General features: G+C 49.3%; 2 protein-coding genes across 2 annotated transcripts; both read right to left on the bottom strand.

Annotated features, from left to right (window-relative positions):
- Positions 1–36,853: 36,853 nt before the first annotated feature.
- Positions 36,854–37,660, bottom strand: LOC139230270 (noggin-like). The gene has a single exon (XM_070862098.1). The coding sequence runs from the start codon at positions 37,658–37,660 to the stop codon at positions 36,854–36,856; it is 807 nt and encodes a 268-aa protein (XP_070718199.1).
- A 27,050-nt stretch (positions 37,661–64,710) lies between these two features.
- gcat (glycine C-acetyltransferase) lies at positions 64,711–100,394 on the bottom strand. The gene is made up of 9 exons (XM_070862311.1): positions 100,151–100,394; positions 91,671–91,801; positions 90,744–90,845; positions 85,907–86,053; positions 82,949–83,103; positions 81,776–81,858; positions 78,288–78,459; positions 68,770–68,891; positions 64,711–65,106 (listed from the first exon to the last, which is right to left on the bottom strand). Exons 1-9 carry the CDS (start codon positions 100,353–100,355, stop codon positions 64,955–64,957), a joined length of 1,269 nt encoding a protein of 422 aa, XP_070718412.1. The 5' UTR covers positions 100,356–100,394; the 3' UTR covers positions 64,711–64,954.
- Positions 100,395–144,179: the final 43,785 nt, after the last annotated feature.

Raw genomic sequence — 144,179 nt, 5'->3', positions numbered from 1 at the left:
CTCCTTATGTCTGATTTTACGCCTCGGGACGTATTACTATGGAAAAGGCGCTATATAAGCGCAGGTTGTCGTTGCCGTCCGGGCTCTGTGGAAGAAAAGAGCAAAGTGTTGCAACTCTGAGCATCAACACTCAAACATGGGCTCTGACGGAAGCTCATCGACCTGAAACATTAACTCTGTTTCTCTCTCCACAGGAACTGCTGAGTATTTCCAGCATTTTCTGTTTTTTTATCTCAAATATGCAGAAGTGTAAACGGATCCATTGTGTGTGTGTGTGTGTGTGTGTGTGAGATCACGTACCAGCACTCGGGCAACTGTGAAATCTCGTTTATTCCTAATGAAGAAAAATAAAAACGATTTCTGCATAAAATGCATTCGATAGCTAGAAGCGATGCCCCCTTTAAAAATGCCTGCTTGGAGACAGGATTAAGTTCGCTGATTGCAGAGCTAGAACTACTCACCGGGCAGTGTGCGTGGGGGGATTTGGTGAGTGGAGGGGTTGGTAAATAATTGATATAATGAATGATTCACCGAGGGTTCAAGGAAACACTGCAGGGAGGGGGGCGGTGGTTAGTTGGGAGTGGGGAAAGGGTCCGATGAATGCCCAATTAGCACGAGCTCCCACGCCTTCATCATCATCATCATCAAAGGCGGTCCCTCGAAATGAGGATGACTCGCTTCCACGCCAAAAAAGGATGAGTTCACGGGTGTTTCAATGAAGAACCCAGCCACCACACGGGCTTGACAGAGCTCGGTCTTGGTCCAGTGGCAAGGGTTACCCAAGACGGCTGGAGACCAGCTCTGATGCACGGACCTAGTGCGCACACATATCGCAGTGTGGGCTGGGCCCGTGCTGCCCCTGGGCCCTCGCCTCTCCTGGGCCCCGGTCACGTCGCTCCGCAATCTCGCGCCGCTCCTTCGTCCCGACCTCGCCGCTCCTGCTGCGTCTGCCCACGCGCCAATCACCGACCTGGTCCTTGATGACGTAACTCTTCGCTGCTGTCGCCCTCCAGCACCAGCTCGCGCTGCTCCCTGGAGTAGTACGCCTCCACGCTGCTCCCAGAGGCCTCCACACCGCCCCTTTTATGGCCCCGACCTGCCGCTGGGGTTCTCACGCAGTGGGGGTGCATCTCTCAGGTTTCTGAGATCCCAAACTCAGACATCCTTGTATGAATGCTTGCCCATCTGCAAAGGCGTGGACCTGGTCCCCGGTGAGATTGTGAGTTAGTACAGACAAGACCTTCCCTGTTCAATATACGCCCAGAACATGAAAGCAAGAGGCTGGTTTCAGGGGGATTTGGGAGTTATTTATTTATCTTTACAGAAAGCAGAATCTTTGGTCTGCCTCTGCCGCTTCCAGGCACATTCTCGTTGCCTCTGCTGACTCAAGACTTGTGCAGGCAGCAAGCTTTTAGATTGAATAAATGTTTAGATCAGATGCCCTCCTGTGGGAAGAGTTCTTTTGATGAGAATCCTTTGATCTTTTTTTATTTGATTCTTCGTCTTTTTTAAACCCGACGCGGAGCCATTTTCACGGAATGGTTCCTGGCCTTCTCACCTTTATTCCGTTTCACCCGACAGCAGCTCGCAAAGAATTGGATGCTTGGAATCGTGGAGTCAAAGAATGGCACGGCACAGAAGGAGGCCATTCGGCCCATCGTGTCGGTGCCGGCTCTTTGGGAAAAAAAAGAAAGACTTGCATTTGTAAAGCGCCTCACACGACCACCAGATATCTCAAAGCGCTTAACAGCCAATGAAGTAATTTTGGAGTGTAGTCACAGTTGTAATGTGGGAAACACGGCAGCCAATTTGTGACCCACAAACAGAAGTGTGATAATGACCAGAGAATCTGTTTTTTTGTCCGCATGCCTGACACGAGACTCCCAAAGCAAGCGCTCTACTCGGAACTCCTACAGGGCAAGCGAGCCCCAGGTGGGCAGAGGAAAGGTTTCAAGGACGCCCTCAAAGCCTCCTTGATAAAATGCAACATCCCCACCGACACCTGGGAATCTCTGGCCAAAGACCGCCCTAAGTGGAGGAAGAGCATCCGGGAGGGTGCTGAGCACCTCGAGTCTCGTCGCCGAGAGCGTGCAGAAAACAAGCGCAGGCAGCGGAAGGAGCGTGCGGCAAACCAGTCCCACCCACCCTTTCCTTCAACCACTGTCTGTCCCACCTGTGACAGAGACTGTAATTCCCACATTGGACTGTACAGTCCCCTGGGAACTCACTTTTAGAGTGGAAGCAAGTCTTCCTCGATTCCGAGGGACTGTCTATAATGATGAGAAGACCATTTGGAAGATTAGGAAGAGTATGAATCGGAGGGAGGGTAGGAAGGCCGAGAGTTAAGGAGGGGTAGCAGGGGTAGGGAGGTAGGGAAGGTAGGAGGGAGTAGGTCGGGTCGGATGGGTAGGGAGGGGTAGGGAGGATAGGGAGGTAGGAAGAGAAGGGAGTTAGGGAGGTAGGGAGTTAGGAGAGGGAGGTGGGTAGGAAGGTAGGAAGGGTAAGAAAACTTATTTTCTAGTCCAACAGGCTGGAGCCGACACCTTTGGGTTCCTGTAAAACTGTAATAGTTTGTTTTGAGAAGTAACAGAGTTTGATACATGGAAGTATCTAAGCAGTAATGAACAAAATGGAGCAAGAAATGATATTAGGTGCTTCGATTTTGGGTCGGGGCGGTAACTGTGGGTGCCTGTTGCTTCTCGCTGTCTACGATGGTTTACTTTGCCAATGATGCCTCTGAGCTAATAAAAGCCCAGTCTCCCTCGATTATACCCCGAAAATCGCAAAATACATCCCAACAGGTATCTCCCCAGTACAGCCCTCATTGTACTAATGATATAGTCATATGGATAGCATGTACTTGCCCAGATACACACAGTGCCTTGTGGCCCCCCGCTCCAATCGCTTTCTGCCTCGACACAATGTCTGCCTGTTGATGCAGATGGTGACTCACTGTACAGAGCAACTGTAAAAAAATCTACTTCAATATCATCATTGCATACATTATACGCTAACAAAACTTAATACTAAACTGCAATCTAGCAAGCTACCTTGTGAAGGGCAGGCCAGGAGTGGACTGAGATCTTCGCTCTGTGTGCTTGAGCCTGCAACTTTCCACCCATTCAAGTGGCAAGTGGTGATCTCTTTGAACCATGCAAAATTCTGAGGGGGATTGACAGGGTAGAGGCTGAGAGGATGTTTCCTCTGGCTGGAGTGTCTAGAACCAGGGGTCATTGTCTCAGGATAAGGGGTCGACCATTAAGACTGAGATGAAGAGGAATTTCTTCACTCAGAGGGTTGTTGAATCTTTGGAATTCTCTGCCCCAGAGGGCTGTGGATGCTGAGTCTCTGAATATATTCAAGGCTGCCGTAGATAGATTTTTGGAATCTAGGGGAATCAAGAGATATGGGGATAATGCAGGAGTAGTGAGGTTGGAGATGGCATCAAACAAGAAATTAGGGACGTGTGCAATAAAGTACAGCAGTTATCATGGGCGACTTTAATCTACATATAGATTGGGCTAACCAAACTGGTAGCAATACAGTGGAGGAGAATTTCATGGAGTGTATTAGGGATGGTTTTCTAGACCAATATGTCGAAGAACCAACTAGAGGGTTAGCCATCCTAGACTGGGTGATGTGTAATGAGAAAGGACTAATTAACAATCTTGTTGTGCGAGGCCCCTTGGGGAAGAGTGACCATAATATGGTAGAATTCTTTATTAAGGTGGAGAGTGACACAGTTAGTTCAGAGACTAGGGTCCTGAACTTAAGGAAAGGTAACTTCGATGGTTTGAGATGTGAATTAACTAGAATAGACTGATCAATGATATTAAAGGGTTGACGGTGGATAGGCAATGGCAAACATTTAAAGATCACATGGATGAACTTCAACAATTGTACATTCCTGTCTGGAGTAAAAATAAAATGAGGAAGGTGGCTCAACCGTGGCTAACAAGGGAAATTAAGGATAGTGTTAAATCCAAGGAAGAGGCATATAAATTGTCCAGAAAAAGCAGCAAATCTGAGGACTGGGAGAAATTTAGAATTCAGCAGAGGAGGACAAAGAGTTTAATTAGGAGGGGGAAAATAGAGTATAAGAGGAAGCTTGCTGGGAACATAAAAACTGACTGCAAAAGCTTCTACAGATATGTGAAGAGAAAAAGATTAGTGAAGACAAAGGTAGGTCCCTTACAGTCAGATTCAGGTGAATTTATAATGGGGAACAAAGAAATGGCGGACCAATTGAACAAATACTTTGGTTTTGTCTTCACGAAGGAAGACACAAATAACCTTCCGGAAATACTAGGGGACTGAGGGTCTAGTGAGAAGGAAGAACTGAAGAAAATCCTTATTAGGTGGGAAATTGTGTTAGGGAAATTGATGGGATTGAAGGCCAATAATTCCCTGGGGCCTGATAGTCTGCATCCCAGAGTACTTAAGGAAGTGGCCCTAGAAATAGTGGATGCATTGGTGATCAGTTTCCAACAGTCTATCGACTCTGGATCAGTTCCTACGGACTGGAGGGTAGCTAATGTAACACCACTTTTTAAGAAAGGAGGGAGAGAGAAAACGGATAATTATAGACCGGTTAGCCTGACATCGGTAGTGGGGAAAATGTTGGAATCAATTATTAAAGATGAAATAGCAGTGCTTTTGGAAAGCAGTGACAGAATCAGTCCAAGTCAGCATGGATTTATGAAAGGGAAATCAAGCTTGACAAATCTTCTAGAATTTTTTGAGGATGTAACGAGTAGAGTGGACAAGGGAGAACCAGTGGATGTGGTGTATTTGGACTTTCAAAAGGCTTTTGACAAGGTCCCACACCAGAGATTGGTGTGCAAAATTAAAGCACATGGTATTGGGGGTAATGTACTAACATGGATAGAGAACTGGTTGGCAGACAGGAAGCAGAGAGTCGGGATAAATGAGTCCTTTTCAGAATGGCAGGCAGTGACTAGTGGGGTGCCGCAGGGCTCAGTGCTGGGACCCCAGCTATTTACAATATACATTAATGATTTAGATGAAGGAATTGAGTGCAATAGCAGGTGGTGAGACAGCAGGAAAGGGATACTAAGGGAATGATCAACCATGAGCTTATTGAATGGTGGAGCAGGCTCGAGGGGCCTAGTGGCCAACTCCTGCTCCTAATTCCTATGTTCTTAATGGGGAAAACATAATCCTATGCTGCGACACAGAGATTGACGTGGGCTCGTGGGTAGGTCTGGAAGATTTGGATCTTGGAAATGGAGAGCAAGATGTAGATGCCCAGAATCAGAGGACTGTGTCAAATCTTGAGCCGTCTCTTAGCAACAGGCGAAGAGCACTTAGATGGAGATATCCCAGGCTCAGTGGTAGCACTGGTCTCTGAGTCACCATGTCGTGTCCTGACACCCCCCTCCAGCGAGAGAGGTTATTTTAGTGCAGTGCTGAGTGAGTGCTGCACTGTCAGAGGAGACGTTAAAATGTGTCCAGGTGGACGTGAAAAGTCACATGGCACAATTGGAGGATAATTTGGGGGTGGGGGGGGGGAGGTTTGGCATCCTGGCCAACATTCGTCCCTCAACCAACAACAGATTTATCTCATTGCTGTTAGTGGGAGCATGCTGTGCTAACCCTAACCCTAACCCCTAACCCCTAACCCTAAACCCTAGCCACAGCTGCCAACTTGCCCCATATTACAACACTGACTGCACAAAGCAGCAATTCATTTAGGAATCTGTGAGGTTATGAAACAGGCCGTATAAATACAAGGGGGTCGATATTCCGTTTGCAACGCCACCCGTTCGCGCCGAAGAGGGGCGGTTAATGGACAGCGAAGGACTTACCGTCGGCGGGGAGCGGGTTCCTCGGCTCACGGGAAATTTAGTTGGGCGATGGGGGCGGTGCCAAGTCACACCACTGCGCGCTCAGCCGCCTCCCACGTGGTGACGTCATCGAGCATGCAACGCCCCCTTACCGCCGCAGCTGTGAAATTAGGTAGGTTCGGTGGCCTTACCGGCCGGCGATCGCACCAACTGGGAAAGCTAGGACACCGGGGCGGTATTGTCCAGAGATCAAGGTAAGTGGGTAACTTACATTTTTTCAGCGGTTATGTATTAATGGAGTGGGGAAGTGTGGGCCAGAGAAGTTTTCGGAGACATTTTTTTTCCATTTTTTTCATCTCGCGTGCCGGCAGCCGACCTCCGGGAAATTGAGTGGGTCTCCTGCGCTCCATTGGTGAACGATGGATGGGCGTGCTACACCTCACCTAGTGCTGCTCTCTCATCTTTGGCCGGCAAAACTGAATTTTGCAATTTGAGGCGGTGATTACCGCCTGGCGGCAAATCAGCACTCAGCCGGTGTCACCATCTCCAAAACGGCGGGGCCGAATTTCGACCCCAAGGTCTTTCTTCTAGACCACTGTTGTGATGACCAGGCTGGAATATCATAAACAGCCAGCTGTCGGCTACTGGACAATAACAAGCCCGAAATGAAATGGAGGTGGCGGTGGCCATTCCTAAATCCAGTAGCCAGCAGGTTCCTCCACTTGTGAATGTTTGGAAGAAATCCTGGGAGATAAGTCACGGAGCTCAGTGCATGGACCTTTTTGGACACACAACCTTTACTCCACCAGGCTGCTGATTTAGTGGCACTGAGAGAGGATGATGCTCTGTACAACTCACAGCATAAAAAAGACTTGCATTTCTATAGCGCCTTTCACGACCTCAGGGCGTCTCAAAGCGCTTTACAGCCAATGAAGTACTTTTTGGAAGTGCAGTCACTGTTATAATGTAGGAAATGCAGCAGCCAATTTGCACACAGCAAGCTCCCACAAACAGCAATGTGATAATGACCGGATAATCTGTTTTAGTGATGTTGATTGAGGGATAACTATTGGCCAGGACACCGGGGAGAACTCCCCTGCTCTTCTTCGAAATAGTGCCGTGGGATCTTTTACGTTCACCTGAGAGAGCAGACGGGGCCTCGGTTTAACGTCCCATCCGAAAGATGGCACCTCTGACAGTGCAGCATTCCCTCAGCACTGCACTGGTATTTTTGCTAGCCAAGGGTATTAAGGGATATGGAGCCAGGGCGGGTGGCTGGAGTTAGGATACAGATCAGCCGTGATCTCATTGAATGGCGGAACAGGATGGAGGGGCTGAATGGCCGACTCCTGTTCCTCCGCGCTGAGTTACCTAACTGATGATTTCTTGTGATCATCAAAGGTCAGGGACATGGCCCACTCAGGGACATGGACAGAGGAATATTGAGAAAATAACCCTTAAAAAATACAGCAGAGCTCCCCGATTGGCTGGTACTGAGGCACACAGACCAGAAGGTCCCAGGCCCATCCTCTGCTCTGTGTTGAGTCGGATCACCTCCCGCTGGGACAGGGAGGTACAAGTGTTACACTGGACCTATGGAGGTAAAGACTGGTGCCGTTCTGATCCTGAGCACTACCCAGTGACCTCCTCGGCAAGTGTGTGTGGATGATGTGCCTTTGTCACTGGCAGACTCGGCCAGTCCAACACTCTCCTGACCGGCCTCACTCCTTCCACCCTCTGTAACCTGGAGGTGATCCAAAACTCGGCTGCCCCATGTCCTAACTCGCACCGAGTCCCGCTCACCCATCAACCATGTGCTCGCTGCCCCGTGTTCTAACTCGCGTCAAGTCCCGCTCACCCATCACCCCTTGTGCCCCATGTCCTAACTTGCACCGAGTCCTGCTTACCCATTACACCTTGTGCCCCGTGTCCTAACCTGCACCGAGTCCCGCTCGCCTATCACCCCCTGTGCTCGCTGCCCTGTGTCCTAACTCGCACCGAGTCCCGTTCACCCATCACCCCCTGTGCTCGCTGCCCCGTGTCCTATCATACACCGAGTCCCGTTCACCCATCACCCCCTGTGCTCGCTGCCCCGTGTCCTAACTTACACCAAGTCCCGTTCACCCATCACCCCCTGTGCTCGCTGCCCCATGTCCTAACTCGCACCGAGTCCCGTTCACCCATCACCCCCTGTGCTCTCTGCCCCGTGTTCTATCATACACCGAGTCCCGTTCACCCATCACCCCCTGTGCTCGCTGCCCTGTGTCCTAACTCGCACCGAGTCCCGTTCGCCCATCACCCCCTGTGCTCGCTGCCCCGTGTCCTATCATACACCGAGTCCCGTTCACCCATCACCCCCTGTGCTCGCTGCCCCGTGTCCTATCATACACCAAGTCCCGTTCACCCATCATCCCCTGTGCTCGCTGCCCTGTGTCCTATCATACACCGAATCCCGTTCACCCATCATCCCCTGTGCTCGCGGACCCAGATTGGCTCCTGGTTAAGCAACGCCTCAATTTCAAAATTCTCATCCTTGTAATCTCCTCCAGCACCCCCCTCCAGAGGTCTCTGCACGCCCCCAATTCTGGCCTCGTGCACAACCCCGATTTTGATCCTTTCACCATTGGTGGCCGTGCTTTTAGCTGCCTGGGCCGCAAGCTCTGGAATTCTCTCCCTAAACCTTTCTACTTCTCTACCTCCCTTTCCTCCTTTAAGACGCTCCTTAAAAGCTACCTCTGTGACCAAGCACCTGCCCTAATATCTGCTTCAGTGGCTCGGTGTCAAATTTAGTTTGATAGTCACTCTTGTAAAGCGCCTTGGGGCATTTTACCATGTTAAAGGCGCTATATAAATGCAAGTTGTTGTTGAAAATGCAGACTTTGGGTGGCTACAGTATCGGGGCTGGTAGAAGTTGGGTTCCTGGCATGGAGGGGGGGGGGGTTTGGGGCGGAGTAGCATCGGACAAGCTGGAGACTCAGGCCCCGATTTTAACTCAGCCCCGCGTAGTAGGTGGGGCGGGGGGAGGTTTTGAGTTAATTCCCGCTGCCGATCCCACTCCCATCTCGCCGTGTCCCGATATTAACCTGCTCCTTTGAGCAAGTGAGCGGGACATCTACAGGAAGGAAGGGGGAGTCCTGCTTTAAATGTGCAGATCAGGCTGGATCTGTTATTCCTTGCTGAGCAGGGGCGCGGTGGGGAGGGGCAGTGATAGCATTCCCCCCCTCCCCTCCCCCCAGGCCAGACATGTCGGGAGGGTGACCGTGGGCCAGAAGAGGTCCAGGCAGGTACGTTCTGAAATTCGGCCTTGTTGTGAGACAGGAGGGGCAGGATTGGTTCACGAGGCCTCAGGGCTAAAGGCCTTGAGCCTCCCTCGCCCCGGGCTCCTCACCTCAGCGGAGTGTCGCTGGCCCGGTCCCACGGGTCCCTGGCTGCGGCCTCCTGCCCTCGAACCCCCACCCCTCGGCCGGGGAGGGGAACGGTGGATCCAGGAACATTTACGGGAATGGGGCCCAGCCGTTATGAATTGCTGCTGCTGTGTGTGAAACTTTACCCGTCAAGGACTGGACTGTCAGCAAAGAAGGTGAGTGTAATGTATGCACCAGTGAGTATGCTCACAGGTTGGTAGAGCTGTTGCATTGTGAGTGGCTTAGCCAGTCATGTGATGTTCACAAGACTCAATAAAACCCCAGCCAGTCGGGTCTAGGTCATCCACGATGAGGCAGGTGGTTGTGAACCTGGTGGATGAACTGGTAATGTGTCGTGTGATTGTTAAACCCTTGTTAATAAACCAACTAGTTCTTAATAACAATGTGTTGCTATGAATTCTTAAGCAAAGAACCCATGAAGCAAATACATCACAGTGAGGAAATTAGAAGTGTAAAGTAACTACATTTGGACAAAATAATAGTTAATGGGAGTTGAAGGTATTTATTATTCTCTCAATACTTCCAGCTTCCATCCAACAGATCAATAGTTTGCTAGCTTTGCACGCCGTGCTCTCGGGCTCGCTGTCCATCACCCCCCAGATATCTATTGATTGATGTGCCAACGAGTTGTGAATTCAGGCGACTCGGATACTGAGCATCCCAGCGCAACCAATCACAACCCACGATCCCACCCTCAGCAACAACATACATTCCTTCTTCTTGCATTCGGTAGCAGCAAAGCAAATCAAACGTCAATATCCAAGTCGGATATCCAGGCCAAAGCTTCCGGTGTAACAGCGTGGATGTAGGCTGCCTGCGAATTCCCTCTGTGGGCAGTGCTCGATGATGTGTTCCAGGGTCTGATTAGGAGCTCCACAGTCACATGATATTTAAAAGGGGGGGGATGTTGTGGCTGAATCATTTCCAAACTAGATGTGGTATTTGAGAAAGCAAGTCGTGAAAGCTTGGGCTGCATTTACAGGCCTCCCATCTGGTGATTAATGGGGCCAGCGGCAGCTGGAACCTGCAGCTGCCATGGCGACCGCCGCCATTTTGCTGGGGTCCTCCGAGCAGGCAGTGCCAGCAGCCGCCCGGCTCATTAGAATATTTAAATAGGGGTCCTAAAAATCGGGAAGTTGGAAATCCCGACTCCAGCCCGTCGTGTTCCCGCCCGCTAGCGGTGCCGGTTCAGGCCCTCGGCCAGCCTCCCGCTAAAGTCAGGCGGGGCCTGATTAAGGTCAGAGGTCGCGGCCCCATGATGCCGCACTTCAGGGGGGTGAGCAAGAGCAGACGGTGGTGACAGGTGTAACGTGTGCCCCTGTGGGCATGCTCACAGGTTGGTCGAGTTGTTGAGTTGTGCACTGGTTCGCCCATCTGTTGCACAACCTCCCTTCAATGAGATGAAGAGCAGATCCTTGAGTACAGGCGATTAAGGGCTGATCTAATTGAGGTGTTTAAGTTGATTTAAAAATTTAATAGAGTAGATGGAGAGAAATTAGTTCCTCTGGTGGGGGGAGTCGAGAACAAGGAGGCATCACCTTAAAATTAGAGCCAGGCCGTTCAGGGGTGATGTCAGGAAGCACTTCTTCACACAAAGGGTGGTGGGAATCTGGAACTCTCTCCCAAAAAAGCTGTTGAGGCCGGGGGTCAGTTGAGTTTGTCAAAACTGAGATTGATGGAGTTTTGTTGGGTGAGGGTATTACGGGTTACGGAACCAAGGTGGGTCTATGGGGTTAAGATACAGATCAGCCATGATCTCATTGAATGGTGGAACAGGCCCGAGGGGCTGAATGGCCTCCTCCGGTTGCTGTGGTTGTAGCTGGTGAGCTGGAGGTGGGATACTTCACTGCATCTTGCCCAATGTGGAAGGACAGGACATTGGTCATCTCATTCTCTGAGGGGGGTGGTGGGAGGGGGACCAAACAAAGGAAGGACGACATCTTGGGTCACAGGTCGGAACACAGTCGAGCACCTGCACAACCTGGAGGAGGTTCTTAGTCGACTCAACTGCGTGGGGCTCAGGTTAAAACGCTCGAAATGCATTTTCCTGGCGCCTGAAGTGGAGTTCTTGAGGAGGAGGATTGCAGCGGACGGTATCAGGCCCACCAACTTGAAGACTTGAAGAGGTAATTGAGAACGCACCGAGGTCACAGAACGTGACGGAGCTGCGGTCGTTTCTGGGACTCCTGAACTACTTTGGTAACTTCTTACCGGGTCTCAGCACAATGTTAGAACCACTGCATGTCTTACTATGAAAAGGGGAGGAATGGATTTGGGGCAAAAGCCAAGAAAATGCCTTTGTAAAAGCGAGAAAATTGTTATGCTCAAACAAATTGCTTGTGTTGTATGAGCGAGAGTTCACGGGAGCAGCGAGATGTCGGAGAGGCTAGAGGCCTATAAAGGCCCACACTCGGAGTCCGGGGAGCGAGAGTTCGTGGGAGCAGCGGGACATTGGAGAGGCTAGAGGCCTATAAAGGCCCACACTCGGAGTTCGGGGAGCGAGAGCTCACGGGAGCAGCGGGACGTCGGAGAGGCTAGAGGCCTATCAAGGCCCACACTCGGAGTTCGGGGAGCGAGAGCTCACGGGAGCAGCGGGATGGTGCTGAGGCCTACAACAGGCCCAGCCGGTGCAGCTCCAGCAGGGAGGCAAAAAAGAAGTAGAAAGAAATCGAAAGGTGATGTCACAGCCAAGGGGGTAAATGATTGGCTGGTGATTGGTAAGTAGTTTTTCTTTTTCTTTTTTATATCAGTAAGTAACCTTTAGCATTGTTGTTGCCAATTTAAGTGTATCTAAAGGTTAAGTCATGGCAGGACAGCTTGGACACGTGTTATGCTCCTCCTGTACTATGTGGGAAGTCAGGGAAGCTTCCGGTGTCCCTGACGACTACGTGTGCGGGAAGTGCATCCGCCTGCAGCTCCTGACGGACCGCATTGTGGCACTGGAGCTGCGGGTGGATTCACTCTGGACCATCCACGATGCTGAGAATGACGTGAATAGCAGGTTTAGCAAGTTGGTCTTACCGCAGGTAAAGGGTACACAACCAGATAGAGAATGGATGACCAACAGGAAGAGCAGTGCAAGGAAGGTAGTGCAGGGGTCCCCTGTGGTCATCCCCCTGCAAAACAGATACACCGCTGTGGGTACTGTTGAGTGGGATGACTCATCAGGGGAGGGCAGCAGCAGCCAAGTTCATGGCACCGTGGGTGGCTCTGCTGCACAGGAGAGCAGGAAAAAGAGTGGGAGAGCTATAGTGATAGGGGATTCAATTGTAAGGGGAATAGATAGACATTTCTGCAGCCGCAACCGAGACTCCAAGATGGTATGTTGCCTCCCTGGTGCAAGGGTCAAGGATGTCTTGGAGCGGGTGCAGGGCATTCTGAAAAGGGAGGGTGAACAACCAGTTGTCGTGGTGCATATAGGTACCAACGATATAGGTAAAAAACGGGATGAGGTCCTACGAGACGAATTTAGGGAGCTAGGAGCTAAATTAAAAAGTAGGACCTCAAAAGTAGTAATCTCAGGATTGCTACCATTGTCACGTGCTAGTCAGAGTAGGAATCGCAGGATAGCTCAGATGAATACGTGGCTTGAGGAGTGGTGCACAAGGGAGGGATTCAAATTCCTGAGGCATTGGAACCGGTTCTGGGGGAGGTGGGACCAATACAAACCGGACGATCTACACCTGGGCAGGACCGGAACCAATGTCCTAGGGGGAGTGTTTGCTAGTACTGTTGGGGAGGAGTTAAACTAATATGGCAGGGGGATGGGAACCTATGCAGGGAGACAGAGGGAAGTAGAATGGGGGCAGAAGCAAAAGATAGAAAGAAGAAAAGTAAAAGTGGAGGGCAGAGAAACCTAAGGCAAAAAGCAAAAAGGGCCACATTACACCAAAATTCTAAAGGGGCAAAGTGTGTTAGAAAGTCAAGCATGAAGGCTCTGTGCCTCAATGCGAGGAGTATTCGGAATAAGGCGGACGAATTAACTGCACAGATAGCAGTTAATGGGTATGATGTAATTGGTATCACGGAGACATGGCTCCAGGGTGACCAAGGCTGGGAACTCAACATCCAGCGGTATTCAGCATTTAGGAAGGATAGACAGAAAGGAAAAGGAGGCGGGGTGGCATTGGTGGTTAAAGAGGAAATTACTGCAATAGTAAGGAGGGACATTAGCCTGGATTATGTGGAATCGGTATGGGTGGAGCTGCGGAATACCAAAGGGAAGAAAACGCTGTGGGAGTTGGGTACAGACTACCAAATAGTAGTAGTGAGGTTGGGGACAGCATCAAACAAGAAAATAGGGATGCATGCAATAAAGCTACAGCAGTTATCATGGGGGACTTTAATCTTCATATTGATTGGGCTAACCAAACTGGTAGCAATGTGGTGGAGGAAGATTTCCAGGAGTGTATTAGGAATGGTTTTCTAGACGAATATGTCGACGAACCAACTAGGGAGCTGGCCATCCTAGACTGGGTGATGTGTAATGAGAAAGGACTATAATTAGCAATCTTGTTGTGCGAGGTCCCTTCTACCATAGCATGGTAGAATTCTTTATTAAGGTGGAGAGTGATACAGTTAATTCAGAAACTAGGGTCCTGAACTTAAGGAAAGATAACTTCGATGGTTTGAGGCGTGAATTGGCTAGAATAGACTAGCAAATGATACTTAAAGGGTTGAAGGTGGATAGGCAATGGCAAACATTTAAAGATCACATGGATGAACTTCAGCAATTGTACATCCCTGTCTGGAGTAACCGTGACTAACAAGGGAAATTAAGGATAGTGTTAAATCCAAGGAAGAGGCATATAAATTGGCCAGAAAAAGCAACAAACCTGAGGACTGGGAGAAATTTAGAATTCAGCAGAGGAGGACAAAGGGTTTAATTAAGAGGGGGAAAATAGATTACGAGAAGAAGTTTGCTGGGAACATAAAAACTGACTGCAAAATCTTCTATAGATATGTGAAGAGAAAAAGATTAGTGAAGACAAATTTAGGTCCCTTGCAGTCGGATTCGGGTGAATTTATAATGGGGAACAAAGAACTGGCAAACCAGTTGAACAAATACTTTGGTTCTGTCTTCACGAAGGATGACACAAATAACCTTCCGGAAGTACGAGGGGACCGAGGGTCTAGTGAGAAGGAGGAACTGAAGGATATCCTTATTAGGTGGCAAATTGTGTTAGGGAAATTGATGGGATTGAAGGCCGATAAATCCCTGGGCCTGATACTCTGCATCCCAAAGTACTTAAGGAAGTGGCCCTACAAATAGTGGATGCATTGGTGATCATTTTCCAACAGTCTATACATTCTGGATCAGTTCCAATGGACTGAAGGGTAGCTAATGTAACACCACTTTTTAAAAAGGGAGGGAGAGAGAAAGCGGATAATTATAGACCAGTTAGTCTGACATCAGTAGTGGGAAAATGTTGGAATCAATTATTAAGGATGAAATAGCAGCACATTTGGAAAGCAGTGACAGGATCGGTCAAAGTCAGCATGGATTTATGAAGGGGAAATCATGTTTGACAAATCTTCTGGAATTTTTTGAGGATGTAACTAGTAGAGTGGACAAAGGAGATCCAGTGGATGTGGTGTATTTGGACTTTCAAAAGGCTTTTGACAAGGTCCCACACAAGAGATTGGTGTGCAAAATCAAAGCACATGGTATTGGGGGTAATATACTGATGTGGATAGAGAACTGGTTGGCAGACAGGAAGCAGAGAGTCGGGATAAATGGGTCCTTTTCAGAATGGCAGGCAGTGACTAGTGGGGTGTCGCAGGGCTCAGTGCTGGGACCCCAGCTCTTTACAATATACATCAATGATTTAGATGATGGAATTGAGTGTAATATCTCCAAGTTTGCAGATGACACTAAACTGAGTGGCGGTGTGAGCTGTGAGGGGGACGCTAGGAGGCTGCAGGGTGACCTGGACAGGTTAGGTGAGTGGGCAAATGCATAGCAGATGCAGTATAATGTAGATAAATGTAAGTTTATCCACTTTGGGGGCAAAAACGCGAAGACAGAATATTATCTGAATGGCGGCAGGTTAGGAAAAGCGGAGGTGCAACAAGACCTGGGTGTCATAGTTCATCAGTCATTGAAAATTGGCATGCAGGTGCAGCAGGCGAATGGTATGTTGGCCTTCATAGCTAGGGGATTTGGGTATAGGAGTAGGGAGGTCTTACTGCAGCTGTACAGGGCCTTGGTGAGGCCTCACCTGGACTATTGTGTTCAGTTTTGGTCTCCTAATCCGAGGAAGGACGTTCTTGCTATTGAGGGAGTGCAGCGAAGGTTCACCAGACTGATTCCTGGGATGGCAGGACTGACATATGAGGAGAAATTGGATCAACTGGGCCTTTATACATTGGAATTTAGAAGGATGAGAGGGGATCTCATAGAAACATATAAGATTCTGACGGGACGGGACAGGTTAGATGAGGGTAGAATGTTCCCGATGTTGGGGAAGTCCAGAACCAGGGGATACAGTCTTAGGATAAGGGGTAGGCCATTTAGGACCGAGCTGAGGAGAAACTTCTTCACTCAGATAGTTGCTAACCTGTGGAATTCCCTGCCGCAGAGAGTTGTTGATGCCAGTTCATTGGATATATTCAAGAGGGAGTTAGATATGGCCCTTACGGCTAAGGGGATCAACGGGTATGGAGAGAAAGCAGGAAAGGGGTACTGAGGGAATGATCAACCATGATCTTATTGAATGGTGGTGCAGGCTCGAAGGGTCGAATGGCCTACTCCTGCATCTATTTTCTATGTTTCTATCCATGTAAGCATTTGGTACAGCATGTGATGTGTCATCATATGGCGTCGGGTGTGTATTGCAACAAGCTAATGATTTCGGGAAACTGCAACTGGTTGCTTATGCATCCAGGAGTCTGTCTAAGGCTGAGAGAGCCTACAGCATGATTGAGAAAGAAGCATTAGCGTGTGTCTATGGGATAAAGAAAATGCATCAATACCTGTTTGAGCTAAAATTCGAATTGGCAACTGACCATTAGCCATTAATATCCCTGTTTTCCGAGAATAAAGTGATAAATACCAATGCATCGGCCCGCATCCAGAAATGGGCACTCACATTGTCCGTATGCAACTATGCCATCCGCCACAGGCCAGGCACAGAAAACTGCGCCGATGCTCTCAGTAGGCTGCCATTGCCCACCACGGGAGCGGAAATGGCATCGCCTGCAAATTTAGCCATGGTCATGGAAGCATTTGAGAGTGAGCAATCACCCGTCACTGCCCGGCAGATCAAAACCTTATTATCCCTAGTCAAAAGCTGTGTGCTTCACGGGAGCTGGGCCAGTGTCCCAGCGAAAATGCAGGAAGAGATAAAGCCGTTCCAGCGGCGCACAGATGAAATGTCTATCCAGGCAGACTGCCTTCTGTGGGGCAATCAAGTAGTGGTTCCCAAGAAGGGCAGAGACACCTTCATCAATGACCTCCACAGTACCCACCCAGGCATCGTAATGATGAAAGCGATAGCCAGATCCCACATGTGGTGGCCCAGTATCGATGCGGACTTAGAGTCCTGCATTCACAGATGTAATACATGCTTGCAGTTAATCAATGTACCCAGGGAGGCGCTGCTAAGTTTATGGTCTTGGCCCTCCAAACCGTGGTCTAGGGTACATGTCGACTATGCAGGCCCGTTCTTGGGTAAAATGTTCCTGGTGGTTATAGACGCGTACTCCAAGTGGATTGAATGTGAGATAATGTCGGCCAGCACGTCCACTGCCACTACTGAAAGCCTGCGGGCCATGTTTGCCACACACGGCCTACCCAATGTCCTGGTGAACGATAATGGGCCATATTTTACCAGTGCTGAGTTCAAAGAATTCATGACCCATAACGGGATCAAACATGTCACATCTGCCCCGTTTAAACCAGCGTCCAATGGTCAGGCAGAGAGAGCAGTGCAAACCATCAAGCAAGGCTTTGAAGAGGGTAACTGAAGGCTCACTGTAGACTCGCCTATCCCGAGTCCTGCTTAGCTACCGCACGAGACCCCACTCACTCACTGGGATCCTACCTGCTGAACTGCTCATGAAAAGAGCAATTAAGACAAGGCTCTCGTTAGTTCACCCTGATCTACATGAACAGGTAGAGAGCAAGCGGCTTCAACAAAGTGCATACCATGATAGCGCAAATGTGTCACGCGAGATTGAAATCAATGATCCTGTATTTGTATTGAATTATGGACAAGGTCCCAAGTGGCTTCCCGGCACTGTCGTGGCCAAAGAGGGGAGCAGGATGTTTAGGGTCAAACTTTCAAATGGACTCATTCACCAGAAACACTTGGACCAAATCAAACTCAGATTCATGGACAACCCTGAGCAACCCACCTTGGACCCTACCTTTTTTGATCCCCCAACACACACACTAGTGGCAACCGGCATCACGATTGACCACGAAGCAGAACCCATCATCCACAGCAGCCCAGCAGGACCCAACATACCAGGCAGCCCAGCAAGGCCAGCTGCACAGCAGCCCAGCGAAGGCCCACTAGTCACTGTTTGCCGAGTGGGAAATGAGCCATTTATCCCGACTCTGTGTTTTAGCCAATCCTCTATCCGGTGCCAATATATACTTGAGAAGAGCTGCAGCGTCAGGGCCATGTGACGCGTTTCAAGGCTGCAGCAGCGGTATGCTGTGCTATTGAGCGATATCGAGAAAGAATTGGCTTTGTGTAATTGAACAATGAGCTTCATCTCAGCATTCATTTCTCAGGGCTGGTGTCACACTCCCAGGCATTCTTGTTATTGAGTTACAACATTTTTCCGAGAGAATTTGAGACATTCCCTCCAGCTTCGATAATAAGGTAGACGTGGTTAGCGAGTGGAGAGCAGAGTTACAACTGAACGGACCTGACATCTTCACAAACCCAAGGTCGAGCTGTGCAGGTAGACAGCAGAGGTCTACACTTTAATTACAATGTGTCTCAGCACAGATTCCATCAGAGGGCCCCCCCGCCCCGGCTCTCGTGTGACAGTTCCAATTCCCACACCAGTTATCATTGTGGCCTCTCGCAATGAGATTTGTCAATTGCTGTCGAATTGCAGCATTAGCACAACGGTTCTGGTCTCCACATTAGAAAAAGGATATCAAGGCACTGGAGAAGGTGCTAAAAAGATTGACAAGGTTGATACCAGAACGGAAAGGTTACACCTGTCAGGAAAGCCTGGGGCTCTTTTCTCTCTAGAAAAGAGAAGGCTGAGGGGTGACCTGAAGATTATGAAGGGGTTCGACAGGGTAGATGTAGAGATGATGTGTGCACTTGTGGGGGAGATTAAAACTAGGGGCCATTAAATCATAGAGCACAGAAGGAGGCCATTCAGCCTCTCGTCGACTCTCTGAACGAGCTGTCCATTATTCCCTCTCCCCCGCTCTTACCCCTCAGCCCTGCACGTTTTTCTCTTCAAGTATTTATCCAATTCCCTTTTGAAAGTTACTATTGAATTCTAACCCGCCTCGCCCAATTCTTTTTCCTTCCTATCTTTCCTAGGGCTGGATTTTCGGGTCCTTTGCTTTCCGTTTTTCGCTCGGGAGTGGCGGCAATGGCGGGGGTGAGGTGTTCTGGGCGGGCGGTCAGCCTCCAGCGCTCCGCCACGATCCTCGGGTCCGGTTTAGCGGCGGCGCGAAGCAGCAGCGCCCGCTGTGCAACGCCCCTGGCCGCGACACCGGCGTGAGTTTGGACTCCTGCCCGCCCCGTAGCGCGCCCCGCACTGACCGCCCGGGAAATCAGGGCGGTCCGGCAATACCGACAGCGGAGAGATGAGTAATGGACTCCCGAGGTAAGACTGTTTTTTATTTTCACTTTTTTTGCGATTTGTGTTGTGGTGGCGAGGGCAATGTATTGGGAATGTTTTTGTGGTAATTCTCTCCCCCCCTCCCCCCGCCCAGGCATCGCTTGCAGCGCTCCCGGGCCAGCTCTTTAGCTCAGGAGTTTCCCACCCTAACGCCCCAGAGAGGTGTACAATGCCTCCCTTAGCGCTGTGCCCACCTGACTCCGGGCCCAGCTGCCCAAACTCACCAACTGAGGCACAGACTGTTCCCAGGCGCTAAGCTTCCCCTGCCGCCGCCATTATCGCCCCAAAAACACAGCCCCGGACTCTAATTTGAAGAGTGTCAGCCTAGATTTTTGTGCTCAGGTCCCCGGAATGGGACTTGAACCCACGACCTGCTGACCCAGCGGTGAGGATGCTGCCCACTGAGCCACGGCTGACACTGAGTTACAAAGTAAACGAGATGGCAGTGTCATCAAACTCGAGGTTTGAAAGTTTGTAGATTGTGGAGGAGGAACGAGGGAAGGAACTCCGCACTTTTTGGTTTGTGTTTGATTTTGGACGGGCGGCTTCAACAATTCGTGACACACAACCGGGAGCGTATGTGTCAGCCGCAGCTCAGTGGGCAGCACTCTCGCGCGCTGGGTCAGAAGGTCATGGGTTCAAGTCCCACTCCGGAGACTTAAGCACAAAATCTAGGCTGGCACTTCAGTGCAGTGCTGAGGGAGCACTCTTGGTACGGTATTATCGATGGGAACAGGGGACAGACTTTGTCACCTAAAAGCCATCGGTTATTCTGATTTTCGTCCCTGAAGAGCTCAGGGAAGCCTTAATGAATCATTGCATTTTCCAGCAGATCTTGTGTGGATGTGCAGGGTCCTCTGTATGTTGACATACGCCATCTGTACATTGGGGGACGAGAAGACCTTCCTGCTGAGGTTGTTGAGGGGGTTTTCTATGGGAGTGTGGGTCAGTGATTGCACCCTGGAACCTGGGGAAGCCAGCAACCCAGTGGTGGCCCTATCTCACTGTGAAGTCACTCTGTCCCAGGGTGCAAGGAAAGGCCATCCCCTGGTTTACAATACTGCTCTCAGGGCCAACCTCCAGATCGCTCTCTCTCTGTCTCATACGCTAAAAATGGAAAGGAAAAGGGCAGCTGGTCCCCGAAGCTTGTCCCATTCAATCATTGCAACACCACCCTCTGTGCTTCCCAAGCACCAGCAACATGTCATCTCCTGGGAGAGGCAAAAAGTCAGATAAAAGAGCGTTTCGCTAAACACAGAGGGCCCAAAATCGTTGAAGGCCCCCGCCCGCCCAAGAGCCGCCCAAAGGGGAACACGGATGGCCACCGAGGTCCCTGACGGTACTTTGGGCGGGATTTTCATCGGAGAGGTCCCTCGAAGGTCGGCGGTCGGCAAATGAGCGACTTACGTCACCAATCTGGGCGGGAGCCGGCGGGAGCTCTCATTCTCAGAGGCACTTGCCACCCAAGTGCCGCCGAGGATGGAGTCAGTCCCACGGAGGGTCGAACAGCTGGAAAGCAAGAGCATTAAAAAAAATTTTTTTTAAACCATCTGAAGACCTTCAGGGGACCCCATCCAGGTAAGTCCCTGTAAAAAAAAAAGTGTACCAAGCTTTTTTTTCCCCCCCATCTTCCTACCTACTGTCGGGGACAGAGCAGCCTCCAGTCAGCGATCCACCCCCGTGCTGCCGCCGATTCCCGCCCGCATTAATATTGCAGCTCGGCGGGCGGGCAGGAGCTCAGTTGTACGACTCGGCCGTCCGCTGACGTCGATGGCCCCTTCCCGGCGGCGCTCTCCTCCCACCCACTCCAGGCCACCGCGGCACTGGGCGGTTCGACCAGAGCAATGTCGGCGGCAGTGGGCGGTAAGTTCTTCAATTTCGGGCCCAGGGAGCTAACATGCAGGTACAGCAAGCACTTCGGAAGGCAAATGGCATGTTAGCCTTTGTTACAAAGGGGTTGGACTATAAGAGTAAAAGAGTCTTGCTACAATTATATAAGGCTTTGGTGGGACCGCACCTGGTGTTTTGGTCTCCGTACCTAAGGAAGGATATACTTGCCTCAGAGACAGTGCAACAAAGGTTCACCAGACTGGTTCCTGGGATGAGAGGATTGTGCTATGAGGGGAGATTGAGTAGAATGGGTCTATATTCTCTGGAGTTTAGAAGAATGGGTGGTGATTTCATTGATAGGGTAGATGCTGAGAGGCTGTTTCCCCTGGTTGGAGTGTCTAGAACCAGCGGGTCACTGTCTCAAGTTAGGGATCAGCCATTTTGAACTGAGAGGCAGAGAAATTTCTTCACTCAGACTGTAATATTTGTATATAAGGTCTGCCCACCACCAGAGGCCACTACCATCGGAGGTCCTAGGGTCATAGGTACACTCGTGCTGGGCCCGGTATATAACCTGAACTTCACCTTTGTATCTTCATTTCTGGAAGCCATTAAAGACTGACCAGGCTACACGGAGTTCATTGTATCATTTCATACACAGTTGTGAATCTTTGGAATTCTCTACCACAGAGGGCTGTGGATGCTGAGTCGTTGAGTATATTCAAGGCTGAGATCAATAGATTTTGGACACTGAGGGGATCAAGGGATATGGAAATCGGACAGGAAAGTGGAATTGAGGTTGATGATCAGCCATGATATTGAATGGTGGAGCAGGCTCGAGGGGCCGTATGGCTTACTCCTGCTCCTAATTCCTATTTTCTAATTCAAAGGAGAAACCAAATTCTGAGAAATTCCACTCTAATCCCCAAAAGAAATCAAAAATTAGTTCCAGGAGATAACCGCCTTTCTTTTGTCTCTCTAATATATTGATGCTGTAATGGTCATCGCTGATGTCCTCTCTCTTCTCTTGGTCCTCTTCAGCCGTTAATGTACTGTACTCCATGTCTTCCATCTCCCTGTATCCTCACTGTAATAAAATCAAGCCATCGTGGTGCAGCCTGCTCTAACCATTCTTTCCAAGGACCTCAAAATTGTGGAACTCCTTACCTCTCTCTGTCTTAGCAACACAGGAACAGAAGTAGGTCATTCAGCCCCCTCGAGCCTGTCACCATGGGAACAGGAGTAGGCCATTCAGCCCCCTCGAGCCTGTCACGATGGGAACAGGAGTAGGCCATTAAAAGGTCTTCCCTTTGTCCTATAATGTAGAAACTTTAATAACTTAAATTTCACAGCACTGACCCACTACCTTTTGGATGAGACATTAAACCAAACTGCTCTCTCAAATGGACTTAAAAGATCCCGCGGCACTATTCCGAAGAAGAGCAGGGGAGTTATCCCTGGAATCCTGGCCAATATTTATCCCTCAATCAACATCACTAAAACAGTTTATCTGGTTATTATCACATTGCTGTTTGTGGGAGCTTGCTGTGTGCAAGTTGGCTGCTGCGTTTCCCACATTACAACAGTGACTACACTCCAAAAAGTGCTTCATTGGCTGTAAAGCGCTTTGAGATGACCGGTGGTAGTGAAAGGCGCTATATAAATTCAAGTCTTTCTTTCTTTATCCTTTCTTCCCGACTCCTTTCAGCGTGGGTCTTGCACGAACAGCATTGGCTCTTCACTGACATTTCTCGGTAAAAGTCATTAAATGGGAGTAGTAGTGTTGCTCTCTGCAGCTCATGAAATCAAAGAGTTGTGGGACTGACACACTGGTGCCAAATAAAGGGCAGCTTTGAAGCTGCGGTAACATTCCGGCTAAGAATGATCTTGTGATGCGACTGTCCAACCCCACATAACCCATAGACACAGCAGGCATTCATCCCATCACTCTGCTTTAGATTGGGAATGGTCGCTTAGTGATAACGTTACTGGATTAGTAATCCGGAGACCCGGACCAAAGGATTTCAAATCCCACTATGGCAGCTGTGGAGTTTAAATTACATCAATCGGGAATTAGAACAAAGCTAGTATCAATAACGGTGACTGAGGAACGACTGGATTGTTGTAAGAAAACAGAAAATGCTAGAAATCTCAGGTCAGGCAACATCTGTGGAGAGGAAGCAACGTTTTGGTTGACCCGAAACATTAACCCTGTTTCTCTCTCCACAGAAGCCGCCTGACCCACTTAGTATTTCATAGAAACATAGAAAATAGGTGCAGGAATAGGCCATTCGGCCCTTCGAGCCTGCACCACCATTCAATAAGATCATGGCTGATCATTCAACTTTAGTACCCCATTCCTGCTTTCTCTCCACACCCCTTGAACCCTTTAGCCGTAAGGGCCACATCTAACTCCCTTTTGAATATATCTAACGAACTGGCCTCAACAACTTTCTGTGGTAGAGAATTCCACAGGTTCCCAATTCTCTGAGTGAAGAAGTTTTTCCTCATCTAGGTCCTAAATGGCTTACCCCTTATCCTTAGACTGTGACCCCTGGTTCTGAACATCGGGAACATTCTTCCTGCATCTAACCTGTCCAATCCCGTCAAATTTTATATGTTTCTATGAGATCCCCTCTCATCCTTCTAAATTCCAATGAATATAAGCCTAGTCGATCCAGCATTTTCTGCTTTTATTCCAGATTCCCGCATCCGCAGTATTTTGCTTGCTTTTGGATTGTTGTAGGAACCCATCTGGTCACTAATACTGAAGTGGTGTCAGCTGTGGCTCAGTGGGCAGCATGCTCACTTCTAAGTGAGAGGGTTATGGATTCAAGTCCCACTCCAGGGACTTGTGCACAAAAATCTAGGCTGACATTCCACTGCAGTAAAAATAAACAGTAAGAGCTTCTACAAATATATAGAAAGGACAAGTTAAATGTTGGTCCCTTAGAGGATGAGGCTGGGGAATTAATAATGGGAAATGGCAGAGACTTTGAACAAATATTTTGTATCGGCCTTCACGGTAGAAGACACTAAAAACATCCCCAAAATTTATAATCAAGGGGCTAAAGGGAGAGCATCAGAAATAGGAGCAGGAGTAGGCCATTGGCCCCTCGAACCTGATCAACCATTAGCAAGATCATGGCTGATCTGATCATGGACTCAGCTCCACTTCCCTGCCCGCTCCGCATAAATCGCTCAAAAATCTATCTATCTCCGCCTAAATATATTCAAGGGGTGAACTTAAAACAATTACATCACTAGAGAAAAAGTACTAGGCAAACTAATGGGACTAATGGTGGACAAGTCCCCTGGACCTGATGGCCTGCATTCTAGGGTCATAAAAGAAGTGGCTGCAGAGATAGTGGATGCATTGGTTGTAATCTACCAAAATTCCCTGGAGTCTGGAGAGGTCCCAGCGGATTGGAAAACTGCAAATGTAACACCCGTATTTAAGAAAGGAAGGAGACAGAAAGCAGGAAACTATAGACCATTTTGCCTAACATCAATCATTGGGAAAATGTTGGAGTCCTTTATTAAGGAACTAGCAGCAGGACATTTAGAAAATCATAATACAGTCAAGCAGAGTCAGCACGGTTTTATGAAACGGAAATCATGTTTGACAAATTTGCTGGAGTTCTTTGAGGATGTAATGAGCAGGGTGGATAAGGGGGGAATCTGTGGATGTGGTGTATTTGGATTTCCAGAAGGCATTCGATAAGGTGCCACATAAAAGGTTACTGCACAAGATAAGAGCTCACGGGGTTGGGGGTAATATATTAGCATGGATAGAGGATTGGTTAACTAACAGAAAGCAGAGAGTCGGGATAAATGGGTAATTTTCAGGTTGGCAAACAGTAACTAGTGGGATGCCACAGGGATCAGTGCTGGGGCCTCAACTATTTACAATCATATTAATGACTTGGATGATGAGACTGAGTGTGATGATACAAAGATAGGTGCGAAGCAAGTTTTGTGGAGGACGCAAAGGGATATAGACAGGCTAAGTGAGTGGGCAAAAATCTGGCAGATGGAGTATAATGTGGGAAAATGTGAGGTTATCCACTTTGGTGGGAATAATAAACAAGCAAATGTTTATTTAAATGGGGAGAGGTTACAAAATGCTGAGGTGCAGAGGGATCTGGGGGTCCTTGGAAATGAAACACAAAAAGTTAGTATGCAGGTAGAGTAAGTAATTAGAAAGGCAAATCGAATGTTGGCCTTATTGCAAGGGGGATGGAATATAAAAGTAGGGAAGTCCTGCTACAATTGTACAGGCCACACCTAGAGTACTATGTACAATTTTGGTCTCCTTATTTAACGAGGGATATAGTTGCATTGGAGACAGTTCAGAGAAGGTTTTCGAGGTTGATTCCTGAAGTGAAGGGGTTGTCTTATGAAGAAAGGTTGAGCAGGTTGGGCCTATGCTCATTGGAGTTTAGAAGAATGAGAGATGAGCTTATTGAAACATATAAATTACTGAGGGGGCTTGACAGGGTAGATGCAGAGAGGATGTTTCCCCTCGTGGGGGAATCTAGAAATAGGGGCATAGTTTCAGAATAAGGGGTCGCCCATTTAAAACGGAAATGAGGAGGAATTTATTTTCTCAGAGGGTCGTGAATCTTTGGAATTCTCTACTCCAGAGAGCTGTGGAGGTTGAGTCATTGAATATATTTAAGGTGGAGATGGATAGATTTTTGAATGATAAGGGTGTCAAGGGTTATGGGGAGCGGGCAGGGAAGTGGAGTTGAGGCCAAGATCAGATAAGCAGGCTCGGGGGGGGGGGCAAATGGCCTACTCCTGCTCCTATTGCTTATGCAGTGCTGAGAGAGTGCTGCACTGTTGGAAATGACATCTTTTGGATCAGACGTTAAACTGAGGCCCCTGAGAGAGCAGACGTCTGTTTTATGTCTCATCCGAAAGACGACACCTCCGACGGTGCAGCACTCCACTGGGACTGTCAGCCGAGATATTTGTGCTCAAGTCTCTGGAATGGGACTTGAACCCACAACCTTCTGATTCAGAGGCGAGAGTGCTGCCCACTGAGCCACAATTTGCATTTATATAGCGCCTTTAAGGTAGGAAAACCTTAAAGTGCGATTGAGGATCAACAGTTACAGAAGCCAATGTTGGGCGGTTAGTTCATGTTGTTATTGGATGTGAGCATCACTGGCGCGGCCAGCATTTATTGCCCTTGCTGTTATGTCTGTAATGTACCTATGAATGACTCCACGAAACACAGAAACATAGAAAATAGGTGCAGGAGCAGGCCATTCGGCCCTTCAAGCCTGCACCACCATTCAATATGATCATGGCTCATCATGAAACTTCAGTACCCCATTCCTGCTTTCTCTCCATACTCCTTGATCCCTTTAGCCATAAGGGCCATATCTAACTCCCTTTTGAATATATCTAACGAACTGGCCTCAACAACTTTCTGCGGTAGAGAATTCCACAGGTTCACAATTCTCTGAGTGAAAAAGTTTCTCCTCATCTTGGTCCTAAATGGCTTACCCCTTATCCTTAGACTGTGACCCCTGGTTCTGGACTTCCCCCAACATCGGGAACATTCTTCCTGCATCTGATCTGTCCAATCCTGTCAGAATTTTATATGTTTCTATGAGACCCCCTCTCATCCTTCTAAACTCCAGTGAATAAAGGCCCAGTTGATCCAGTCTCTCCTCATATGTCAGTCCTGACACCCCGGGAATCAGTCTGGTGAACCTTCACTGCACTCCCTCAATAGCAAGAACGCCCTTCCTCAAATTAGGAAACCAAAACTGAACACAATATTCCAGGTGAGGCCTCACCAAGGCCCTGTACAACTGCAGTAAGACCTCCCTGCTCCTATACTCAAATCCCCTAGCTATGAAGGCCAATATACCATTTGCCTTCTTCACTGCCTGCTGTACCTGTATGCCAACTTTCAATGACTGATGAACCATGACACCCAGGTCTCGTTGCACCTCCCCATTTCCTAATCTGCTGTCTTTCAGATAATATTCTGTCTTCTCGTTTTTGCCCCCAAAGTGGTTAACCTCACATTTATCCACATTATACTGCATCTGCCATGCATTTGCCCACTCACCTAACCCATCCAAGTCACCCTGCAGCCTCCTAGCGTCCCCCTCACAGCTCACACTGCCACCCAGTTAAGTGTCATCTGCAAACTTGGAGATATTACACCCAATTCCTTCATCCAATCCCGCTAGGAGTTACAATCCATCCTTGCATCTTCATCCAGCAACCTGGTAGTCAACTAACACAAATCAATCACCCAAGAGAAGCAAATTGGATTGTGTGACCAGCAGCTCATAGACACAGAGGGGGTATCTTCGATAGCACCTCCCAAACCCGCGACCTCTACCACCTAGAAGGACAAGGGCAGCAGGCGCATGGGAACACCACCACCTCCACGTTTCCCTCCAAGTCACACACCATCCTGACTTGGAAATATATCGGCCGTTCCTTCATCACCGCTGGGTCACAATCCTGGAACTCCCTCCCTAACAGCACTGTGGGAGTACCTTCACCACACGGACTGCAGCGGTTCAAGAAGGCGGCTTACCACCACCTTCCCAAGGGCAATTAGGGATGGGCAATAAATGCCGGCCTTGCCAGCGATGCTCACATCCCAGGAACGAATATTAAACAAAGTAGCCACTTGCTTTTAATGCTGTCAGCACACTGAAAGATTTCACACGATGGCTTCGCTCTCAATGTAAATCAATGGCCCCAGCCCTTAGTGTGCCAACGCTGAACTCCTGTATGTTCAGCAGGGCCGGGGGAATGATCGCAAGGCAATAACTCATTAACCCTAGACGTTCACTACTGTTCTGAAACACTTAGGGCGGAATTTTCGGTTCTGCCGATTTCGGGGCGGTAAAGTTTGCGCCCGGAAACAGTTTGCACCTCAGTCAACAAAGTTCACCAGCTGGGCCCTGAGTGTGGGGCGGAGCGGTAAGGGAAGCATTGCACACCTCTCTCAGGGCACTAGGCCGGCTGAGCAAGTGAACATCCCGAGCTAAACAGCTGGCCTGGGAGCATTGTAAGAGAGGCCTGGGGGTGGGGAGGGGAAATACCTGAAATAAAATCAGCAAAAACATTCCCAATATATAGTTCACACCTCCACAACATAAATCACAAAAAAAAACGATCGTGCTTACCCGAGGTTGACATTATTACCTCGCTGCGCCCGCTACAGCTCGGACCGCCCGCTTTCACAGGCAGTCCCACCAGGGGGCGCTCTACGGAGCGCTACGGATCGGGCTGGAGCCAAAACGCGAACCGGTGTCGCAACCAGGGGCGTTGCACCGGCTCGCCACTTCTGGGCGGTACTGCTCCGTGCCCCCGCCGAAACCGGCACCGAAAGTCCCAGCGGGGCGTCCGGAACGGCTTACCGCCGTCATTGCTGCCCCTCCGGGGCGCTAACAGGGGCGGCAGGAGACCGAAAATCCAGCCCCTCAGACTAGTGGCTCCACGGAGCTTGACATCGAAACAAATGCACCTGTCACTAAAAAAAAATCAATGGATGGATTCTTGGGAATTGATGGGCTGAAGTCCGCCTCTAAAGGAAAGGTCTCATGTCATAAAATCTGATAACAGATGTCTAGACTTTTGTAAGTGAGTCTTGTATTTGAAATTTCTTTTCCCTTCCGAAGGAGGGTGTCGGGTTTATTGGGTGCTGGTAACTTTCAGCACTTCGCCCAAGTGTCGATTGTATATACGAGAGCAGGGGTGCATTGTGGATCACAACTCTGACTAGTCCTGTCTTCACCCAATCTCGATGCATCTAGGCTCTTCAGCAAGACGCACTGACTATCCGGCAGGAAAGGGTGTTGTGTTCAGAATAACTCCACAAGACACTATATTGTAAGCTCAAACTGTTGTGACCTTGGTCTCTTTAGTGTAACTCCAGAAGGTAGCGTGGTCAACTGCCTTTTATACCTGCTTGCCCGGGGTGTGCAGGTGACCCTTGTTCAAACAAGACTTTTTCCCGTTTGAAATCCAGGCTGACTATTCATTATTATATTTTTGGCTTCTAAATATTCTTCTATTTTCTCCTTTAGTAGGGATTCCATTATTTTTCCTACCACCGATGTTAAACTGACTGGTCTATAGTTCCTTAGACATGTTCTATCTCCCTTCTTAAATATAGGTATTACGTTAGTTATCTGCTAGTCCTCTGCCACTACATCCTTTTATCATGAATTATTAAATATGTGCAGTAATGTCTCTGCTAATGCTTCCCTAGATTCTTTTAAAATGCGTGGATGCAATCCAAACAGACCAGGGATTTTATCCTCTTTGAGTTTGAATAGTTTATTTTATATATCGCCTCTTTTAATTTTAAATACAGTTATCTCATCATCTAATGTATTGTCCACCTGCTCTATCTCCCTGGTAAATACTGAAGCAAGGTCATTATTTAATATTTCTCCCATCTCTCTATCGTCACCTGTGGTATTATCCTGTCTGTCCCTTAATTATCCTCCCTATCCCTTAATGGCCCTATTCCCATTGCAACCTTCCTTTTTTTTTATTGATGTGGCTGTAAAATATTTACCATTTTGTTTTATGTTCCATGATAATTTAATTTCAGAGTTCCTCTTTGCTTTCTTAATTATTTTTTGACTTCTCTCCTAATCTCTTTGTATCCTCCCTTATCATGCACTCCCCTGCTGTCCATGTATTTAATGGATGCCTCTTTCCTTTCCCTCAATTGTTCCCTAATGGCTTTATTCATCTCATTAGTCTTTCGCTTGTTCTTGTTTTTTTAGCGGAATATATTTTTCCTGGACTCTGTTGAACGCCATTTGAAATATTTCCCATTGCTGTTCTACCTCATTGTTTGCCAGTGTTGACCAGCATGTCACAAGTTTACTTCATTTATCTCTGGCCACTCATTAGTGTTGCTAACTCTGGTTGGACATATTCCAGGAGGTTTCATCGCATCACCTCCCACCTCCAACTGCCTCGCCCAGTCAAACCCCAGCTCCACAATCCCAGCAATCGTCCCCCCCACCACCCCGTGTGCCCCCCCCCACGCCAACCTTCCCAGAACATACCCGTGTGATTGAAATTGTCTTCTCTCTCTCGGTTTGGGGGTGGTGTTGTCTCGGTGCACTGGTGTAAATCAGGTGATAGCGAGTTGGCAACCTCTGTCACATTGACTCCACTGGAGATACAAATCGGGAGATGTACACCGGGGCTGCCGGCCCCCGATCAGCCATTTCACGCCAGTGCACAGAGGCAGCAGGATTCCACACCGCCCCACTCGGTCGATCTGCCTGAGGAGCAGAGACCAGCTCACCATGGCGATCAGGGCCGAGGACCAGTCCTCACCGCCCTTGAGTGCCAGCCTGACAACAAGCCCAGACAACCCCATAGAATCAAAAACCTTATTAATAAGTTCAGTATCTCCCTCCTCTCCCCTCTCCCTCTTCCCTGCTATCCCATCCCTCTCCCCCTTCCCCTTCTCTTCCCTCTCCCCCGTCCCTCTTTTACTTTTCCCCTCCTCCACCTCCCCATCTCAGTGCCTTCCCCTCCTCTCCTCCACCATCCCCTCTACTCCCTCTTCCTCCCTCTCCCCTCCCACTCTCCTCCCCCTCCCTCTCCCCCCAGATGATGATCACATTAAGCAGTGGGTTACAGTACTACCCGCACAGGCTGCATTACTGCCACCTAGTGACGGACCTGAATCACTGCCACAGAAAGCCAATCAGTGTTAGAGAGCTGGTTGAAGACTCCCTCCCACACTGTCTCCGTAGTGTCCTGGATCAAATCTGAATGTGATATTTCAGTGTTATGCTAAATATTTCCTGCTGCATTTTCTGATACTTGTAAAATTTAATGCAGGTTAATGTGTCTTTTTCTGCTGCTTTCCTCCAGGATATTGTTCTGTGCCACCACACGTGGGTTGCACCCGTGCCTCTGAGTCAGAAGGTTGTGGGTTCAAGTTCCACTTCCAGAGACTTGAGCATGTAATCCAGGCTGACACTGCCCCGTGCAGTGCTCGATGAGACATTAAATCGAGGCCCCGTCTGCCCTCTCAGGTGGATGTAGAAAATCCCACGGCACCAATGTTCCCTTTATCCTGTCTGGCCGCCTTTTCAACCTGAAAAAAATGCGGATGCCTGGTATTTTGAACGGGCCACAGTTAAAGGGGCCATGCACCAAAAAAATAATTAATGGGGTCATTGCATAGCGCTATTTTGCAGAAGAGCAGGCGAGTTCTCCCCGGTGTTCTGGCCGATATTTATCCCTCCATCAACTACACTGAAACAGGTTATCTGGTCATTATCACATTGCTGTTTGTGGGAGCTGCTGCATTTCCCACATTACAACAGTGACTACACTCGCAAAAGTGATAAGGTTCCCACTCCTGATCGCCATCAGGTTAGGATATGATCAGACTCAGCAGTGAGTTTACAGTCGAATAGCCACTCAGCACTGCCTCATCCCACCCATAAACAATGACCACTGGATGAAGAGGTACACTGCGTGATGCCCCAGCGAGAAGAGAAATAAAGAAGAAAATTACACTCTATATCTATCTATCTTTTTCTGTATCCTCTATCTCTTTCTATACAGTGTCACAAATGCCTCAGTGGGTAGCATACTTGGCTCTGAGTCAGAAGGCTGACACTCCAGTGCAGTGCTGAGGGAGTGCTGTACTGTCGGAGGTGCCGTCTTTTGGATGAGACGTTAAACTGAGGCCCCGTCTGCTCTCTCAGGTGGACGTAAAAGATCCCATGGCACTATTTTGAAGAAGAGCAGGGGGAGTTCTCCCCGGTGTCCTGGCAATTATTTATCCTTCAATTAACATCACTAAAAACAGATTATCTGGTCATTATCACATGGCTGTTTGTGGGAGCTTGCTGTGTGCAAATTGGCTGCCGTATTTCCCACATTACAACAGTGACTACACTTCAAAAAGTACTTCATTGGCTGTAAAGCGCTTTGAGGCATCCGGTGGTCGTGAAAGGCGCTATAGAATTCCAAGTCTTTTCTTTCTTCATATAGGAGGTGAATGGTATAACCCCCTGTGCTGGGCGGGAATAGTATAACCCCCTGTGCTGGGTGGGGAATGGTATAACCCCCTGTGCTGGGCGGGAATAGTATAACTCCCTGTGCTGGGTGGGGAATGGTATAACCCCCTGTGCTGGGCGGGAATAGTATAACTCCCTGTGCTGGGTGGGGAATGGTATAACCCCCTGTGCTGGGTGGGGAATGGTATAACCCGCTGTGCTGGGCGGGAATAGTATAACTCCCTGTGCTGGGTGGGGAATGGTATAACCCCCTGTGCTGGGTGGGGAATGGTATAACCCCCTGTGCTGGGCGGGAATAGTATAACTCCCTGTGCTGGGTGGGGAATGGTATAACCCCCTGTGCTGGGTGGGGAATGGTATAACCCCCTGTGCTGGGCGGGAATAGTATAACTCCCTGTGCTGGGTGGGGAATGGTATAACCCCCTGTGCTGGGTGGGGAATGGTATAACCCCCTGTGCTGGGTGGGAATGGTATAACCCCGTGCTGGGCAGGAATGGTATAACCCCCTGTGCTGGGTGGGAATGGTATAACCCTGTGCTGGGCAGGAATGATATAACCCCCTGTGCTGGGTGGGGAATGGTATAACCCCCTGTGCTGGGTGGGAATGGTATAACCCTGTGCTGGGCAGGAATGGTGCGTGGGGTGGGGTTGACTTACCCGCCCATGGTTGCTCCATTCCCGCTCGACTCCATATCCTCGGCGCTGACTGCTACAGACAGGATGAGGCCTACTCGATATGTACAAGGCGCAGCCTGACTATGTCGTTGGCACCAGGGCGATATTTTAGGAGGGAGGGGTCCTGTCCGAGGCCAAGCCTGCCAGAGAAACCTACATTTTTGCAGACTCCTTGGGAGCGCCAGAGGAACAGGAGTTTTAGCATCCTTGGGCCCGCCCTGTTCCTGCCCTCATTCTCAACTCCGACACCCCATCTGTTGGGGAACCCTCCCCCCTCCCGCCCCAGCACTGACCCATTCGCTTGGGTCCCCGGCAGTGCCCAGCTCCCTCTCCCACTTCTCGCATCCGCTCCCCGGCCTTGATGTCAGGCTTTGGGTGTGGCTCCGAAATCCCCAGAGAAATTTCCGATGCCTGGTTCAAACAACAACGGGAACTTTTTCAAAGCCTGGGCACATGAGGCATCGTCGACGGACGAAAGTGCTCGGATGTCGTCCCAGTTCCACCAGCTTCTGCCGAACAGTGTGGGGCTATCTCCTGGTACAATCCATAGTAGTAGTTCGTGCACCGCTCCATCATAGGAGACTTTTACTGCTGCACTGCCAATCACAGATTTTGCGTGTTAAAATGAGGCCCAGTGGTTAAAATCAGCCAGACCAAGGTCAATTTCACCCCTCCCCTCGTTTCCCCACCCCTCAACCCCCCCCCACTCCCCCCTCCCCTCATCCCCCACTCCACAACCCCCCCCTCCCTGATTCCCCCATCCCCCTCCCCAATGATTTCCCCCCCTCCCCGATCCCCCCCATTCCCAATGATCCCCCCCTCCCCAATTCCCTCATTCCCCGATCCCCCCCCTTCCCAATTCCCCCCCTCCCTGATCCCACCCCAAATTAAAACCCATTCATAATGTCCCGGTCACACCCTCACAAGCCGCTCATCAATCATTCGCAATGTGGGTGACTCGGAACTGCCCTCGAAATGGCCCAGCGAGCCCCATCACCTCCTTCTCCTGGGTCAATTAGGGATGGGCAATAAATATCCGGCCTTGCCAGCGACGCCCACAACCCGTGAACGAATAATTAAAAAAGTCCCCAGCCCTCCGTCCTCACAGACTATCGAAATCCTTCACACTTCAGGCAAAATAATACAAAACAAATAATTGAACATAGACTGAATATTTTATAAACAGACAGAGTAAATAAAACGTTGCACATTGATGACAGTGGACATAGAATACTGAACTTGCGATCGACCTAGGAGCAGGAGGAGGCCACTCAGCCCTTCGAGCCTGTTCTGCCATTCAGTGAGATCATGGTTGGTCTGTATCTTAACTCCAATTACCCACCTTGGCTCCGTAATCCCTTAATACCCTTGCCTGGCAAAATCTATCGATCTCAGATTTAAATTGATCAATTGAGCGAGCTTTGGGTGGGAGAGAGTTCCACACTCCTACCGCCCTTTATGTGAAAAAGTGTTTCCTAACTTCCCTCCTGGAAGGCCTGGCTCTAGATTTAAAGGTTATATGTCTCCTTTGGCCGAAACTCCCCCACCAGCGGATAAAAGGATTCTCTCCATCTACCCTATCAATTGACATCAACTGTGAACCAGTGCCATGGCTACTGATATAACCAACCCCCCTCCATACACCCAAACTCTTGCTACAGTTGCCATGACACTCTAGGCCGTGATGCTGATCTATAGCCAGAGCTACTCTGCTGCGATTGTGAAGGAACTGATCCACCCCTTCCTGTCTAAACAAACCTGGTCATTTTTGTGGGACAAGCTTCCTAGATTTATTTCTCCAAAGACAGCCGCAAGTTCCCTCATCCCTCCCTCGCTGTATTTTAATGCAATGGGCGCACAGTCTCTCTGGCACTGGATTCACTGATAAACGCCAACGAGAGGCGAGTGAGACCAAACTCTGGGGTCCATTGGATTGTTACCCAGCTCTGTCCCTCACTCGATCAGCCCCGCTGGCTCAAAACCCCACTGCCCGGCGAGGGTCGGAACTGAAGGGGTCAGAGATCCCTGGGGTGTGACTCTACCCCAACTCATCCGCCGTAACCTCAGCCCAGAAGCTCCGGGAATCCGAGGGGGCTGGCACATCCGCGGGAGAAGCTCCCCCATCACCACCCCTCTCTCTCTCCCCCTTACCCACTCCCCCGACCATTGTGTGTTGTGCAGCATGCTGATTCTTAATGGCCCAACGTGCAGAGTGCTGATTTCCTCTGCGGGCTGCCATCAAATCTCACCCAAACACACAGATTACAGTTCAACAGCAGAGTTCCGGTACCTCACCGAGTGCTCATTCTTCCCAGGCTACGAAGGCGAGCAGGCTAACTGACTGTGTTGGGGCAAGACCCGGACATCACGTCCCAGCACAGGTCACTGCATGGCGATCAGCAATGGCAACGCTAGCTGCTTTTATCATCCCGGGATGGATACGGGAACTCAGTCAACGTTTATTACACATTCGGACGGTTGGACATTTTAACCCCACGACGATCAGGCTTGACCGCCTGACATCTAAGCGGAGAATTGTTAGACTTTTGTCTTCAGCCTTAAAAAAAGGTGAATAGCATCAGACAAGGCGAATGATGGTGCTCGTTACGATTATGTACTGACGGGTTACACCACACTTCTATACTTTTTTTGGTTTCTCATAGCGACAATGACCATTTGCTTAATATATATACCCACACACACACACATATATATATATAATTTAGTTTTAAATTCTCCCTGCATAAAGAGCTTCTTTACCAGCGAAGTTACGAGTAACACTACACTGAGACGAACGTTACAAGTAATTCAACCACTTGCTACTTCAAATCAACTTGTTGGCAGGCTACATGAGTCCCACAAGCAGACTCCTAAAAGAAAACACTGGAATGATGATCAACCAAAGAGCTGCAAGAAATCACACGCACACGTTGTTCAAGACAGCACAGAATGTAGTAATGAGAATTCAGAAAGTCAAAGGATGACAAAAGAAGCTTATCCCTCCCCACCCCCCTCACCGCATCTCCCCCTCACCCTCACCGCTCCACCCCTCACTACTCCCCCCCCTCACCGCTCCCCCCTCACCGCTACCCCCCCTCACCGCATCTCCCCCTCACCCTCACCGCTCCACCCCTCACTACTCCCCCCCTCACCGCTCCCCCCTCACCGCTACCCCCCCTCACCGCATCTCCCTCTCACCCTCACCGCTCCACCCCTCACTACTCCCCCCTCACCGCTCCCCCCTCACCGCTACCCCCCCTCACTACACCCCCCTCACTACTCCCCCCCTCACCCTCACCGCTCCACTCCTCACTACTCCCCTCCTCACCACTACCCCCCCTCACCGCATCGCCCCCTCACCCTCACCGCTCCACCCCTCACTGCTCCCCTCCTCACCACTACCCCCCCCTCACCGCTACCCCCCTCACTACTCCCCCCTCACTGCTCCGCTCTCCCTGTTCCCCCCCCACCGCTCTCCCCGTTCCCCCTCCCCCCAACACCGCTCTCCCCGTTCCCCCCCCCCACCGCTCTCCCCGTTCCCCCTCCCCCCCACCGCTCTCCCCGTTCCCCCTCCCCCCCATCGCTCTCCCTGTGCAGGAGTGAATTTGTTGAAAGGCATACCTGACGCGACCCCTACTTGGCACCCACCCCCACCCTGCCCCGCTTTCATCGGACGTCCCAATGCACCGGATTGCACACAGAATCCCACCCACACAAGACGGAGAGCAGCCGATTTGCCGAATTAGAACCAGGAGGAGGCCATTCAGCCCCTCGAGCCAATTTCGCCTTTCAATGAGATCACGGCTGATCTGTTTCTTAACCCCATCGACCCGTCTGGGTTCTGTAAACCTTAAAACCCTCACCCAACACAAACCTATCACCCTCAGTTTTGACATTTTCAATTGATCCCCAGCCTCAACAGCTTTTTTGGGGTAGAGAATTCCAGATTCCCACTGCCCTTTGTGTGAAGAAATGTTTCCTGATATCACCCCTGAACGGCCTGGCTCTAATTTTAAGGTTACGCTCCCTTGTTCTGGACTCCCCCCACCAGAGGGAATGGTCTCTCTCTATCTACTCTATCAAATCCTTTAATCATTTGAAACACAAGGTTCTGCCGATAAGCCTGGTCCTGCCACAAGCATCGACCCCATGCAGTTTGAAGGCGGTGAGTTGGTCCGCGGGGCGGCTTTGTGAGTTGGCTGTTCCAGCGGGGGTCCCTCCAGCAGACGCCGAGAGGAGTTTAGCGACAGGAGCACTTGCAGGCCGTAACGACGGGATAGGGTGTCTGCCTCCAGGTGCAGTGTTGCAGCGTAGCGCCTCGCTCCTTCGCCGTCCAGCAGTGCCACACCAGCAGCTTGATGTGCGTCCACTGCGCCTGGGTGCAGCTCATGCCAGCGGGCCACGAGCAGCTGGCCTTGCCGTTGTGGCAGTCGGTGTGCCGCACCCACCGGGGCCAGAAGACGGTGCCCAGGTCCACCCAGCGGGAGGCCAGCGGGCAGGTGGCCTCCTGCACCAGCCAGCGCCTCCACCGCATCCCGGCGCCTGCCGCGGCTTTGTCCCGGGTCCCGGCGGCGCCGGCCACGTCCGGGTCCAGCCTCCGGGCCTCCTGCCACAGCTTGCGGCGGTACCTCAGCGACCCGGCCGCCAGCTCCCGGCTCAGCAGGGTCAGGTCCTCCCGGCTCTCGTTGCTGCGGCGACCCCGCACCGACATCCAGAAGGGGTCGAAGGAGGGGCCAAGCAGCTTCCGCAGCTGCTGGCGGTCGAGGTGAGGCGGGCTGGGCGAGTAGTGATAGTGCTCCTTGGTCAGCGGCAGGGAGTAGGGCCTGGTGGCGTTGGACGCTCTCATCCGCATCCAGGCACTCTCGGCCTCGGAGCCTGGACGCGGCGCGGCACCGGGCTTCGCCTTCGCCCGGCTCGGGGGTTTCGGCGGGGCGCCCGGGGAACGGCTTCGCCCCTGCCCCAGCGAGCCACACTGCCTGCCAAGCAGAAGGACCAGGACGTGGCAGAAGACCAGGGCCTGGACCGAGCGAGAGCAATCCCGAGCCATCTGGAGCGGCAGGTCCGGGCACCGAGGGCTGGTGCCAGTGCGAGCGCCAGTCGCCAGAGGCTGGCTTTAAATCCCCACCTTCTCACGGCATCCTTGGCAATCAGACAGCAGCGAGCTCTTGCCAACTATCGGAGTCGGCGGAGTCGATTAGACACAACAGTCGAGGGCAGCAACAACAAACAAACCTTCACATCAGGCAACCGCCCCCTTCAGCCTTTGTTGCTGGGTGGCCCAGCGTTTCGAGCTCCTTCCGCCTTTATTTTATCACCGCGGCACTACAAACACAAGCAGGTCTGGGATCCTGGTGCTGTGTCATCCTCCCGCTCACCCTCCAACTGCTGCGTTCATAAGAACATAAGAAATAGGAGCAGGAGTCGGCCATTCGGCCCCTCGAGCCTGCTCCGCCGTTCAATAAGATCATGGCTGATCTGATCAACTCCACTTCCCCGCCCGCTCCCCATAGCCCCTTATTGTTTAAGAAACTGCCTATTTCTGTCTTAAATTTATTCAATGTCCCAGCTTCCACAGCTCTCTAAGGCAGCAAATTCCACAGATTTACAATCCTCTGAGAGAAGAAATTTCTCCTCAGCTCTGTTTTAAATGGGTGGCTCCTTATTCTAAGATCATGCCCGCTAGTTCTAGTCTCCCCCATCAGTGGAAACATCCTCTCTGTATCCACCTTGTCAAGCCCCCCTCATAATCTTATACGTTTCGATACGATCACCTCTCATTCTTCTGAATTCCAATGAGAAGAGGCCCAACCTCCTCAACCTTTCCTCATAAGTCAACCCCCTCATCCCCGGAATCAACCAAGTGAGCCTTCTCTGAACTGCCTCCAAAGCAAGTATATCCTTTCGTAAATATGGAAACCAAAACTGCACGCAGTATTCCAGGTGTGGCCTCACCAATACCCTGTACAGCTGTTATAAGACTTCCCTGCTTTTATACTCCATCCTCTTTGCAATAAAGGTCAAAATTCCATTGGCCTTCTTGATCACTTGCTGTACCTGCATAGTGACCTTTTGTGTTTCATGCACAAGTATCCCCAGGTCCCGCTGTACTGCGGCACTTTGAAGGTTGGTGGTGGTATTGGTGCGGCTGGTGTTGGGGCTCATCGTGGTCCAATTCTGAGGATCAAGGTGAGAGAGTGTAAACGGCATCATTGCTGGTGGAATAGATGGCAGGTCGAGTACAGATAACAGAAGCGATCTGGCAATGGTGAGAGGTAATGAGGTCAGACTGGATGGAGACTTGTGGAAAGACTTGCAGCCTGAAGAATCTGTTGTGGAATTGCAGTCAGGAAGAGCTTGTGACTGAGGAAGGTGATCTCTGTCAGGTGGGAGCTTTAACTGTACATTTGAAGCTGTCAAAGAATCAGCTGGAGCAAAAGCCACTGAACTCCCACCTCAGGTTGACAGACATGGTCACTGAACAGTGTGGTTCCCGTGGCCATGAAGTTAAAGTTAAAATGTAAGGTGAAAGAGCCTGTTAAAGGTCTGGTAAATAGATTATAATGAGTTTAGTTTGGTCGCCCACCCCTGCCTGTTGGGTCTGCTCAGCGTTTACACGCCCGACATTGGGAAAGATGCGATGTGACGGGTTTGCAGCAAGTTCCCGACCCGTCATCAATAAAAAAACACTTTTCCACCTGACCTGCCACTGATCCAGCACTCTGACACCCCGGCAGATTCTGACCTAGTTCTAAGGAACCAAAAGGATATTTCAAAGAACATAAGAATTAGGAGCAGGAGTAGGCCATTCGGCCCCTCGAGCCTGCTCAGCCATTCAATGAGATCATGACTGATCATTGACCTCAACTCCATTTCCTGCCCGATCCCCATGTCCCTTGATTCCCTTAATATCCAAAAATCTATCGATCACTGTCCTGAATATACTCAAAGACTGAGCCTCCACAGCCCTCTGGGGTAGAGAATTCACCACCCTCTGATTGATGAAGTTTCTCCTCATCTCAGTCTTAAATGGCCAACCCCTTATTCTGAGACTGTGACCCCTGGTTCTAGACTCCCCAGCCAGAGGAAACATCCTCCCTGCATCTACCCTGTCACGCCTTGTGAGAATTTTGTATGTTTCAATGAGATCACCTCTCATTCTTCTAAACTCTAGAGAATATAGGCCAAGTCTGCTCAATCTCTCCTCACAGGACAATCCCCCCATCCCAGGAATCAGTCTGGTGAACCTTCGTAGCACTCCCTCTAAGGCAATGACTCAGAGCATTAATAATAGAGACAAGAAAGATTCTGATGGAGAAAGAAGGGTTTCAGACTGGAAATGGGAGAAACAATAAGCGTGATGGGGTGACTATTTAATTCAGCAGTCTGGATGATGGAACTTAGGGTGGATGTGTGTAGATGCAGGGAGAATGAGCTGTTTATCTGGTCTGGACTCACGCGTGGGCTCTCCATCAGCATCAGATCAGTGACATTTAACCTTTGGCCCTTTGTCTAAGGTCCCGACCTGCCCGATCGCTCCAGCTCTTGGCACTGAAGCACTGAAGCTTCACTCTCACTGTGCCACGCCCCGCATTCTGATAACACACTTTCTATTTCAGGTCACTCCGACACCAGGAAAGTTCTAGAAAGTTCCGACCGCATATTTGTGACTTTGCCAAATTCCGTTAACAGGGTTCTCCGATAACAAGGGCTGATTGCCGACTCCATCCTTGGCTAGGTCAGTATGGGGGCTGTGTGAGAAGCTGCTCAATCGCCACCAACACCAATCCACGATCAAAGCACACGCGATGGAATTAAAGAGGTAGGCACAATCATACAGAAAATGACGGACAGCTAAAGGCCCACCGGTCCATCCATCCTGCCCCACACAGTTGTGATGCCATGTGTACGACAATATATTCACTCCCCAACCACCCGGAGCCATATAATAAACAAGGAATTGTATTTATATAGCGCCTTTCACGACCACCGGATGTCCCAAAGTGCTTTACAGCCAATGAAGTACTTTTGAAGTGTAGTCACTTGGGAAATGCAGCAGCCAACTTGCGCACAGCAGGCTCCCAAAAGTAGCAATATGATAATGACCAGATCATCTGTTTTTTTGTGATGTTGATTGAGGGATAAATATTGGCCCAGGACACCAGGGATAACTCCCCTGCTCTTCTTCGAAATAGTGCCATAGGATCTTTTACGTCCACCTGAGAGAGCAGACGGGGCCTCGGTTTAATGTCTCATCTGAAATACCGCACCTCCGACAGTGCAGCACTCCCTCAGCACTGCACTGGAGTGTCAGCCTAGATTTCTTTGAACCCACAACCTTCTGACTCAAGAGGCGAGTGTGGTACCCACTGAGCAACGGCTGACACGATATAGTGTGTTTGGTTCGGTACCACAGCAGGCAATCGCTTCAGCCACCGAGCACATCGAGGATATATTTTGATGAGAAATCGGACCAACTCTACCCCGCCCCCGCAGCAACACTCCCTCCGCAGATTGGGGCTAACCGCACCGATTTCCCGCAGCTGTCTCCCATGCCCGAGTTCACCTGAAATATGTTCGATGCCACATCGGGTCAGGCGTCCCTGCTGGCCGCCTAAAACGGGGATTAGGCCCCATGCATATGTTAATGAGAGGCCTAGCGGCTGTTTCAGGCCCTCTCCAGCAAATTCGCTCAGGCACAGTGTGCTCTGCTCAGGTTTATGAGTCCTTCAGTAGTGTTGTGGTCCTTAAGGGACTGCCAGAGATCCACTCGAGAGATTCTTTTACATTTCCCTCCATGTGGAGCAGGGAGGGAGCAGGAATGATCCTCCTCAATTCACAACACTGTCGTGGACCACCGCTCAACCTTCCTGCTCCGTGGCTGCGGCCTAGTGCCACAGGATTCCCTACCCGTTAATCCGGCCGGCAGTCGCCAGGAAAAACGCAGTGAAACAAGCCCCTGGAGTTAAAGCTCCAAGACGCTCGGGGAAACCCACACTTCCGGGTTCCACCGACCATAATTGCCCCCACCCCCAACGTTCCCGCTAAGCTGTGCGGTCACGATCTGGCGATCCTACGCAGGCTGCTCACCAGCCTCTCAATGGGAGAAAGGGCGCGTGCGCGGAAATTCGAATGGGCCGCGCAGACCCTTAAAGGGTCTACGCACCCCAAAAAAATTTGAGGTGTAATGTATGCACCTGCGAGTATGCTCACAGATTGGTAGAGCTGGTGAGTTGGGAGTGGCTTAGCCAGTCACATGATGTTCACAAGACTCAATAAAACCCAGCCAGTTGGGTTCGGGGGATCCACGATGAGGCAGGTGGTTGTGAGCCTGGTGGATGAACTGGTAATGTGTCGTGTGATTGTTAAACCTTTTGTTAATAAACCAACTAGTTCTTAATAGCAATGTGTGGCTATGAATTCTTAAGCAAATACATTACAAAAGGGAGCATTGCCCAATTGCCCCCTCCTGTCCCCCCTGCTCCGAACTTGCACCTGGGTAAATATCGAGGCAATGTAACTCTATGAATCTGCTTCCACCACCCTTTCAGGCAGTGCGTTCCAGATCACAACTCAGGTGTAAAAATTAATTCTCATCTCCCCACAGTCCTTTTTTTGCCAATTACATTTAATCTGTGTTCCCCAACATAAAAACTGACTGCAAAAGCTTCTATAGATATGTGAAGTGAAAAAGATTAGTGGATGCATTGGTAGTCATTTTCCAACATTCTATAGACTCTGGATCAGTACCTATTGATTGGAGGGTAGCTGATGTAACCCCACTTTTTAAAAAAGGAGGGAGGAAACAGACCGGTTAGCCTGACATCAGTAGTGGGGAAAATGCTGGAATCAATTATTAAGGAGGTAATAACAGCGCATTTGGAAAGCAGTAACAGGATTGGCCCAAGTCAGCATGGATTTATGAAAGGGAAATCATGCTTGACAAATCTAGAATTTTTTGAGGGTGTAACTAGTAGAGTGGATAAGGCAGAACCAATGGATGTGGTGTATTTGGACTTTCAAAAGGCTGTGTGCAAAATTAAAGCACATGGTATTGGGGGTAATATATTGACATGGATAGACAACTGGTTGGCAGACAGGAAGCAAAGAGTAGGAATAAACGGGTCCTTTTCAGAATGGCAGGCAGTGACTAGTGGGGTATCCCAAGGTTCAGTGCTGGGACCCCAGCTATTTATAATATATATTAATGATTTAGATGAGGGAATTGAATGTAATATCTCCAAGTTTGCAGATGACACTAAGCTGGGTGGCAGTGAGAGCTGTGAGGAGGATGCTAAGAGGCTGCAGGGTGACTTGGACAGGTTAGGTGAGTGGGCAAATGCATGGCAGATGCGGTATACTGTAGATAAATGTGAGATTATCCACTTTGGTGGCAAATACAGGAAGGCAGAATATTATCTGTATGGTGACAAACTAGAAAAAGGGGAGGTGCAATGAGACCTGGGTGTCATGGTACATTAGTCATTGAAAGTTGGCATGCAGGTACAGCAGGCGGTGAAGAAGGCAAATGGAATGTTAGCCTTCATAGCGAGAGGATTTGAGTATAGGAGCAGGGAGGTCTTACTGCAGTTGTACAGGGCCTTGTTGAGGCCGCACCTTGAATATTGTGTACAGTTTTGGTCTCCTAATCTGAGGAAGGACATTTTTGCTATAGAGGGAGTGCAGCGAAGGTTCACCAGATTGATTCCTGGGATGGCTGGACTGACATATGAAGAAAGACTAGATTGACTAGGCTTATATTCACTGGAATTTAGAAGAATGAGAGGGGATCTCATAGAAGCATATAAAATTCTGACGGGATTGGACAGGTTAGATGCAGGAAGAATGTTCCCAATGTTGGGGAAGTCCAGAACCAGGGGTCACAGTCTAAGGATAAGAGGTAAGCCATTTAGGACCGAGATGAGGAGAAACTTCTTCACTCAGAAAACTATGAACCTGTGGAATTCTCTACCACAGAAAGTTGTTGAGGTCAGTTCGTTAGATATATTCAAAAGGGAGTTAGATATGGTCCTTACGGCTTAAAGGGTTCAAGGGGTATGAAGAGAAAGCAGGAATGGGGTACTGAAGTTGCATGATCAGCCATGATCATATTGAATGGTGGTTCAGGCTTGAAGGGCCGAATGGCTTACTCCTGCACCTACTTTCTATGTTTCTATGCCCTCTACCCACTCTCTTGCCCAAGGGTTCTCCCCATCTACTCTATCAAAAACCCCTGATCATTTTGAACACCTCCATTACTTCTCCTTTAAACCTTCTCTGTTCTCAGGTGAACGACCCCAGCTTCCCTCATCTGTCCACATCACGGAAACCCTTCATCCCCGGTACCATTCTGGTTAATCTCCGCTGCAGCCTCTCTCAGGCCTCTGATTTTTTTTAAGAAGGATTCTTCGTGTGATGGAGATTATTGGAAAATAGACAAGTGAGAGCAGCAGCTCCTGCCTGCCCTTGGAGGACTGGCAGCTTCATTCTTGCCCGATTTCTGAGCTGAGACCAGTTAAATGTCAAGGTGACCCACCGTCACAGGGACTGAGTGGAATTCCCACCTTGTGCCAGCTCCTATCCTCACACACCACACACACAAAACCCTTGGAATTCAAAGCCAGTGCAATTCGCTGTAATTTTACCGAAGGAGGGGGCAGTTGTATCTCTACAGAGTTACTGTGTTTCCCCCGGCCCCCCCCCCCTAATTTTACCCTCCCTGTGTTGTTGGTGCTGTCCTCGTATGGATACGTCCTTCAGGGAGCAGCGCGTGCTGCTGGAGGATGGCGACGGCTGACTGCAGTGGGGAAAGGCACAGTGGGAGCAGCGATGTCGGGGTGAAGGAGCGGCGAGAGATTGTAGGGGGATGTGATCGGGGCCCAGAAGAGGCGTGAGTCTGGGGCCCAGAAGAGGCGAGGACCCAGGGGCAGCATGGGCCAGCCCACACTGCGATATGTGTGTGCACAAGGTCCGTGCAGCAGAGCTGGTCTCCAGTCGTCTTGGTTAAACCTTGCCACTGGACCAAGGCCTAGCTCTGTCAAGCCCGTGTGATGGCTGGTGTGCAACGGCCACCACACATTAAATAAAAAATCCACGCACAGGCATCTTCCACTTTTCAACATGTAGTTCGGGATCTGGAATATTAGGATCTTCATTGAAACACCTGTGAACTCATCCCTTTTCGGCGTGGAAGCAAGTCATCCTTGTTTCGAGGGACCGCCTATGATGATGAGTATGGATTGGGTCGCCAACTTTGGCCAGGTGTATTCCTGGAGGTTTTGTCACATGACCTTCCACACTCCTGCCATTGGTCCGTGCTCCTTCCCACGGCCAATTGGAAAGAGAACAGACTATTTCATAGCCAATTGAATGAATCTTGACTGACAGCCATACAGCTCTTTGTTCCAATATCCAATATTCCATCTCCAATATTTTTATAACAAATGAAAACATTCAAAAAAAACGCACCATTTTTTTTAATGCTATGATTTTTCTCTCCCGGGTGTTTTGCTCGCAGCGATTGTCCTGGGGATTAATCTTGAATTCCTGGAGACTCCGGGGCAGCCCAGGAGGGTTAATGGCCCACTCGGGCGTGGATCTACAGATGCCGACTGCTCTTTGCTAGTGGACACACCTTCGTGTGTGAGGCTCGAGCGATGGCACGAACAGCCCACTGGCCAGGGTATCATCGCCGAGCCAGATCCCACCCAGTATCCTTGCCTACATCTTTACAACAGGAGTCCGCGGATAGCCACGAGGAGCGGGAACCAGGACTGATTTAGGAAGGATATCAAGGCCTTGGAGAAAGAAAGAATAGAAAGACTTCACCAGACGTCCCAAAGCACTTTACAGCCAATGAACTACGTCTTGGAGTGCAGTCACTGTTGTAATGTAGGAAACGCGGCAGCCAATTTGCACACAGCAAGCTCCCACAAACAGCACCATGATAATGACCAGTTTTGTGATGTTAGTTGAGGGATAAATATTGGCTAGAGAGCTCCCATGCTCATCTTTGAAATAGTACCTTTTATATCCACCTGAGAGAGCAGTTTAACATCCCATCTGGAAGACAGCACCGCACTCCCCTGGGAGTGTCAGCCTAGATTTTTGTGCTCAAGTCTCTGGAGTGGGACTTGAACCCACAACGTTCTGACTCAGAGACAAGGAAGCTACTCACTGAGCCACTAACACTGGAGTGGATGCAGAGGAGATTTTCTAGAATGGTCCCAAGGATGAGGGATTCAGTTATGTGGAGAGACTGGAGAAGCTGGGAAATGGTGTTAAGATACAGATCAGACATGATCTAATTGAATGGCGGAGCAGGCTCGAGGAGCTGAATGACCTCCTCCTGTTCCTATGATTTTACCCCTCCCTAACTCAAGGGCACTGAAGCCAAATGGAGCAGTCCCACTGGTGTCACAGAGATCACAGACCAGGGATTGAACTTGGGACCTAATCTGTCTACGATTCTATTTGATTTAAGAACACAGGAACAGGAGGAGGCCATTCAGCCCCACAAGCCTGTTCCGCCATTCAATCTGTACCTTAACTCCATCTACCCGCCTTGGTTCTATAACCCACTATACCCTCACCCAACAAAAATCTATCTCAGTTTTGGAATTTTCATTGAACCCCCCCCCACCCCCCTCCCCACCCCAAGCCTCAACAGCTGTTTGGGGAAGAGTTTTCCAGATTCCCTTTGTGTGAGAAAGTGATTCCTGACATCACCCCTGAATGGCTTGGTTCTAATTTTAAGGTTATACCTTTTGCTGTATCCAGTGCGCTCAGCCGTATCTTGATATTGCGTGGGGGCCTCAGGAGGAGGCCGAGATGGATCATCTGCTCGGCACTTCTGGCTGAAGATGATTGCAAACGCTTCAGCCTTTATTCTCCCCAGGTGCTGGGCTCCGCCATCATTGAGGACGGAGATATATTAAGCTGGCCCGCTGCTCGATGAGGATATCGTGGCTGCTCCACGATTGTCAGGAACTGGATGACATGTCTCTGGTCTAAATCGATCTGAATATTTATGGGCTGGCACACCTTCCTGTTCGTGGAGGCATTCGAGTTGAGTGTAAATCGATGAGCATATCGATTCCTTCTGCAATTCCTTGAACTCTTGGGACGATCTAAAGATTCCCTGCTTTCTCCTCTTGGTTTCCCACTGTGATCTTTCCCCCTGAAAAACAGCTGTTTTATACAGGAGTGAACTTCATCGGATCTACGGCACGGAAACAGGCCATTCGGCCCAACCAGTCCATGCTGGCGTTTATGCTCCACTCAAGCCTCCTCCCGTCTTTCCTCATCTAAATCTATCAGCACCGTCCTCTGATCCTTTCCTCCTCAGGTACCTGTCAGAGTGTCGGATCTGGGCAACGGTCTGGAAGGGTCCTGCTGCACCAAAGCTTAATGTGGCCTTCACAGGAAGTGCTGTTGCAGTCTGGGAAGTTGTGGCAGGTGATCCCGCTCAGCCATTGCTACTGGAGACGCGCTGAAGACAGATCCCCTCTTAGACACTCAAGTAGGAATGGCGGGGCCTGTAGACATGGGTCTCGGGCAGTGAATGTACCTGTTGAGGTCACATTGGATCTGAAGTGCCTTTATCTCAAGGGGGCTGGAACACAGAGGGGTAGAAGTTATACTTCAGTTGCCGCAGGGGGCGGAAGTCAATTTCGGGGCTGGGGCGCTAAGCGCTGCGATGATGTCACGAACTCCGGGCGCAGGAGATCGGGGTGCAACGCTGTAGCGCTGTCGCAAACTCCCGCCCACTATGGCGGGTGTCGTTGCCAGCGCAGTAAGGTATTAGCGCCAGGCACAAATACACCAAATCTCTGGCCCCAGGAAACTAAACTAAAGGCTTCAAGAAAAAGGCAAAAAGATGTTCAGTGTACAAACAGATAAATGCTTACAGTCAAAAAACAAGGTTTAACACTCTGGGAAACAGCAGCAACCTCGCTTTGAGTGGCGATAGATAGATTTCTAGACACAAAAGGCATCAAGGGGTATGGGGAAAAAGCGGGAATATGGTGTTGAGATAGAGGATCAGCCACGATCATATTGAATGGCGGTGCAGACTCGAAGGGCTGAATGGCCTACTACTGCTCCTGTTTTCTCTGTTTCTCTGACGCTCCAAAGTAGGCCAGGTTCACAGGCATCGACCAGTTGGGTCGAATGGCCTGCTCTGTGATTCATTCCCCTGCCAGGCTCCCATACCAACGGGCAAAGTGTGAGCTCACGGGTCAAGCCACACATCGAGCCCTGGAATTCCCCAGGGGACCTGATTAAAATGACCTGCATATGGAGTTTTGCCCACCGCGACCACTGACCCCGTGTTGGGCCCCAGCAATCAGCCATCCGAGAATTGAGGGCACGGTGAATTGGGAACTTGGGGTTTGGGACCTGATTTATCCCCTCCTACACTTGGCAGGGGGACTCTCTGTTCCCAGCACAGCCCGAGACAACCGGGGGTCTAAAGTACAAAACATAAAGTTCAATCTGAGCTCACAGATTAATAAGGTGGGCACTGTATCGCTTGCTGGGGTAAGGCAACACTTGACTCTGCACCTCATCCGTGCTTAGAAATGTAAGCTTCCCGACAGATCTTTGGTCAAATTTCATGGCTTTTGCAAATTCAGAAAAGACCAGATCTTCATACCGTTGCCTCACTGGTGGATAAATCCTAATTCAGAACACCATCTGGGAGTGTCAGCGTCTTGAGATATAGTTACACTACTAGGAACATGGATGGGATCTTGCTGTGACTCCCCTGGTTCCATGGGTCACATGTATGGGGTAGACAAAGCCAAGCACCTGTCATTAGGGGTGAGATCTTTTGGTTAAGATTACATTACAAGAAAGATGTGATTGCATTAGAGAGGGTACAGAGGAGATTTAAGAGGATGCTGCCAGGACTGGAGAATTTTAGCTATGAGGAAAGATTGGATAGGCTGGGGTTGTCTTCTTTGGAACAGAGGAGGCTGAGGGGAGACCTTATTGCGGTGTATAAAATTATGAGGGACCTAGATAGATTGGAAGTGGAAACTGTTTCTCCTGATCTACCCTTTCAAACCCCTCATAATTTGGAACACCTCTTAATTCTCCCCTTAACCTTCTCTGCTCCAAGGAGAACAACCCCAGCTTCTCCAGTCTCTCCACGTTACTGAAGTCCCTCGTCCCTGGCACCATTCTAGTAAATCTCCTCTGCACCCTTTCCAAAGCCTTAAGATCCTTCCTGAGGGGACGTGGCCAGAATATAAGAACATAAGAAATAGGAGCAGGAGTAGGCCATATGGCCCCTCGAGCCTGCTCCGCCATTTAACACGATCATGCCGATCCGATCATGGTCCACAGCCCTGCCCGCTCCCCATAACCCCTTATTCCCTTATCGGTTAAGAAACTGTCTATCTCTGTCTTAAATATATTCAATGTCCCGTTTCCACAGCTCTCTGAGGCTTCAAATTCCACAGATTTACAACCCTCTGAGAGAAGAAATTCCTCCTCATCTCAGTTCTAAATGGGCAGCCCCTTATTCTAAGATTATGCCCCCTAGTTCTAGGCTCCCCTATCAGTGGAAACATCCTCTCTGCATCCACCTCGTCAAATTGGATGGAAAAATCCAGCTGAGATTATTGTTGCCTTTAGATTCAGAAATTCCATTCCAGTAGTGATGTTCCACCAACTTGCCGAGCAGTGCTTCCGCCCACCGCATTGTGCTCCCATTCAAAGCTCGCATGAAAGCATATTTTACACCCCTCCTAGGGGAGGTGCAACGAGACCTGGGTGTCATTGCACATCAGTCATTGAAAGTTGGCATGCAGGCACAGCAGGCGTTGAAGAGGCAAATGGCATGTTGGCCTTCATAGCGAGAGGATTTGACTACGGGAGCAGGGAGGTCTTACTGCAGTTGTACAGGGCCTTGGTGAGGCAACACCTTGAATATTGTGTTCAGTTTTGGTCTCCTAATCTGAGGAAGGACGTGCTTGCTATTGAGGAAGTGCAGCGAAGGTTCACCAGACTGATTCCCGGTATGGCAGGACTGACATATGAAGAAGGACTGGATCGACTAAGCTTATATTCATTGGAATTTAGAAGAATGAGAGGGGATCTCATAGAAGCATATAAAATTCTGACGGGATTGGACAGGTTAGATGCCTGAAGAATGTTTCCAATGTTGGGGAAGTCCAGAACCAGGTGTCACAGTCTCATCATCATAGGCAGTCCCTCGGAATTGAAGAAGACTTGCTTCCACTCCCAAAGTGAATTCCGGTTGAACAGTCCGACACGAGAGCCACAGACCCTGTTACAGGTGGGACAGACATTTGTCGAGGGACGGGATCGGTGGGGCTGGCTTGCCGCACGCTCCTTCCGCTGCCTGCGCTTGGCCTCTTCATGCTCTTTGCGTTGATACTCAAAGACTCTGTTCTTGGCCAGGAGTGGGGAGGGGCCTTGGGAGTTTGGACCGTAGGTGGCCTTGACTACAGCGAAGAATCCTCGCGTATCGTGGCTGTCGGCCAATTGTTGTATCTCCTGTGCTTTGTTCATCCACCACTTGTTCTTTAGGTCCCGAGTTTTTTGTTGGACCTGAGCCTTGAGCCGTCTGTAATGTTGTTTTGCAGCTCCCGAGTTGGGCTGTTGCTTGAGGCTCAGAAATGCTTTGCGCTTGCGATCTATTCGTTCTTCGATTCCTGATCATTTTCATCAAACCAGTCCTGGTGTTTGCTGGTTGAGTGACCAAGTATCTCTTCACAGTCACTGGTTATAGAGGCCTGGAGGGCAGACCAAGCGCTGTGGGCATTCAGCATCTCAGGGTCATCAAGGCATGCCAGATTGTCTGTGAGGCGCTGGCTTTATAGGGCTCTCTTAGCTGGGTCTCGAAGTGCCCCGGCATTAACTTTTTTGCGGAATTGCTTCTGCTGTCCCCTCTGCTTTGGGGCAATGTTAATGTTGATGATGGATCGGATTAGGCGCTGGTCCGTCCAGCAGTCATCATGGCGCGGGTGATGCGCACATCCTTGTGATCCCTGGCTCGGACGATGACAGTCAAGCAGGTGCCAGTGGTTGGAGCGAGGGTGCTGCCATGGTGCCTTGTATTTGTCCCTCTGGCGGAACAGGATGATGGTGATGAGGAGTTCATGTTCTAGACATGTTGTCAGGAGTAGGGTACTGCTGGAATTGGCTTTCCCTACCCCCTCTCTGCCAATCACGCCTCCCCAGAGGACTGTGTCTTTGCCAACCCTGGCATTAAAATCACCCAGGAGGATCAATTTGTCACCCGTGGGGTCACGGGACAAGAATGTCTCAAGGTTGGAATAAAACCTTCTTTAGCCTCATCTGTTGCATCGAGTGGGGGCGTACGCACTGACGACTGTGGCACATTGGTTCCAGGATAGGGTAATACGAAGAGTCATGAGGTGTTCGTTAACCCCACAGGGGGAGTCTTGGAGGCGGTCGACCAGCTCATTCTTGACAGCAAAGCCGACTCCATGAAGGCGGCGTTCTGCCTCTGGTTTCCCTTTCCAGAAGGTGTAACCTCCACCATGTTCCTTCAACTGGCCTTCCCCTGCCCGCCGGATCTCTCTTAGGGCGGCGATGTCAATGTCAAAACGTCTGAGTTCCAGGGCAACTACGGCGGTGCGGCGTTCTGGCCTGTTGCTGTTGGGATTGTCCATGAGGGTCCTGATGTTCCAGGTCCCGAGCTTCATACTGACGGAGTGGAAGATGCCTGTGCGTGCGTTATTTTAACGTGAGGTGGCCATTGCACACTGGCAACCACACGGGCTTAGACCAGGCACAGCTCTATAAGCCTAATTGCCTACGGCGAAGTGTTGGCCGCAAGCTCAGCGCCGAGTAGCGCCATTGAAGGTGGACGGCCCGAGGCTTGGCTGGGGGGCAGGCATTAGGAAGGTGATTTCCAAAGTTATTTTAAAAGTTCAAAGTTGATAAAGATTCCCAATTTATTTTAAAAGTTTCGAAGAGTTGTTAAAAAGTCAAAGATGTAGATCAATAATAGATGTTTAAAAGTATTTTGATTAAAAGTCTAAAATGTAAGTTTTAAAAGTTCTCCCAAATTGTTTAAAAAGTTTAAAAGTTGATTAAAAGTTTAAAAATTAATTAAAAGTTGGTTAAGACGTTGGGTTGAACGGCACCACCATGGTCCCTTCGGCCGGTTCGACGCCCCCCCGAATCTGTCAGCACAATGAATACCTGGTGTGCAACCACAGGGACAGGCGTGGGCAGATGTGGAGTCCTTTCGGCCAGCGCTGGGTCCCTTCAGCAACTTCTAGGTAACGTTTACTTGTTATCCTGCTGGGGCTGCTCAGGGCCCGCTGTGTGTTGTCCCGCTGGGGCCCAGGACCGGAGTGGAGTCCTTTCGGCCCGGGACAGAAGCAGCCGGCGCGTGATAACAAGAAGGTGCACCCCACAGGGTTCACTAGATTACACGCGCCCCCCCCCCCACCCCCCACACACATGCACGTACACACTTCCCACAACTCCACCGTGTTCACTTCCACATCCTCACAGTGGGGCCACAGAGGCTCTTACCGTCTCCTCACAGTCTAGGGATAAGGGGTAAGCCATTGAGGACCGAGATGAAGAGAAACTTCTTCACTCAGAGAATTGTGAACCTGTGGAATTCTCTACCACAGAAAGTTGTTGAGGCCAGTTTGTTAAGATATATTCAAAAGGGAGTTAGATGTGGCCCTTACGGCTAAAGGGATCAAGGGGTATGGAGAGAAGGCTGGAGTGGGGTACTGAAGTTGTATGATCAGCCATGATCATATTGAATGGTGGTGCAGGCTCGAAGGGCCGAATGGCCTACTCCTGCACCTATTTTCTATGTTTCTATGTTTCCTACACCAGTGTACTCGGTGATTTTAGAGAGTAGTTTCTGATGATTTTTAAAATGTTTTTTCGGTCGTATTCATTTTACTCAGCTTGATGAGCACAGCGTTTACAGAGGGAATCAAAGCCGCTTCCTGAATAACAACCCCTGTGTAAACAGCACCACTTATCTTATCAGGGACCTGGAGATTCATTGGTGTGACTGAAAATATTGTGGTTGATTTATCGGAGCAACTTGGCAGTACAACCAGTTCTTGCAGATTAACTAAATAACCTGCTTGCCCCCAGATATTTTATTTACATTCCATGAGTGCTGACCATTTTTTAACATGTCTACATTATTCAATTGAAAATTCCAAACCTGGAGTACTGCGTACAGTTTTGGTCTCCTTATTTAAGGATCAGCCATCATCAGAGGCGGTCCCTCGAAACGAGGATGACTTGCTTCCACGCCGAAAAGAGATGAGTTCACAGATGCTTCAATGAAGGACGTAATATTCTGGATCCCGAACTACATCTTGAAGGGTGGAAGATGCCTGTGGGTGGATTTTTTTTAACGTGTGGTGGCCGTTGCACACCAGCCACCAAACGGGCTTGAAGAGAGTTAGGTCTTGGTCCAGTGGTAAGGATTAACCAGGATGACTGGAGACCAGCTCTGCTGCACGGACCTAGTGCGCACACACATATCGCAGTGTGGGCTGGCCCGTGCTGCCCCTGGGCCCTCGCCTCTTCTGGGCCCTGAACGCACGCCTCTCCTGGGCCCCGATCACAGCGCTCTACAATCTCTTGCTGCCGCTTCGCCCCGACCTCACCACTCCTGCTGTACCTGCCCGCATTGCAATCAGCCGTCGCCCTCCTGCAGCAGCACGCGCTGCTCCCTGCAGTGGTATACCGCCGCACGCTGCTCCCTCTAATGGCCCCGGCCTGCTGATGGTCTTGCTGGCTGGGACCGCGCGCATTGGAGGCAGTTCAGAGAAGGTTCACAAGGTTGATTCCTGAGATGAAAGGTTGAGCAGCTTGGGCCTATACCGACTGAAATTTAGAAGAATGCGAGGTGGTCTTATTGAAACATATAAGATTCAGAGGGAGCTTGACAGGGTAGATGCAGAGAGGATGTTTCCCCTCGTGGGGGAATCTAGAACTAGGGGGCATAATTTCAGAATAAGGGGTCATCTATTTAAAACAGAAATGAGGAGGAATTTCTTCTCTCAGAGGGTTGTAAATCAGTGGAATTCTCTACCCCAGGAAGCTGTGGAGGCTGGGTCATTGAATATATTTAAGGTGGAGATAGACAGATTTTTGAATGATAAGGGAGTCAAGGTTTATGGAGAGTGGGCAGGGAAGTGGAGTTAAGGCCAAGATCAGATCAGCCATGATCTTATTGCATGACGGAGCAGGCTCGAGGGGCCGAATGGCCTACTCCTGTTCCTATCTCTTATGTTCTTCTGTAAAACTGAGATTGAGGGGTGTAGGCACAGTGGATAGAGAGAAACTGTTCCCATTGGTGGAAGGGTCGAGAACCAGAGGACACAGATTAAGGTGATTGGCAGAAGAACCGAAGGCGACATGAGGAAAAATATTTTTTTACCCAGCGCTTAGTTAGGATCTGGAATTCACAGCCTGAAAGGGTGGTGGAGGCAGATTCAATCATGGCTTTCGAAAGGGAATTGCACAAGTACCTGAAAGAAAAAATTTGGCAGGGCTACAGGGAAAGGGCGGGGGAGTGGGACTGGCTGAGGTGCTCTTGCAGAGAGCCGGCACGGGCTCGACAGGCCCAATGGCATCCTTCTGTGCTGTAACCATTCTATGTTACATTTTTGTCGGGTGAGGGTATTAAGGATTATGGAACCAAGACGGGCAAATGGAGTTACGGTACAGAGCAGCCATGATCTAATTGAATGGTGGAACAGGCTCAAGGGGCTGAATGGCCTCCTCCTGTTCCTATATTGCAGATGCTGCAAATCTGAAATAACAGAAAAATGCTGGAAACACTCAGCGGGTCGGGCAGCATCTGTGAAGAGGGAAACAGAGTTAGGGTTTCAGATCGATGGTCAGCCTGAAACGTTAACTCTGCTTCTCTCTCCACAGGTGCTGCCCGACCCGCTGAGTGTTTCCAGCTTGTTTCTGTTGCTGTTTCGTTAATTATGAACCGTCATTCAATCTAAAGGCTGAGACCGCAGCTTCTATCAATTGACTGGCTCCCCTCAAGTGCCCAATAGTTTGTTGAGCTGTTGAGTTGGGAGTGGCTTAGCCAGTCACGTGACGTTCACAAGACTCAATAAAATTCCAGCCAGTTGGGTTTGGGAAATCCACGATGAGGCAGGTAGTTGTGAGCCTGATGGATGAACTGGTAATGTGCAGTGTGATTGTTAAACCTTTGTTAATAAACCAACTAGTCATTGAAAGTAGGCAGTAAAGAAAGCAAATGGTATGTTGGCCTTCATAATGAGAGGATTTGAGTATAGGAGCCGGGAGGTCTTCCTGCAGTTGTACAGGGCCTTGGTGAGACCACACCTCGAGTATTGTGTGCAGTTTTGGTCTCCTAATCTGAGGAAGGACATTCTTGCTATTGAGGGAGTGCAGCGAAGGTTCACCAGACTGATTCCTGGGATGGTAGGACTGACATATGAAGAAAGACTGGATCGACTAGGCTTATATTCACTAGAATTTAGAAGAATGAGAGGGGATCTCATAGAAGCATATAAAATTCTAATGGGATTGGACAGGTTAGATGCAGGAAGAATGTTCCTGATGTTGGGGAAGTCCAGAACCAGGGGTCACAGTCTAAGGATTAGGGGTAAGCCATCTTGGACCAAGATGAGGAGAAATTTTTTCACCCAGAGAATTGTGAACCTGTGGACTTCTCTACCACAAAGTTGTTGAGCCCAGTTCGTTGGATATATTCAAAAGTGAGTTAGATGTGGCCCTTGCAGCTAAAGGGATCAAGGGATATGGAGAGAAAGCAGGAATGGGGTACTGAAGTTGCATGACCAGCCATGATCATATTGAATGGTGGTGCAGGCTCGAAGGCCTATTCCTGCACCTATTTTCTATGTTTCTATGTTAATAGCAATATGTTGCGATGAATTCTTGAGCAAAGAACCCATGAAGCAAATTCATCACAATGGGCAAAAGAATCCTTGCAATGAAAAGGAATTGGGAAACCTGTGTGAAGCAACAATGGTGAGGGGCAGCATTGGGAGGGTGGAAGAGGTCATACAGCAAACGACCACCAGAAGGCCAACTAGATGGACGTTAAGAATTGCTTGATGAGAAAAGACTATGTTCCAATGAAAACCAAGTTAAAATAGGTGACAAATAGCTTGGGATTTAAAAGCATTGATATTACAGAAGGGCGGAAGGTTAACTGTTTTGATGTCCTAAGGAATGTGTTGTGGTAAATTGAGTCTAGATTTTAACACAGGATGCTGGAGGATAATGGGGCTGAAATAGCGGTCGGAGGCTTCCCGCGGGCAACTGCCTCCGACCTGAAACATTTCTACGAATGTACTTGGTGGTCCGGGAGGAGCGTGGGATTCCGGTGGGGAGGCCTTCTCTTCCCGCACTGCGGAGCGCGCTCCCGTCCTCCAGGTTCCCACGCAGACGGTGCAGTCACGTGTGAGTCCTCAGCCAATCAGGTACAGCATTCCACAGCATTCTCATTAATAGCAATGGGAACTCTGTATCTACCAGTTCTCATTGCTATTAATGGGGAAAAAAGAACAAACACACCAATAAAAAATAAAAAACAGACCTCTCATAATTGAAATTAAAGTTAATAAATGCCTTGGGGGAGGGGGGGGAAATATTTTTCCAATTTTTTTTTAAAGTTTAGTAATTTGGGTTAAAAATAAACTTATCTTAGTGGGCAGAGTTTTTAAACAATAAAATGTGTTTATTTAATTGAGTTTAATTATATTTGTGTATGTTTTTAAACACGCCTGTAAAAGTAGGCTATGTGCCTGCTTTTTCAGGCGCAAGAATTTTGAGGACCTATCCCACAATCTTGCCCTTGCAAATGTCTTTGCTCCTGAGATGCGCTGGATCTGTCGAGCTCCAGCTTGACATATCGGAAAAGCCGGTTTTCAGCGCATGCGCACTGTGTGCAGAAAACCGGCTTTTCCGATGTCTTCCTGGGTCCGTAGGCACACTATGGATCTGGGAGACCGGGATTTCCAGGCCAATGTATTGGAGCAGAGAAGGCTGAGGAGATTTGAGAGAAGTGTTTAAAATCATGAAGGATTTAGATAGAGTAAATAAAGAGAAACCATTTCCATTGGCTGAAGGGTCAATAACCAGAGGCCACAGATTTAAAGTGATTGGCAAAAGAACCCGACACGAGGGAAAACATTTGTACACGAGTGGTTGGGATTTGGATCGCGCTGCCCGATGGGGTGGGGGTGGGGGTGGGGGCAAGTTCAATAGCAGCTTTCAAAAGGGAATTGGATAAATATGCGAAGGAGAAAAAAATTGCAGGACATGGGGAAAGAGAGTGGGAGTGGGACTAACTGGATTATACTTCGAAAGAGCCAGCGCAGACTCGATGGGCCGAATGGCCTCCTTCTGTGCTGTACTGTGCTCTGACTCTGGGATTTACAAAGAATTAGAGTGCTGAGCTGCGCTGGCCACCGTCGTAAGCTGGAATATCCACGTTTGAAATGCAGACTTGAACTCTGTGCGATGCTTTGCATGGATCCAGTGTGATATAGTTAATGCAATGCTTTGTGTAAAGAATGGTCAACAGTAACCATTAAATAAAGACATCCTCAATTTGGACTTGATTGCAAATGCTTATAGTCCGGGGATAATTCCGAAACTTCCAACAGACCCCAAGGCATCAAGCAAGTCTGTTAAACACAATGTCCATCCGGGCTCGTATGAGGCAGCAGTCAACTGAGCATTACACCCTGATCACTCGGCACAATCGTAAGTGAAGAGTGGGGCACACTTGAGGGGGACAAGTATTCCTACTTGTAACTCGTGGCCAGTTCAGCTGTCGATCTATTTGCTGCTGTGTGCTGTTCCCCCCCCCCCTCCCTGTTCTTGCTCTCCAACAAAAGACAACAAGGGAATGTTATTGTGAGGCCGCCCCAGCGTTTAGACGGCAAGTGGAAAGGGTTTCAGGAAAATAGAACTGTGAAATATTTAAACTATTACATGGAATTTCATTGAATGGGAGAAACTCGCAGCCCAGAGGGAGGCCCTTCGGACCGACGTGCTCTGAGAAAGAGTAGTTGTGCTGTGTCCTACACTCTGTTCCCTCGAGTTGTTTTTGGGGTTCACGATGCGACCCCTTCAAGGGGCTAGGTGGTCCTTTCGGAATAGCGCGTATGCGCGGTTTTTCCTATTTGAAAGCCGGCGAGTTGTCTGGGTGGGGGTTCTAGAACCGGAACAGGAATATTGGTCCCCCCCACCCCCACTTTTTGCCCTGTAAGCTCCTCAGCCTCAATTACCTGTCCAACTCCCCGCTAGAATGATGGATTCGGCTTCTGGCACCGTGTCAGGTAGAGCGTTCCAGATCCCAAGTGAAAACATTTCTCCCTATCCTGCCTCGAGACCTTTAGCCAATGATTTTAAAGTTATGATTTCTGGTTATACAGAAGCAGGCCAGTCAGCCCAACAGGTTCATACCGGTGTTTATGCTCCACTCGAGCCTCATCTCACCCCATCACCATATCCGTCTATTCCTTTCTCCCTCATGGTTCACCTAGCTTCCATGCTATTCACCTCAACCACTCTCTCTGTGGCAGCGAGTTTCACATTCTCACCACTCTCTGGGTAAAGAAGTTTCTCCTGAATTCCCGATTGGATTTATTAGTGACTAATATCTCTGACTAATATTTATTTATTATAGACGGTGTTCCAGCTGACAGTTTATTTCAATTAAATAGTTTCCAGGGGTCACAAATTTAAGTTGTATAAGGCTGGATCTAGTTAGACGTCAGGAGCTGGTCTTTTCTCAGAGAATACTGGCTCTCTGGAATAAGCTGCCGTTTCATGTGGTGGATGCTGATTCCTTCCAAGCGTGAGCTGGACCGGTTTCTGGCTGGGGTGGAGATTAACTCTTACAGAAGGAAGGTACTGCAGGGAATTAGAGGCCAGAATGATCTGGACTAGTTTCGATCGCCGAGATGGCTGAGAGGAATTTCCCAGATTCTTTTCCACCAAATTGACCTGGGTTTTTTAAATCTGTTTTTTGTCTCTTCCAGGAGATCACATGGTTTCGGTAAAGAAGTTTCTCCTGAATTCTCAATTGGATTTATTAATGACTAATATTTATAATGCCTTTTTTTGGTCTCCCCCACCAGTGAAAACATCCTCTCTACATTGACACTATCGAACCCTTTCATAATCTTAAAGACCCCTTTGCGATTTGATATTTCAGACCCAAAGAGCAGCAGCAGCATGTTCAATCTTCCCCGATAGTTTTTGCTCAGATCGATTGGCTGCACTTCTCTATCCGGCCCGCACACATGCCAACTTCTCAGTGAAATGAACCTCAGGAGTAGAGCCACCATCCACAACTCCACCTTGCTGAATCCCAGCAAGTAGCCATCAAAAGAAAGGAAAAGGGAACGACTTCTACAGCCCCTTTCATGATCTCAGGATGTCTCGAAGCACTTCACAGCCTATTAAGTACTTTTTTCTAAGTGTAGTCACTGTTAATAACAACATTTATTTATATAGCACCTTAAACATAGTAAAATGTCCCAAAGCGCTTCAAAACAAATAAATTTGACACTGAGCCACGCAAGAAGAAATTCGGGCAGATGACCAAAAGCTTGGTCAAAGAGGTAAGTTTTAAGGAGCGTCTTAGAGGTAATCTAGGAAACAGCGCAGCCAATTTGTGCACAGCAAGCTCCCATAAACAGCATCATAGACAGTCCCTCGAAATCAAGGAAGGCTTGCTTCCACTCTCAAAGTGAGTTCTCAGGTGACTGTACAGTCCAATACGGAAATTACAGTCTCTGTCACAGGTGGGACACAAACAGCAATATGATCATGACCAGATAACGTTGATTGAGGGATATTGGCAAGGGCACCGGACGGGGATAACTCCCCTGCTCTTCTGTGAATACTGCCGTGGGATCTTTTACGTCCACCTGAGAGCGCAGACGGGGCCTCGGTTTAACGTCTCATCCGAAAGACAGCACCTCTGACAGTGCAGCACTCCCTCAGCACTGCACTGGGAGTGTCAGCCTAAATTTTTGTGCTCATCATTACCTCTTGGTTTTTAGGTTCTGTATCTTGAGATTAAAGCTAGAATTCCATTCCAATTTTTCCGCAACCTTATCAACCGGAGGTGATGCCTTTAATGACCTGTGAACCTGTTTGCCGCCCCAAACCTTTCTGCTCTTCCACGGCACCGAGCCTGCTTTCATTCCGAGTATAATTACTGCTGTTTCTTTTTTACCGAAATTGCGCCTGCGTGCCACCCTGCGGTGGAAATTGGCCAGCGCCTGGCGAGGCAGCCGCGGGCAGTGCCATAGCCAGAACTGCAGGTCACGAACCGGGCCGACATCCGCTCGTGGGGCGCAAGTTTAAAGGGGAGGCCCATCGTGCTCTTCCGTTGCGTGGTCCGGGCCACGCACTCCGCGTGCTGTGGCCTCGGCACCACGCCGCCCTGGTGGCTCAGCGGAGGCCCTCAGAGTGCGCACAGCGGCCCTCCCCTTCAATGGAAGCAGAGGGGCGTTGAAACCGGTTAGCGCTATGCGGGGCATTACACGTAGCGCTGGTGAGCGTGCCCGAATAGCATCCCCAAATCCAACAGGAAGTGGAGGGCGCGACATTGCGCTCCACTTTCGTGGCCGGGGCAGGAAGTCCCGCCCCTACTCAGTTACCGTCCCCAAACAGGGTGCTGGCGAATATTGCCCCCCGATTGTTAAGTTAAGCCATATTGAGGGCGGTTTCATCTGCAGACTTTTCCCTTTAGGAACCCAGTCGGAAGGTTTCAGTCAAGAGAGGAAACTTTTATCTCCACTGCCCGGGCTAGATTGACACCCAGGTTATTGCCCCGCCCCCCCAATAACCTGTTATTGTAGTTAATACAGGGGAGGACTGTGACAAAATACAGGAAGACATTAATAAACGAGAAGTTGGCAAACAAACTTCAATATAGCCAAGTTAGAGGTGGAATATTTTGGTAGGGAGAATACAGAGGCCAGATATTCCTTGGAAAACACGTGTTTAAATGGGGTACAGGGACAGAGGAATCTTGGGGCGTACATATACACAAATCACTGAAGGTAACAACGTAGATTAATAAGGCCATAAAACAAAGCACTTGGAATACTGGGTCCAGTTTTGATCTCCTCACATGGTGGGTGATATTGAGGCTCTGGAAAGGGTGCAGAAGAGGGCCACTAGACCAATTTCAAGTCCAAAGCATCTTAGTTATCAAGATAGGTTAAAAGAGCAGTGTAGAATTAGGGGAGGATCTGATAAAGGTTTCTAAGATAATGAAGGGAATAGATGGTGTTACAGCTGACCATTTATTTCAGTTAAATAGTTTCCAGGGGTCACAAATTTAAGGGGGGCTGGATCTAGGTTAGTCGTCAGGAGGTGGTCCTTTTCCCAGAGAATAGTAGACCTCTGGAACAAGTTGCCGTCTCATGTGGTGGATACGGACTCACTGAATTCCTTCAAGCAAGAACTGGATTCGTTTCTGGCTGCAGTGGAGATGAACTCTTACAGAAGGACAGTACTGCAGTGAATTAGAGGCCAGAATGGACTAGTTTCGATCGCCTAGATGGCAGAGAGGAATTTCCCAGATTCTTTTGCCCCAAATTGGCCTGGGGTTTTTTCATGTTTTTTTGCCTCTCCCAGGAGATCACGTGGTTTCAGGTGGGGTAGAGAGTGTACATGTTGTGATACACAAGGTACCGCAGTTGTGTGGGACAGGCTGGCTAGACCAGATGGTCTTTACCTCCCCGTCATTGTTCATACCTGTACTAGCGTGCATTTCTAGAGGGATAGAATTGAAAAGCAGAGAAATTATGTTAAACATGTATCGAACCTTGGTTGGACGACACCTGTTAGTGAACAATTCTGCTCTCCATATTATAAAAAGAATATAGAGGCGCTGGAGAAGGTGCAAAAAAGATTTACTAGAATACTACAACAGAGAGGAAAGATTGAACAAGCTGGGGCCCTTTTCTCCAGAGAGGAGAAGGCTGAGGAATGATTTAAAGATTATGAAGGATTTGATAGGGAAGGTACATAGAAGATGTTTCCACTTACGGGTGAGACCAGAACTGGGTGCCTCAAATATAAGATAGTCACTAATAAATCCACTAGGGAATTCAGGAGAAACTTCTTTACCCGGAAAGTGGTGAGAATGTGGAACTCGCTGCCATGAGGAATTGTTGAGGTGAACAGTATAGATGCATTTAAGGGGACGTGAGATGATCACACGAGGGAGAAAGGAATAGAAGGATATGCTGATAGGGTGAGATGAAGAGGGGTGGGAGGAGGCTCGTGTGATACCTGCCCCCCTGCATAGCTCAGAGACATGGACCATATACAGTAGACACTTCAAATCGCTGGAGAAATACCATCAGCGCTGCCTCCGCAAGATCCTGCAAATCCACTGGGAGGACAGACGCACCAACGTTAGTGTCCCCGATCAGGCCAATATCCCCAGCATCGAAGCACCGACCACACTCGACCAGCACCGTTGGGCGGGCCACGTTATTCGCATGCCCGACACAAGACTACCAAAGCAAGCGCTCTACACGGCAAGTGAGCCCCAAGTGGGCAGAGGAAACGTTTCAAGGACACCCTCAAAGCCTCCTTGATAAAGTGCAACATCCCCACCGACACCTGGGAGTCCCTGGCCAAAGACCGCCCTAAATGGAGGAAGAGCATCCGGGAGGGCGCTGAGCACCTTCAATCTCGTCGCCGAGAGCATGCAGAAAGCAAGCGCAGGCAGCAGAAGGAGCGTGCGGCAAACCAGACACCCCACCCTTTCCTTTAACGACTGTCTGTCCCACCTGTTAAAGACTGTAATTCCCCTATTGGACTGTTCAGTCACCCGAGAACTCAATTTTAGAGTGGAAGCAAATCTTCCTCGATTTTGAACATAAGAAATAGGAACAGGAGTAAGCCCAATGAGTAGAGGCCCAACCTACTCAATTTTTCCTCAAGTCAACCCCCTCATCCTCGGAATCAACTTAGTGAACCTTCTCTGAACTGCCTCCAAAGCAAGTATATCCTTTCGTAAATATGGAAACCAAAACTGCACGCAGTATTCCAGGTGTGGCCTCACCAATATCTTGTATAGTTGTAGCAAAACTTCCATACTCCATCCCCTTTGCAATAAAGGCCAAGATACCATTGGCCTTCCTGATCACTTGCTGTACCTGCATACTATCCTTTTGTGTTTCATGCACAACTACCCCCAGGTCCCGCTGTACTGCAGCACTTTGCAATCTTTCTCCATTTAAATAATAACTTGCTCTTTGATTTTTTTCTGTCAAAGTGCATGACCTCACACTTTCCAACATTATACTCCATCTGCCAAATTTTTGCCCACTCACTTAGCCTGTCTATGTCCTTTTGCAGATTTTTTGTGTCCTCCTCACACATTGCTTTTCCTCCCATCTTTGTATCATCAGCAAACTTGGCTACGTTACACTCAGTCCCTTCTTCCAAGTCGCTAATATAGATTGTAAATAGTTGGGACCCCAGCACTGATCCCTGCGGCACCCCACTAGTTACTGGTTGCCAACCAGAAAATGAACCATTTATCCCGACTCTGTTAGCCAATCCTCTATCCATGCTAATATATTACCCCCAACCCCGTAAACTTTTATCTTGTGCAGTAACCTTTTATGTGACACCTTGTCAAATGTCTTCTGGAAGTCCAAATACGCCACATTCACTGGTTCCCCTTTATCCACCCTGTTCGTTACATCCTCAGAACTTCAGCAAATTTGTCAAACATGACTTCCCCTTCATAAATCCAAGCTGATGAGGATGAAGCATAAACACCGGCACAGACCAGCTGAGGTGAATGGCCGGTTTCTGTGTTGTACTCTGTGCAACTCTATGTTAGAGATGAAAGGCCAATGCACGGGTGCGGCTAACCTCTCACACACAGGACAGCAGATGCTCATCGACTCACGATACCACACAGGATTTACAGTTTTACAAATAGGACCAATATGATTTTTCCAAAGGAACATGGTCATGACACGAGAAGTGTTAAAATGTTACCGTTCCTTCATTTCTAAACAGCCTACTGTGTTTTTGCGGTTGTGATTTTCAATGTTTTCACGCAAAAACAGCAGAAGAGGGAAAAGCTGTTGCGATCTGGAACGCGCTGCCTGAAAGGGCGGTGGCAGCAGAATCAATAGTAACTTTCAAAATGGAATTGGATAAATATTTGAAGGGGAAAAATGTGCAGGGCTCTGGGGAAAGAGCAGGGGGAGTGGGACTAATTGGAGAGCTCTTTCAAAGAGACGACACAGGCTCGATGGGTCACTGTACCATTCTGTGAAACACTTAGAATCACCGATCCATCGACCAGAGTAAGATGGAATGACGCTGCCTGCCTGCCAGCCCAGTAACTCACCGACAGGATCAGTACACCGCACACGCAGACACCCAGGCTTCAGCTGCTGTGACCGTGGCTCGGTGTGAAATTATTAGACAACTCGGTTCACCGACTCGAACAACTGATTCGCTACAGCAGGATAAACGTATCGAAGGTTATGTTGATGGGGTGAGCAGACGTAGGAGGCGTGGCACTGGTTGGGCCAAATGGCCTGTTTCTGTGCTGTATATTTTCGGTGATTTAGCAACAGATGTTAAATTTTGAATAACTTTAATTCTGCCCTCTTGTCCCTGATTATAATCGCTCAACTATTGGTGGCCGTGCCTTCTGTTGCGTAGGCCTCAAGCTCTGTAATTCCCTCACTAAACCTCTCCACCTCTCTAACCCTCCTTCAAGACGCTCCTTAAAACCTCTCTCTTTGGCCAAGCTTTTGAGCGCCTGCCCTAATTTCTCCTTATGTGGCTCGGTGTCAAATTTTTTGTCTCATAATACTCCTGTGAACTGCCTTGGGACGTTTTACTATGTTAAAGGCGCTATATAAATACATGTTGTTGTTGTAAATACTTCCAACTGGCGGAGTCCTAACTTTGCAGGACTGGGCTCTGAAAGACAGGCCTCAGCTTTATCTGTACATATTGATGAATTCCAGAGTGGGCAAGATCCTGCGATTTGATTAAATGTAACATCTCAGAGCCAATGAATGAAATAAGCTGCAATATTTTTATCCTATAAATGCAATGAATAGACACTGGTTTCACACAAGTCTGATTCATCCTTTAAATACAGGCACTAACAGTTAAACCGAACAGAGAACTTAGATCAAGATAGGTTTTTGGTGTAAAATAATGTTCAGAGGTGGAAATCCAATTAATGTTACCGAGGCCCTTTCCAGCCGCGATATGGAATCGATTGCGATCGTCTGTGCTGCAGGGCTTCCGAAGTCTTTCAGGAAATCACTCCGTGTTTGCGCCCGACCTCCAAGAAGGCCTCCACACATTGGTCGATATCCTGGTCGCTATGGGCGGCAGAGATCTGCACCCGGATTCGTGCTTTGCCCTTGGGCACCACCGGGAAGCTAAAGCCAATCACGTATATTCCTGAGTCAAAACAAGGCGAGGTAAACATTAGATATGGGAAGACAAAGCTCCGGATGGACAAAAAATCTGGCATGTACCTAGCCTCCTGTCCTTGGAATGGAGGAATTCTCTCGATTCCAAACACACTAAGCAGAATGCATTCTACTCCAAGACTGGAGAAGCTGGGGTGGTTCTCCTTGGAGTAGAGAAGGTTGAGAGGAGATTTGATCGAGGTGTTCAAAATCATGAGGGGTCTGGACAGAGTAGATAGAGAGAAACTGTTCCCATTGGTGGAAGGGTCGAGAACCAGAGGACACAGAACAGACATGTTTCTTTCCTGGTAAGATTAAAATCCCAAGGCTAGTTGACCCTGTGACCTGCGTATAGAATCATAGAATGGTTGCAGCACAGGAGGCCATTCGGCCCGTCGAACCCGTGCTGGCTCTCTGCAAGAGCACTTCAGCTAGTCCCACTCCCCCGCCCTTTCCCCGTAGCCTTGCAATTTTTTCCCTTCAGGTACTTATCCAACTCCCTTTTGAAAGCCACAATTGAGCCTGCCTCCACCACCCTCTCAGCCAGCGTATTCCAGATCCTAACCACTCGCTGCGTAGACAAGTTTTTCCTCATGTCGCCTTTGGTTCTTTTGCCAATCGCCTTAAATCTGTGTCCTCTGGTTCTCGACCCTTCCGCCAATGGGAACAGTTTCTCTCTATCTACTCTGTCCAGACCCTTCATGATTTTGAACACCTCGATCAAATATCCTCTCAACCTTCTCTGCTCCAGGGAGAACAACCCCAGCTTCTCCAGTCTATCCATGTGCAGGGCTACAGGGAAAGAGCAGGGGAGTGGGACTCGCTGAGAGTCGGGCACAGGCTCGACAGGCCGAAATCCATCTCGTGTGCTGTAACCATACTGTGATTCACTCTGGAGGGACGGCCACTCCTGAAGTCTCTGCTGCAGCTCCCGGGACATCTCCACCGACTCCCCAAGGTCCCGACGGAAAAAGTGATGGGGAAAGTAGTAAACTGACTGAATGAGCAGAGTCCAGTATTGATCATTCAGGCCATGCTGCCAGGAGCCCAAGGTCAAAGAACTGAATTAGGAGCAAAGACTGGTCACCCTGGGCTCTTTATTCTTGAAATTAAGCAACTGAGAAAGTACAAGGTTAAAAGGCAAGGATACGGTCAATTAGGAGCAGTCAAAGAAAAATAATTTGCATTTATATAGCGCCTTTCACCACCTCAGGCCATCTCAAAACGTTTTACAGCCAATTAAGTACTTTTGGAATGTAGTCAATGTTGTAATGTGCTTGAGTTTAATATTTTGATATTTCAAATAAATGTTTCGATATTTGATGGCTCCAAGATAAGAGGAGACTAACTGATGTCCTGTTTCTGACTGCTCCATTTTTGATCGGGGCGGAGGAGCAATGAGAGATCAGGGCCCAAGAGCATCGTGATCGGGGCCCAGGAGCGAGCGTTTAGGGCCTAGAAGAGGCGAGGGCCCAGTGGCAACACGGGCCAGCCCACACTGCGATCTATGGATAGTAGGAGCATGCGTGCGCACTAGGTCTGTGCAGCAGAGCTTGGTCTCCATTCGTCTTGGTTAACCCTTGCCACCGGATCAAGACCTAGCTCTGTCAAGCCCATGTGGTGGCTGGTGTGCAACGGCCACCCCACGTTAAAAGAATCCACACACAGGCATCTTCCACCCTTCAGTATGTAGTTCGGGACCTGGAATGTCAGGTCCCTCATTGAAACACCTGTGAACTCATCCCTTTTTGGTGTGGAAGCAGGTCATCCTCGATACGAGGGACTGCCTAACACTACTAATACTTGTAGGAAACGCGGCAGCCAATTTGCGCACAGCAAGCTCCCACAAACAGCAATGAGATAACGACCAGATAATCTGTTATAGTGATGTTAGTTAAGGGATAAATATTAGCCAGGACGCCGGGGAGAACTCCACTGCTCTTCTTCAAAGAGATCTGAAATTGCCGTGGGATCTTTTACGTACACCTGAGCGGGCAGGCGGAGTTTAGGTTTAACGTCTCATCCCGAAAGACGGCACCTCCGACAGTGCAGCACTCCCTCAGCACTGCACTGGAGTGTCAGCCTAAATTGTTGTGCTCAAGTCCCTGGAGTGGGACTTGAACCCACGACCACCTGACTCAGAGGCGAGTGTGCTCTGACTTGTATTGGTAAAGGTGATGGAAGGACAGTTCAACATTGGGAGAATCTGTTAAGCAAAGAGCGATCCACACACGGAATGGTTTTCAGGCTGTGCAGACTCAGCCAGACGGTTTGTGGGTGATTGGGGGCAGGGAGGGGCAATGTTGGTCACTGGTTCTGATGGACAAACAGATATGCCGAATATCCTGCCTCATTTCCAGCAACAACTAGTTTTTATATAGCACCTTTAACGTGGCAAAACATCTCAAAGTGCTTCACAGGAGCGTTCTAAAGTAAAATGTGACACTGAGACACATAAGGAGATATTAGGGCAGATGGCCAAAGCTTGACCAGAGGTAGGTTTTAAGGAGCGTCTTGAAGGAGGAAAGAGAGGTAGAGAGGCGGAGAGGTTTAGGGAGGGAGTTCCAGAGCTTTGGGCCCAGGCAACAGAAGGCACGGCCACTAATGGTTGAGCGATTATAATCAGGGATGCTCAAGAGGGCAGAATTAGAGGAGCGCAGATATCTCGGGGGAGGGGGTTGTGAGGCTGGAGGAGATTACAGAGATAGGGAGGGGCGAGGCCATGGAGGGATTTGAAAACAAGGATGAGCATTTTGAAATTGAGGCGTTGTTGGACTGGGAGCCACTGTAGGTCAGCGAGCACAGGAGTGATGGGTGAGCGGGACTTGGTGCGAGTTAGGACACGGGCAGCGAGCACAGGGGTGATGGATGAGCCGGACTTGGTGCGCTCCTGCGATCCTCACTCAACCTTGCAGCTCGGTGGCAATTAACAACAATCTTCCTTCTGCGGTTTATATTTCAACAATGGCGGCAAGAGAACAGGACAGCAAGAACATGAACACATGGAGCAATCATAGGCTCCAAATTTTTGATAAAAAGCCACCCGGAGGAGGAGACAATTGCTTTGGTCACAGACTCTCCCAGGAACCACAACAGGAAAAACGCAGTGGGCAGCTGCCTTTAGACTGGGGTACGCAGAAACTGTAGGCTCTTGTCGTGTCAGCCATGGCTCAGTGGGCAGCACCTTTGCCTCTGAGTCAGAAGGTTGTGGGTTCAAGTCCCACTCCAGGGACTTTGAGCACAAAAATCTAGGCGGACACTCCCAGTGCAGTGCTGAGGGAGTGCTGCACTGTCCGAGGTGTCGTCTTCCGGCTGAGACCTTAAACCGAGGCCCTGTCTACCCGCTCAGGTGGATGTAAAAGATCCGACGGCACGATTTTGAAGAAGAGCAGGGGAGTTATCCCCGGTGTCCTGTCCTGGCCAATATTTATCCCTCAATCAGCATGGCAAAAAACAGATTATTTGGTCATTATCACATTCCTGCTTGTGGGAGCTTGCTGTGTGCAAATTGGCTGCTGCGTTTCCTACATTACAACAGCGACCACACTTCAAACAGTACTTTGTTGGCTGTAAAGCGCTTTGGGGACGTCCTAAGGCTATAAAAGGTGCTGTAGAAATGCAAACCCTTTTTTTCTCTCGGTCGGCTGGTTACCTTGCTCCAACATGTCCTCTGCCATGTGCGAAGCCAGCCGGGCATCTCCCAGCATCACCGGACAAATCGGATGGTTCATTCCGCCGATGGTGAATCCTGCGGCTGTCATCCGACTGCGGAACCTGTGCGCAACACAAGAACATAAGATCGTAAGAAATAGGAGCAGGAGTCGGTCATACGGCCCCTCGAGCCTGCTCCGCCATTCTATAAGATCATGGCTGATCTGATCTTAGCCTCAACTCCACTTCCCTGCCCTCTCCCCATAATCCTCGACTCTCTTATCGTTCAATAATCTGCTATCTCCACCATAAATATATTCAATGACCCAGCCTCCACAACTCTCTGGGGCAGAGAATTCCAAAGATTTATGACCCTCAGAGAAGAAATTTCTCCTCATCTCTGTTTTAAATGGGCGACCCCTTATTCTGAAACTATGCCCTCTAGTTCTAGATTACCCCACGAGGGGAACATCCTCTCTGCATCCACCCTGTCAAGCCCCCTCAGAATCTTACACATTTCAATAAGATCGACTCTCAATCTTCTAAACTCCAATGAGTACAGGCCCGACCTTTCTTCATATGACAACCCCTTCATGTCAGGAATCGACCTCGTGAACCTTCTCTGAACTGCCTCCAATGCAAGTATATCCCTCCTTAAATAAGGATGCCAAAACTGTACGCAGTACTCCAGGTGTGATCTCACCAACGTCCAATTAGAGTCAATTGAAATCGATTTAGAAACCTTTCCTCAACAAATGCTGGAAACGTACAACAGGGAGTTCAGAGCCTGAAAGACATTACAACAACAACTTGCATTTATAGAGCACCTTTAATGTAGTATAATGTCCCAAGGCGCTTCACAGGAGCGGTTATCAAATAAAGTTTGACTCTCAGCCACACACAGAGATATTACAACTGATGGCCAAAAGCTTGGTCAAAGAGGTAGGTTTTAAGGAGCGTCTTAAAGGAGAAAAAAAAAAGAGGTAGAGAGGTTTTGGGAGGGAATTCCAGAGTTTAGTACCACAGCAGCCATTGGTGGAGCGATTAAAATCAGCTAGCGCAAGACGATAGAATTGGAGGAACATCGATATTGCGGGGGATTATGGGGCTGGAGGAGGTTACAGAGATACGGAGGGGCGAGGCCACAGAGGGATTTGAAAACAAAGATGACAATGTTTTAAAATCAAGGTGTTGCCGGACCGGGAGCCAATGTAGCTGAGCGAGCACAGGGGTGATGGTTGAACGGGACTTGGTGCAAGTTAGGACACGGGCAGCTTGATTTTTGGATGAGCACAAGTTGACGGAGGGTGGAAGGTGGGAGGCTGGCCAGGAGAGCGTTGGAATAGCGTCTGGAGGTAACAAAGGCATGGACGAGGGTATCAGCACACAGGCAGATCAGCCTCTGAAAGACCATACAAAGAGTCTTCCACATTTCGTACATTGTAACTCTGTCCCTTCTTGTTTGGGAAACCAGAACAATCGGGTTATAATGTGGGTGTATCCAGCAGGCAGCCTGGATCCGACCACAAACCTCCCTATTGGTGTAAATCTACCAATCATGGAACAGCAATTACTGGTTCTGCAGGCCAGGAGGTTCCGAGCGGCGTCTCCATGTTAGCACGCGGAAAGATCAGAGCACGGATACAGCAACTAGGAAGTGGGCAAGGACAGTGGGGTCCAGGCGGAGATCCAACGATGGAGGAGGACCAAGCTAAGCTGGATAGTAATGTCAGCGAAATGCACAAGCAGTTCTATTTCCCTCTCTACTTCCCCGGGGCATTAACCGCTCTAATACCCCGGGCCATTAACCCCTCCATTACCCCGGGCCATTAACCCCTCCATTACCCCGGATCATTAATCCCTCCATTACCCCAGGCCATTAACCCCTCCATTACCCCGGGCCACTAACCTCTCTACTACCCCGGGCCATTAACCTCTCTACTACCCCGGGCCATTAACCCCTCCATTACCCCGGGCCATTAACCCCTCCATTTCCCCTGGCCATTAACCTCCCCATTACCCCGGGCCATTAACCCCTCCATTACCCCGGGTCATTAATCCCCCCATTACCCCGGGCCATTAACCTCCCCATTCCCCTGGGCCATTAAACTCCCCATTACCCTGTTAAATCCAAGAATTGCCAAAAGAACAAAGTATCATTTTGCAATTAGACGAAAGAGGGTTGAAATGCATGTTATTCTCCCAGACAGCCATCTCAATCCGTATCACCCCACTTCAGCTCAGAGTGTTGGAACCTTCCAAACAATTTGCTTGGTCTCCTTCTCAAAGCCCCATACTAAATATTCCATCACCTCTGCACACTCTGCAACTCCTTATCCAGACGTCGCTGTCTGGAAGTGAGCAACGATAGAGTTCTGCAGGCTTCAGTATGTTCTCACCTGCCCTATGTAGTTCCCATTTCACGTGGCCACCATGCAAAGGGGAGGGAATTGAATATATAGTTAAAAAGGAAAAAAATTGCAGGGCTACAGGGAAAGAGCAGGAGTGGGGCTCACTGGATAGCTCTTTCAAAAAACCGGAACTGGGCCAAATGGTACTGGGGTTAAAAGGATTAAATTACAAGGACAGGTCGCATAGACTGGGCTTGTAGTACCTCGAGGACAGGGGTGATGTCAGGAAGCACTTCTTTACATAAAAGGGTAGTGGAATCTGGAACTCTCGGCCCCAAAGCTGTTGAGGGGTCATTGAAAATTTCAAAACTGAGATAGATAGATTTGTGTTGGGCGAGGGTATTAAGGGTTACAGAACCAAGACGGCGGATGGGGTTATGACAACAGATCTGCCATGAACAGGCTCGAGGGGCTGAACGGCCTCCCCTGTTCCTAACTGTACACCCCCCACCACTGTGGCTGCGATCTACTGACTCAGCAGAGAGCAGGAGCTCAACCTGGGGCCTTCCTGGTCCAGCATAGTGCAGTAATATCTCACATCCACACTGGGGCAGAAAGCAGAGGGACTGAACACCGCCCCCCCTCCCCGTTCTCTCCCCCCATTTCCTCCTTCCTTCTTCCCTCCTCTCCCCCACCTCTCCCAGACAGTGGAAGGCATTGCTGGGCAATCTGCGTCACAGGGGAACAGTGGCAGAATGGTCATGACCAGGAATCCAGAGGCTTGGACTAATGATCCAGCGATACATAGAAACATAGAAAATAGGTGCAGGAGTAGGCTATTCGGCCCTTCGAGCCTGCAGCACCATTCAATATGAGCATGGCTGATCATTCACCTCAGTACCCCTTTCCTGCTTTCTCTCCATACCCCTTGATCCCTTTAGCCGTAAGGGCCACATCTAACTCCCTTTTGAATATATCTAACGAACTGGCCTCAACAAGTTTCTGTGGTAGAGAATTCCACAGGTTCAAATCCCACCACGGCAGCTGGGGAATTTAAATTCAGTTAATTAAATAAATCTGGAATAAAAAGCTAGAATCAGTAATGGTGACCGTGAAACTACAGGATCGTCATAAAAACCCATCTGGTTCACTAATGTCCTTCAGGGAAGGAAATCTGCCGCCCTTATCCGGTCTGGCCTATATGTGACTCCAGACCCCACAGCACTGTGGTTGACTCTTAACTGCCCTCTGAAATGGCCTTGCAAACCGCTCAGTTGTCAAGGCAGCAGGCTCACCACCACCTTCCCAAAGGGCAGTTAGGGATGGGCAATAAATGCCAGCGTGGCCAAACACGCCCATATCCCAGGAATAAATTTAAACAACAGCTTTACACCCACAGGGGGAGGACCAACTGGAATCATATCCGCTGCTACAAGTGCCCTTCATGGTGGGTTAGCAAGCTGTCCATTCTGGGATATGGCAGCAAGTCACTGTCCATAATTCGGCACAGGCCTGCACTCACTCAGAGCCCTGACAATGGGTCGTGCAGAAAATATAGTACATGTCTTTCCTGCCACTAGATGGTATGTGTGTGCTTTGCAAGTCACGCAGTGTGTTACCGACTAAGACACGAGGGTCCAGAGACGTCGCTCCCCGCCATCCTACCCATGAATGAAAGGAAACATTGAAGAGCGTTGCAGCCAGCTCGGAGAAGGTGGAGCTCCAGCACGAGGTACTAATTGCCAGTCGGACTGGCCGATGTGAGAAATGTAGAAATGACGTCTGACAGACCCGGGGACGGACGGTCTCCGTAGGCTGGGGCTGGGGCACAGAGCGGGAAGCTGCACTCTGCATCCGGCCAGCTACACTCGATCTGGGAGCGCCCGATGCAGACATGGGAATCCTGAAATAGAACGGGGTTCTGTTTCCAAGTAACAACATCCCTCACCTGGATGAGCATCCAATTCACAGCAACACGGCAAACCCAGTTCACGCGGGCGTATTCTCCAGGCTGGGACCCTTCCCCTCACGATCAGCAGTGCCCGCTCCCCCAGCAAGCATACCAGACTAATGGTGACGAGTCCCTCAATCCCACCTGTCCATGGGGAATTAGCAAACATAATTATTATATCTATTATGAGGGGGCATAGTTTTAAGGTGGTTGGTGAAAGGTTCAGAGAGGATTTGAGGGGGGGGCTTCTTCACGCAGAGGGTTGTGGGGGTCTGGAACTCGCTGCCTGGAAGAGTGGTGGATGCAGAAACCCTCAACAAATTTAAAAGGTGGTTGGATGGGCACTTAAAGTGCTGTAACCTGCAGGATTATGAAGCTATATCTGGTAATTGGGATTAGACTGGATAACCTCTTGTTGGCCGGCGCAGATATGATGTTAAGTACTGCAGGGAATCGAATGCAGCCAGGGTGATGAAATGGCCTCCTCCTGCGCTGTAAATTTCTATGTTTCTATAAGAAATAGCAGGAGTAGGCCATTCGGCCCCTTGAGCCTGCTCAGCCATTCAATAAGATCAGGGCTGAACTTCTACCTCGACTCCATTTTGCAGCACAATCCCCATAATCCCTTGATTCCCTTCGTGCCCAAAAATCTATCAATCTCCATCTTGAATATACTCAACGAATGAGCATCTACAGCCCTCTCGGGTAGAGAATTCCAAAGCTTCACAACCCTCAGTGAAGAAATTTCTCCTCAGCTCAGTTCTAAATGGCCGACAGAAGGGGAGCTTTAATAAATGAATTCTCCTCGGTGGGAGGGCGGGCAGGGACTGGATAGACCGGTCACTCTCATTCATTGATGATTTACTCTTTCGGTTTTTGAAACCATAGCTTGGGTGATGCATTGCTGTTCACTAGGAGGCCCAGGGCTTTGGAGGCACAGATGACCACAGAGACACCGTTAAAGCCATGCTAAAATATTTGTTCTGCCCCATCCCACCACACCCCAATCCATGAGGCTAGTCAGTCGCCAATTGTCCAGCTCACTTTGGAAAGGAAAGCATTATTTCATACCTTACATAAGAACATAATAGGAGCAGGAGTAGGCCATGTGGCCGCTCGAGCCTGCTCCGCCATTTAATACGATCATGGCTGATCCGATCATGGACTCAGCTCCACTTCGCTGCCCGCTCCCCATAACACCCTTATCGGCCATGAAACTGTCTATCTGTCTGAAATTTATTCAATGACCCAGCTTCCACAGGCAAAAACACAGGCAGAATATTATCTGAATGGCGGCAGATTAGGAAAAGAGGAGGTGCAATAAGACCTGGGTATCATGGCACATCAGTCACTGAAAGTTGGCATGCAGGTACAGCAGGCAGTGAAGGCGGCAAATGGTATGTTGGCCTTCATAGCTAGGGGATTTGAGTATAGGAGCAGGGAGGTCTTACTGCAGTTGTACAGGGCCTTAGTGAGGCCTCACCTGGAATATTGTGTTCAGTTTTGGTCTCCTAATCTGAGGGAGGACGTTCTTGCTATTGAGGGAGTGCAGCGAAGGTTCACCAGACTGATTCCCGGGAGGGCAGGACTGATATATGAGGAGAGACTGGATCGACTGGGCCTGTATTCACTGGAGTTTAGAAGGATGAGAAGGGATCTCATAGAAACATATAAAATTCTGATGGGAGTGGACAGGTTAGATGCAGGAAGAATGTTCCCAATGTTGGGGAAGTCCAGAACCAGGGGACATAATCTAAGGATAAGGGGTAAGCCATTTAGGACCGAGATGAGGAGAAACTTCTTCACTCAGAGTTGTTAACCTGTGGAATTCCCTACCGCAGAGAGTTGTTGATGCCAGTTCATTGGATATTTTCAAGAGGGAGTTAGATATGGCCCTTACAGCTAAAGGGATCAAGGGGCATGGAGAGAAAACAGGAAAGGGGTACAGAGGTGAATGATCAGCCATGATCTTATTGAATGGTGGTGCAGGCTCGAAGGGCCGAATGGCCTATTCCTGCTCCTATTTTCTATGTTTCTATGTTTCACAACTCTCCGAGAAAGCGAATTCCAAAGCTTCACAACCCTCAGAAGAAATTTCTCCTCATCTCAGTTTTAAATGGGCGGCACCTTATTCTAAGATAATGCCCTCAAGTTCTAGTCTCCCCTATCAGTGGAAACATCCTCTCCACATCCAGCTTGTCAAGCCCCCTCATAAACTTAATACGTTTCGATAAGATCACCTCTGATTCTTCTGAATTCCAATGAATCAACCTAGTGAAAACTACCTCTAAAGCAAGTGTATCCTTTCTTAAATATGGAAACCAGAACAGTTTGCCATTTTATTTATTCGTTCCTCGGATGTGGGCCCGGCATTTATTGCCCATCCCTAATTGCCCTTGAGAAGGTGGTGGTGAGTCGCCGCCTTGAACCGCTGCGGTCCGTGTGGTGAAGGTGCTCCCACAGTGTTGTTAAGGAGGGAGTTCCAGGATTTTGACCCAGTGACAATGAAGGAACGGCCGATATATTTCCAAGTCAGGATGGTGTGTGACTTGAAGGGTGGCTTGCAGGTGATGGTGTTCCCATGCGCCTGCTGCCCTTGTCCTAGGTGGTAGAGGTTGCAGGTTTGGGAGGTGCTGCCAAAGAAGCCTTGGCGAGTTGCTGCAGTGCATCTTGGAGATGGTACACACTGGAGTTAATGATTAAGGCACGGGATGAGATGCCAATCAAGCGGGCTGCTTTGTCCTGGATGGTGTCGAACTTCTTGAGCGTTGTTGGAGCTGCACTCATCCAGGCAAGTGGAGAGTGTTCCATCACACTCCTGACTTGCGCCTTGTAGGTGGTGGAAAGGCTTTGGGGAGTCAGGAGGTGAGACAATATAAATCCAGTCAAAGTATGAAGTCTCCTTCTTAGCTTAACACTGCTTTAAACTCATCAGGTGGACAGCTGAAGCTACCCGGACAGCCTCGATACCAGACTCACTTCCTGATCTGTACTACAAGTCGAATCAGCATTCCTGAACCAGGGCAGGGAAGGAATCCATCCCGGGGTTCCTGCTCCTGATGTTGGGTGAGAACAGGATCAGGCTCGCTCCCACTGGCGGCCCAACTTTACACAGAATGTACAGCATTTGGTTATGTTGGTCTTGTTTGTAAAGTTGGAAGCCCTGTGTGGTATCGCAAGTCGACGAGTGTCTCCTGTCTTGTGGGCCGCACAGTGCATTGGCTCTTCACCGCTATTACACAGTATTACATCAGATTTCATCATCATCATAGGCAGTCCCTCGCAATCTAGGAAGACTTGCTTCCACTCCTGAAGTGAGTTCTTTGGTGGCTGGACAGTCCAATACGGGAATTACAGTCCCTGTCACAGGTGGGACAGATAGTCGTTGAGGGAAGGGGTGGGTGGGACTGGTTTGCCGCACGCTCTTTCCGCTGCCTGCGCTTGATTTCTGCATGATCTCGGCGACGGGACTCGAGGTGCTCAGCGCCCTCACGGATGCACTCTCTCCACTTAGGGCGGTCTTTGGCCAGGCGTCAGTGGGGATGTTGCACTTTATCAGGGAGGCTTTGAGGATGCCCTTAAAACGTTTCCTCTGCCCACCTTTGGCTCGTTTTCCGTGATCAGATTTACAGCACAGAAACAGGCCATTCGGCCCAACCAGTCTGTACCGCCGTTTATGCTCCACTCGAGCCTCCTCCCATCCTTCCCAATCGAACCCCAGCAGCATTATCCTCAATTCCTTTCTGTACTATTCGCATCAAACAACTCTCTCCACTCCCCAGCATTTATGCAGCAGCTTCCAACATTCAGGACAGGCCAAGACACTTCACAAATAGCCAATGGGACTAAACCCACAGAGAGCCAGGTAGTGATGACCAAACGCACGGCCAACAGGGAACTGTGAGCAGTTTTTTTTTAAATCAGTGGAGGGAGAACTGGAAAGTTCGAGAGAGAGAGAGAGAGAGAGTTCCAGAGAATGGGGCAGAGGCAACTGAAGGATCGGCCAATGTGATGGAGCATCAGGTCAGATGGAACTGCACACAGGGCAGAGTCACAACAATGAAGTGCTCGGGGAGGGGGGGCGGGGGGGCGGATGGGGAAATAGGGCTGGAGAAGATGGCAAGGGACAGGTGGGGCAAAGATTTATAAATGAGATGAATGTTGAACGTAATGCACTGGGGCGGGTGGGAGCAAGTCAGTTGTAGGTCAGTGAAGGCAGGGTTGATGGGCAAATGTGGGACAGTACCTGTGCAGCAGGGTTTAGGGACAAGTAATTGACGGAGGGTGGATGATAGGAGGCCAGCAAGGACAGCCTCAGTGTAGTGACCTCCAGAGGCAGCAAAAATATGGTTAAGGGATTCAGCAGTGAAAGCTGGATGTGGGAGAAGGGGAGGCGGGGCGGGGTGGGGCGGAGGGGAGCTGGGGCGGAGGCCGAGTGGTCTTGGCGATGGAGGAGTGGAGGTTAAATCCCAGCTTTGTGCAGGGTTGAACAGGACACCAGTCAAAGTCACTTCTCCCGATCGCTATCCATTGACCGATCCTGGGGGACAACTGCAGAGATGTTTGGAGCCAGCATCTCACCAATACGTTGAGGATACACAATGGCACTGATTATCCAGGCTGACAGAGGCAGCAGTTCGTAATAGAACCTCAACTGGATATTTAACAGCATGCCAGATAAGGCTGAAATAGAACATGGTTCTTCATTTTCAGAGATACATCCATTCAGGAGCAGAAGGAGGCCATTAGCCCCTCGAGCCTGTTTTGCCATTCAATGAGATCACGGCTGATCTGTATCTTAACGGTATCTACCCGTCTTAGTTGCCTAACCCTTAATATCTTTGCCTAATAATTTATTTTCAATTGACCTCCAGCCTCAACAGTTTTTTGGGGTTTGTTGAGGTTGAGGATCAATTGAAAATTCCAGATTCCCACCACCCTTTGTGTGAAGAAGTGTTTCCTGACATTACCCCTGAACGGCCTGGCTCTAATTTTAAGGTTATGCCCCCTTGTTCTGGCCGCCCCCCCACCGGAGGAAATAGTTTCTATCTACCCTATCAACTCCTTTAATCATTGGGCCAGAAATATTCGTGGGTAAGGAACCAGAAGAGCTGCCCTCAAAGCAAATTCCTCCCTTGAACTCGCAAAGACCAGGATTAAACATTCATTCTCCACAAAGCAGAGGGTGGCGGACAGACCCGCTCATCGGTGACGTACCGTTTGGTTTTTGCGGCCATCGTTTGGGCGATGACGTTGCTGTCCATCAGGAGGTCCAGGGCTTTGGAGGCACAACCGACCACAGGAGGGGGCAGGGTGTTGGAGAAGAGGTAGGGTCTGGAGCGCTGACGCAGCAGGGCAACCACGGCCTTGGGTCCCGTGGTGTATCCACCTAAAGAGAAGACAGGTTACTGTTTCAGGTATTTCACAGAATCAGAGAATGATACTGCACAGAAGGCGGCCATTCGGCCCATCGGACCTGTGCCGGCTCATTGAAGGACTCTCCAATTAGTCCCACTCCTGCCACTCTTTCCCCACAGCCCAGCAAATATTCCCTTTTCAGAACTCATAGAATTCCCTTTTGAAAGTTACGACTGGAGTCTGCTTCCACCGCCCTTTCAGGCAGCACATTCCAGATCGCGTAAAAATAATTCCTCGGCTCTCCTCGAGCCCGGCTCAGTGGATCGCACTCTCGCCTCCGAGTTAGAAGGTTGTGGGTTCAAGTCCCACTCCAGAGATTTTGAGCACAAAATCCAGGCTGACTCGCCCAGTACAGTGTTGAGGGAGCACCGCACTGTCGGAGGTGCCGTCTTTTGGATGAGACATTAAACCGAGGCTCCGTCTGCTCTCTCAGGTGGATGTAAAAGATCCCGCGGCACTATTCGAAGAAGAGCAGTGGAGTTATCACCATTGTCCTGACCAATATTTATCCTTCGACCAACATCAGTAAAACAAAACAGGTTATCCAGGCATGATCACATTGCTGTTTAAGGGAGCTTGCTGTGCGCAAATTGGCTGCACAATTCCTACATTACAACAGTGACTACATTTCAAAAGGGAATTCATTGGCTGCAAAGCACTTTGGGATGTCCTGTGGCAGAAGGTGCTCTATAAATACAAGAAGCTTTCAGAAAATGTCGACCATGCAACATCGGATCGAGAAAAGTGTAGTTCAGGCTCAGTTATCTATCCAAGTGCCTGGGGACAGGGTCACATAGACTACCATGTGAGTAATTGGATTTAAACAGGGTGGAGCTGACTGAAGAGAACCATTCCTGTCTCTTCACTCGGGGGCAGGTCTGCCGCAGCCGTGGGCTTACACTCGGCGGGCACGAACGGGCAGGCGCGGTTACATTTAACCCAGTAATCCACCAAGCTGCTTCTCCCAGCACAAGGACGGAGTTGGGGGGGGGGGGGGGGGGGAAGGGGTCAGTTCTGCCAGTATAGACTGGGGGGAAGGTGGTGGCTTATTAGTTGCAGAGCCAGTGACGCATGCTGAACACGATTCAAATGGGCAACAGCGTCAATGGGATTGGGTGGCCTCCTGTCCACACACACAGCACACACAGGAGCAACTGCGGCAGCCCAGCAGCACTGTGATAATCAAAGTCAGAACAAGCGACAGCGTGAAATACGTCTATGGCCCATTACTATTTACACAGTTTTACGTTGTTTTTACAGGCTATTCGGCCTAACAGGTGCACAAAGGTGTTTATGCTCCACACCAGCCTCCTCCCACCCCATCAGCATATCCTTCCATTCCTTTCTCCCTCATGTGTTTATCCAGCTTCCCTTTAAATGCATCTAGGTTATTCGCCTCAACCACTCCCTGTGGGAGCGAGTTCCACATTCTCACCGCTCTCTGGGTAAAGAAGTTTCTCCTGAATTCTCGATTGGATTTATTAATGATCATCTTATATTTATGGTCCCTAGTCCTGGTCTTGCCCACAAGTGGAAACATCATTACGTCTACCCCCCTCAAACCCTTTCATAATCTGAAAGACCCATCAGGTCACCCCTCAGAAAAGAGCTCCAGCCTGTCCAATCGTTCCTGACCGGTTTAACCTCTCAGTTCTGGTATTATGGACTCTAAGGGAATTGAAGGGTGTGGGGATCAGGCAGTAAAGTGGAGTTGAGGTCGAAGATCAGCCATGATCTTATTGAATGGCGGAGCAGGCTCGAGGGGCCGAATGGCCGACTCCTGCACCAATTTCTTATGTAATCATCCTAGTAAATCTTTTTTGCATCTTCGCCAGTATCTCTAAATCCTTTTTGTAACATGTTAGACCAGAACTGCAAATGGTACTCCATGTGGTCTAACCAAGGTTCGATACAAGTTTAACATAACGTCTCAGCTCTTAAGGAAAAATTAGGGCAGGTGACCGAAAGCTTGGTCAAAGAGGTAGGTTTTAAGGAGTGCCTTATGGAGGAACGAGAGGTAGAGAGGCGAAGAGGTTTAGGCAGGGAATTCCAGAGATTGGGGCCCAGGCAACAGAAGACACAGCCACCAATGGTTGAGCGATTATAATCAGGGATGCTCAACAGGGCAGCCATGAACTCATTGAATGGCGGTGCAGGCTAGAAGGGCTGAATGGCCTGCTCCTGCACCTATTTTCTATGTTTCTATGTTTCTATTAGAGGAGCGCAGATAGAAACATATAAAATAGTTGCAGGAGTAGGCCATTCGGCCCTTCGAGCCTGCACCGCCATTCAATATGATCACGGCTGATCAGTAACCTACTCCTGCTTTCTCTCCATACCCACTGATCCCTTTAGCCGTAAGGGCCACATCTAACTCACTTTTGAATATATCCAATGAACTGGACTCAACAACTTTCTGTGGTAGAGAATTCCACAGGTTCACAATTCTCTGGGTGAAAAAGTTTCTCCTCATCTCGGTCCTATATGGCTTACCCCTTACCCTTAGACTGTGACCCCTGGTTTTGGACTTCCCCAACATCGGGAACATTCTACCTCCATCTAACCTGTCCAATCCCGTCAGAATTTGACATGTTTCCATGAGATCCCCTCTCATCCTTCTAAATTCCAGTGAGTATAAGCCGAGCCGATCCAGTCTTTCTTCATATGTCAGTCCTGCCATCCCGGGAATTAGTCTGGTGAACCTTTGCTGCACTCCCTCAATAGCAAGCATGTCCTTCCTCAGATTAGGAGACCAAAACTGTACACAATATGCAAGGTGTGGCCTCACCAAGGCCCTGTACAACTACAGTAAGACCTCCCTGCTCCTATACTCAAATCCCCTCGCTATGAAGGCCAGCACGCTATTTGATTTCTTTACTGCCTGCTGTACCTGCATGCCTACCTTCAGTGACTGATGTACCATGACACTCAGGTCTCTTTGCACCTCCCCTTTTACTAATCTGTCATGTTGGATATCTCGGGGTTGGGGGGGGGGGGGGGGGGGGGAGGGGAAAGAGTTGTGTGCCTGGAGGAGATTACAGAGATAGGGAGGGATGAGGCCATGGAGGGATTTGAAAATAAGAATGAGAATTTTGAAATCAAGATGTTGCTTAACCGGGAGCCAATGTAGGTCAGCGAGCACAAGGGGTGATGGGTGAGCGGGACTTGGTGCGAGTTAGGACACAGGTAGCCGGGTTTTGGATCACGTCTAGTTTACGCAGGGTAATCCCTGCTATCCCAATGCCATTCCTGTAGATAATGAACCCCAGGGCTTTGACACCACTCACCTGCTGCTCCCCCCAGAGCCTTCCCGAGAGTGGAGTTGACAATATGGACCCGGTCCATCACGCCCAGCAGCTCATCTGTGCCCCTGTCCCAAATTAGACAGAAAAACAGAATCACACTCAGTTACATTTCACTGACTATAGTTTTAGTTTTATAGAAGTATCAGAAATTCCGATTCATACTATATATATTTTTTTTTAAGTGGGGCAGCGGTGGAAAGAGAAAGGGAAAACATTTTCATTGTCGCAATTCACAGGGTTGGAAACAGAACTTAATTTGTGCTCAACAAGGCCAGGACTGTTCATGCAGAGTTCCCTGTTGGGCCAGCATTAGGCAGTCAGGTTAGGTGCAGAGTAAAGCTCCCTCTGCTCTGTCCCAACAATGAACCCCAGCCCTAACCTCAGAGCAGCGCCCCCTAGTGTCAGCTGTGGCTCAGTGGGTAGCATCCTCGCCTCGGAGTCAGAAGGTTGTGGGTTTAAGAACTCCAGAGACTTGAGCACAAAAATCTAGGCTGACACTCCAGTGCAGTGCTGAGGGAGTGTTGCACTGTCAGAGGTGCCGTCTTTTAGATGAGACGTCAAACCGGGGCCCCGTCTGCTCTCTCGGGTAAACATAAAAAAAATCCCACGGCACTATTCTGAAGAGGAGCAGGGGAGTTATTCCCGGTGTGCTGCCCAATATTTATCCCTCAATCAACATCACTACAACAAATTATCTGTCATTAACACATTGTTGTTTGTGGAAGCTTGCTGTGCACAAATTGGCTGCCGCGTTTCCGATATTACAACAGTGACGACAAAGTATTTCATTGGCTGTAACACACTTTGGGACATCCGGTGAAATGTGAAATATAAACGCAAATCTTTCTCCTGCAACTCGTGACAATTTTCCCGCCCCCTTTACCCCATCCCCCAACCACCCTGTGCCAGGAATAGAGGCACCTGGTGCCACCCGCTGACCTTTGCCCTTGATGGTGCATGATGGGGGGCAAATAACCCTTCCACGTTGTCGGGGAACTTGTGCCAACTCCTTTAAAGTGTATGCCCCCAAACCCCAGGAGTCGGGCTGGGATAGAAATGGAGCATAAGGTGGCTTATTTCACACAGATCAAAACTCCAGCTACCCCATCCCCAGAGTCTTCGAGCGCGGGCACACCTAGCATCGCTGCTCCCTACCGTCCATTTGGTCCCAAGAACCCTGTAGCGTGACATTCGTCAATGAAGACCAGGGCGTTGTATTTCTCGGACAGGTCACAGATCTCTTTTAGTGGTGCCACATCACCATCCATGGAGAAAACACCATCCGTGACAATCAGACGGATCCGATGTTTCTGGAAGAGAATTCCACAGAATTTACAGCACAGAAACAGGCCCTTTGGCCTAACTAGTTTGTGCCGGTGTTTATGCTCCACATGAGCCTCCTCCCACTCCGCTCCATCTCATCCCATCAACATATCCTTCCATTCCTTGCTCCCTCATGTGTTTATCGTTCGCCACATTGCTCGCATGCCTGACGCGAGACTCCCAAAGCAAGCGCTCTACTCAGAACTCCTACACAGCAAGCGAGCCCAAGGTGGGCAGAGGAAACGTTTCGAGGACATCCTCAAAGCCTCCCTGATAAAATGCAACATCCCCACCGACACCTGGGAGTCCCTGGCCCAAGACCGCCTTAAGTGGAGGAAGTGCATCTGGGAGGGCGCTGAGCACCCCGAGTCTCGTCGCCGAGAGCATGCAGAAAACAAGCGCAGGCAGCGGAAGGAGCGTGCGGCAAACCAGTCCCACCCACCCTTTCCCTCAACACCTGTGTGTCCCACCTGTGACAGAGACTGTAATTCCCGTATTGGACTGTTCAGTCACCTGAGAACTCACTTTTAGAGTGGAAGCAAGTCTTCCTCGATTTTGAAGGACTGCCTATGATGATGGTGTGTTTATCTAACTTCTCCTGAAATCCATCTATGTTATTCACCTCAACTACTCCTTGAGGTAGCGAGTTCCTACTTTGCAACAGTGACTAACTTCAAAAGTACTTAATTGGCTGTAAAGTGCTTTGAGACATCCCGAGCTAGTGAAAGGCACTATATAAATGCAAGTCTTTCTTTCTTTACATTCTAACCACTCTCTGGGTAAAGAAATTTCTCCTGAATTCCCTATTAGATTTATTTGTGACTATCTTATATTTATGGCCCCTAGTGTTGGACTCGCCCACAAGTGAAAATACCTTCTCCACATAATTTTGAAGACCTCTCTATCAGGTCTCCTCTCTGCCTTCGCTTTTCTAAAGAGAAGAGCACCATGCTGTTCAGTCTTTCCTGATAGTTATAACCTCTCTGGTGCTGGTATCATTCTTGCAAATCTTTTTTTCACCTTCGCCAGTACCTTTTTTATAATAAGGTGACCAGAACTCCGCACAGAGAGGAGGGCGAAGGGGGAGTGAAGACAGAACAGGTTTGGAGCTGTGAGCAAAGATCAGATCACGCAGGAGAGAATGAAACAGCGACAACTCTGCTGTTCTTGAAGGCCGATGGGAGGGCTGGGCCAGCCAGCCTGGAACACACCCTCCTCCTTTAATGCCATTGCGTTGAAGTTATGAAGAAATTAGTGCAAAACAATAATTAAATCAGAGAAACATGAACCATTATTATCATATAGAGGGGCGAAGGAGCGGCGAGAGATTGTAGAGCGACGTGATTGGGGCCCAGGAGAGGCGAGAGTTCGGGGCCCAGAAGAGGCGAGGGATCAGGGACAGCACGGGCCAGCCCACACTGCGATATGTGCGCACTAGGTCCGTGCAGCAGAGCAGGTCTCCAGTCGTCCTGGTTAATCCTTGCCACTGGACCAAGACCTAGCTCTGTCAAGCCCGTGTGGTGGCTGGTGTGCAACGGTCACCATACGTTAAAAAAATCCACGCACAGGCATCTTCCACCCTTCACGATGTAGTTCGGGATCTGGAATATTAGGTCTTTCATTGAAACACCTGTGAACTCATCACTTTTTGGTGTGGAAGCAAGTCATCCTCGTTCAAGGGACCGCCTAAGAAGAATAATAATCATACAACACAGAGGGAGGCCATTCGGCCCATTGTATCTGTGCCGGCTCTTTGAAAGAGCGATCCAATTAGTCCCACTCCCCCTGCTCTTTCCTCATAGCCCTACAAATGTTGCCTTTTTATGTATATATCCAATTCCTTTATGAAAGTTACGACTGAATCTGCTTTCACCGCCCTTTCAGGCAGCGCATTCCAGCAACAACTCTCTCCGTAAAAAAAATAAGTCTCATCCAACCTCATTTCCCCAATTATCTCAAGGCTGTATCCATTGAACAGTTTCTCCCCATTTACACTATCAAAACCCCTCATGGTTTTGAATGTCTCCCCTTAACCTTCTCTGCTCTAAGGAGAACAACCCCAGCTTCTCCAGTCTCTCCACATCACTGAAGTCCCTCATCCCTGGCACCATTCTGGTAAACCTCCTCAGCACCCTCTCTAACGCCTTGACTTCCCTCCTAAAGTGCGGTGCCCAGAATTGGACACAAGACTCCAGCTGGTGCCGTACCAGTGATTTATAAAGGGTTACTATAACTTCCTTGCTTTTGAACTCTATGCCTCTATTATATAACGCAAGAATCCCATATGCTTTTTTAAAAAACACAACCATATCAACTGGTCGTGCTACCTTCAAAGATTTGTGTGTGAGAACCTCCAGGTCTCTCTGTTCCGACGCCCCCTTTAAAATTGGAACATTTAGTTTAGAATGTCATTGTCATATATTGTTGAGTCAGCTTTATAAAAAAAACTACATGGCCAAAAAGTACCCCTGCAATGAAAAGCAGGTGAAGCTCCTATGCCCATGTTGAGGAGGCCAATAAGGGAGAGGCGATGAGCTAAATCAGAAAACCAACGGTTACAGAGATGTCCAGTTATAGGAAGAAGGGTAAGACCGAGGAAGGAAAGGGATTCCATAGTTGTGACAGGATAAGAAGGGAAAATACAAGCGAAGCTCTAGGGGAAAGGCAGACAGGATATGGGGAGCCAGCCACCACCTGACCCGTGTTGGGGGGGTGGCGTGCGGGTATTTTAGTAACACTAATGATCGCTAGCCAATGCGAAGGCATCTAAACGAAGACACTTAAATATACCTGCGCTTCCTTCAGTTTCTCCTCCAGGTCACCGAGGTCCAGGTGTTTATAGCGGTACTTGTTGGCCTTGCACAGCCTGACTCCGTCGATGATCGACGCATGGTTGAGTTCATCGGAGAGAATGGCATCTTCGGGGGTTAACAGGACCTGGAAAAGACAACAGATGGGATTCTAGACGGTCGCTGGCTGGAATCGAGGAGTCTGATCGTTCTGGAGGAACAGATTGCTGTGCGAGTGCTCCCTCAGCACCGATGTTGCGTTCAGGCGCGCAGGAGGTTTCACGCAGCCTTGACACACAAGAACATAAGAAATAGGAGGAGGAGCAGGCCATTCGGCCCCTCGAACCTGCTCCGCTATTCAATAAGATCATGGCTGATCTTCCACCTCAACTTCACTTGCCTGCACTGTCCCCATATCTCTTGTCTCCCTTAATATCCAAAAGTCTATCGATCTCGGTCTTGAATATACTCAAAGACTGAGCCTCCACAGCCCTCTGGGGCAGAGAATTCCAAAGATTCACCACCCTCTGAGTGAAGAAGTTTCGCCTCATCTCAGTCCGAGATGGCTGACCCCTTATCCTGAGACTGTACCCCCTGGTTCTAGACTCCCCAGCCTGGGGGAAACATCCTCCCTGCATCTACCCTGTCAAGCCCTGCAAAAATGTTGTATGTTTCAATGAGATCACCTCTCATTCTTCTAAACTCGAGAGAATATAGGCCTGGCACACTGCGCCAGAGAGAATCTGACCTAACACCTCCAGAGCACCACGGGGGGGGTGGTGGGAGGGAGGTGCCAAAGAGCAGCCCCCTCCCCTCACAGGGTGTAGTTGCTGGGAGAGTCGGTGGGCAGTGCCCTTGGCCACAGGGGATACTCCTGTCCGTGTCCGCGGCTGAGAGTTCATGTAGGATCAATGCGAAGAGATTACGCGGCTGCACCCACAGGAGAACATTACCGGGAAAAACCACGCAAGATTGGAAATCGGCTTACTACCTTTCAGACGTGTTTCAACATGTACAACAATCAGTCTGTGGCAATGTGGCGGGATTTCACGGGTTAAATCCATTTGAGTATAGGAGCAGGGAGGTCTTACTGCAGTTGTACATGGCCTTAGTGAGGCCGCACCTGGAATATTGTGTTCAGTTTTGGTCTCCTAATCTGAGGAAGGACATTCTTGCTATTGAGGGAGTGCAGCGGAGGTTCACCAGACTGATTCCCGGGATGACAGGACTGACATATGAGGAGAGACTGGATCAACTGGGCCTGTATTCACTGGCGTTTAGAAGGATGAGAGGGGATCTCATAGAAACATATAAAATTCTGACGGGACTGGACAGGTTAGATGCAGGAAGAATGTTCCCGATGTTGGGGAAGACCAGAACCAGGGGTCACAGTCTAAGGATAAGGGGTATGCCATTTAGGACTGAGATGAGGAGAAACTTCTTCACTCAGAGAGTTGTTAACCTGTGGAATTCCCTACCGCAGAGAGTTGTTGATGCCAGTTCATTGGATATATTCAAGAGGGAGTTAGATATGGCCCTTATGGCTAAAGGGATCAAGGGGTATGGAGAGAAAGCAGGAAAGGGGTACTGAGGGAATGATCAGCCATGATCGTATTGAATGGTGGTGCAGGCTCGAAGGGCCGAATGGCCTACTCCTGCACCTATTTTCTATGTTTCTAAAGCAGCAGCTCGGTTGAAGGTTGGTTTAGGAAGAGCAACAGGAGCCCTGAACAACACTGGGACACATTCTCCCCACAGCCCTGTAAATCTGCCCTTTTTAAGTATTTATCCAATTCCCTTTTGAAAGTTATTGTTGAATCTGCTTCCAGATCATCATAATAACATAAGAAATAGGAGCAGGAGTAGGCCATACGGCCCCTCGAGCCTGCTCCGCCATTCAATAAGATCATGGCTGATCCGATCATGGTCTCAGCTCCACTTCCCCGCCCGCTCCCCATAACCCTTTATTCCCTTATCGGTTAATAAGTAGCTGAGTAAAACAAAATTCTCCTCTCTCCCCCCTGGATTCTTTGCCAATTATCTTAAATCTGTGTCCTCTGGTTACCAGCCCTCCACCTGGTGGAAACAGCTTCTCCTAAGCTACTCGATCAAAACCCCTCATCATTTTGAACATCTCTGGTGTTCAATGAGGTGGTCACACTTAAAATGAGGTGGTTACATTTAAAATGAGGCGGATAAAATGCTCCACAAACAAGTCTGCCCCTGGCCAGTTGTTTTAAAGTACAACACACTAACGGTGGAGAGAGAGACATAACCAGCAGTGTGTGCTGGTATTATTTGGATGGTTACACAGCCCCTTGAAGAATCCTGTAAAATCAGGAATGAAAAGAAACACTGAACAGATACAGCATTTCATTAAAAACACTTGTGATTTTTGGCTCCAGTAATATCATGGCTGATCTTTTACCTCAACTCCACTATATCTCTCGATTCCCTAAGTATCCACCAATCTAAAAAACTCATCAGCTTGATATGGTCCAATCGGGAGGAAATGATGGAACAACCACATTGCCGTTTTAAAGGAGATGTCAAAGGGTTTACAGAGGGAAAATCGATCAACTGTGTTCTGCTGGATACACACACACATCTTGTCTGTCTGCCAATGTGCTTGGGGCTCATGTAGACCCATCAAATCTCCCTCATTCTGGTTAAAAAATGTGACCAGGCAAATCCCATGATTAAAACTAAACCCAGCTCCACGTGTTAAAGTGGATCAATAATCTGTCTCACTTTGTGATCACAAATCTCACTCCGACCAGGCCCGTGGCTCAGTGGGGACCACTCTCATCTCGGAGTCAGAAGGTTGTGGTTCAAGCCCCACTCCAGAGTTGAGCACAATGATCATAGTAGAATGGTCACAGCACAGGAGGCCGCCATTCGGCCCATCGAGCCCGTGCCGGCTCTCTGCAAGAGCACTTCAGCCAGTCCCACTCCCCTGCCCTATCCCCGTAGCCCTATAAATTTTTAAATTTCAGGTACTTGTCCAACTCAGTCGTGATCGAGTCTGCCTCCACCACCCTTTCCGGCAGTGCATTCCAGATCCTAACCACTCGCTGCATAAAAAAGTTTTTCCTTATGTCGCCTTTGGTTCTTTTGCCAATCACCTTAAATCTGTGTCCTCTGGTTCCCGACCCTTCCGCCAATGGGAACAGTTTCTCTCTATCCACCCTGTCCAGACCCCTCATAATTTTGAACACCTCTATCAAATCTCCTCTCAACCTTCGCTGCTCTCAGGAGAACAACGGCAGCTTCTCCAGTCTATCCACGTAACTGAAGTCCCTCATCCCTGGAACCATTCTTGTAAATCTTTTCTACACCCTCTCTAAGGCCTCAAGTGCGGTGCCCAGAATTGGACACAATACTACAGTTGAGGCTAAACCAGTGTTCGGTTCATCATAATTGTCACACTTTTGTACTCTATACCTCTAGTCATGAAGCCTAGGATCTCGTAAGCTTTTTTAACCGCTTTCTCAACCTGCCCTGCCACCTTCAGCAATTTGTGCACATACACCCCTAGGTCTCTCTGTTCATGATCCCCCCTTTAGGATTGTACTAGTTTATATGTCCTCTCCTCATTCTTTCCACCAAAATGTATCACTTCACACTTTTCTGCGATAAGCTTCATCTGCCACGTGTCCGCCCATTCCACCAGCCTGTCTATGTCCTCTTGTAGTCTATCGCTCTCCTCCTCACTGCTTACTACACTTCCAAGTTTTGTCTCATCTGCAAATTTTGAAATTGTGCCCTGTACACCCACATCCAAGTCATTAATATATATCAAGAAAAGCAGTGGTCCTAGAACCGACCCCTGGAGAACACCACTGTATATCTTCCTCCAGTCCGAACAATCGTTCACCACTACTCTGTTTTCTGTCACTTAGCCAATTTCGTATCCTTGCTGCCACTGTCCCTTTTATTCCACGGGCTTCAACTTTGCCGGCAAGCCTATTATGTGGCACTTTGTCGAACGCCTTTTGGAAATCCATGTACACCACATCAATCGCATTGCCCTCATCAACCCTCTATTACATCATCAATAAACTCGATCAAGTTGGTTAAGCACAATTTGCCTTTAACAAACCTGTGATGGCGTTCCTTAATTAATCCACACTTGTCCAAATGAAATGTTTCTTTTGTCCCTTATTATTGTTGCTAAAAGCTTCCCTACTATCGAGGTTAAACTAACCGGCCTATAGTTGCTGGGGTTGTCTTTATACCCTTTTAATCTAATCCCTTATAATCTAAGCTGACACTCCAGTGCAGTGCTGAGGGAGTGCTGCACTGTTGGAGTTGCCATATTTCAGAGGAGACGTTAAACCGAGGCCCCATCTGCCCTCTCAGGCAGACATTAAAAGATCCCACGGCACTTTTTTGAAGAAGAACAGGGGAGTTATCCCCGGTGTCCTGGCCAATACTTATCCCTCAATCATCATCACTAAAACAGATCATCTGGCCATTAGCACATTGCTGTTTGTGGGAGCTTGCGGTGCGCAAACTGGCTGCCGTGTTTCTTACATTACAACAATGACTACACTCCAAAAGTACTTCATTAGCTGTAAAGTGCTTCAAGACATCCTGAGGTCGTGAAAGGGGCTTTAGAAGTCTTTGCATTTTCCTATCTTTTGATGGCTACTTGCTGGGATGCCAAAGCACTTTGGGACGTCCTGAGTTTGCAATACAAATGCAGATCTTTCTTTCATCCATCACAGCTCTGGGTTCATGATGTGCACATGGAGCCAAAAGTCCCTGTTGAAACAGAAAGTCCCCCTGTGACCCCCTATATTTTATATTGTCAGCTATAGGGGTAAAAGCATCACCTCAAAAATTCCAGCATTGGCATCGAAACAGCTGGCATAGAGAATGGCATCCTCCCTCTGGTGGAACTTGGCAATCTTGTCCTCTAGGTCCTTGTGCAGGTTCTAGGGATACAAACAGAGAGAGGTTTGATCAGGCTCCACTTCTCTCAGCAACACTGAACTGTGCTCAGCAGTGTCACTCTTCCAGGGTACTCCTGCTGTGAAACCACAAAATATTTCCCCAACCGGTTAGCAGCAATCTCTTTCCTTTCCCCCACCCCAGGCAGGATTACTGCAGTGTGGGCTCTCAAAGACACACTGGTTAGCCCCTCCCTGCTGGAGGGGGAGAATGGGGGAACGTGTGCAGGTGGGAGGAAGGGGAGGGGAGACTGGCGTACACGTATCGTAAATGCGGGGGGGGGGGGGGGGGGCGAGAATGGGGTATTTGTAGAAGCCGGGGATGGTGAGAATGGGAGTCATGTGCAGCTGGGAGGAAGAGAAGGGGGAGAATAGGGTACAATTATTGAAATTGGGGGGGGGGGGGGGGAAGAATGTGGTGTAAGTTTTGAAATGGGGGGGTGGAGTGAGAATGGGGAGGGTGAGAATGAAGAATGGGGGTGTGTGTGGATGGGGAGGGTGAGAATGGGGGTGTGTGTAGATGGGGAAGGTGGGAATGGGGGTGTGTGTAGATGGGGAAGATGGGAATGGGGGTGTGTGTCGATGCGGGGAGGGCTGATGAGACGTATGGGAAGAGAAGCACTGCAGATCTGGGCATTTCTACACTCGATGCCAGCAGCTGGTTCAGTGGTCGAGCCCCGGTTCCTGTCTTTCAGTTCAGTGTTCGGGGAGGTGGAGAGAAGGCCCTGGGTTGGGTTGATTATGAAATAGCGACGGAGCAGTTGGGCCGAACGACCTTTGACTTGTCCTAAATAATGCCAGTGGACTGACCTGAGTTCCGCAAATGAAACGCACAGAGCTCAACCCCGCTCCGTAACGATCCAGGGCTTCGATTCCCGACTGTATCACCGCAGGGTGACTCGAGAGGCCAAGGTAGTTGTTGGCACAGAAGTTCAGAATGGCTACAGGGGAGAGAGAGAGAGAGAGAGAGAGAGAGAGAGAGAAGTCACTGGTTAATGGGTAGATGGCAAAGTGGGAGAGAGTGTTGGCCGGCAGATCATGCCCCGGGGATTAACTCCCAGCGATGACGATGGAATCATTCGAACCGTGAGCATCCTCACACTCGGCAAACAGAGCTCACCCTCCCCGACCTCGCCAAACAGCTCAGTGCAAACCCTGGAGCTTTGCCGACAACACGACCGCACCACTCGCTGAACTCGCCCTCGGGTAGCCCCAGGCCCCCGCCATACCGGATATTCCGGTTATTGAACCGAGTGCAGGCGCCGGGCATGGTCAGCCAGGCTGGTTCCAGCTCCGTCTCCCAGATTAATCTCTGAACACAGCCGCGATGGAGCTCCTCCCCTTCATCGGTTTTTCTGAGGCCGAGCAGGGCCCTTCTATTATGGGGATTACGGTATGGAAATTGGCTGTTGTAACCTTGCTGCTGGATTGGTGTATGTGCACGCTGCCAGTCCAACTGGCAACGGAGGAATCGCAATCAGCACACGTGGCAGCCCTGTGTCTGTGTCTGATCGGCTGCAGAGTGAGCGAGACTCTGGGGTCAGTACAATTCCTGCCCATCTGTCTGATCGGCTGCAGAGTTAGACAGACTCTGGGGCCAGTACAATTCCTGCCTGTCTGTCTGATCGGCTGCAGAGTGAGCGAGACTCTGGGGCCAGTACAATTCCTGCCTGTCTGTCTGATCAGCTGCAGAGTGAGTTAGACTCTGGGGCCAGTACAATTCCTGCCCATCTGTCTGATCAGCTGCAGTGTGAGTTAGACTCTGGGGCCAGTACAATTCCTGCCCATCTGTCTGATCAGCTGCAGAGTGAGTTAGACTCTGGGGCCAGTACAATTCCTGCCTGTCTGTCTGATCAGCTGCAGTGTGAGTTAGACTCTGGGGCCAGTACAATTCCTGCCCATCTGTCTGATCAGCTGCAGAGTGAGTTAGACTCTGGGGCCAGTACAATTCCTGCCTGTCTGTCTGATCAGCTGCAGAGTGAGTTAGACTCTGGGGCCAGTACAATTCCTGCCTGTCTGTCTGATCGGCTGCAGAGTGAGCGAGACTCTGGGGCCAGCACAATTCCTGCCCATCTGTCTGATCGGCTGCAGAGTGAGTTAGACTCTGGGGCCAGTACAATTCCTGCCCATCTGTCTGATCGGCTGCAATGTGAGCTAGACTCTGGGGCCAGTACAATTCCTGCCTGTCTGTCTGATCGGCTGCAGAGTGAGTTAGACTCTGGGGCCAGTACAATTCCTGCCTGTCTGTCTGATCGGCTGCAGAGTGAGTTAGACTCTGGGGTCAGTACAATTCCTGCCCATCTGCTGGACCTCAATGGAGTTCTATCAGAACCAACCTGAGACCTCCTTAGACTGTAGAGTGCAGCACGGTTTGGCAGATAATTATATACCGTAACTCAACATACAGTAATACACACAATATAAATCACACCTTTGGTATTTTTCCACCTCAGTAACATCGCCCCTGCCTCAGCCCATCTGCTGCTGAAACCCTCATCCGTGCTTTTGTTACCTTCAGACTTGACTATTCCAACGCTCTCCTGGCTGGTCTCCCACCTTGCACCCTCCGTAAATCTCAGCCAAATCGCCGTGTCCTAACTCGCACCGAGTCCCGCTCACCCATCACCCCCTGTGCTCGCTGACCTACATTGGCTCCCGGTTAAGCAACGCTTCAATTTCAAAATTCTCATCCTTGTTTTCAAATCCCTCTGTGGCCTTGCCCCTCCCCATCTCTGTAATCGCCTCCAGCTCCACAACACCCAGAGATCTCTGCGCTCCTCCAATTCTGGCCTCTTGCGCACCCCTCAATTCCTGCGCTCCACCATCGGCGGCCGTGCCTTCGGCTGCCTGGGCCCTAAGCTCTGGAACTCCCTCCCGAAACCTCTCCGCCTCTCTCTCTTTTAAAACCTACATCTTTGACCAAGCTTGGGGTCATCTGTCTAAATATCTCATGTGGCTGGGTGTCAATTTTGCCCCCTGAGGCACCTTGGGACATTTTACTATGTTAAAGGCGCTATATAAATGCAAGTTGTTACATTGTAGTATCTCTGCACAGCAAGCATCTTTGGACTGTTGATGACAGCGCTTCGTGACAATCTTTACAGCAACAAGGGTAAATTAAATTCTCCCTGGGGCTGTCCTTGCCTCGCTGCATGTGCTGGGTTCTCCGAGGCCCTGCAAACCTGCACAGCCGGTTAAAGCCGAGCCTCCAGCCTCCTGGGAGCAGCTTGGCTGCCCACCCCTTGTCGCCCCTCAGTTAAAACTAGAAGTCGGCGGGTCGAAGCCGCCTTCCCGACACACTGGCCATTTAAGCCCCCACTCGCACCTAATCCCACGCGCTTCCCCCATCCGAAAATTCCCCCTATGGACTTCAGAAACAAAGACTTGACTGGGTCGTGGCAACAAAACTGCACCCTTCTTTTATTCACTCGCCCCCCCCAAAAAGATATTGCGGATACTCCAGTACATCCCTCACCCAAGTGGCCATTTTCATAAAGAAGCCAAGAGTTTAGGCTCAAGGCTATTCTACCACAGGCGCATCACATGCAAGTCCACTACCGCCTTCACAGTGTCAGCTGTGGCTCAGTGGGCAGCACTCTCGCCTCGGAGTCAGAAGGTTGTGGGTTCACAGCCCCACTCCAGAGACTTGAGCACATAATCCAGGCTGACACCCCTAATGCAGTACTGAGGAAGTGCTGCGCTGTCGGAGGTGCCGTCTTTCAGATGAGACATTAAGCCGAGGCCCCGTCTGCCCTCTCAGGTGGACGTAAAAGATCCCAGGACACTATTTAGAAGAAGAGCAGGGGAGTTATCCCCAGTGTCCTGGGGCCAATATTTATCCCTCCATCAACATCACTAAAACAGATTATCTGGTCATTATCACATTGCTGTTTGTGGGAGCTTGCTGTGCGCAAATTGGCTTCCGCGTTTCCCACATTACAACAGTGACTACACTCCAAAAGTACTTCGTTGTCTGTAAAGCGCTTTGAGATGTCCGGTGGTCGTGAAAGGCGCTATATAAATGCAATTATTTTCTATCTTTCATTTGACATCACTGGTTAGTGAACAGGAGCAGGAACCGTGGATGGCTGCTCTTGCCAGCTCCCTAACCTGCGGGGGTCGGGGGTCTGAAGTCATCCGTTGCGTCCTTTACCACCATCCCAAGCAAGGTCAGCTGATCAGAGTCACACTGGCACTTCTCGGTCTGTAGACCGCAGGATGACACTGCGTAATGCATTCACCCTTTAAACTGTCAACGCAGCCCGATAGCTTCATGTGTAACAAGGAGAGTGCTGGACACGGCAGCTCAGGAAGGATATACTGTAATTGGCCTTGGAGGAGGTGCTGCACACATTCACCAATCATACCGGAGATAAAATGGTTAGATTACGAGGACAGGTTGCATAGACTAGGCTTGTAGTACCTTGAGTTTAGAAGATTAAGGGGTGATCTAATTGAGGTGTTCAAGATGATTAAAGGAATTGATAGGGTAGACAGAGAAACTATTTCCTCTGGTGAGGGGGGAGTCCAGAACAAGGGGGTATAACCTTCAACATAGAGCCAGGCCGCTCAGGGGTGATATCAGAAAGCACTTCTTCACACAAAGAGTAAAGGAAATCTGGAACTCTCTCCCCCCCAAAAGCCATTGAGGCCAGGGGTCAATTCAAAATTTCAAAACTGAGATAGATAGATTTTTGTTGGGCGAGGGTATTAAGGGTTACAGAACCAAGGCGGGTAGATGGGGTTAAGATACAGATCAGTAATGATGTAATTGAATGGCAGAACAGGCTCCAGGCCTCCGCCTGAGAGTCTAAATAAACCAATTAACTTTCTTGCCTACAACTGGGAGGCTGAAAGCGTTTGCCGGGGGTGGAGATTTCCTGCCAGCTCGTTAAATTAAAGGGCAAAAGTTTTGATTTTATTTAATGACCTTCCCAGGGCCAAAGCGCAAAGTCGGCCAAGTGTTTGAGGAATGGGAAATGCTGGCACCGGCAGCTGTGACATTGCCAACCTACACTGGCAGCGTCCCAGGCTGTGTGTTCGGAAACAGTAACAAACGGGCGTCAATACAGAGCCTCCGACGTGCTCGGGACGTACCGAGCCAATGCAGTACTTCTGAAGTGTAGTCACTGTTGCACTATAGGGAGGGACGAGGGATTGGGGCGTGAAAGAGTGAACAGACAACACGCTATTCTGAATAAGGGCAGCCCCAGCCTGTCTCAGACAGACAGCAACATCGCCCCATGTAATGATAGACGCTCTTTCCTCTGGTAAACAGCCTCCGTAGCTCAGTAACCCTGAGTGAAGCCACTGCAACACGCCCGGCTAACATCCATTAACTCTTTCAGCTGCTCACTTCACTCATACTCGCACTAAGTCCCACTCGTCATCACCCCTGTGCTCGCTAACCTACACTGGCTCCCGGTTAAGCAACGCCTCGATTTCAATATTTACATCCTTGTGTTCAAATCCCTCCATGGCCTTCGCCCCCTCCCTATCTCTGGAATCTCCTCCAGCCCCACAACCCCCTGAGATGCTGCGCTCCTCAAATTCTGCTCTCCTGAGCATCCCTGATTATAATCGCTCCACCATCGGTGGCTGTGCCTTCAGCTGCCTGGGCCCCAAGCTCTGGAACTCTCTCCCTAAACCTCTCTGCCTCTCTTTCCTTCTTTAAGACGCTCCTTAAAACCTACCTCTTTGACCAAGCTTTTGATCATCTGCCGTAATTTCTTGTGTAGCTCAGTGTTAGATTTATTTGTTTTGTCTTAACACTCCTGTGAAGCGCCTTGGGATGTTTTACTACGTTAAAGGCGCTATATAAATACAAGTTGTTATATTTTGGTCAAAACGATCAAAATTAAACCAATTAAAAGGAGGATCCTTAAAGTCAGACTCAGGCAATGTTACTCTGCTGTTTTGAATATTGGTAACAATAGGACATAGGAACATCAAAAACACACTTCAACCAATATGTCTTTTACCTCAGACTGCCCCATCCACAGAACCACGAGTAACACACGTGTAACCTCCGGAGTTATAAAGCACAAATAATTCCTCCAGATATAACCCAAGTTTGGGAGGATAAATTCCATCGTCCTGGTCAATATTTATCCCTCAACCAACATCACTAAAACAGATGATCTGGTCATTATCACGTTGCTGTTTGTGGGAGCTTGCTGTGCGGAATTTGACTGCCACGTTTCCCACATTACAACAGTGACTACATTTCAAAAAGTACTTCATTGGCCATGAAATGCTGTGGGATGTCCTGAGATTGCAAACGGCACTGCAGAAATGCAAGACTTTCTTGCTTCTGCTGCTTGACGTTTGTCCTGTGAACGGTTCGGGGTTTTTGCCCTGGGTATTTGGTGCGCTCAGCTACAAACCAGAGTTGTGTGTGACCCCTAGGTTGAGCTACGTTTACCTATTGCTTGCACAACATCAAGGTAACTATAGAGAAACCAGGCTAGTCACATGCTGACATGAATACAAAAGCAAAATACGGCAGATGCTGGAATCTGAAATAAAAACAGAGAATGCTGGAAATCTCAGCGGGTTAGGTAGCATTTGTGGAGAGAGAAACAGAGTTGACGTTTCGGGTCTGTGACCCTTGGTCAGAGTTGCAGCCAATGAAGTGCTTTTTGGAGTGCAGTCACTGTTGTAAAGGAGGAGGTAGTGTTTCACATCCCTGATCACAATCCAGTGAGCTTTGTTACTAAAGTGCACGGACGTGGAAGTCGGGGGAAGGAGATAGGTCGGACATGGCCACGATGCCCATCACAGTCAGATAGCCTGCCAATGCCCGCCACCAGGCATTGCACAAGAACAGCTACTTGGGTTGGTACCAGAGAGACCACCTTCACCCAGGGCACCTGACCCAACCAGAATGATTTCAGGAGGGGAGGGGGTGAAAAAAATGGTTTTAAAAACACTAGTTACAGAACTTAAGCGAGAATAGTGCTTATGTTTACGTGGCAGGCCCTGGTGTGAGCAAGTGAAAGGAGGGGACACTTAAGCTGGAGTTTTCAGAGAATAGAACTCTCCTTTTGAAAAATGACGACACCCAATGTAAAAAGCAACGCTTTAAAATGGGTCTCTACGGTGACAGGGCACTGATCCTGCCACGCACGGCCTGTAATAGGCTGCCACTAATGATGGAGAACGCTTGATCATCAAGGTTACACGGAGATCATCGCAGCAGGATCCAGAGGAGGCGACAGACAGTTAATATAAACTGAATTTTCAAAGATGCCCTGGGGACCTGATCCATTGAATTTCTCAACGTTAGTATTTTTCATTCTATCTATCAGGACACCATTAAAAGGGCAAGATCTTCAGGAAGATTGTCAATCTCCTCCAGTGGATGTAAAGTGCAGAAAGAATGAACTTGCATTTATATAGCGCCTTCCCTAACCGCAGGACACCCCAAAGCACTTTTCAGCCAATGAATAATTGTGAAGTCGCTGTCGTAATGTAGGAAATGCAGCAGCCAATTTGCGCACAGCAAGCTCCCACAATGACCAGATAATCTAGTTTTTAAAAAAAAAAGTGATTTTGATTGAGGGATAAATGTTTGGCCAGGACACCGGGGATAACTCCCCTGCTCTTCTTCGTAATAGTGCCGTGGGATCTTTTACGTCCACCTGAGAGAGCAGACACGGCCACGGGTTTAACGTCCCATCCTAAAGACGGCAGCTCTGACAGTGCAGCACTCCCTCAGCCCTGCAATGGAGTGTCAGCCTAGATTTTGTGCTCCAGTCTCTGGAGTGAGACTTGAACCCACAACCTTCTGACTCAGAGGCGAGGGTGCTGCCCACTGAGCCGTGGGCTGACATCTGTAAAATAAAGAACCCAGTTTCCCCCCCCCACTCCCACAAATGATGTAGTGGAGAATCACATTATTTGGGAGCAGCGTCAGTAAACCATCCCCACACTCTGAATAAACCCCCCACCCCGCCCCCAGTGACATGGACTAGCCGCGTCCTGTGACAACAAGGGGTCACAGTCTCAGGATACGGGGTAGGAAATTTAGGTCCGAGATGAGGAGATATGTTTTCATTCAGAGGGCAGTGAATCTGTGGAATTCTCTACCACAGAAGGCTGTGGAGGCCAAGTCACTGAATATATTTCATCATCATCATAGGCCGTCCCTTGAGCGAGAATGACTTGCTTCCACAAGAGTTCACAGATGTTTCAATGAAGGACCCGATGTTCCAGACCTGAACTCCGATTGAGGGGGTGGAAGATGCCTGTGCGTGGATTTTTTTTAACGTGTGGTGACCGTTGCACATCAGCCAACACACGGGCTTGACAGAACTAGGCCTTTATCCAGTGGCAAAGGTTGAACCAGGACGACTGGAGACCTGCTCTGCTGCACGGACCTGGTGCGCACACATATCGCCGTGTGGGCTGGTCCGTGCTGCCCCTGGGCCCTCAGCTCTTCTGGGCCCTGTACCCATTCGTTGCACCTTCGTCCACGGAGTTCCAGGGCCCGGCGCTCCAGCTCTATTTACAGCCTTGACCTGCGGTGCTGTTCTCACACAGGTCGGGGCGGACCAATGGTCAGTTTAACTGGAGGCTCACCTCACTGCAGCTTATGGGACGTTGCTATTTGTTATGTATCACAGGGAGCTTGCTGTGTGCAAATTAGTTGCTGTGTGTCTTTTAGTGATGATCAGCGACAGCACCTCTGACAGTGCAGCACTCCAACACCAGCTCCCCCCCGGGGCCTCCGCTCTCACCCCCACCACCGCCCAGGGCCCCTCTCTTGCCCCCCAGGCCTCTCCCCAGTATCATAACATAACATAACATTTGTTATGTACCACTTCAGGGACTTAAGCACAAAGTCTAGGCTGACACTCCAGTGCAGAGCTGAGGGAGTGGTGCACTGTCGGAGGTGCCATCTTTCGGATGAGATGGTAAACCGAGGCCCCGTCTGCTCTCTCAGGTAAAAGATCCCACGGCACTATTTCTAAGAAGAGCAGGGGAGCTCTCCCCGGTGTCCTGGACAATATTTATCCCTCAATCAACATAACACAGATAGGTTATAAATTGCTATTTGTGGGAGCTTGCTGTGTGCAAATTAGTTGCTGTGTGCCTTTTAGTGATGATCAGCGACAGCGCATCTGACAGTGCAGCACAGCAACACCAGCTCCCCCCGGGGCCTCCGCTCTCGCCCCTTCCCAGACCCACCCCACCACCGCCCAGGGCCCCTCTCTTCCCCCCCAAGCCTCTCCCCAGCCCCCTGTTCCCCCTGGGCCTACCTCCCTCTCCCCAGCCCCCGAGCCTACCTCCGGCGCTGCCCTGAACGTTGATGCGCGCCCCCTGCCGCGAGGTGATGATCCGCTCGCTTTTCCAGGTGCCCGCCCCGCGGATGCTGTCCAGCTCGGCCTCCAGCAGGCCGTTGAGGTGGGACAGGGCGCTGCTGGCCCGACTCGGGCTCGGGCTCAGGCCGAGGGCCCGGCGGCAGGCGACAGACACAGTGCGGGACAACATGCCGGGGACTGAGGGACCCGGGGGGGCGGGGCCAGTGCCACCAGCAGGGCGCGCGGCCTTTCCTCGGCCAATCAACCACTGGGGGGCGCGGGTCCATTCCACCAATCAGGGCTCAGGGCAGACTTTTAAAAGGGACAGTCCCGCCACGCTGGAGCAACAGGGCTGCCTTTGCCTTTGATGTATTTATATAGCGCCTTTAACGTAGTGAAACGTCACAAGAGTAGCATGAGAAAAAAAAATTGACATTGAGGCGCATAAGGAGAAATTAGGACAGGTGACCAAAAGCTTGGTCAAAGAGGTATGTTTTAAGGAGCGCCTTAAAGAAGGAGAGAGAGATGGAGAGGTTCAGGGAGGGAGTTCCCAGAGCTTGGGGCCCAGGCAGCTGAAGGCACGGCCACTGATAGTTGAACGATTACAAGTTGAGTTTAATTAGGAGGGGGAAAATAGAGTACTGGCTGGGAACATAAAAACTGACTGCAAAAGCTTCTATAGATATGTGAAGAGAAAAAGATTAGTGAAGACAAATGTCAGATTCAGGTGACTTTATAACGGGGAACAAAGAAATGGCGGGCCAGTTAAACAAATACTTTGGTTCTGTTTTCACGAAGGAAGACACAAATAACCTTCCGGAAATACTAGGGGACCGAGGGTCTAGCGAGAAGGAGGAACTGAAGGAAATCCTTATTAATTAGGAAATTGTGTTAGGGAAATTGATGGGATTGAAGGCCGATAAATCCCTGGGGCCTGATAGTCTGCATCCCAGAGTATTTAAGGAAGTGGCCCTAGAAATAATGGATGCATTGGTGATCATTTTCCAACAGTCTATCAACTTGGGATCAGTTCCTATGGACTGGAGGGTAGCTAATGTAACACCACTTTTTTAAAAAGGAGGGAGAACTAGACCAGTTAGCCTGACATCGGTAATGGGAAAAATGTTGGAATCAATTATTAAAGATTAAATAGCAGCACATTTGGAAAGCAGTGATAGGATCAGTCCAAGTCAGCATAGATTTATGAAAGGGAAATCATGCTTGACAAATCTCCTAGAATTTTTTGAGGATGTAGAGTGGACAAGGGAGAACCAGTGGATGTGGCGTATTTGGACTTTCAAAAGGCTTTTGACAAGGTCCCACACAAGAGATTAGTGTGCAAAATTAAAGCACATTGTATTGGAGGTAATGTATTGACGTGGATAGAGAACTGGTTGGCAGACAGGAAGCAGAGAGTCGGGATAAATGGGTCCTTTTCAGAATAGCAGGCAGTGACTGGTGGGGTGCCGCAGGGTTCAGTGCTGGGACCTCAGCTATTTACAATATACATCAATGATTTAGATGAAGGAATTAAGTGTAATAGCTCCAAGTTTTCAGATGACACTAAGCTGGATGGCGGTGTGAGCTGTGAGGAGGATTCTAAGAGGCTGCAGGGTGACTTGGACAGGTTAGGTGGGTGGACAAATGCATGGCAGATGCAGTATAATGTAGCTAAATGTGAGGTTATCCACTTTGGTGGCAAAAACAGGAAGATAGAATATTATCTGAATGGCGACAGATTAGGAAAAGGGGAGGTGAAACGAGACCTGGGTGTCATGGTACATCAGTCATTGAAAGTTGGCATGCAGGTACAGCAGGCGGTGAAGAAGGCAAATGTCATGTTGGCCTTCATAGATAGGGGATTTGAGTATAGGAGCAGGGAGGTCTTACTGCAGCTGTACAGGGCCTTGGTGAGGCCTCACCTGGAATATTGTGTTCAGTTTTGCTCTCCTAATCTGAGGAAGGACGTTCTTGCTATTGAGGAAATGCAACGAAGGTTCACCAGACTGATACCCGGGATGGCAAGACTGACATCTGAGGAAAGACTGGATCGACTGGGCTTTATTCACTGGAGTTTAGAAGAATGAGAGGGGATCTCATAGACACATATAAAATTCTGACGGGATAAGACAGGTTAGAGGCAGGAAGAATGTTCCTGATGTTGGGGAAGTCCAGAACCAGGGGTCACAGTCTTAAGGAAAAGGGGTAAGCCATTTAGGATTGAGATGAGGAAAAACTTCTTCACTCAGAGAGTTCTTAACCTGTGGAATTCTCTTCCTCAGAAAGTTGTTGAGGCCAGTTCATTAGATATATTCAACAGGGAGTTAGATATGGCCCTTACGGCTAAAGGGATCAAGGGGTATGGAGAGAAAGCAGGAAAGGGGTACTGAGGTGAATGATCAGCTATGATCATATTGAATGGTGGTGCAGGCTCGAAGGGCCGAATGGCCTACTCCTGCACCTATTTTCTATATTTCTAATCAGGGATGATCAAGAGGGCAGAATTAGAGGAGCGCAGACATCTCGGGGGGGGCTTGTGGGGCTGGAGGAGATTACAAAGATAGGGAGGGATGAGCCCATGGAGGAATTTGAAAACAAGGATAAGAATTTTGAAATTGAGGAATTGTTTAACTGGGAACCAATGTAGATCACGAGCACAGGGGTGATGGGTGAGCGGGAGTTGGTGCGAGTTAGTAGCTGAAAACCGTCACTGCAGCAAGTGCCCTAGAGCACCAACATATTCACCTCCATTACCGGCACCAATAACTGATTTGTCACACTGCTTGTCTGACATCCAGTATTGAATGAGCAGAAATTCCCTCCAATTAAATATTGTGAAGACCGAAGACATTGTCTTCAATCCCCACCACAAACTGCGTTCCCTAGCCACTAACTCCACCCCTCTCCCTGGTCACTGTTGAGGCTGAACCAGACTGTTCACAAACTTGGCATCCTATTTGACCCTGAGTTGAGCTTCTGACCACATATCCGCCCCATCACCAAGCCTGGCTATTTCTACCTCCGTAACATCGCCCAACTCCGCCCTTGCCTCAATTCTTCTGCTGCTGAAATCCTCATCCATGCCTTTGTTACCTCTAGACTTAACTATTCCAACACATTCCTGGTCGGCCTCCCACGTAAATTTGACGTCATCCAAAACTCTGCTGCTCGTGTCCTAACTCACACCAAGTCCCGTTCACCCATCACCCTTATGCTCGCTGACCTCTATTGGCTCCCGGTCTGGCAATGCCTCGATTTTAAAACTCCCATCCTTGTTTTCAAATCCCTCCATGGCCTCGCCCCTCCCTATCTCTGTAATCTCCGATTCAGGCTTCTTGCCCATTCCTGATTTTCATCACTCCACCATTGGCGGCCGTACCTTGAGCAACCTCGGCCCTACCTATCCTAATATCTCCTATATGACTGGTGAGTACCGCTGAGTATAGAGCGTCTCCTGAACACTGAAAATAACATCACAATTTAATTGTTGAGGTCATTTCTATTTCAACTACAACTTCAACTTGCATTTATATAGCTCCTTTAACAAAATGTAGCAAAACGTCCCAAGGTACTTCACAGGAGCGATTATCAAACAAAATTTGACACTCAACTATATCAGGAGATATTAGGACAGAGGTAGGTTTTAAGGAGCGTCTTAAAGGAGGAGAGAGAGGCAGAGAGATTTAGCGAATAAATTCCTGAGCTTAGGGCTCTAGACAGCTGAAGGCACAGCCGCCAATGGAGCGATGAAAATCGGAGCTATGCAATTAATGTGCAAATTCAGCGACTTCATGAAAATCACTGGGAGGTTAAGCGTGAGATGCCTTTAGCACGAAGCTATCAGCGGAGCAGGACAAATCATCCAGCAACTTGTGGGGAATCACGGTTCACGTGGAATCTCTTCTTCGCTGCAAGTTTCTGGATGATTTTAAAATGGCGTGCATCGTTCACATGCTGTTGTTTTTTTTCAGCAAACTCTGAGCCTATATTCATATATGATACTGTCCATATTCATGTATCGTGTGCACACATTAGATATTGCATGTACCCAAGTATTGTATAAACTCTCAGATAAAACTACAAATCTAGGCCAGTAGGGGCTGAAATTAAGAAATTATTTTATCTATGAGTTACATAAGAAACTAAGAGCATAAGAATTAGGAGCAGGAGTAGGCCATTTGGTCCCTCGAGCTTGCTCCGCCATTCAATAAGATCATGGCTGATCTTTGGGATCAACTCCCGCCCGATCCCTATATTGCTTGATTTCCCTAGAGTCCAAAATTCTATCAATGTAAGCATTGAATATACGCAACGATCCAGCCTGCACAGAATTCCAAAGATTCACAACCCTCAAAGTGAAGGAATTCCTCCTCATCTCAGTCCTAAATGGCCAACCCATTATTTTGTTATTTTGATGGGTGGCTCCCTAATTCACTCTGGGAAAGGTCACTTGTCTACTGCAGTATGTGATCAGAAACAAACTGCAAGCAATTCGATCCACAAGGAACACACGTTTCCAATTTCGCAAACATGTGAACAAACCTGACAGTGGATACAACCAGAGCGATTAGCCACAAACCTGTCATTGTCGGTATTGCGACATGGCTCCTCCATTGGCCTAGTGATGTCAGCCCAGCCGAGCCCAGCAGGTACGGAGGTTGAGTGCAGCTAGGGGCTGAGATCCGGGCCCAGCAGGAGCGGAGGTCAAGCCCAGCAAGGGGTAGCATTTGATCCCAATGAGGGACGGAGGTCGAGCCCAGCCAGGGGCAGCGTTTGAGTCCAGTGGGGGGGCGGAGGTTGAGCCCAACGATGGGCAGTGCAGCATTTAATATCGGCGGGGTCTTGGCCCAGGAGCGACGCAGCATTTAACAGTGGCGGGGCCGTGGCCCAGGAGGGTCGCAGCTTATAACAACAGAGGGGTCGTAGCCCAGGAGCAGTGCAGCATTTAACAGCAGCGGAGTCGGGGCCCAGGAGAGGCTCAACAGAGCTTAGTCTCCAGTCGTCTTGGTCAATCCTCGCCACTGGACCAAGACCTAGTTCTGTCAAGCCCTTGTGGTGGCTGGTGTGCAACGGCCACCCCACGTTAAAAAAAATTCACGCACAGGCATCTTCCACCCCTTTTAAGATGTAACTCACTGTAACAGCTGTGAACCCATCTTTTTTGGCGTAAAGACAGTCATCCTTGTCACGAGGGACTGCCTACTAGTAGTAGATGTCAGTCGAGGGAGCTTCATTTGACCTCCGCACTCTTCAGGTGAGTAGGCAAAACAATCAGCCAGGGCTTTTGCTGATTGTTGTCCAATGGCATCTGTCTTAAGAAAAGGGGAGGTGCAACGAGACCTGGGTGTCATGGTACATCAGTCATTGAAGGTTGCCATGCAGGTACAGCAGGCGGTGAAGAAGGCAAATGGCATGCTGGCCTTCATAGCGAGAGGATTTGAGTATAGGAGCAGGGAGGTCTTACTGCAGTTGTACAGAGCCTTGAATATTGTGTTCAGTTTTGGTCTCCTAATCTGAGGAAGGATGTTCTTGCTATTGAGGGAGTGCAGCGAAGGTTCACCAGACTGGTTCCTGGGATGGAAGGACTGACATATGAAGAGAGACTGGATCGACTGGGCCTGTATTCACTGGAGTTTAGAAGAATGAGAGGGGATCTCATAGAAACATATAAAATTCTGACGGGATTGGACAGGTTAGATGCAGGAAGAATATTCCTGATGTTGGGGAAGTCCAGAACCAGGGGTCACAGTCTAAGGATAAGGGGTAAGCCATTTAGGACTGAGATGAGGAGAAACGTCTTCAGTTGGAGAATTGTGAACCTGTCGAATTCTCTACCGCAGAAAGTTGTTGAGGCCAGTTCATTAGATATATTCAAAAGGGAGTTAGATGTGACCCTTATGCTAAAGGGATCAAAGGGTACGGAGAGAAAGCAGGAATGGGGTACTGAAGTTGCATGATCAGCCATGATCATATTGAATGGTGGTGCAGGCTCAAAGGGCCGAATGGCCTACTCCTGCACCTATTTTTATGTTTCTATGTTTCGATGCACTAATACGATGACGAGACAGGATTGGGACTGCATGTAGTGGCCAAATAGCCTGTGATTGCCCTCCCATGGTCGAATAGCCTGAGTGCCCTCCCATAGCCAAATAGCATGCTGATATTCAGAGGGGAATTTTAACCCCAAAGATGGGTGGGTTTGGTTCGGGTGGAATGTTAAAATGTTAAAAATCTCAAAACCAAACTGAACCCGCCCACTTCCTGTTTTAAGGCAGGCGGGACAAGGGGCGGGTGACCAATCTGCGAGCAGGGGGCGGGTTGCTCTTTGAAATGTTATAATGAGGCAGATTTTATCTCCATTTTGAATCGAGCACGACTGCTGCCAACGAACCGAAAGTAACTGCGCGCGCGCAGTTCCAATGGATTTTTGTTGTTTGTTGTTGCCGCACTTCGCAAAATGAGGAATAAATAAATAGATTTCGAGAATTCTATTGGAACCGTTAATTTTAAATAAAATTGGAACTGTGAGTTTATTTTTAAACGTTGTCGTTTGTCTTTCGAGACAGCGGCTCTTAAACTGGAAAAATCACCTGTAACATTAACCCAACCTAGTAATATTAATGAAACAAAGTTAAATGAATCCATCAATGAAACTTTATTAGTGATGTGCTTCAGCACTTCTCAGCTCCTCCGTCTGTTGTGGTGAACATTATTTTTTAAATTTGAGACCTGACAAATACGGGACTGTGCACAGCTCTGGGAATCACCCCAGAACAACTCAAGAGTAACACTGCTACTCCAGTGAAAATAGCAACTCTGTGACCAGCCACACAAGAGGATACTGAAATAGCAATTGCCTCAAATACAGAGAAATGTTCATTAAATAAAGTTATAAATTAGAGAGAGAATCTGCAGCTTTAACCAATTGCCATCCCTTAAGTGAATGCTACATATACATAAACGAAAGACTTGCATTTATAGACCTCAGGACGTCCCAAAATGCTCTACAGCCAATGAAGTACTTTTTGAAGTGTTGCCATTGTTATAATGTGGGAAACGCGGCAGCCAATTTGCGCACAGAAAGCTCCCACACACAGCAATGTGATAATGACCAGATAATCTGTTTTTAGTGATGCTGATTGAGGGATACCGGGGATAACTCCCCCGCTCTTCTTCCAAATAGTGCCATGGAATCGTTTACATCCACCTAAGAGAGCAGACGGGGCCTCGGTTTAATGTCTCATCTGAAAGGCGGCACCTTTGACAGTGCAGCACTCCCTCAGCACTGCAGTGTCAGCCTAGATGTTTGAGCTCAAGTCTCTGGACTGGGACCTGAATCCACTACCTTCTCACTCAGCAGCGAGAGTGCTGCCCACGGAGCCACGGCTAATACTGATTCGTTCGCACTCAAGACTCATCCATTTGGGTAACAAAGAGTCTATTGCCTTTCCAATTGGAGGACGGACCAATGGCAGGAGTGAGGGGGTGGGACGGTTTGAGGTGGGAGGTCATGTGATGAAACCTCCAGGATTCCATCCAACCAGAGTTGGTGATCCTAGTGGCACCAATATCTGGCGAGGGTCTTAGACATGGATTATATCCTTCAGGATTTAGGCTGGAAAGGAAGAAGATCATCTTATACATAGGGCAACTTATATGCAAATATATTTGGCATCAATGGGGTTAAATCACATGGGCTCAGAAATATTGTTCAATGGAAATGGTTAAGCTGGTGCAGAGAGGAATTTCAGCCCAATATTTTCAGCCATTGCATGCAGTGGCAACGTATTTGCTTCATGGGTTCTTTGCTTAAGAATTCATAGCAACACATTGCTGTTAAGAACTAGTTGGTTTATTACCAAAGGTTTAACAATCGCATTACACATTACCAGTTCATCCTCTAGGCTCACAACTGCATACCTCATTGTGGATGACTGGGGTTTTATTGAGTCTTGTGAACACCACGTGATTGGCTAAGCCACTAGCAATGCAACAGTTCTACAACTACAGCTTGAACCTCCCTTATCCGGAACTCCCTTATTCAGAACCACCCCTCGTCCAGAACCATTACCGGCCATCAGGTGGCGCATGCACAAAACTCCCGACTTGAACAAATTGAAGTCCTTCCTCACTGCTGACTCCCGCAATCGCTGGCCTGATCCCGCGATCCACCCCCCACTCCCCTTCACCCCTGCCCCATGATCTCCCTGCCGCACTCCCAGCCCCAAGCCAGCCAGCCCTGATATCCCCTTGCTCAGTACCTTTACCATGCAATTTAATGTGACCACCCCTCGTCCGGAAACATCCCGTACCCAGAACAAGCCAGGCCCCGAGGGTTCCGGATAAAGGAGGTTCAACCTGTATTTTAAATTATAACACTAAGCGTAAGGGCACGAGAACCCACAAATTAACAAATAAACTTTAAGGAAACCTTAACTAATCAAATTAAAATGATGCACCCTGCTGTAATGGTGCACTCCAGTCCCTGCAACAGCTCTACAACTATTTTTGAGCATAACTCTAAACCAAGTGCCCCCTTTTGGTAACGGGAATCAGAACCCACAAATTTCCAAATAAAATTTTAAAGGAAACTTAGATCAAATTTAAATTTGGTTGCCGGGGGTGATGATGCACTCCAGTCCCTCCGGTACCCACCTCTGGCAGAAGGCCACGAGCGTACCAGTGGACACCGCATGCTCCATCTCCACGGACACCGTGGCTTGGCAGCAGCTCTACAAACCTGTGAGCATCTTCACAGGGCACACATTACATTGGTGCTGTCACTTCAGGACCGTAACCAGAGCTGATTTAAATGATAACATTTCTGTACAGTATCTTTCCATCGAAACGTGACTGTGTCAGAGCACTGGAATTGTGTAAAATGGAAGCTGTTGTTTTGGGTGTGATAGGAATTCCTTTGTTCTTTTATCTTAGTGTGAGCGGAGGGGGCGGCCTTGAACAAATATACAATTCTGCCAGAAGCAGCTACCAGTTAAGCTGCACAGACACTCGCTTCTTGCTGTGAAATGTTGGACGCCCCAGACCCTTCTGATCTACAGCTGGACAAATCCGAAAGACGTGGGGAGGGGCAAAAAATTGCAATGGGCTGGACATGGTTCCGGGGGGGAGGGCCTGATGCCCCTGAGGGAGTGTAGCACAGCAGAGCCCCCACACACCCATGGGCCCTGCCTGGGGTTGCCAACTCTGGGTGGATTTATTCCTGGAGGCGTCATCATCCGACCTCCCGCCTTCTGCCCGGTCCAACGGCCTTTTATCCCTGCATCGCCAATGCTTTTATCAACAAAAAGTGTTCAAAGATAATGAAGCGCCCTGTGATTTTTCTCCTGGGTGTCCCGGAGATTAATCTTCAATTCCTGAAGACTCCGGGCCAATCCTAGAGGGTTAGCAACCCTCAGCCTGCTGCAAGCTCCTTGCCAAATTCAGGGGCTAGGGTCCATGTCAGAAATGATAGCGCAGTGGTTATGTTACTGGACTAGTAATCCAGGGGCCTGGACTAATAATCCATAGACCTGAGTTCAAATCCCACCACGGCAGCTGGGGAATTTAAATTCAGTTAAATAAATAAATCTGGACTAAAAAGCTAGTATCAGTAATGGTAACCATGAAACTAGTGGATTGTTGTAAAAACCCACCTGGTTCACTAATGTCCTTTCGGAAGGAAATCTGCCGCCCTTACCCGGTCTGGCATATAATGTGACTCCAGACCCACAGCAATGTGGTTGACTCTGAAATGGCCAAGCGAGACACTCAGTTGTAACAAACTGCTACTAGAAACAATAAGGAGAATAAAACCGGATGGTCCACCTCAGCACCGGCTACGGACATGACAACGGCATGCCCAGCCCAGTTGACGCTGCAAAGTCTTCCTCACCAACATCTGGGGACTTGTGCCAAAATCGGGAAAGCTGTCCCACAGACTAGACAAGCAACAGCCTGACATAGTCACACTCACAGAATCATACCTTTCAGCCAATATCCCAGACTCGTCCATCACCATCCCTGGGTAGTCCTGTCCCATCTGCAGGACAGACCCACCAGGCTGGCGGCACAGTGTTATGTGGCCCTGGGAGTCCTGAACATTGACTCCGGACCCTATGAAGTCTCATGGCTCCAAATCAAGCATGGGCAAGGAAACCTCCTGCTGATTACAATACCCCCTCAACTGATGAATCAGTACTCCTCCATGTTGAACACCATTTGGAAGAAGCACTGAGAGTAGCAAGGGCACAGAATGTACTCTGAGTGGGGGACTTCAATGTCCATCACCAAGAGTGGCTCGGTAGCATCACTACTGACCCAGTTGGCCGAGTCCTGAAGGACATAACTGCCAGACTGGGCCTGTGACAGGTGGTGAGAGAACCAACACAAGGGAAAAACCTACTTGGCCTCGTCCTTACCAATCTACCTGTCACAGATACATCTGTCCATGACAGCATTGGTAGCAGTGACCACCGCACAGTCATTGTGGAGATGAAGTCCTGTCTTCACACTGGGGACACCCTCCATCGTGTTGTGTGGCTCTACCACCGTGCTAAATGGGATAGATTTAGAACAGATCTAGCAGCTCAAAACTGGGCATCCATGAGGTGCTGTGGGCCATCAGCAGCAGCAGAATTGTATTCCACCACAATCTGTAACCTCATGGACCAGCATATCCCTCACTCTACCATTACCATCAAGTCAGAGGACCAATCCTGGTTCAATGAGGAGTGTAGAAGAGCATGCCAGGAGCAGCACCAGGCATACCTAAAAATTAGGTGGCATTCTGGGGAAACTGTAGCACAGGACCACATGCATGGTAAACAATGGAAGCAGCCTGCTATAGACAAGGTGAAGTGATCCCACAATCAAGGGATCAGAGCAATGCTCTATAGTCCTGCCACATCCAGTCATGAATGGTGGTGGACAATTAACCAACTAACGGGAGGAGGCTCCATGAATATCCCCATCCTCAATGATAGCGGATCCCAGCACGTGATTGCAAAAGGCAAGGATGAAGCGTTTGCAACCATCTTCAGCCAGAGGTGCTGATGGACGATCCATACCGGCCTCCTCCTTAGATCGCCACCATCACAGAAGCCAGTCTTCAGCCAATTCAATTCACTCCAAGTGATATCAAGAAACAGCTGAGCGCACTGGATACAGCAAAGGCTATGGGTCCCAACAACATCCCGGCTGTTGTGCTGATCACTTGTGCTCCAGAACTAGCCGCACCTCTAGCCAAGCTGTTCCAGTACAGCTACAACACTGGCATCTACCCAACAATGTGGAAAACTGCCCAGGTACGTCCTGTCCACAAAAAGCAGGACAAATCCAATCCGGCCAATTACCACCCCATCAATCTACTCTCAATCATCAGCAAAGTCATGGAAAGTATTGTCTGCCCTTGACATCAAGACAGCATTTGACTGAGTGTGGCATCAAGCAGCCCGAGTAAAACTGAAGGCAATGGGAATCAGGGGGAAAATTCTTCACTGGCTGGAGTCATATCCAGCACAAAGGAAGATGGCTTTGGTTATTGGAGGTCAATCTTCCCAGCCCCAGGACATCACTGCAGGAGTTCCTCAGGGCAGTGTCCTAAGCCCAACCATCTTCAGCTCCTTCATCAATGAGCTTCCCTCCATCATAAGGTCAGAAGTGGGGATGTTTGCTGATTGCACAGTGTTCAGTTCCATTCGCAACTCTTCAGATAATGGAGCAGTCCATTCCCACATGCAGCAGGACCTGGAAAACATTCAGGCTTGGGCTGAGAAGTGGCAAGTAACAGTCATGCCATACAAGTGCCAGGCAATGACTATCTCCAACAAGTGAGAGTCTAACCACTGCCCCTTGACATTTAACAGCATTACCATCACCGAATCCCGCACTATCAATATTCTGGGGGTCACCATTGACCAGAAACTTAACTGGACCAGCCACATAAATACTGTGGCTACAAGAGCGGGCCAGAGGTTGGCTATTCTGCGGCGAGTGTCTCACCTCCTGACTCCCTAAACCCTTTCTACCATCTACAAGGCACAAGTCAGGAGTGTGATGGAATACTCTCCACTTGCCTGGATGAGTGCAGCTCCAACAACACTCATGCAGCTCAACACCATCCAGGACAAAGCAATCCGCTTGATTGGCACCCCATCCACCAGCTTCAACATTCACTCCCTCCACCACTGGCGCACCGTCATGTATGTAGACCATGTATACTAACTGTATAGTCACATAAGGTGTGCCATCAGAGGGCACTGTGGTGGGAGACCTGAGGGTCACCTGCATAGATGTGCAGGGCCCAGTATAAAAGGCTGCCCACCATGTTTGTGCCTCACTCTGGAGTTACAATAAATAAGACTGTCACAACAGCTCAAGTACAATACCTTGTGGAGTCATTCATAAGAGTATTAAAGACATAACAACTGGCGACGAGATTACGAACTTTCACGCAAAAATGACTAACGTTGGTGCAGTGGAAAAGTTCTCATAGGGTGACGATTGGGAAGCCTTTACGGAGCGGCTCGACCAATATTTCGTAGCAAACGACCTGGTAGGCGATGATCCGGCCACGCTGGCAGATAGTCGCAGAGCTATCCTGTTGACCAGTTGTGGGCCTGCGGTCTACGGCTTCATCAGGGACTTGCTTGCACCAGAGAAAACAATCAGCATCAGCCAGGCGTTCATGACCTCAAGCTGCAGCTCCAAGCACATGATGACTCACTCTCAGGACTCAAACCCGGCAAGTTCTGTAAATAGAATGGTGCCTTTCACAGGCAGAACTGTTGAACGTGAACCTGCCCAGGGCAGAGCGTACAGCCCCCCAAGTACTTTAACTCAGAGTCCGTCGAGGGATGCAAACGTAAGTCGAGTAGCACGATGCTGGCATTGCAGAGGTAATCACAGAGCTCATCAGTGTCAGTTCAGAGGCTATGTGTGCAAAGGCTGCAGCACAAAGGGTCACCTCCAGCGAATGTGCAAAAGAGCTGTGACTCACCACGTGGAAGAGGAGTCAGCAGATGGCTGTGACTCCAGCGCAGATTATGAGGAGATGGCTAGAGAGGCAGCTCAGTCCCAGGATGAAGTGTATGGAGTATATACCTGCATCACAAATTGTCCTCCAGTGATAATGGAAGTCGAGATAAATGCCGTTCCAGTCTTCATGGAAGTGGACACAGGGGCAGTCAGTAATGAGCCAGGAAACCTTTGAGAGGCTATGGAACGATCAAGCTGAACGACCCAAGCTGATCCCGGTTCAGGCAAAGTTGCGCACCTACACCAAGGAACTGATATCAGCTGTTGGTAATGCGGATGTAAGATGGTGCACAATTTACCATCGTGGATTGTTTCAGGTGATGGACTGCTTGGAAGAAGATGGATGGGGAAGATTCATTGAAACTGGGAAGACTTCATCCCTCCAACGATCGACGTCCCTCCGTGCTCAGAGGCAGAGCATGCCCCCACCTTCAGTTGGACCAGGCACCGGAGAGCAGATCCGCGCAGTCCCCGAGGCACAGACCGCTCATCACGACTGCGTGGCGATGATCCGGCCGCGACGACCTGAACTCACCTTCCCGGTTTCAGTGGCAGGACTCCTGGGGAGGAAGATTGGATCCGAGGGCGCCTTCCCAGCTTCAGTGGCAGAATCCCTGGGAAAGAAGATCACGGCGGTCGACATCATGGACAGGGAAAAGATGGCGTCCAAACCACAAGGTGCAGCACTAATGGAGCAATGGCACGTGCTTCCACGCAAGGAAGATGCTTGGGGTAAAAGTATTAAGGCTATTTTAAAGGAGGCCAGCTACCCGTTATTTTTGAATGAACTGCTTGAAATTGGTAACCAATGTAAAAGTCCAGCTGTAACGAGAAAAATGTTGTTGAGCGATGTTGGGTGCAAATTGCAATCAGCCAATGTAGCGGGTGAACACCTAACAGTCGTATACAGGTCCAGCGGGCTACCCAATGCTGTAGCCTGCGTCCCCGGGACCAGAACGATGTATCATAAAGTGTCCCGACAGAAGTAGACAAGCCACAGAGTAAACGATACCCGGAGAGCAGAGGCACCGGTAGCGATACCCTGCCTCAGATCAGTTTAACATTGCAGGCACCCGATGGCATGAACTGCCACCTGCCAGAAACAGTAACCTGCGCCTATGCTCGCAGTCGGCTACCGTCGCCCCTCACCCGGGTGGAAAAAGCGTAGCCCGCAAACCCACTCGCCACCACGGCAATGTCCAAGAGCGAAGGGTGACCCGCAATGGCTCCTCCGACCAGCCAGGATCCCAAACTAGAGAGTGCACACAACGGTGCCCTCAAGGAAAGCGAGTCAGCAGTCCCCTGTGAACTGTTAGACAAGACGAGGCAGCCACACCGTCGCTTAGACGAAACGCTCACTTGCTCAGATCGCTTCCCAGGGAGCAGCAGCAACACTGCGCAAACGAAAAGGACAGGGAGGTCACAGACACATCAGCTGTCTTTGGGCCTGCCTGACACTAGGAGTAACGGCAAGAGCCCCGAGCTCCGGCAACTCGAGCAAAATGAGCTCACCTCACCCACAGACCCACTAGCATGGGGCACTGCGCCGCCACCAGACAACCCGGATCTCATCCGGCCGTGCTGGAACTAGACTGTCATTGTGTACTGATATACTTGTATTGATCAAGTAAATGTACCACACAAAAATAAATGCAACTGTAATCCACCCAACAAAAGTACCAAGATGTAAATGTAAAACCCATGTGATGAACTTGAATGCAACTTGCATGTACCGGGCCATTAGCATGATCTCTGTGTGGAATAGTCATGGACTCACAATCAAAAACCATGGGGACCTCCACTGGCAACAAATTTCACTACCAACCCACCCAAGCTAGAAGCCATGGTCAACCTGGAAGAGCAAAGCCCAGGTCACCGTCAATGTACGAGTCAATTTGCGTTAAAGACTTGGGGGGAAGTGATGTCATGTATGTAGCCCTTGTATACTAACTGTATAGTCACATAAGGTGTGCCACCAGAGGGCACTGCGGTGGGAGATCTGAGGGTCACCTGTATAGGTATGTAGGGCCCAGTATAAAAGGCTGCCCACCATGCTTGTGCCTCACTCTGGAGTTACAATAAATGAGACTAAGGTCACTACAGCTCAAGTACAATACTAGACCTCGTGGAGTCATTCATAAGAGTATTAAAGACATAATACGCACCGTGGCTGCAGTGTGCACCATCTACAAGATGCCCTGCAGCAACTCACCAAGGCTTCTTTGGCAGCATCTCCCAAACCCGCGACCTCTACCCCCTAGAAGGACAAGGGCAGCAGGTGCATGGGAACACCACCACCTCCAAGTTCCCTTCCAAGTTACACATCATCCTGACTTGGAAATATATCACAGTTCCTTCAGCGTCGCTGGGTCATAATCCTGGAATTTCCTCCCTAACGGCACTGTGGGAGCACCTTCATCATACGGACTGCAGCAGTTCAAGGGGCAATTAGGGATGGGCATTAAATGCTGGCCTTGCCAGCGACGCTCACATCCCAGGAGTTAATAAAAACACAGACTAAACTCGGACACTTGGAAAAGCAAAGCCAGTGGGGCCTAGGTCGACAGAGGCTGAGATTCAGAGCGGCTCCCTGCCTCTCCGACACAGCTCAGGAGGCTGAGGGAGATTCTCCCGGGACGCAGAGTGGCAGTGACCCTGACTCTGCAGCTCCCAAGGGATCAGTTGTGCTGCCTGTGGAAGGTAATCAATCTCCTGGTCAGAGCTGGTGCCCACTGAGAGAAGGAGAGAGGGATCGGCTCATTCTTTATTTAGTGAGGAGGTGTTGGTAAAGTTACACCACCTACTCTCATTTACTGCGCTGTCTATTATTACTGCTTACCTTTTACTTTTAATAACCGTGTCTTGTAGTTTATCGCCCAAACCACAGTCCGAGGGTGCATCTTCTCCTGCTTTCTGAAGTCTCGATCACACGAGAGCTCATGTCACATCCAGTGAGCTAACTGCAGTAACGAGGGTTTCTGTTCAAAAACAACTGCATTTTATATAGCACCTTTAACATAGTAATATGTCCCACGCGCTTCACATGAACGTTATTAAACAAAATTTGATACTGAACTACATAAGGTGATATTAGGACAGGTTAGTCAAAGAATTACATTGGATTACATCGGATATACGGCACAGAAACAGGCCATTTGGCCCAACCAGTCCATGCCGGCGTTTATGCTCCACTCGAGCCTCCTCCTGTCTTTTCTCATCTAAATCTATCAGCGTAACCCTCTATTCCCTTCTCCCTCATATGCTTGTCAAACCTCCCCCTAAATGCAGCGATACTATTTATTGTGTTTCTAACACAGATGAGACTGCACACAGGGAGGTTAAAGTAACCGTGACCTCAGTCTTTATTACGACACTCCAGAGTAAGGAACAGGCCTTAGGGGCCGGCTTATATACAGGGCTCCCAACGGATGCTGGGATCCCTTGGGACTTCAGGGGATGCGCTCCCTGGTAGCGGTACATGGAGTGCATGCTTTACAGATACACAACATCATTCCCCTCCCCCAAAGTCAAAGTGAAAACTATTTACAAGGTGAGGCAGTCAGGAGCCTTTCTTTCCCTGATGGGCCGCCTCAGTACAAATGTCTGTTCTGGTGTGTTGGCTGTGCTCTCGCTGGGCTGGCGTGTTGTTGGCCCTGCAGGGCTGCTGGGTGAACCTGGCCTTGCTGGGCTGTTGGGCGTGATGGGTTCAATTTCCTGGTCCGGCATGGTGTCGTTGTTTCTTTGGGTATGTGTTGTGGGCTCGAAAAAGGTGGTGTCTGTTGTGGGTTGTTCAGGGCAGTCTGTGAACCGCAGCCTCGTTTGGTCCAGGTGCTTTCTGCAAATTTGTCCATGGTCTAGTTTGACGACAAACACCCTACTCCTTTCTTTAGCTATCACCGTGCCTGCGATCCACTTGGGACCATGTCCATAGTTTAGCACATACACAGGGTTATTCAGATCAATTTCCCATGACACAGTGGCACGACCATCGTTTACATTTTGTTGTTGCCGCCTGCTCTCTACCTGATCATGCAGGTTGGGGTGAACCAGCGAGAGTTTTGCTTTAAGTGTCCTTTTCATGAGTAGCAAAGCCGGGGGTACTCCTGTGAGCGAGTGGGGTCTCATGCGTTAGCTGAGCAGTACTCTGGACAGGCGGGTTTGGAGTGAGCCTTCTGTGACTTGTTTAAGGCCCTGTTTGATTGTTTGTACTGCCCACTCTGCCTGCCCATTGGAGGCTGGTATAAAAGAGGCCGAGGTGACATGTTTGATCCCATTGCGGGTCATGAATTCTTTAAATTCGGCACTGGTGAAATATGGCCCGTTGTCACTGACCAGTATGTCAGGCAGGCCGTGGGTGGCAAACATGGCCCTCAGGCTTTCAATGGTGGCGGTGGCGGTGCTTCCCGACATTATTTCACATTCAATTCGTTTTGAAAAAGCATCCACCACCACCAGGAACATTTTACCGAGAAATGGACCCGCACAGTCGACATGGATCCTCAACCATGGTCTGGAGGGCCAGGACCACAAACTTAGTGATGCCTCTCTGGGCGCATTGTTCAACTGAGCACACACGCTGCATTGCCGTACATAGGACTCTACGCCAGAGTCGATACCGGACCACCACACGTGGGATCTGGCTATCGCTTTCATCATTACTATACCCGGGTGTGTGCTGTGGAGATCCAAGATGAACATCTCCCTGCCCTTTTTTGGTAGCACTACTCGGTTACCCCATAACAAGCAGTCTGCCTGAATGGACAGCTCGTCCTTTCACCACTGGAACGGCTTGATTAGCGCTTGCATTTCAATGGGGATGCTGGCCCAGCCTCCATGCAGTACACAGTTTTTTACTAGGGACAGCAGAGGATCTTGGCTGATCCAAGTCCTGATCTGGCGGTTGTGACAGGTGATTTATCATTTTCAAACGCTTCCATAACCATCAACAAGTCTGCGGGCTGCGCCACCATCAACAAGTTTGCAGGCTGCGCCATTTCAATCCCTGTGGTGGGCAATGGTAGCCGACTGAGAGCATCCGCACAGTTTTCGGTGCCAGGCCTGTAGCAGATGGTATAGATATATGCTGATAGTGCGAGTGCCCACCTTTGTATGTGGGCTGAGGCATTAGTATTTATCCCCTTGTTTTCAGCGAACAGGGATATGAGTGGCTTGTGATCGACTTCCAGTTCAAATTTGAGGCCAAACAGGTACTGATGCATTTTCTTTACCCCGAACACACACGCTAATGCCTCTTTCTCAATCATGCTGTAGGCCCTCTTGGCCTTAGACAAGCTCTTGGAAGCATAGGCGACAGGTTGCAACTTCTCCACAACATTAGCTTGTTGTAATACACACCCGACTCCATACGACGATGCATCATGCTAGCACGAGTCTTTTACACGGGTTATACAATACAAGCAGCTTGTTGGAGCATAAAATGTTTCTGGCTTTCACAAAAGCAATTACTTGTTTTTTTTCCCCATACCCAGTTCTCACCTTTACGCAATAACACATGTCGGGGCTCTGAGAGGGTGCTTAATCCCGGTAGGAAGTTACCAAAATAGTTGAGGAGTCCTAGGAACGACCGCAGCTCCGTGACATTCTGTGGCCTGGGCGTGTTCCTGATAGCCTCTGTCTTAGCGTCTGTGGGCCAAATGGAGTCCGCCGCGATCTTTCTCCACAAAAACTCCACTTCTGTTGCCATGAAGACGCATTTCGACCTCTTCAGCCGTAGCCCTACGCGATCCAGTCGCTGGAGGACCTCCTCCAGGTTTTGTAGGTGCTCGACAGTGTCCCGACCCGTGACCAATATGTCGTCCTGAAAAACCACCATGCGTGGTACCAATTTGAGTTGGCTCACCATGTTTCTCTGGAAGATCGCTGCAGCCGACCGAATTCCAAACGGGCATCTGTTGTAGATGAACAGTCCCTTGTGTGTGTTGATGCAGGTGAAGACCTTCAAAGACTCCTCCAGCTCCTACATCATGTAGGCCGAAGTCAGGTCGAGCTTGGTAAACGTCTTGCCTCCTGCCAGTGTCGCAAATAAGTCATCTGCCTTAGGTAGCAGGTATTGATCCTGTAGCGAGAAACGATTAATAGTTACTTTATAATCACCGCAAATCTTGACCGTGCCATCTCTTTTGAGTACTGGAACAATCGGGCTGGCCCACTCATTGAATTCCACTGGGAAGATGATGCCCTCGCGTTGCTGCCGGTCCAGCTCGATTTCCACTCTCTCCCTCATCATGTGAGGTACCGCTCATGCCTTGTGGTGAATGGGTTGTGCCTGTGGGAGAAAGTGGATCCGCATCTTCACACCGGAAAAGTTTCCAATGCCTGGCTCAAAAAGGGAAGGAAATTTGTTAAGAACCTGGGTACATGAGGCCTCATCGACATGTGATAGCGCTCGGATGTCATCCCAGTTCCAGCGGATTTTGCCTCCTTCCAAGCAGTGTGGGGCCATCGCCCGGGACAATCCAGAGTGACAGTTCATGCACTGTGCAAGGTAGGTGACCTTGACTATGGCGCTGCCCAGGACAGTGATGAGCTCTTTGGTGTACGTTCTCAGTTTCGTGTGGATGGGGCTCAGGGCTGGTCTGAGTGCCTTGTTGCACCACAGTCTCTCAAACATCTTTGTACTCATGATGGATTGGCTAGCGCCAGTGTCCAGTTCCATGGGTACAGGTAAGCCATTCAATTTTACATTTAGCATTATCGGTGGACATTTTGTCGAAAATGTGTGCACCCCATGTACTTCAGCATCTGCCTCCTCTCTCTGAGGCTCGAAGTTGCTTTGATCTACCATGGACCGATCTTCCTCTGCCACGTGGTGGTTAGCAGGTTTTGCAGAGCTCGCAGCTCGTCTGCAAGCGCATTGGAGGTGCCCCATGTTCCACAGCTCTTGCAAACATACCCTTTGAAGCGGCATGAATAGGCTGAATGGAAGCCTCCACAACACCAACAAGATGTGAATTGCCTTGCATTCATCCTTTGTTGCGGATTCTGAGTCATCTGGGTCACCTGAGGCCTGCTGTCAGTTGCAGACTTGTGGGTTCTGCCCTGTACATTTCTGCTCGCAAACACAGTTCCAGTTACTTTATGAACATTGCTAGCATTTGTGTGCTGAGAGATTTGTTTGGTGTTATCACTGGTGGACATAAACGCCTGTGCTATCGCAATGGCCTTACTGAGGGTCGGTGTCTCTACAGTCAAAAGGTTTCGTAGGATGGTCTCGTGGCCAATGCCCAGTATAAAAAAGTCTCTGAGCATTTGCTCCAGGTAGCCATCAAACTCACAATGTCCTACAAGTTGCCTTAGCTCGGCGACGTAGCTCGCCACTTCCTGACCTTTAGATCGCTGGCACGTGTAGAACCGATACCTCGCAATCAGCACGCTCTTCCTCGGGTTAAGATGCTCCCGAACCAGTGTACACAGCTCCTCATACGACTTATCTGTGGGTTTCACTGGAGCCAGAAGATTCTTCATGAGGCTGTAGGTCGGTGCCCCGCAGACCGTGAGGAGGACCGCTCTCCTTTTTGCAGCGCTTCCTTCTCCGTCCAGCTCGTTGGCTACAAACTACTGGTCTAGCCGTTCGACATAGGCTTCCCAGTCCTCACACTCTGAGAACTTCTCCAGGATGCCCACAGTTTGCTGCATCTTTGCGTTGGATTCGCATACTCGTCGCCAGTTATTGTGTTCCTAACACAGATGAGACTGCATACAGGGAGGTTAAAGTAACAGTGACTTCAGTCTTTATTAAGACAATCCAGAGTGAGGAACATGCCTTAGCGGCCGGCTTATATACAGTGCTCCCAAGGGATGCTGGGATCCCTTGGGACTTCAGGGGATGCGCTCCCTGGTGGTGGAACATGGGAATGCATGCTTTACAGACACACAACACTATTTGCCTCAACCACTCCCTGTGGTAACGAGTTCCATGTTCTCATCGCTCTGGGTAAAGAATTTCCCCTTGAATTCTGTATTAGATTTCTTGGTGACTATCTTATATTGATGGCCTCTAGTTATGCTCTTCCCCACAAGTGGAGACATTCTCTCTGTATCCACTCTAGCAAAATATTTCATAATTTTAAAGACCTCTATTAGGGTCACCCCTCAGCCTTCTTTTTTCAAGAGAAAAGAATCCCAGCCTGTTCATCCTTTCCTGATATGTATACCCTCGCATTTCTGGGATCACCCATGTAGATCTTCTCTGCACCCTCTCCAGTGCCTCTATATCCATTTTATAATATAGCGACCAGGACTATACGCAGTACTCCAAGTGTGGTCTAACCAAGGAAGGATGTCAAGGCCTTGGAGAGGGTGCAGAGGAGATTTACCAGAATGGTACATCAGGGATGGAGGACTTCAGTAACATGAAGAGACTGGAGAATCTGGGGTTGTTCTCCTTAGAGCAGAGAAAGTTAAGGGGAGATTTAATAGAGATGTTCAAAATCATGATGGATTTTGATAGAGTAGATAGAGAGAAACGGTTTCCCCTGGCAGGAGGGTCGTTGACTAGGGGACACAGATTTAAGATCATTAGCAGAAAAGCCAGGTGGGGAGATGTATTAGGGATGGTTTTCCAGACCAATATGTCAAGGAACCAACTAGGGAGCTGGCCATCCTAGACTGGGTGATGTGTAATGAGAAAGGACTAATTAGCAATCTTGTTGTGCGAGGCCCCTTGGGGAAGAGTGACCATAACATGGCAGAATTCTTTATTAAGATGGAGAGTGACACAGTTAATTCAGAAACTAGGGTCCTGAACTTAAGGAAAGGTAACTTCGATGGTTTGTGGTGTGAATTGGCTAGAATAGACTGGCAAATGATACTTAAAGGGTTGAAGGTGGATAGGCAATGGTAAACATTTAAAGATCACATAGATGAACTTCAGCAATTGTACATCCCTGTCTGGAGTAAAAATAAAACGGGGAAGGTGGCTCAACCGTGGCTAACAAGGGAAATTAAGGATAGTGTTAAATCCAAGGAAGAGACATACAAATTGGCCAGAAAAAGCAGCAAACCTGAGGACTGGGAGAAATTTAGAATTCAGCAGAGGAGGACAAAGGGTTTAATTAAGAGGGGGAAAATAGAGTATGAGAGGAAGCTTGCCGGGAACATAAAGACTGACCACAAAAGCTTCTATAGATATGTGTAGAGAAAAAGATTAGTGAAGACAAATGTAGGTCCCTTGCAGTCAGATTCAGGTGAATTTATGATAGGAAACAAAGAAATGGCAGACCAATTGAACAAATACTTCGGTTCTGTCTTCATGAAGGAAGACACAAATAACCTTCCGGAAGTAGTAAGAAGGAGGAACTGAAGGATATCCTTATTAGGCGGGAAATTGTGTTAGGGAAATTGATGGGATTGAAGGCCGATAAATCCCCAGGGCCTGATAGTCTGCATCCCAGAGTTCTTAAGGAAGTGGCCCTAGAAATAATGGATGCATTGGTGATCATTTTCCAACAGTCTATCGACTCTGGATCAGTTCCTATGGACTGGAGGGCAGCTAATGTAACACCACTTTTTAAAAAAGGAGGGAGAGAGAAAGCGGGTAATTATAGACCGGTTAGCCTGACATCAGTAGTGGGGAAAATGTTGGAATCAATTATTAAGGATAAAATAGCAGCGCATTTGGAAAGTAGTGACAGGATCAGTCCAAGTCAGCATGGATTTATGAAGGGGAAATCACGCTTGACAAATCTTCTGGAATTTTTTGAGGATGTAACTAGTAGAGTGGACAAGGGAGAACCAGTGGATGTGGTGTATTTGGACTTTCAAAAGGCTTTTGACAAGGTCCCACACAAGAGCTTAGTGTGCAAAATTAAAGCACATAGTATTGGGGGTAATATACTGACGTGGATAGAGAACTGGTTGGCAGATAGGATGCAGAGAGTCAGGATAAACGGGTCCTTTTCAGAATGGCAGGCAGTGACTAGTGGAGTGCCGCAGGGCTCAGTGCTGGGACCCCAGCTCTTTACAATATACATCAATGATTTAGATGAAGGAATTGAGTGTAATATCTCCAAGTTTGCAGATGACACTAAACTGGGTGGCAGTGTGAGCTGTGAGGAGGACTCTAAGAGGCTGCAGGTGACTTGGACAGGTTAGGTGAGTGGGCAAATATATGGCAGTTGCAGTATAATGTGAATAAATGTGAGGTTATCCACTTTGGGGGCAAAAACGTGAAGACAGAATATTATCTGAATGGCGGCAGATTAGGAAAAGGGAAGATGCAACGAGTCCTGGGTGTCATGGTTCATCAGTCATTGAAAGTTGGCATACAGGTACAGCAGGCGGTGAAGAAGGCAAATGGTATGTTGGCTTTCATAGCTAGGGGATTTGAGTATAAGAGCAGGGAGGTCTTACTGCACTTGTACAAGGCCTTGGTGAGGCTTCACCTGGAATATTGTGTTCAGTTTTGGTCTCCTAATCTGAGGAAGGACATTCTTGCTATTGAATGGGTGCAATGAAGCTTCATCAGACTGATTCCAGGGATGGCTGGACTGACATATAAGAAGAGACTGGATCAACTGGGCCTTTATACACTGGAGTTTAGAAGGATGAGAGGGGATGTCATAGAAACATATAAGATTCTGACGGGACGGGACAGGTTAGATGCAGGAAGAATGTTCCCGATGTTGGGGAAGTCCAGAACCAGGGGACAGAGACTTAGGATAAGGGGTCGGCCATTTAGGACTGAGATGAGGAGAAACTTCTTCACTCAGAGAGTTGTTAACCTGTGGAATTCCCTGCCGCAGAGAGTTGTTGATGCCAGTTCATTGGATATATTCAAGAGGGAGTTAGATATGGCCTTTACGGCTAAGGGGGATCAAGGGGTATGGAGAGAAAGCAGGAAAGGGGTACCGAGGGAATGATCAGCCATGATCTTATTGAATGGTGGTGCAGGCTCGAAGGGCCGAATGGCCTACTCCTGCACCTATTTTCTATGTTTCTGTGAGGAGAAATTGCTTTATGCAGTGAGTTGTTGTGATCTGGAATGATCTGCTTGAAAGGGCGGTGAAGCAGATTCAATGGTAACTTTCAAAAGAAAATCGGATAAATACTGGAACAGGAAAAATTTGCAGGGCTGTGAGGAAAAATCTTTAGGCCTTTCAGAGAACCAGCACAGGTATGAGGAGCCGAATGGCCTGGTTCCGTGCTGTGTCATTCTATGATTCTATGGTTCCAGAGCAGCTACCTGACAGTCGGAGTGGTCAATATGCTGCCCACCAGCCCAACGCACGCATAGGCCAAGCCTGACGGATGGTTCATGCAGCCTGTTAGCTCCACAATCAAAATGAATCACCATTTAGTAACAACAGGGTTTATTTATGTCTCTTGCATTAACTTGCACAATCACGATTAGCTCAGTGACAGTTTAATGAGTTGCCTTTTTGCCTTTTAGCATAAACAGCTTATAATGTGATTTAAGAGATTTTTTTTAAGCAAAATATATCTCTGGCAAATTGTCAACAGCTCAGTCTCTGAGTGGAGCTGGAGTTTGTTGTAATCGCTAGATTTTTGAATATTAAGGGAATCAAGGGATTATGGGGACAGTGCAGGAAAGTGGAGTTGAGGTAGAAGATCAGCCATGATCTCATTGAATGGTGGAGCAGGCTCGAGGGGCCGAATGGCATACTCCTGCTCCTCATTCTTATGTCCTTATGTTATATTGTTTCGGAACAGCAGTCAAGAGAGATGTTAAATTGGAGTTGGAGAGAGTCAAAAGTAGGAGCTTTGCTTGACGTAACCATTTGGGGTTCGGGGGCAGGAAGGCAGGAACCAGCCCATTCTACTACACCCCCCGATATTCAACTCTGTGAAAGTCAGCGAGCCTGACTATGGGGTCTACTCTGTGTCACTGCCCAGGTCGTATTTGACCTCCATAGACTTTACAAGACCACAAGCATAACCTCACTTCAAAACTGACTGCAGTTATATCAGGCCCTGGTGAGACCGCATCTGGAGTATTGGGCACAGTTTTTGTTATGTATTGTCCAGGTACATTAAATCTATAAGTACAATGGTGCACCACAGAGGGCGCTGTGGTGGGAGACCTGAAAGTGCCTGCAAGACAGAGTATAAAAGGCTGCCCAACACACCTGGAAGGCATTCTGGAGTTACACAATAAAGGACTAAGGTCACAGCAGTTACTACAACACCAGACCGTGTGGAGTCAGTGATTTGTGTACTACATACATCACATTGGCGACAAGGACACGGATGAACTTCACGCAATCATGGCTACTCTGGGCTCGCAAAAGAATTTTACTGTGGGCAATGATTGGGAGGCCTTTACAGAAAGACTCAAGTACTACTTCACAGCAAACGACCTGACGGGGAACACGGACACACTGAGAGAGAAGCGTGAGGCGATATTGCTCTCCAGTTGTGGCGATGAGGTTTACTGTCTCATCAGGGATTTGCTGGCACCCGAGAGCGCCAGGGACAAGTCATATGAGGAGCTGATCACCCTCATTCACGATCAACTTAAACCGAAGGAAAGCATCCTCACGGCCCAGCACAAATTCCACCACCACTGCAGACCTGAGGGCCAGGATGTCACCAAATATGCTGTGGACCTCAGGAGACTCGCGGTGCCGTGTGATTTTGGCACACACCTTGACGAGGCGTTGCGAGACGTTTTTGTTATGGGGATTGGCCATGAGCTTCTCCTTCACAGGCTGCTATCCATTGAACCTACAGTCACCCTGAAGCAAGCCATCACCATCAGCCGGGCGTTTGTGACCTCGACGTGCAGCACCAAGCAGATGATCCACACAGTCTCGAACCCGGCAGGCACTGTCCACAGGATAGCGCCCACCATGGACAAAACTGCAGAACGTGGCTCTGCCCGGGGCAGAGAGCACGGACCTCGGGGTCCTGGAACTCAGAGTCTTCCGAGGGGGGCTAATCGAGCAGCACCATGCTGGCGCTGTGGAGGAAGCCATGGGGCTCACCGGTGCAGGCTTGCGGAGTACACGTGCAATACCTGCCACACGAAAGGCCACCTTCAGCGTATGTGCAAAAGACACCTGACTCACCGTGTGGCTGAGGAGACGGTAGAGGGTCCATTTTCCAGCGAGGAGCAGGCAGAAGAAGATGAGGCATTGTTTGGACTGTATATGTGTACCGACGGTTCTGCCCCGGTGATTACGGAGGTCAAGATTAACGGAGTCCCAGTGAGTATGGAAGTGGACACTGGATCGGGTCTGTCGTTGATGAGTCAGGAAACTTTTGAAAAACTGTGGGTCAACCCAGCTGCACGACCCAAGCTGGTCCCGGTCACGGCGAAGCTGCACACCTACACCAGGGAACTGATACCTGTTCTTGGCAGAGCGGAGGTGCAGGCATCTCACGGGAGCGAGACGCATGGTTTACCTTTGTGGGTCATTGCAGGCAATGGGCCGACGCTTCTCGACAGGAGGTGGATGGGGAAGGTCCGTGGGAGCTGGAAAGACTTCATTCCTCAACAAACTGCTGTTCCCCGGGTTCCCAAAGAGCAGCGCCGACCGAGCTGGAGGAGGAAGAAGCCGTTCATCGGCAGTCTAAATCCCCACACAGGCGACAGCAGCCCAGAACTCCTGACCTCAAGCAATCCTGCAGCCTCAGCCTCCACAGACGAGCAGACCCTGAGAGAGCAGTTGTTCAAGTGCGGGCCGATCGCTGAGGTGCGAGCCGGCGACGCGCTGCGGGCGATGAACGGGAGGTCCATCGATGGCCGACAAGTCCGGGGGGGCCCACGCGGAGGAAGAGTTGGGCGGCGGTCACGGCTACGGTAGGGGCCGGGACAGCGGCGGTGGTGGTGGCGGCTATGGCGGCTGCAGGAGAGGCCCCAGTTACAGGGACAGGAGCGGAGGCCACAGGAGAGGTGGCAGTTGCTGGCACAGCGGCAGGAGCGGAGGCTACAGCGGCGGCGGAGGCTACGGTAGCGGCAGTTACAACTCGGGAGAACGCGACAGCTACTCGGGTGGGTGCAGGAGCCAGAACGGAGGATACGGCAGCAATCACGGAGGCTGTTCTCACAGGGACTATGACGGATCGAATTCAAAGAGCCAGATTCAAGATCGGATTGTTTTGGCCGTTTTCCTTCCTTCTTTCTTCTTTATTCCTTCTATTCCAGGGAGTAAAACATCAGACCAGCGAGCTCAAGATGGTGGCGAGCCTCGTGGCAGCAGAGCTCTGCAAAGAACAAAGGCAAGCAGTGCAACTAAAATGGCAGCGCCCAAGGGAAGCCTCGTGGGAACCACAAGCTGGCGTCTTAAAAGGGAAATGCACCCGGGAGCCTTAAAAGGACCTTACACCGTTGGCGGTCCCCACAAAAAGACTTTTGTAAAGCAAGAGCGAGTCTAAATGTGTAATGTGATTTGTATGATGAAGTGATTTAGGATAAGAGTTGATATTTTGATGCTGAATGGTTACTGTGTTTAAAATGATAGATATGAATGATTTACGAAAAGAGTTAATACCACAAGGTACAAGTAAAAGGGCTAATGGATCCGTGACTAACATGCCTAAGGGGCCAATGCGATTTTCGATTTTACATGATTCATGCAATGGTTCAGCGGCTGCAGATGAGCCGCCAAGGTGACTACTGAGAACAGAGGCAACGCACTAGTTGCGATACCCTGTCTCAGCGCAGCCCATTACCTTGGGCGAAAAGAGGCAGTGCTCTGCCATCGTACCTCACCCAGTGGAGCTGGGATTAAATAACTGTTCAGTGCACCTGCAACCTTTTGATATAACATCTGTACCACATATTATATGTACCATACAAATGTACTGTCTATGTATACCTGCTTTCTGTTGGAGGTTATACTCGTGTACTTCATCACCCATGTAAGGACTGCAAATACCACGTGCTTGCACCGGATCGCAAGCATAATCTCCACATGGGGGGGAAGTGGATGGTCACGGACTCACACTCACAAACCAACCAGAACGAACAAGGCCGAGGTTTCCGGCAATGGCTTTTGGAACTGGGGGGGGGGGAGTGAGATGTTATGTATTGTCCAGCTACATTAAATGTATAGTTACAATGATGCACCACAGAGGGCGCTGTGGTGGGAGACCTGAAAGTACCTGCATGACAGAGTATAAAAGGCTGCCCACCACACCTGAGAGGTCACTCTGGAGTTACACAATAAAGGACTAAGGTCACAGCAGTTACTACAACACCAGACCGTGTGGAGTCAGTGATTTGAGTGCTACATACATCACAGTTTTGATCTCCTTACCAAAGGAAGGATATACCTGCTGTCATGTATCCTACATGGCTACTGTTGGTACTATCACAAGGTGTGTCACCAGAGGGCACCGCAGTGGGAGATTTGCAGATTATCTGTACAGGTGTGCCTGGCCTAGTATAAAAGGCAGGCCAGGCACACCTGATCCTCACTCTGTAGTTATCAAATAAAGGACTAAGGTCACTACAGTTCAAGTACAACACATTGCCTCATGGAGTCATTATCAGAGCATCTAAGGACACAACAATTGGCGACGAGATTACGAACTTTCACGCGAAAATGGCTACCCTTGGTACGTTGCAGCAGTTTGCCGATGGTGATGATTGGGACACTTTTGTGGAGAGGCTGGAACATTTGTTCACAGCAAACGACCTGGCAGAAGATGACCCGGCCACACTGGCTGATAAGCGCAGAGCTATCCTGCTAACCAGTTGTGGGCCCACTGTCAGGGACTTGCTGGCACCAGCGAAGACAACGACCAAGACGTACATGGAGTTTGTAACCCTGATCCATGAGCAACTCAAGCCCAAGGAGAGCATCCTCACAGCCAGACACCGGTTTTACACCCACCGACGGCCCGAAGGCCAGGAGATCGCGAAGTACGCCGCAGACCTCAGGAGGCTGGCGGCACCGTGCGAGTTCGGCGACCACCTCAACGAAGCGCAGCGGGGCATTTTTGTCATTGGAATTGGCCATGAGGGCCTTCTTCATAAGCTACTGTCGGCGGATACCACACTGCAGAAGGCCATCTCAGTGAGCCAGGCATTCATGACCTTGACCTGTGGCTCTAGGCAGCTGACTCATCCTCAGGACTCAAACCCGCAGGTACTGTGCACAGAATGGCGCTGTTTAGAGGCGAACCCTCACAGGGGAGAGAGAACAGGCCCCACGAGTCCCTTAACTCAGAGTCCGCCGAGGGGGGCTAATCGAGTAGCACCATGCTGGCGTTGCAGAGGGAATCACAGGGTTCACCAGTACCGTTTTAAAGATTATGTGTGTAAAGGCTGCAGCACAAAGGGCCACCTCCAGTGAACGTGTAAGAGAAATATGACTCACTGTGTCGATGAAGAGTCTACAGATGGCCAGGAATCCAGCGCAGATTATGAATCGATAGGCAGAGAGGCAGCTCAGCCCCACAGGGAGGTATATGGCATGTTTACCTGCACCACCAAGTGTTCCCCGCTGAAGGTGGAAGTTGAGAGAGATGGCGTTCCAGTCTTCATGGAAGTGAACACAGGAGTGAGCCAGTCAGTGATGAATCAAGAAGCCTTTGAGAGGCTATGGGATAATCAAGCTGAACGACCCAAGTTGGTCCTGGTTCAGGCAAAGCTGCGCACCTACACCGATGAAATCATCCCAGTCACTGGTAGCGCGGATGTAAAGGTATTCCATTATGGCGCGGTGCACAAGTTACCTCTATGGATTGTTGCAGGTGATGGACCATCGCTACTCGGCAGAAGGTGGATGGAGAAGATTCATTGGAGCTGGGAAGACTTCACCCCTCCAGCGATTGACGTCCTTTACGCTCAGAGGCAAAGCAAGCCCTCACCTGAGGGTGGACCCGGCACCAGAGAGCAGACCAGCACAGCACCCGAGGCACAGACCGCTCAGCACGACTGCGTGGAGATGGTCCAGCTGAGACAACCCGAACGCACCTTCCAGGCTCCAGTGGCAGGACTCCGGAGCTGAAAATCGGATCCAGAGGCGACTTCCCAGCTTCGGAGGCAGAACCTGGGGAGAAGAGGATCACCGCAGTCGACATCGTGGATTGAGGAAAGATGGCGCCCAAACCACGAGGTGAGGCGCTGAAGAAAAAGATGGCGGCGGCCAGATCACGAGGCGCAGCGCTGATGGAGCAACACGTGGCACCAAACGGAGAAGAGGATTAGGGTAAAGCAAGCAAGGCTCTCTTAAAGGAGGCCTGCAAACCACTACAATTAAAGGGACAGTTCCACACACTCAAGCAATGTAATAGTAACTGTAAGTCAGAGACAAAATGTGTAATTGTCATGTAAAATGTGTAACTGATAATCTGAATTGTGTACGTGCAACCAGTGAAGAAAAGTTGCGCGCTTATGTAAAATGTGTGATTGATGATTTGAATTGTGCACATGCAACCAGTGAGGAAAAGTCGCGCGATCGCGATTGGACCCACAGAGTGCCCATCATAAGTAATGAAAAGTTGTGTGATGTGGGATTTCAACTGCACGCAGCCAATGCAGCGGGCAGACACCCATCGGGAGCACACAGGTCCAGTGAGCTAACCAATGCTGTAGCCTGCGTCCCGGGGACCAGAGTCATGCACCATGGAGTGTGGCCACAAGCAGCTAACACACACGAGCTGCAGAGCAAGCGACCTCAGCTGGGCAACAGCACAGGTATCGATACCATGCCCCTGATCGGCTCCACCTCTCAGGCACCCAATGGCACCAACCGCCATGAGCCCGAAGGAACAAACTGTGCTAAGGCGCAGCCCCCAGACCCCATCACACCAAGGCCATACCCGTAAACGAAGGGTCACCCGCCATAGTTCCCCCAAAGGGAACCGGCACTAGCCAGGATCCCAAACCAAACAACGCCCAGGCTAGCGAGTCAGCATTCCCCTGTGCACTGCAAGGCGACAGCTCCTCAGGAAGCAGCAGCGACCCAGGGCGCAAAAAAAGGACAGGGAGGTCACAGGCATCTGTGAAATGGCCCGACGCTAGAGACTAGGGCAACAGCCCCGCAAGTAGGCAACCCGAGCCAACCGGGCTCCCACTGCCAGCACTGGGCACCGAGCCACCACCAGACTCCAGGGACACAATCCAGCAGCTCTGGAACTAGTTTGTCCTCATGCACCGGTCACTGCATCAATAAGGCATCTCACCAGTTTAAAGTACTTGTCTCACAACGTAACGTTTTCCCTGAACTTGAATGTACATGAATGCTATGAGCCTCCGACATAATCTATATGTGGGGGGGGGGGCGGGGGGGTGAGGAAATGGAGTGGTCAGGGACACACACAAACAGCAACCACCAGCACTCGACTGCACCAACCACTCACCCAAGATTGAAATGACCTGCCAAGGGTCAACCAGATAGAACCCACATAGAACTAAGCCCAGAGCACAATCAATGTAGAGGCGAATTGCACTAAAGGCTCAGGGGAGAGTGATGTTCTGTATCCTACATGGCTACTGTTGGTACTATCACAAGGTGTGCCTTCAGAGGGCACAGCAGTGGGAGACTTGTAGGTTACCTGTACAGGTGTGCCTGGCCTAGTATAAAAGGCAGGCCACCAGGTGTGATCCTCACTCTGGAGTTAACGAATAAAGGACTAAGGTCAATACAGTTCAAGTACAACACATTCCCTCGTGGAGTCATTATTAGAGCATCTAAGGACACAACACTTGCCATTGAGGGAGAGCAACAAAGGTTCACCAGACTGATTCCTGGGATGGGGGTATTGTCCTACGAGGAGCGATTGAGCAGACTAGGCCTATATTCTCTCGAGTTTAGAAGAATGAGAGGTGATCTCATTGAAACATACAAAATTCTCACAGGGCTTGACAGGGTAGATGCAGGGAGGATGTTTCCCCCTGGCTGGGGCGTCTAGAACCAGGGGTCATAGTCTCAGAATAAGGGGTTGGCCATGTGGGACTGAGATGAGGAGGAATTTCTTCACTCAGAGGGTGGTGAATCTTTGGAATTCTCTACCCCAGAGGGCTGTGGAGGCTCAGTCTTTGAGTATAGTCAAGATAGAGATCGATGGATTTTTGGAGTTGAGATGGAAGATCAGCCATGATCTTATTGAATGGCGGAGCAGGCTCGAGGGGCCGAATGGCCGACTCCTGCCCCTAATTCTTATGTTCTTACGTTCATATAAAACACAGCGTCACTGTTCCATTTGTACTCTCAGAAGGTACTTGGCTTTGCTGGTATGATAAGATTGCGAGTAAAGCGTTTTTAGTTAAAGTGCTGTTTCACCAGGAAAGTTGCAGGTTCACTCTCTGCTCTGGGCTCAGTGAGCTAACCTTGACTGTAGCCATGGACGTTGCTACAATTGGCCTCAGTACCTCAGCTACCTGAGGAGAAGAATATCCCTCCTCTTGACCTACTGTGCTCGCTGCAGTATGTATATGGAGGATGAGAGAGAGAGAGAGAATTATTGTTAGCCATGTGGGTAAGGATAGGATTAGGCTTGTTTGCCTCTCCTGGCCCCCTCCCTCTACACCCTCCCCCCAGTCAAATAACAACAACTTGCATTTATCTAGCACCTCCAACACAGCAAAACATCCCAAGGCGCTTCAGAGGGTGTTATAAGACAACATTTGACATCGAGCCACATACGAGGACAGGTACGAGGTAGGTTTTAAGGAGCGTTTTAAAGGGGGATAGAGAGGCGGAGGCTTAGGGAATTCCAGAGCTTAGGGCCTTGGTAGCTGAATGATGGAGCGATTAAAATTGGGGCTGTGCAAGAGGCCAGAATTGGAAGAGATCTCGGGCGGCTGTTGGGCTGGAGGAGATCACAGAGATTGGGGAAAAGAAAGAAAGAAACATTTTTATAATAAAAACAGAAAATGCTGGAAATCTCAGCGGGTCAGGCAGCATCTGTGGAGAGAAAAACAGAGTTAACGTTTTGGGTCGATGACCCTTCGTCAGAACTGGAGACTGTATGAAATTAACAGATTCTTAAGAAGCACTGAAAGGAGGAGGGGAGGAAAGAACAAAAGGGAAGGTCTGTGATAGGGTGGAAGGCAGGAGAGATTAGAGAGACAACAGGGATGATGGGCTGAATTGAAATGGTAATGGCCGGAGTTAGAAAAACATTAGCCAAGGTCGGGAGTGAATGGTGGGATAATGAGACCAGCTGTCGTTAGCAACAAGGAGAAAAAAGAAACAGGCTTGGGGGGTGCGGAGGGGGGGGAGGGTGGGAGGGAGCCAAAGATTGACAGCGGTGATGCTCTGAAATTGTTGAACTCGATGCTGATTTCCAGTATTTTCTGTTTTTATTCCAGATTCCAGCATCCGCAGTATTTTGCTTTTGTACTTGCATTTCTATACTGCCTTTCATGACCACCATAGAAAATAGGTGCAGGAGTAGGCCATTCGGCCCTTCGAGCCTGCACCACCATTCAATAAGATCATGGCTGATCATGCAACTTCAGTACCCCACTCCAACCTTCTCTCCATGCCCCTTGATTCCTTTAGCCGTAAGGGCCACATCTAACTCCCTTTTAAATATATCTAACGAACTGGCCTCAACAACTTTCTGTGGTAGAGAATTCCACAGGTTCACAATTCTCTGGGTGAAAAAATTTCTCCTCATCTCGGTCCTAAATGGCTTACCCTTTATCCTTAAGACTGTGACCCCTGGTTCTGGACTTCCCCAACATCGGGAACATTCTTCCTGCATCTAACCTGTCCAATCCCATCAGAGGGTCGGCGCCATGGCGATGACATCATGGCCACACGTGTGTCGTGGCGGTGAGCTAATCGCGGAGCGCAGCGCAAACCACATCTCGCCGATGGAGCCCTGGGGACAAATCTGGTCGCTTCGATGTGGTTGCCGTGCCCAAGCGCTAACGCATTCGCGCTCCGGTATCGCTGGGCGGTGGCACGGACTGGCCTTGCACACGGGGGAACATTCGGCCTCCCTCAGCGCTGCACTGGAGCATCAGCCGAGATTGTTGTACTCAAATCCCTGGAGTGGGACTCGAACCCACAACCTTCTGACTCCGAGGCGAGGGTGCTGCCCACTGAGCCACAGCTGACACGACTGCCCATGGCCCAAAACAATGGACATTATATTTTGGAGCATTTATATGTTGTTAATGGCTGAGACGATAACTTCCGAAGGTGAGTTTGAACAATGTAGTGCTGTTTTTATGCAGCTGCGTTGCCAATGGCAACAGCCCTGACTTTGGCTGTGTTGATCGCCTCTCCCTGTCTCTGTAACCTCCTTCAGCCCTACAGCCCTCCGCGATCTCTGCGCTCCTCCAATTCTGCCCTCTTGAGCAGCCCCGATTTTAATCACTCCACCATCGGTGGCCGTGCCTTCAGCTGCCTGGGCCCCAAGCTCTGGAACTCCCTCCCTAAACCTCTCCGTCTCTCTACCTCTTTTTCCTCCTTTAAGACGCTCCTTAAAACCTACCTCTTTGACCAAGCTTTTGGTCACCTGCCCGAATATCTCCTGATGTGGTTCGGTGTGAAATTTTGTTTGACAATTGCTCCTGTGAAGCGCCTTGGGACATTTTACTGAGCTAAAGGCACTATATCAGCCACTGAGTATGTTCAAGACTGCGATCGCTAGATTTTTGGGAAAGTGGAGTTGAGGTCGAAGATCATCTCATTGACTGGTAGAGCAGGCTCGAGGGGCCGGATGGCCGAGTCCTGCTCTTGTGTCTTATGTTCTTATATAAATGCAAGTTGTTGTTGTAGTGCTCTATCTGCACCGAGGCTGCGCTGCTGATCCTGAGAACCGCCACTAGAGGCAGTACTGTGCTGTGCCACAGGCGGCGATGGTGTGGGGCAGCCAGGTATCTTTCCATCTGGGGGTTTGCAACACTGAGCTTGCCTGACCATTGGGGGAAGATGCCATCCCAGCAACTGAAAGTCACGGCAGCCGCTTCTCACCAGCTTCTCACCAGCGGTGATGGAGCCATTTACCTGCAGCTATGCAAAGCTCGGTGATGTTAGAATATAAGAACATAAGAAATAGGAGCAGGAGTAGGCCATTTAGCCCCTCGAGCCTGTTCCACCTTTCAATACGATCATGGCTGATCTGCTCTTGGACTCAGCTCCACTTCCCTGCCCACGCCTCATAAGCCTTTACTCCCTTATCGCTCAAAAATCTGTCCATCTCCGCTTTAAATATATTCAATGACCCAGCCTCCACAGCTCTCTGGGGCAGAGAATTCCACAGATTTACAACCCTCTGAGAGAAGAAATTCCTCCTCATCTCAGTTCTAAATGGGCGGCCCCTTATTCTAAGACTATGTCCCCTAGTTTTAATTTCCCCTACGAGTGGAAATATCCTCTCTGCATCCACCTTGTCGAGGCCCGCTCATTACCTTATAAGTTTCAATAAGATCACCTCTCATTCTTCTAAACTCCAATGTGTATAGGCCCAACCTGCTCAACCTATCTTCATAAGTCAACCCCCTTATCTCCGGAATCAACCTAGTGAGCCTTCTCTGAACAGCCTCCAATGCAAGTATATCCTTCCTTAAATACGGAGACCAAAACTGTACGCAGAACTCCAGGTGTGGCCTCACCAATACCCTATACAGTTGTAGCAGGACTTCTCTGCTTTTAGACTCTATCCCCCTTAATTAAGGCCAACATTCCATTTGCCTTCCTGATCACTTGCTGTACCTGCATACTAACTTTTTGTGTTTCATACACAAGGACCCCCAGATCCCTCTGTACTGCAGCACTTTGCAATTTTTCTCCATTAATATTTTGCTCTTCTATTTTTTCTGCCAAAGTGGATAATGTTGTGTATGTATAACAAGTATATACCCTGTACACTCAATGTACAGTTATATAAGACCACTGAATGTATTCTCACACTGTATACACTAAGCCTGTACCACCAGAGGGTGTAACTGGTGGAGACCTCGGGGTCACCTGTACACTACAGGTAACCAGGTATAAAAGGGAGCTCACTATGCTGTACCCTCATTCAGGAGCTGCAGTAAATGGACTAAGGTCACCACAGTTCAAGTGCAATACCTTACCTCGTGGAGTCATTACTAGAGTGCTTACAAACACAATAACTGGCAATGAGATTACAAATTTCCACACGAGAAATGGCTAACTTTCAACAATTTGCCGATGGGGAAGATTGGGATGCCTTTGTGGAAAAGCTCGAACACTTTTTCATCACGAACGACCTGGCTGGAGATACACCGACCTCGCTGGCTGATAAGTGCAGAGCCATCCTGCTCAGCAGTTGTGGGCCCACCGTCTATGGTTTTGTTAGAGACTTGCTAGCCCCAGAGAAGACTACAACCAAAACGTATACGGAGCTCGTAATGATGATCAGAGAACATCCTCACAGCCAGACACTGGTTCTACACACACCGGCAGCCCGAAGGCCAAGAAATTGCAAAGTATGCTGCAGACCTCAGACGATTGGCTGCACCCTTTGATTTTGGCAACCACCTCACCGAAGCACCTCGGGACATATTCGTCATTGGAATCGGCCACGAGGGCCTTCTCCACAGGCTGCTGTCTGCGGACACCACAGTCACTCTGCAGAAAACAATCAACATCAGGCGTTTGGCCTGCGATTCCAAGAGGATGATGACTCACTCCCAGGACTCTAACCCAGCAAGTACTGTGAACTGACTAGAGGCAGGGTTGTTGCAAGCGGTCTCTCTCGGGGGAGAGCGAACAGAGCCCCGCAACCCTAAGTCCGCCACATGGGGCCAACCGGCCAGCCCCATGCTCGCGCTATGGAGGGAATCACAGGGCTAACCAGTGCCGCTACAAAGGCTATACTTGCAAAAGCTGTAATGCGAAGGGCCACCTCCAGCGAATGTGCAAGATAAATTTTACTCACCGAGTCGCTGAAGGGTTAGCCGATCATCCGGAATCCAGCGCTGATGAAGAGGAAGAGAGAGTCCAGGAGGCAGCTCAGCCCCAGGAAGAGGTATACGGAGTGTTTACCTGCTCCACCGAGAGTTCCCCGTTGAAAATGGAAGTTGAGATCAAGGGTGTTCCAGTCTCGATGGAGGTGGACACAGGGACAAGCCAGTCACTGATGAATCAGGCGGCCTTCGAGAAACTCTGGGATAGTCCAGTCGAACGACCTAAAATGATCCCAATCCAAGGGAAGCTGCTCACTTACACAAATGACACCATCCCAGTCATTGGCAGCGTGGATATCCAGGTGTCCCACGGTGACGCGAAGCACAAGTTACCTTTGTGGATCGTTGCTGGTGATGGTCCAACGCTGCTAGGAGGAAGATGGATGAAACAAATCCAAATCTGTTGGAGCTGGGAAAGCCTCCAGGGCCCGGCGATCGACGTCCTATGCGGCCCCAAATTTGGATCCAGCACAGCACCTGAAAGTCCTACCGTCCAACTCGACTGTGTGGAGACGACACAGACTGCACTACCCAACGGCGAGATGATCCAGCCCAAAGGACCCAACCTCACCTTCCAAGCTCCAGTGGCAGGACTCCGGATGAAGAAGATCAGTGCAGAAGGTAACTTCCCTGCTTCCGTGGCAGAACCTGGGGAGAAAAGGATCACCACAGCCTACCTTGTGGAGAGAAAGAAGATGGCACCCGCACCACGAGGTGAAGCACCTGAAATCTAGATGGCCGCGACCAGACCACAAGGGGCAGCGTTGAGGGAGCAACACGTGATGCCGAGCAGCGAACCGGATTGGGGTAAAGATTGTAAGGCCCTCTTAAAGGAGACCGGCAACCCAACACAATTAAAGGGACAGTTCCACTCTTTGTTCAGCCGGTAATATACATGTAAGAGATGTAATTGATAAATGCAAGCATGTAAAGGTAACTAACTGTGTCCAGTCGGGCAATTGCGGTCAGAGCCAATGTAATATGACAGTTAATGCAGAAATGATGTGTGATGCCGGGTTCTACATGCATGCTGTCAAAACCAAGGGCAACTTCCTGTCGGAAGCACCCAGGTCCAGCGGGCTACCCGATCAGGTAGCCTGTGCCTCTGGGACCAATGTGATGGCCCAGGGACTGAGGCCACACACACAGGGAGCATACCAGCTGCAGGGCCAGCGACCAGCAGACGGCAAAGGCATCACAACTGGTACCATGCCCCTGATCGACTCTACCTCGCTGGCCACTAGGGCCAGCACCAGAAGCAAGAGGCAAGCACCCTCCAGCCCTCCCGATGAGACCTGGGATGATCAGGCTCCCATTAACGCTGAAGGGCAACAGGGTGAATTGCAGCCCTCAAAGGAGGACAGGGAGGTCTCACACTCCTGTGGCTCTGCCCACCACTAGGCAACGGCAAAGGCCCTGAGATTCAGCCAGGTGAGCGATCCGAGCCCATCCAGCTGGCAGGGGGCACAGCACCGCCATCAGACAACCTGGACACAGTCCGGTCACTCTGGAACTAGCGTCCTCACCCACCTGCACCTAAACCCCAGGGGCAAGACTGTGATACCATGTATGTACCTTACCTGTTCCACCACTGCAAACCCAAACAGGGATGCAATTAATCCTATATTTTTTTTCTTCTTGTTTTTTTTTGTACATCTATGCAGGTGTTGATCCGCATGTGGGGGGGGGGAATGGATGTATGTAGCCATGGACACACATGGATCACACCCAGAACCCACACAACCCCCACTGCAACCTCCAACCGTCCACTGCTGACCATTTCCCAATGTTGTGGCAATAAGAACTTGGGGGTCTACAGGGAGAGAGCCAAGCCAAAGCATAGACAAGGTGCAAGGGCTTTGAGCACTCAAGTCTAGGGCCAGAGCACACAGTGCAAAGGCCAGTGCCAAGACTTAGGGGGGAGTGATGTTGTGTATGTATAACATAAGTATACTCCCTGTACACTCAATGTACAGTTACATAAGACTACTGGATGTATCTTCACAATGTATACACTAAGCCTGTACCACCAGAGGGTGCAACTGGTGGAGACCTAGGGGTCACCTGTACACGACAGGTAACCAGGTATAAAAGGGAGCTCACCATGCTGTGCCCTCACTCAGGAACTGCAATAAATGGACTAAGGTCACCACAGTTCAAGTACAACACCTTACCTCGTGGAGTCATTACTAGAGTGCTTACAGACACAATAGATAACCTCACATTTTCCCTCATTATACTCCATCTGTCAAATGTTTGCCCACTCACTTAGCCTGTCTATATCCCTTTACAGATTTGTTGTGTCCTCCTCACAATTTGCTTTCCCACCCATCTTTGTATCATTAGCAAACTTGGCTACATTACACTCGGTCCCTTCATCCAAGTCATTAATATAGATCGTAAATAGTTGAGGCCCCAGTACCAATCCCTGTGGCACCTCACGAGTCACTGTTTGCCAAGCGTAAAATGACCCATTTATCCCGACTCTCTGTTTTCTGTAAGTTAGCCAATTCTCTATCCAGGCTAATATATTACCCCCCCAACCCCGTGAACTTTTAACTTGTGCAGTAACCTTTTATGTGGCACCTTATCGAATGCCTTCTGGAAATCCAAATACACCACATCCACTGGTTCCCCCTTATCCACCCTGCTCGTTACATCCTCAAAGAACTCCAGCAAAATTGTCAAACATGATTTCTATTTCGTAAAACCATGCTGACTTTGCTTGATTGAATTATGCTTTTCCAAATGTCCCGCTACTGCTTCCTTAATAATGGACTCCAGCATTTCCCCAACGACAGATGTTAGGCTAACTAGTCTATAGTTTCCTGCTTTTTGTCTGCCTCATTTTTAAATAGGGGCAATACATTTGCGGTTTTCCAATCTGCTGGGACCGCCCCAGAATCCAGGGAATTTTGATAGATTACAACCAATGCATCCACTATCTCTGCAGCCACTTCTCTTAAGACCCTTGGATGTAAGCCATCAGGTCCAGGAGACTTGTCCACCTTTAGTCCCATTATTTTACCGAGTACTACTTCATTAGTGATAGTGATTGTATTAAGTTCCTCCTTCCCTATAGACCCTTGATTATCCCCTATTGGGATGTTTTTAGTGTCTTCTACCGTGAAGACCGATACAAAATATTTGTTCAATGTCTCCTCCATTTCCCTCATTTTTTTAGTCGTTCTCTGTTGGCTTTTAAAAGTTTCTCAATCCTCTGGCCTCCCACTAGTCTTGGCCACATTGGATGCCCTTGTTTTCAATTTGATACCTTCCCTTATTTCCTTAGTTAGCCACGGATGGTTATCCCTTCTCTTACAGTCTTTCCTTCTCATTGGGATATATTTTTATTGCAAGTTATGAAATATCTCCTTAAATGTCTGCCACTGCTCATCAACCGTCCCACACTGTAATCTGCCCTCATACCTTTGTAGTCTCCTTTATTTAAGCTTAGGACCCAGGTTTGAGATCCAACTTTCTCATTCTCCAACGTACTGTTCAAGGAAACTATCCCGGATACACTCTATGAACTCTTCCTCAAGGCTGCCCTGGCCAATTTGCTTTGTCCAATCAATATGAAGGTTAAAATCGCCCATGATTATTGCCGTTTCTTTCTTACAAGCCTCCATTATTTCTTGATTTATACTCCACCCAACAGAGCTGGACTCTGTGTCTCTGGGGCTGAGGTATTGCATCTGGCTCGGTTATGGCCCCACACCAGGCTGTGCCCCACACTGTGCCCCCTATGCCCCACACCGAGCTCTGCGCTCAATGCGAGCTTCATTCACCTTTTGAATTTACTGCACAGTGGGATCTCGCGCACTGCTTCCCCCGAGAGGGGTGGGTACAGCTCGTTGGCAAGGGATTAACTTTTTGCAGTGTGGCAGTGGCTCAGAGCTCCACTGTAGGGCCCCTGTGTGGCACTGGTGCAGAGCTCCATTGTAGAGACGCTGGTGCCACTCGCTCAGAGCTCCATTGTGGGCCCCTCTTGTGCCATTGGCTCAGAGCTCCATTGTAGGGCTTCTCTGTGGTTCTGGCTCAGAGCTCCACTGTAGGGCTCCTGCTGCCACTGGCTCAGAGCTCCATTATGGGCCCCTGTGTGGTTCTGGCTCAGAACTCCATTCTATATCACAACATTCCTTGTGATATTGAACTGTTTTGGATACTTTGTTGACTCTTGTGGAAACAATTATAACTAAGAATACAGCCTGTAACTTTGTCAATTGTTTTACAAACAAGCTCGCTCCCCATTGGTCCTTACAGGAGCTCTCACCCCCATTGGTCTCTACAGGAGCTCTCACCCCATTGGTCTCTACAGGAGCTCTCTCCCCATTGGTCTCTACAGGAGCTCTCTCCCCATTGATCCTTACAGGAGCTCTCACCCCATTGGTCTCTACAGGAGCTTTCTCCCCATTGGTCTCTACAGGGGCTCTCTCCCCAATGGTCGCTACAGGAGCTCCCTTACCATTGGTCTGTTCAGGAGCTCTATCCACATTGGTCTCTACAGGAGAAATGGACCAGGAGAAAATGTCCTCAAAAGTGAGAGAAAGCCAAATATTGTTGACCCTGCAGCAGAGCTCTGCTGGATATTTAACACTCAAAGTTCACAGTCCGTTCATAAGGGCATTGCCTACGGAATCTGACTTTTACATTGAACACATGTAAAGAATATTTTTTATTCATTCTTGGGATGTGGGCATCGCTGGCAAGGCCGGCATTCATTGCCCATCCCTAATTGCCCCTTGAGAAGGTGGTGGTGAGCCGCCTTCTTGAACCGCTGCAGTCCGTGTGGTGAAGGTGCTCCCACAGCGCTGTTAGGGAGGGAGTTCCAGGATTGTGACCCAGCGACGATGAAGGAATGGTGATACAGTTCCAAATCAGGATGGTGTGTGAGCTTGAGGTGGTGGTGTTCCCATGCATCTGCAATATTGGACAATAGCCTGAATTGCAACCATGCTGTTTTATAATGACTGGTGCATTACGTTGTGTAACGCACCATACATTATTCTGCTGCTAAGATGGAGCTATATATGTAACTGACCTTCCTTTTAAAGTCTCATGATCTAATTGTTATATTTAAATAGGCTCGCCCAGAGGTCAACGAGCAGCTAATTGAAGTTAGGCCGATCCTGAAGTCAGTTAGACGCTTGGTGTTTATCTCTAGATTGGTGGATGATTGTAAATCCTTGGCTCACTCCCAAACCAAAAGCAGGAACTGAATGGGATTTTTTCCCCTCTTTTTTTTTTAATTACTTTTTGTTGATACCTGAAATGATGGACATTATGTGTGTGTGCCTATTGTAGAATAGCACTATTTTTACACAGACGCACTACTCCTGTATCTATGTGAGGCTCGACCACAGAACCGATTTGGAAACTAAAGTCGAACTCAGAACATTGCTGGTTTGGTTTATGAGATCCTTATGAGAAAGAGTTGGGCTTGTCCCTCAGGGCTTGGTGCAGAGACTTACTGACCAGACTAACTTCAGTCTCAATCCTTCCCCTCACTCTCTTCGCTGCTAGGCATGGGTGAACATACAATTTAGGAAGCTTGGCTTAACACAGTGACGGGCCAGGAATTACCTTTATTTAGTCACATTTGTAACCTACTATCTTCCAACAACAACAATAACAACAATAACATTTATGTACCACCTTCCACATAGTAAAATGTCCCAAGGTGCTTCACAGGAGAGTTATAAGGCAAAAAAATAATTTTGAACCCGAGCCCGATAAGAAGTTAGGGCCGGTGACCAAAAGCTTGGTCCAAGAGGTAGGTTTTAAGGAGCGTCTTGAAGGAGGAGAGAGAGGTGGAGAGGTTTAGGGAGGGAGTTCCAGAGCTTGGGGCCCAGGCAGCTGAAGACACAGCCACCAATGGTTGAGTGATTATAATCAGGGATGCTCGAGGGCAGAAGTAGAGGAGTGCTGACATCTCGGGGGGTTGTGGGGCTGGAGGAGATTACAGAGATAGGGAGGGGCGAGGGCCATGGAGAGATTTGTAAACAAAGATGAGAATTTTGAAATCGAGGCATTGCTTAACCGGGAGCCAATGTAGGTCGGCGAGCACAGGGGTGATAGGTGAGCAGGACTTGGTGCGAGTTAGGACATGGGCAGGCGAGTTTTGGATCACCTCTAGTGTACACAGGGCAGAATGTGGGTGGCCAGCCAGGAGTGCGTTGGAATAGTCAAGTCTAGAGGTGACAATATCATGGAACTTGGATCATATCTGACTAAAATTAGACTGACTTTACTTAGGAATGCCTAGAATGTTCTTTGACTGCAACCTTGGGCAATATTCAAGAACATTTCAGAACATTGCGAACATCTTTTAAATCAAAACAATTACTGTGACGTGCGCAGTTCATTACGATGTAGGAAAGGGTGATCATCATCATAGGCGGTCCCTTGAAACGAGGATGACTTGCTTCCACGCCAAAATGGATGAGTTCACAGGTGTTTCAATGAAGGACCTAATATTCCAGGTTGTGAACTACATCCTGAAGGGTGGAAGATGACTGTGCGTGGATTTTTTTAACATGGGGTGGCCGTTGCACACCAGCCACTACACGGGCTTGACAGAGCTAGGTCTTGGTCCAGTGGCAAGGATTACCCAAGACGACTGGAGACCATCTCTGTTGCACGGGCCGAGTGCGCACACATGTCACAGTGTGGGCTGGGCCCGTGCTGCCCCTGGGCCCATGGCCCCGAACTCACACCTCTCCCGGGCCCCGATCACATCTCTCCACAGTCTCTCGCCGCTCCTGCTGTATCTGCCCCGCTCCAATCACCGACCTGGACCTTGATGACGTCCCTCTTTGGTGACCTGAGAGACGTGGGATATCCAACTGTCCGAGCCGGATGGTTAGGCTGCAAAGTGAAAGTTTGGAGAGTGGTGACGTGAAGGACCTTTCTCCATACCACCGTTAGCGACTGCCGGATCGGAAGACCAACCTGCTGAGCTTGGCAAAGCAGCAGCAATGCAATCAATCAAAAAATGCTTCTTTTATTTGGAGTCAGACGGTCTTTGTGCGGGTTGTACGTCAGAGCTGATTCCCCAGTCACAGGGAGTTAGGATGGCCAATTCCGATTGGACATATTCCTGGAGATTTCATCATGTGACCTCTCACCTCAGGGTACCCCGCCCCTGCA

The sequence above is a fragment of the Pristiophorus japonicus genome, chromosome 19, assembly GCF_044704955.1.
Source record: "Pristiophorus japonicus isolate sPriJap1 chromosome 19, sPriJap1.hap1, whole genome shotgun sequence".
NCBI classification, from domain to species: Eukaryota; Metazoa; Chordata; class Chondrichthyes; family Pristiophoridae; genus Pristiophorus; species Pristiophorus japonicus.
The sequence above is the reverse complement of the archived record's forward strand: the minus strand, read 5'-3'. Positions and strand labels throughout refer to the sequence as shown.

Excerpts from the sequence above, each read along its gene's own strand:
- LOC139230270 (XM_070862098.1), bottom strand. The coding sequence starts at position 37,660 with ATGGCTCGGGATTGCTCTCGCTCGGTCCAGGCCCTGGTCTTCTGCCAC.
- gcat (XM_070862311.1), bottom strand. The coding sequence starts at position 100,355 with ATGTTGTCCCGCACTGTGTCTGTCGCCTGCCGCCGGGCCCTCGGCCTG. Across the intron at positions 91,802-100,150 it reads CGTTCAGGGCAGCGCCGGAG|CCATTCTGAACTTCTGTGCC; the intron begins GTAGGCTCGGGG and ends TCTCCCCTGTAG. Across the intron at positions 86,054-90,743 it reads CCAATGCTGGAATTTTTGAG|GTCCTGTTAACCCCCGAAGA; the intron begins GTGATGCTTTTA and ends TGTCTTTTCCAG.